Source organism: Parus major, chromosome 5 (genome assembly GCF_001522545.3).
Source record: "Parus major isolate Abel chromosome 5, Parus_major1.1, whole genome shotgun sequence".
Lineage (NCBI taxonomy): Eukaryota > Metazoa > Chordata > Aves > Passeriformes > Paridae > Parus > Parus major.
This window is the reverse complement of record NC_031774.1, coordinates 1,085,137-1,229,315: the sequence shown is the minus strand read 5'-3', so window position 1 is coordinate 1,229,315 and position 144,179 is coordinate 1,085,137. Positions and strand designations below refer to the sequence as shown.

Sequence of the window (144,179 nt, the reverse complement as noted above, 5' to 3'; positions counted from 1 at the left end):
TACCACATTTCAGCACAACTCATGTATCTAAATCAAGAGTAATTCTCCAACATTGCAATGAAAGTAAAAGTTTAAAAAGGGCAAATATACTGTGCATTATAAAATTCATACATTGTTCACACTTTGTGCCTTATCATGGTCTTGCCATTTTTTTCCTGGGAACAGTAATTGTTTAGCTTGTTTCCTCCATTGTCTGCAGTGATTACTGGAATCACATTTCTAGGGTAAACAAGGTGAAAAAACCCCTCTTTCCCATTGTCCCATTTTCTATCAGGAAGGTTTGAAGCAAAGTAGGCCTCCCAATAAGTTTTCTAATCCAGATAAGCAGGGCTAAGATATCTGACAGCTGCTTCACGCTCTTCATCATCATCTGAAACAATCAGTACGCATTAGAGAGTACTTTTCCCTTTACAAAGGTGATAATTAGATAACAAGCTGAGATTAAAGTAATTACAGTTAGACAGCTGGCAAGGCAGCACAGTCATGTTGAAATATTGTTGATACTTCAGCATCTGGTTCTAATAACAGCACAGGCTAAAAGATTTTACATTAATTACAGAACAGAATTTAATATAAACATATTTAATTACAATTGATGAGCGATAAACTGTTCAAGAATGACTTAACCCCTTACACATGTCAAGATGATTGGAACTTCATATATATCTTTCTACTTTAAGAGCAGGCTACAGTCAGTACGAAGGTTAGGAATCTCCAATTTTTAAAAAGCATTGTAACTGGAAAGGTGAATTATTGATACACTTAAAAAATCTAATTTAAAAACAAGTTAAATCTGCCAACAGAATTCAAGACTGGCTTCATTTAGGCAGAATTGCAGCTAAGCCCAAAATTGCTGTCTCAAAAATTCCACAGCAATTGCCACCCAAGCCTGAGGCATCTACAACTCCCTGGTGCCTGTATAGTTTTCCCAAGGATGCACTCGATTCCTCTGATCTTATCGATGCTAGGCAGCACAGAGCCTCTGCTCCTTCCTCAGCTACTTTGGATCCAGCTGCAAGGACCTGCTCCAAGAGTGCAAGGGATGCAAGGGCCCTCCTGTGTATTTGGAAAAGTCATTGGATGAGACACCAAACAGTTCTAGCAGTGTTGATCCTGGAAGGCAGTGACCCTAATCAATAATTAATAACTTTCTCCATCACTCTTGCTCTATGCACCCAGACAAAACTATTTGGGGCTGGGAAGGGCCGAACGAGAGCACTACAGCATAAAACAATGACAGCAGTGGCAAAAAGGGTAGAAATGAGACAAGTTAATTCCTCTAACTATTAGGAAAAAAATGAATATGGTTTCTTAAGCCATCAGAGAACATCCAAAGGAGGCCACAAGGAAGGTGAAGGGCCTTGAGGGGAAGCCGTGTGAGGAGCGGCTGAGGGCGCTTGGTTTGCTCAGCCTGGAGAGGAGACTGAGGGGAGACCTCATTGTGGTCTTCAACATCCTCACCATGGGAAGAGGAGGGGCAGGTACTGATCTCTTCACTCTCTTGGCCAAGGACAGGACTCAAGGAAATGGCCTGAAGCTGAGTTGGGAGGCTTAGGCTGGATATCAGGAAAAGGTTTGTTTACCCAGAGTGGGACTGGCACTGGAACAGGCTCCTCAGATAAGTGGTCACAGCACCAAGCCTGTGTGAGCTCAAGAAGTGTTTGGACAACACTCTCAGGCACACAGTGAGATTCTTGGGGTGTGCTTTGCAAGGCCAGGAGTTGGCCTTGATGATCTTGATGGGTCCATTCTAACTCAGCATATTCTATGAGTATGGTCTGGCCATGCAGGTGTATAAAAAATTATTGCCTTTGGGCTCCTGCCTGACACTCCCCATAGTCAGAGAACTCCTTGTGCCTAAGTCTCTCCTTACAACAGTACTTTCATGTTCCAAAAAAGACAAAGATTGGATCTGATCAACACCAATTATTCAAAAATAAAAATCTTCTGATATCTGGGACTTCTCCATTTGAAAGGATCAATAAAAAGCCATCAGAGACCAGAGAGGCTGAGTATTCTGTGTTCCTGCAGATGGCATGTAATATGAGTAATAAAAATTGATAAATGTCCACTAACCATGTTGTATAACCCATTAAAGTACATATTAGGTCAAACATGTATTAGCTTTGGTTTTCATAAAGTCAGAAAAGTGAAGATAAAATTATCTCAAAACACAGCATATGTTCTCTAATATAACTTGACACTTTTTTTCTGAAAATCTAACTTTTCCCTCCTCCATCTTCAAACAAGCAAGAAAGAAATCAACCTGCTGCTTTAGGAAAGAGATAGAAAAAGCTGACCTAAAGCAAAGCTGCAAACATACGTAATTCTCTTTTCCAGGCCAACCATCACTACAGTCATACACAAATCACAAGATATTTTTGTAGCACACCTTACCTGGTACTGGCCCTGGACGTGTGTAGTGCTCAGCCCACACAGTGTTGAGACAGTTCTAGTTAGCACAGCTCTTGCAGTGTGTTCAGCCAGCTGTAATATTTCTGTTGAGACTGTAAAATCACCTTTTTATGAGCCTGTTCCTCCGGTTCCCACTCAAAATAAAATAGGCAGCTAGTATATCACATAATTATGTACAGGGCTATTGAAAAACAAACAAGCAAATAAATGTAGCAGAGATGCTGTGAGGTGGTATAGTACAAAAAAATCCCCTAAAACCCAAAGAAACACATTGAAATATTACACTTGAGAGAATGTCAAGGAGGATGCTCAGGGGTTTTAGTCCCTTGATGAAAAGATTAAATTGTATGTCTCTTACAAATACTAGATCAGCAAAGGTAATTAACATATTTTGGAAATTGATGAGCACTTTCAATTTTTATTTAAAAGCTTCTATACAAATCTAGCCCTTTATTTCAATTAGCCTCAGATAATGATAATGGATTTCTTCAAAATAATCACTATTGATCTCTTTACTCTAAACTTCTTTAGCAACATATATTACACTTCCCTGGGTAAAGATATATAGAAAAACTGTATCATTTGTCTGTGCTGTAAAGCAAACACCTACTATTGATGAGATGCTCAAAATAATGAGCCCTTGGGAAAAGATAGTCTAAGAACTCAGTAGTCTTCAATAGAATTAATTCAAGAGAAATCATGAAGAGCTTAATTTCCGACACACCTCTTTTATTTTCTAATCACTCTTTTTAGACTTGTGGACACATGATTCATTCCACAGATAAAGCCAAATGAAGGATAGTAAGTGCTACCTACTTGAACAGATTTTTCCTATCACAAATACTGTTTTATTGTTTCTTCCAAAAATCATTTTTGTCCTTGTCTGGGATTCAGCACCATCAGTGTTGTCAACAGAACTGTGACAGTAACTTTTTCTCCTATCAACACAGTGCATTAAATAATGATTTTCTTTGCAAGGCCTCCTTTCAGTCCTACCAAAAAAAAACCCAAAAAACAAAAGTTTTGAAAAAATTTTCAACATCTTAAGCTGTCATGAAGTAAAATTAATCCCAAGTAAACTAGAGTTGCAGTTCCATTGGTGGAAAGCAATTTAGTAGAGGACAAATATGAAGTGATTATTTTATTATCTCTTCAAATATTCAATTTTTTGAACATTAAACTCTATACTAGTAAAAAACCCAAAAGTAATTTCTAGATAACTCTTCCACAGAAAGATTAAACATGTGGTAGAACAAAATGACAACTTTGATTAATAATTTTTGATTACTTTCTTTTGCTTACCCTCGGATTCTTGTCATTATGTGAACTTTGATGTTGTGTAAAATCTAGAAGGTCAAAACCCAATTATGCTGCTGCAGCTACAGCTTCTCCAACTGTCTGCTCACTCTTCTGAAATGCAGACAGTCAAAACCAACACTAAAACCTACTTTATAGGCAGAGGAAAGAGAATTTATGTTGCTGGTACGTAGCAAGGACTTGACTTTGTTACTCTGTGCAAAGGCACCAGCCATTCCCCGACAAGTGATAATTTGCTGGGAGCTTGCACAGTTAGCTTCTCTCAGCAAGAACACAGAAGGAGAGGGTAGATCTTTACCCTAAAGTGGCTGACAGGATAGACAATAATTTCCCTCAGGCTTTCTGATGAATTTTCACTCAGAAAAATGATGCAACCTCGCTCTTCATGTTGGTCCTGTAGCAAGTGGAAACTCTGTGCTCAGGAAGAGGAAGGTTATCAGGATTGGTGCATTATTCCATTTCAGAATTGTCTCTCATCACTTAGAACCACTGTGGCCTGGCCCCTAACCTCAGGACAGACAAAGCAAAGATGCTGAAATACAGAGAGAAGTTACAATAACCCTCAGCTTGTGAAGGGGGATAGACATTAGCCACAGCAGGAGGAGGAAGAAGAGGTGGTGGGGAGGAAGGAGAACAGACAGCTACAGGTTACATTTTCAGAAGAGCTCTGGTTAAGGACTTAACATTCATTAACTAAAAGAAAATAAATCCATTTACAAGTCAAGATCACTCACATTAGCTCATTCAACACCCTGATCTTCTCAGTAGTTTCAGGGCAGAGAGGCATCTAAGGATGACAGATCAGCACTGTACTATTAATTGTCCTCTCCAGAAACATTGAGGTTCTTCAGTAGGCTTTGCTTTCTGAACACAAATATATACAAAGAAATTTGGTGTGCAGTGGTATTTCGTGGTAGATGATCACATCCTGGTAAAGGATGGTGCATGAAAAAAGAATCTGCCATACCATCTGGGTTTTACTTCCTACAAAATTTAATATCATGGAAAACAAAGGCAATGTTAATCAGGACAATTTGCCCCAACAGACTATGGTTTTCTTTATGTCACATCCTGGCAGTTAAAAGATGTTGAGAAATCCTCTTGTGGGATAGGAAAAGATAGGATAGGAAATCCCCTGATTTTTAATGTAGGTCTTTGAAGCACATGAGACATAAGTAAATGCTAAGTATGGAAACCAGAATTACTCCATGACTAAAGTCACTCATCTCAACCTTCATTCCTAAATCTTGTACAAACAGGGGCTGCTCTGTCTGCATTGAGTGCCACAGACATCCTTTTCACAATCCACACACTATCCTGGGTGTTTCTGCAAGAGCTGGATGTATTCCAGTTCCACACACAGGTTATGATAATTCAAGTGCTTGTAGCCATACCTCAGCAACATCTACCACATAAAACAATACAACATATACAAAAGATTAAACCAAAAATCATTTAACTGTACCTGCTTAAACAGTTGACACAGATATCTGAGATTTAGCAACAGATTTCTATAACATCTAAGAGAGTATCAGCACCATCTTCTCACATTTCAGCCTATACAGATGTCAGAACATGCTGAAGTGAAGAACATTCACCATCAGATGGTTTTAGATTCATGTCTCTAACTCACCTATTGGCTCACATGCAAAACATTTTTCACTGCTCTCTTCTCACTCCTCCATACACTTCTGACTTTATTCTGGTATTGTTCACCCCTGCTCTCATTCTGGCTGAGGAGGGACAATATTTGTTTTGTCACCCATTACTTCTCATATCTCATGTGTCTAACTCTTGTACACAATACCCAAAATACAGCCATATACACTAAAAAAAGGCAGACAAAGATCAAGGATTTGACCCTATATTTCTTTTTTCATACTGAGCCTTTTTGTTTGCTTATCTATTTGTGTCTTCTGGCCTTAAATATTTTACTTTTTATTCTTCACCTCCTACCATTTCCCACACAACTTCTGATTCTGATAAGCATTTAGTGAAAGCCAGTATCTCAACTTCCTTCTCCTCCTCCTCCTCTATTAAAAACAGAAAGCCTCATCCAAACAAACAAACAAAAAAAAGAGACCTGAAAACCACATCTGCTCCACGAAGCACTCCAGATGCAATGCCTATTGGCCATGCTGCAATTGTTCTGTGCCACTGCTCATGCCTCAGTAGAGGCTGACATGCTCCAGGGCAGAAATTCCTTTCTCTGGCACATCTACCTTTTGTGAATCCAAGTGTACCCTTGGAGGTGAACACAGGGCACTTTGATGCAGGTTAAACAAACAAACAAAGTACACATAAACCACAGGAACACAAACAAAACCCCCCTAAACTCACACAAACCAGGTCATCCGTATAGATGTAAATTAAAGCCTGGGCTCTGGCAAATCAAATTGAAAAGCTTCCCCTGCACTGGAGAAATTTCAGATAGGAAAAGGCAAATTATATTCATTAAATCCAACAAAACTGAGGGATAAGAGGTAGTTTACAAGATTTGATGAGAGAAGAGGTTGAGTTTAGATCCAAAGATCCCCAAATTTTGAAGGAGTTCAACTCTTCATCAGTACCTTGCATTCCATGGTAACTCCAGTGCATGTAGTTTCCTCATGGGTTTTTTTCCTGTACAGAATGCAAAAGTAATCAAGTCAAGTCTTCAAGAGAGAACTTTCACTTTGTTCTTCAGCATTTAAAGTAGATTAGGACTCCAGGTGGGATTTTAAAAGAGGCAATATTTAAAAATTAGCATATTTAAAGCAATTTGCATCCATCTCACAGGTTGCATACACACTAATGTCCACCCATGTGGACACATCACTGCACTAAAGAAAGAAAAACTGCATGTGTCTGAAGAGCAGGAGGCAGCTTTGATAGACAAGTGCTGCAAGGCCAATGGGGCTATTTAATAAAAAATAGCCAAAAAGACAAGCTGGTGGAAGCAGTTGGACAGTAACACTGCGTGCTAGCACAGTTTGATCTTTTTCTTTCCATTAGAGGTAAATAGCACAGCCCTCAAGTACCTAGAAATAGAGGCTGGAAAACAGACCCATGGCTTTGCTTTTTGCCTTCCTGAGAGAATTTTGATCTGCTTTTACAAACAGAAATTCAGCAAGAAGGAGGAAGCTGAAAATATGTATTTGTTTTGATAAATTAATTCAAAAGCTGAATTAGTACATTTTAAAAATGTTTTATTTAATTTAATGTAATAGTCATTTTTTTGATAGGTGATAATTAACCATTATTCTGTCATAAACAGAAAAGGATGTACTTATATAGATTTAACTGAGCATTGTGTTAATCACACTGCAGTGACTCAAAACACAAAACCAAAGCAAAGTTTCTTATACAAAGTATCCCTTTTGCCAAAGAAAACACAGCCTTAGTATTCCTGAAAACCAACTCATGATCACATAAATAAACCTCCAACTCAGTTTTACCCAATCCACTGTGGTTGAGTTTCACAGCTAGAAAGAAGCTGATCAAATCTCATGATGACAAATATAAATAATTTACACTTATGTTGAATATTAAGGCCTAAAGACTTCTCAGTGTGTACAATTTCAGGAACTTGGGAGCAGTTCTCTAAGTATCCCAGGCTTTAAGTTAGATAAAACTGTGTGTTGTTAAACATCCATCTTAGCAACTGATAAGACACAGACCTTGAGCTCCACTCAGTCCAAACATTAGAATTAAAGTGGTGAGAAACAACAAAGAGGAAGAGGGATTGTCCAAAGCACTCAGGACACTGCCAGGCTGGGGGGTAGCCAACACATATTTACATTTGCTTTCCCAATAGGAAAAATATGTAGATTACCTTTTCAAAAGAGCAGTTTTTGAGCAGAGTGTTCAAAAGAGCACGTTAACCACCATATTTGTTTTTTTTTGGCAGCCAAGACTTCCCACAAAGCAACCAAATCCAAGGGTAAGGATCACCAATCAAGTAAAACCTTTCATATAACATTTCTACTTAAACAGAATTAACACAGAAAATGTAATTGCACAGATATAATACTCTAGGCAGTGTGAAGAATAATAAAGTTTAGGCATAAAGATATTCCAGGTCCTCATATGTACAGCTTTTACAGCATCTATTTTTTTTTTAGATGCATTTTCCTACTTTTCTCCAAGAACATGAATACAAATGCTGCATACCTTTCATAATGCAAAAAAAGGCTGTGAAGGATTTAAATACTGTACATAAAAGGCTTTGAGTGGGTACACTAGCATGGCTGATCCTATAGAAATCTCTAAATTAATTTACAGGCCTTCAAGAGCCCAATAATGGCTCCAATTCAGCAGTCATATGATTAATATCACCAATTCACCACTAGACTTTATTTCCATCCTATTTAGAGAAAATATACAAGCCAATCTGACCCAGTTCAGTCTTGCTTGAAACCTCCAGAGAATTATGCATAGATCTATGACATGAAAAAAACTAATTTAAAAACAGATTAACATGCAAATCTGGTTTGAATTATTCACTTTACAGCATTTATATTTTTTTTAAAAAGTTGGGCAACATATAGACTGTGCTTAGAAGAGGGCTTGCATTCTGTACTGCTGCATCTCAGGAACAACTACTGCAACATTTCCAATTTTCTTAAACTGAATGATGTATGAAAATCATACAAAAATTGTGGCAGATGGATTTTTCCCCAAAGGTAATGCCCCATTAAATAAAGGAAATAAGAGAAAAAATAATTTGGACTGAAGGTCTCATTGTAGAAGTAGAACAATGGTATTTTGGCCTGCAGGGATCCAACTCTAATGACTTTTGCAACTTCATTGTGTACATTGCAGTCCAGTCACTTAAAGGCAGTGGAAGAGCCCTGCACTGGGTAGGAAGTTTTCATTCAGTCAAGATGTGCAATAAAAATGAGGACAAAGCCACAAAAAGGAAGTGGAAAAAGTGATTTTAAAAGAATCCAAAATCATGATCTTCATCAGCCTTGACCTTTCTAAGACAGTCTTCTTGGTCTGTAGGAGACACTGAACAAGTTACAGTAAACTTAAGGGATTGGGGAGAAAATATATTGAATAGACAAAACTATTATCAACTGTGTGAATATCCTTTCAAAATTCTTACCTCTCCCCCAATATCTAACAACAAAATGTCTAATCAAAGTAAATAAATTAATAAATTTGGTGGGGAACTGTTCTACTCCAATCTCTTGGTTGCCATCACTCTTTCTACATTTTCAGTCTTGAAGGTGGTTTTGAACACCAAGACATCCAAATCTGATATCTCCTCCCACCCAAATCACACAGAAAATTGAGTGTGTGCATGTATTGTACATATGTATATGTAAATGCATATTTATACACATATATCCACATAGCCCCCATGTATATGTGTGTGTTTATACACATACACAGGTGGCATATTTACATACATGTAAATGTCTGTTTGTGTATCCACACACTGAGAGAAAATTTGTATGAGAATATAGAGCAAACAAATGTGAGCAAATGCTGTGTGAGTGTTGGTTGTGGTCTTTTCACTCTACTCAAAAATCAGCAGCCTATGTGTACTGCACATTATATTTGATTACTGAAACTGCAGAGACTTTCAAAATACCAGAACTCAAGAAAGGTGAATCTGACACAAGGATCACAAAATTAATGCCTGTCCCAAACTAAAACATTTTTCAGAAAAATTCACCTCCTTTGCTTCCTCATGGACACAGTTAATCAAATGACCCTTCATTATCAGAAACATGAGTACTATTCCCCAAGCTGTGAAAATATGAGAATAGAGATGTTCTCATTGGAAAAAAAAGCCTAGGCTCAACAGGCTAAAGCACCAGGAAAAATAAAGACAGCACATAGCCCTAAATAGGCTTTTCCAGATAGAAACCCACTTCTAGCACACATTACAGCTTGCATGAATAGCTCAGATCAGGTGAAGCTGAACCAAGGCCCAAGAAAATGTGCTGAACAGTTCAGAGCTACTTTGGTCAAGTGTTCTTGACCAAATTCAGGATGCCAACACAGACATCATTCTCCACTGCCATTTCCAGTTGGCTAGAGGATAATAAACTAACAATGAGGCATCATGAGTAATTAGGATTGTGCTTACATTGTACAGGAGCCAAGCTCAGCACGCCCAGTACAACCAGTGAAAGGTTTCTCTAGGTCTGATCTGACTGCTTACAGAATGTAAGAGTGAAACTGGATCAAACCCCATCACTCATCTTCTTTCCAAGCTGTTCATCATACCGAAAGACTGGAGCCTAAGTGGAATTTTCTGGAAAAAGTCAAACTTCAGATTGTCAAATTTCAAATTCTTTGTGTTTTATTTTCTCTGTTAACTTCTAAATGTGTCAACATCATTATAGCGAGCCTTGCTGAAGTGAAAGAGAGTAAAGGCTTCTTTTAAATCTATTTGTTGCAGAGACAAAGTGGTAAATTTAGGATGGAATGTTTCTATAGAGAACTGGAAGTGGGAAGAAAAGGGAGCATTGGGAGTGACCTTATCTTTGAAGCTGTGCTTTGGGAGCCTCAGAGCACAGCCTGGCAGTCCACAGAGGACCCAAGGAGGGCTGTGTTGCAAGCTGCCAGGAAAAACAGGGAACTTGCAGCAGCCCATGGGAACTTCATCCCTGCCTCAGAGCACAAAGGGACTCGCTGTGTAGCTGTGAGCAATCCCTGAGGTATTAAATGTTTAGCTGTGAGCAATCCCCCAGGTGTTAAAGCCTTGTGTTGGGCAACCTCACATGTTTCTGACAGACCAAAGCAGCCTGAAAACAGAAACTGAGATTCCAAGAATGAACAATGCTACACACACAAAAAAGTTTAGAATTCTGATAAATGCCACTGCAGGCATGCAAATCCAAATATCTAGATATTAATTCCTTATTTGTTTAGTGGAAGAAAACCCAGTATTGTGAAATCAGGAACAATTAAGAGTACAGGTGATTTCCAAAGATATATCTGCCAGTGGCCCACATGTTTTTCCTAAGTCCTTGTTTAAATATTATCAGCATACCTTTCCAAAATGATAATACCTACTCTAAAATATTAATTACCTGCATAGACTTAAGCCACACACTCAGTAATTTATCTGCTAGAACAATTATACTTCTAATACCTTTATTAGTCTAGTGAAATGAGTTCTGAGTTAAAGACTGAAATTCTTTATCTTTTCTGAAATATACAAAGCCAAAATGGAATGTCCTATAAATATTAAAGGACAGCTACTAGTAAAAGTCAGATAGTTCAAAGTTAAGTAGAATGATCTGTTGTCCCTAAGCACTGATACACATATTCCCAGAAACATCTAAGAACCTATCTGTTCTAACCTCCACTGAGCAGTATTGTTGCTAATTGAACATGGAGAGTGGGTTTGTTCCATCAGATGTGTTCATTTCTTCTAAGAACACCCTATGGAATATCAAATGTACTAAATATAGCTGTCAACATTAAAAGCCTGCAACTGGAAAGTGCTATTAAAGAGCTAAGTGTACTTCACTTGGCATTATAAAGCCAAAGCCCTCTTTAAAGATACATCATGTTATTAGAGACTATTCACATTAATGCAAAAATCATCATTCTTAATATATTTTACAAGGCACATCTAGCTACTTCCAGGCTCAAGAGTTCCTCAATTTCTCCCACATTTACTGGTAATTACATAAATGAATCAATAGTGCTTCAAGGAGGACAAAGAGAGAACTGTAGCAAATCCATACAGTGGCTATCCACTGCAAACCACCCATGTCCAGGTAGAGCTCCAAAAGCAGAAATGATACAACATCTGTAAATGCCAACTTCTTATGCTATTTGATTTACCATTACAGTGTCAAGGTGCTATAAATTTTCAAATTATTACAGTTTTTTTAGGAAAAACAGAGGGATTCCTGGGAAAGCTTCTGCTAGGTAACTATGAGAGGGTATTTGCCTTCCTCAGTGTAAATACACAGAATTCGTGGTGGGAAGGAAATAATGCAGAAACGGAGCACAACAGAATCTAGAAATAACAAAGCCTGAGGAACATCTGCTAAAATCACAAGCATTCTCCCCATGGTATAAGCAAAACTCCTGATTACTTTCAGAGGATTCTTTGGTTCTACCTCTACAGCTCCATCCAAATTAACAGCACCCAGTGATACTCTTTGAGAGCAAAATTAAATGTGTAGCTGGTACCTTGTCTCTGCCAGAGAAGGCTCAGAAACATAGAGGAGACTTTATTAATTTAAAAATACTGTAATTAAGCACCCATAGTAAATGTAATAGCATGGAATACTTCAGATAAACAATATTCATTTACCACAACCCCCTACTACATACCCCTCTATTGGTCCTAAAACATGCAAGGTTCATTTCAAAGACATATTTGTCTTTGAAAGCAACATGTTGTTATGCATGTGCATCTCCCTTAACTGTCCCTTCCCTTCTAGTTTGTAGGAATTCATAAAATTTCAACCATTTTATTCTATCCTACATAATGCACTGAGGTCACTTTCTTATTCTAAAAGTAATTCCAATTAAATACAAGATTTTTCTTCTGGATAATCCCACCCAGAACTTTTTCATGAACAGGCAGTCTTCTCTTAAGGAGTAAGACAGCTACTCAAATTAGAGAGTAAAATTAGTACCAGTATAAAACAATAATCTATAAATTCAAATACAGGCTGCATAACCCTGAGAAGTCTCAACTCCAACAGTCCAGATAGATAAATAAATTACTAGATGACCTATTAAAAAACAGTAACAAGAACCTCTCAGAAAATAATATTTTCCTCTCTATACAAATTGGGTCAGTTTAAAATACCAAGAGCACCACAGAAACTCTCCTAGAGTTCAGAATACTGTGTAGCAGAGCACTAATAAAAAATCAACTAATTCTGGCCTTTACCATAGTAAAAGAAACATTCATGTTAATAATGTCTAAAAGTGAAAACATACCCATAGCAAAACACAGTAAACTGACAGAAGGAAAACTAATTTTTTCTCTAGATAAAGGTGTGCAATATTCATGCCTGAAGCTAAACACCAATACTGTTCTTTCAACCAAGAAAATAAAAATAAAAATAATATTAAAGAATCGATTTGGAGGAACAAATGAGCACAAAAGCATAAACTGCCATCCAGAGAAGATTTCTCCATTGTTCACTCTGCAAAGCACACATTATTAGAGCTAAATCCCATGGGCTTTGTTTTTCTCAAAGTTCCCACCAAGTTCAGAAGCCATTGTGCCTACTTTTTCCTCATCCAGGAAAGATAAATGCAATATTTTTTATGACAGCACACAGCAGAACCCTCTTATGTAGCCCATCATCTCTTTATTATTGCTGGCTGTCGGAGAGCACCGACTTTTGTACGGCCGTGATTTTCCCATTGCAAGCACTCGCTGAGGAATAGTCAAACTCTGATTAGATATTACAAAACCTTCTCAGAAGGCTTTCTGAACCACAGCCAGCGGGATTCCCTGCAGCATTAGGGCCAGTCTTGCTCCCACTACAGTCTGTGGGACTTCTGCCAAGGACCTAAGTGGCATTATGACTGGTCTCCAACAGCAGATATAACCCATCACTCTCAAGACTTGATTAAAGACCTACCCACCTGCAAATATATAATAAATAAAGAGCTTAATTGCATAATTAATTACAAGGGCTTTTAATCCACAATAGACAACACCATAGGTTTTAGGTAGCCCACATAAAGCAAAGTATTCATTAGATCAGTATTTGCTTGATACCAGATTACAGGAAGATTGCAGAGGGATTAATTCAAAAGATACATATTTTCAAGAACCAGAGAACGCAACAGGAAGAAATAAAATAAAGTAAAATCAAAAGAATACCACCACAGCCTAGATCTACAGGCAGAAATAATTTTATACTCTGCACACAGCCTTCCAGCAAAGGTTTTTATTAAAATATAGGCATGATGGGCAGTGATTTTGAATAGTAAGTGCAGTGCTGCTAGTAGACTTTTCTTTTTTTCCAGGGCACCAGGCAGACATGTAGCAGTGTACACAAGTGGGGTGTAAAGTCAATGGGATTACATTTTCCTAATTATTTTCTGCTTGAGGTTTACATCACATACACAAAATGAGATCAGCCGGGACTTGCCTCTCTAACAAATCACTCAGACTTAAACATTGCTCAGATAAACAAAAGGGGGGGGGCAAGGCTGAGAAAAGGCAGAGAAGTGCTTCTTCAGTCACAGTTGCAAGGAACAAAAACCTGGAGGGGGAAAAAAGCTGTTGGACCGCCACCAAATCTCCCCCCACTAGAGACAAGAGCCCATCTGCTGAGCTCTGCAACTTAGCTTTAACTACCATTCAACTCGCGTCTCTGCAGAGATCAATCTACAGAGCTGGCAGATGGACCCCTGCTTCCCTGAGTCGCTGTGTTATTTGTTTAATAAATTTAATTAATATCCATACTGCACTGGATTGCTCCCAGAAAGGGGGCTGCAGCTCTCTCTTTCCCCGATAGCAACATGATGAGTGATTTCCCAGAAAAGACCAGATAACAGTACCCCCAGGCCACTGAAAAATTAAAAGTGCCATGTGCTTACATTACTTCGAATGTATTAATTTTTGCACTGCACTAATTTGTTCTTGAAGCCTATTTTAACTTTATGAAAGTATGGGATTTTGAGGAAGTCATGATTCATTTTGGTTTATATCAGTTACAAAATTAATTGGAAAGGAAGAAAGCATCAAATCTAATTGGATTTCCAAAAATTTTATCTATTTGCAAGAAAGAAACAAATTGTTAATGAGAGTGTCTCCTCAGGCAATATATATTGTCACAGTTTCTGCCAACAAGTTATAGGCATTCAGGGTCATGTTGGACATGCTTTCCTTTAATGCTTAGGAACACACTTATTTTAACCAATAAAGACATATTCAGCCCACATAAAATGATTTTTAAAAGTATGAAGGATGAAAGAAAATAAAACTACTAACAAATTTTAACAGCAAAAAGCATGACAAAACACATGCTATGGTATTCCAGCAGCAAGAGGAAGCATAAAATAAGCACAAGTGTTGAGGAAAAAAAACATTATTTGTCTTCAATATTAGTGGTTTTTATTCCCTGCATTTAAAGTTTTTAATTTTTTCATCCTAAAAAATTAAATTGAGTCATAATTAAGAAAATTATTTCAGTCAAGCCTATTTAACTCCTAGTGTTAAATTGATACCCTTCTCTTTGGGCCCCATTTCCTTATTAACTCACCTTTATGGCTGGAATATTTCATGAGGAGCTCAGCTCCAGCAGCAGGTGTCCTAGTGGACAGTCCAGGCTTGCCAATGTTATCTCCACATCTAACCTTTCCTAACACCTTTTTCCACAAGTAGCTGTGGCAGGAAAGGTTAAGCACACCTAAACACTCCTGTGTGCCTCTGGGGAGGGTGAGAGGTACCCAGCCCCCAGGTCAGCCAGCACACCTGCTCCTGGGACCAGCTCTGTGCTCCATCCCATCTGAAATCAGCCTTATTTATTCAAATAATGAGTTTCAGTGTGAGGCCTTTGCTAGTTTAGGTGATGGTGAGTGAAGCAGGTGAAGCAACAATAAGACACAGTTCTGCACACAGATGCAAAGAGGCATTTAACAGCTTTAGTTAAGCACTTTTTTCTCCCCACTCTCTTCCTGGCAGTCCATCCCTACACATAAACCTTTTCCACCACTGCTGCCATTTATATAGTGAATGTCTCACCTTACCTTCAGAAAGCAACACAGAACAGCAGTGGCCACGGGTGTTCTGTCACCATCAAAGACAGCAGTGAGGAAAGTCAGGAAATGAGGGCTGGTACACTTCAGTGCTGTCCAAAAAAGCAATTACCTTCTATCTCCAGAATGAAATTCGCTTGCTGACAGAGGATCCAGGAAGGCAGCCCTGCATGGAAGGGGGAACAAGTGAAAATACCTACTAAACACAGCTGAAGACCCCTCTGGGAACTCTGGCAGTGCAGCTGCAGCTCCTAGAGATGTGGAGGCAGGGCCAGCCACAGGACACAGAGCTTGGCAGTGTCCCCATCCCAAAAGCAGGAGTTGCAGCAAAACAGGAGGTGTTAGAGAATTAGAGCTGCTCCCAGGATAAGTTTGGAGAATTCTTTTCCTTACAGACCTCACTGAGAGTTTCAAAGAGGTTTTTAATACAAAAATAACTTGTATAGCTCAATAAAGGTTGGCACATGTATCAATAGGCTTTTTTTTTTCAGTGCTGAGGCATCTGAGTTCTGAAAGAAATTATGAGTTTCCTCTTGAGTATAATATCTAAACAATCTTTTCTCACATACCTCTAACTTTGTAAAAAAACTTATGAAGTCAGTTGACAAGCAAAAATCTGGCTACCATATATTTATACAGCAGCTTTTATTCATTTACCATCTTGTAATTTTATAAAACTATTATTTATCACTCCTGCCCTGCAAGCAGGGAAGCTGAGATAGCAACTTGCCACAGTCACCCCCTCTTCAAGGTCAGTGGTCAGAGAGCAGAGCCCTCTTTCACTCACTCATGCCCTGGAAAAGACATAGTAAGTAGTTGAAGTCTTGAATATAATGAAAATAAAAAATAAGGCGGGATTTTTTAGCAGAATCTACATTTTAGAGAGATGTAATGCAGAAAGTACTACACAGCAAGCCATCAACAGGGTATATCCGATGATCAAAACCAGGTATTTTGTGTACACAGCATTACATCACTCAAAGTAACAGCCACTCTTACACAGGGGCAGGTTTAATTTGCCAGGAAATGGAAACCCTCCTTAGAGCCACAAAGCTGTTAGTCAAAATTTCCTGCACCTCAGCCATGAGTGGTGAAAGGCTGTGGAGTGAGGGCACAGTCTGTCCTTTGTGCAGAAGACACCAGAGGCTCTTTTGCCAGGAAATTTTTTGCTCTTTTGCAGCCCCTGTCTGTTAAGGGAGATGTGCAATGGACTCCCCACTTGCCATAGGCTGTGAATGCCACACCACTTGTGACTTGACTTGGAAGAGAAGTTTCCAGCTCTGCTTTTCACTGCCTTGGCAACCTCATTTCCTTACTATGATTCAGTTTTGTTTGCCAAAGGGAGGCTGGTCGTTTGTTCTCTCGTCATACTGAGCTGCCTTGATATGATTAACTTCTTTTTTTTTAAGCCTCATTTCTCCCTCCATAACATTTTTGGTAAATTGTTATTTATCATCCTCTAAAGCTGAAATGAAAAATGTATCGAATGATGTCAATGTTTCATTTCCCAAAATGAAATTAGAATAGGTTTTTAAAGGGGAAGAGGAAAACTTCCTATTTGATGGAAAATTCTGATTGTGACCCTATGACTTTTCTTTAGGGAGGGGTAGGATCCTTACAGGAGGGATTTACATTTTTTTGGTTTTGTTAATGTCTCCCTGAAAACTATCAGCAGATCAGCATTAAGGACACTTGTGAAAAAAAAAAAAAAGTCAGAGGTTTCAAACATCAGGCCTTTCAAATGTCTGAAAAGAAAATTAATTTTAATGCAACATAAAGATCAATATTCTTTAAATAAGAATTATGCAGTTATATCCAGAACAAACAGATTTTTTGGTACAAATTTTGTCTATTTTTGTAGCAGTACTAATTTTCACAACCTACCACGTACTCATAGTGGTATATGAGCTAATCAGACTACATCTGCCTAAATTTATTTTCACGTTCTCAATGATATGTTATTAATTGAAAGACTAATTCATCTGACAGCCATTAAAGACACACAATAACATTATTCATATTCCCCTGTGAAGTTATATGCATGTAAAATATTGAAGTAAGCACAGAAAAGCAGTCACCTATATAACAGATATACTCTAAAACCCACATGAGCTGATTATAAGACTTTAAGACATAAATCTCTTTAAGAGATTTAGATGTGACCTTAAGTTTTTTTCCCCCAACAAAAATTCAATATGCTATTACATTCAGGAGTGCACAGTCCTTTCCAAGTTGTTTTCCTTTGCAAATCTCAAAACACTAAAATGACAAGAAAAGTAGGGTTACTGTTAGAAAGATGGAGCAAATGCTGAAAAATTAAACAAAGTGAAGTTAATTTAATTCCTCTATATAAAGCAAGCATGCAAGCCCAAAGCCTACCAGATAACTTACACCAATATGCACTGTATTTTTCTAGTGAAAATTTGCCTTACATGGGCTATAGCTAGTAACAAGAAGGCATTATCATCTTGGATTGTAATACCCAAGCAAAAAGTTATTTGTAAAAGTAAATGGCTATCACTCTTAACCTCCCCTGTGCCTTTTCCAAAATCAGTTGCAAGTTGAATTAATAATGCAGCTTCCAGGACAGGGAGAAAAACTTTTTCTTTCAGTATATCCATGATGTTATGGTTTTTATGTTTTGTTGCTTAGTTGGGCATTGTGTGTTTGTTGGATTTTCAAGTATTTTTCTTTATTTTCACAATTTCCAAGTCAACAGAGGATTTTAAGTTAACTGTTGTGTCATTTATCTGCTGCTAAAACCTGATCTAAGTTTAATGATAAATTTCAGTCCAGTGAAGAAATGCTATCACTGCTTTTCATTTACTGTATTAGTGTATGTATTAGGAAAACCCACAGCCTACTATTCCCCCACATCTGATTCCAAAATCAGTAAGAAAGATCCTAAGAGGAGCAACTGCAAAGGCTTTGGGTCATTATGCACTTAAAGACAGGCAGAAATCTGTGGATCAGATTAGGGAGAAAACATTCAGCATTTCAGAACATAATCCAGCAGCCCTTTCCTTTCCTTTGATCTCATTTTGAGCAGATCACCTGGAAGGTGTGGAAGAGCTGCCTCTCCTCAATCCCCTGAAGTTATAATCTGCTGGAAGAGGAGGGGGTCCCTTCATTACCATCTCTGAGTACATCTTTTATTTAGTTACTGTTTTGGACAGCACTGCTAAACCAAACCATTTTCCACAGGCTCACATAACACTGCTAATCACCAATTCAAACAAAAGAGCTAATGGAAGAACTTGCCAAGAAAAGGAAGCTCTGTCTAACCTCAGGGCAGGGAGGCACCACCAGCATGAAAGGTTAGTAAAATATGAGTTCAAGAAACCAACTGAAGCTTCAAGCTGGTCTCTCATCACACTATCACAGATAGAGAATTAATTTCTTTACTTAAAAAACATAACAAAAAGGACAACTCCTAATACCCAGCCACTGCAATACTGCATCATTGTTATATGAATTACAATATGAGAACTGACAAACACCAGGGCTATGCTTTGGCAAGATGACAAATATATATTGATTGTTATTTGAAACATTAGCAAGAAATTCTTTAGGTGTATCTTCCAATGACAAATGGAATTTTCAGAGATCAGTAATCATGGCAAAATGGATGAAATACCTTTGTGTGGGGATCTGGAGTCCAGCTGGTTAGTTCTACCAAAATCAAATGGAAACTAGCTAAAATTAAAAGCCTTAAAAGGCTGAAGAAGGTCCTTTGAGGACATGCTCAAACAACAAGGCATCTAAGGCAGACTTGGAACTCTGTCACTTGGAGATCTGCTAAGCAGCAGTGGACACTTAATTACATATTTGGAAGGGAATATATTACCTTAACTGCCTCAGTCACATAACAAGTGTGAGGAAAGAAGCCAGTAAAAGCAACATTACTTTTCCTGGATGCTGTTGACCCCAGTTCCTTTTAGACTCAGATTCACTCCAGGTTATACTTACCAATAAAGGGAGGAAAGAAAAGGTGGGAGAGAGAAGAAAAAATCAATGCCATGTTCCAAAAGCTCCACACAGAGGCTGTAACTAGAAGTGAATAACCTGGAGCCTCTGCCATAGCCATTGACAGTTGATTTCTAGAACAGATATCAAGGAAAATTTTTACTGAGGTCCAGTGAGTGGACATTACACACCTGGGAGATGAATCATCATTTGTAGAACTCAAGTGCACTTAATAAGGATGAGCTCATTCTAATAATGCAATCTGAAAGGCTGACATTCCCTGTTACTGACTTTTGAGGTCACTCAGTGAATTTTTACATAACTGGGTTTTCTCTTCCATGGTCTATTAATATATTGAGTGCTAAACCTCTACCACAAACTGATTTCTACTCCTGCTGTACCTACTGGTGAATTACCAATGGTGCTAAGTGATCAAAAACTGTAGAAGAAGCTTCAGAAAGCACATGTTCCAAGAAAATTTTGCATGGGTAAGCACCCTAATTTATGACTTCTGTGAAGACAGGGTAGTATCAAAGTTCCTAAATGGAATACAAGGATTCCAAATTGTATCACAACCAGAAGACCTCATGCAGTATTGTTGATAGGCAAATATGAGTCTGTGATATTATTTTAATTCATCCTCCTATCTGCAGATTATTCAAGCTGTTAATGTTTCCAGAAGGCCTTCAATTAAACCTATAAACTATGAAAAACTTGTCATCGTGATGCCAAGAAAATAATGCCCCACATTTTGGGCCCAAACATGACATCTGAATCTAACTCCAACACTAAAGTATCTCAAACATTTGGAAATCCAACTGCTCTTCAGCTAAACCTAAATTTTACTCAAGTATCTAAAAGAAGTTTAGAAATGTTGAGGTGTAACTAACTGCAGCTAATTGTTGCATGCCAGTGATGCTGAAAGAAAAATGTAATATCTACACCTCAGTGAGTCAATCATGCAATGGAAGGAGGAAACATCCTTCATATGTGCAGGGGATGAATATTTTACATGTATATAATAGGAGAGAATGTAACCAGAAGGTCTAAAGGCCATCAGAGAAGAGATTTTTTTTTTGCCTTTCTGTTGAGTAACTTACCCCACAATGTTTGGTGTAAATTTGCACTAATTAAAAAATCTGAAGCTAGGGCAAAAGAATTTCAGTCTGGACCATTTCAGGTTCCTACTGGTACAATTTTTGAAGTCAGTGAAAAGTCTTAATATTCCACATATACTTGAGAACTCAGAGAGCACCATCACAACCCATTACTGATAAAAAAATCTGTGAGAAACATTTATGGCATTTTATGGAAATCTTCAAAATATGAACGTGTGCTAGTGATCAGTCACACAAGGAACTGAAATTAATATTTTCTAAGACTCACCAGCAACCTCTTCAGCAAATTCCTGCCTTTCTGAAAAGAGTTTATTTTCTTTTTGGACAATGATTTTGTGAAGACTGGAGGCTTGAAGGACTCCACAGCTTTCCCATGGGATTTCTGGCCAAATAGAAACCTGAAACTCAACATAAATATTGTTTCTTTAAAAACATAATAAGGGGTGGGGGGAGTGTAGAAGCTAAACCCAAAAGAGAAACAAAATAAGCCTTTCTGCAACAAAGCAAATATCATAATTCTTTTATTATTTATAAGAGATACTGCACCAGGTAAACAATCTGGTAAAAAGTATCAGTATTTTGCACTGGTCAAACTTAGTTTCCAACTGAATAACCTAAGTGTTTCATGTTATAAACTAATCTTTGCAAAAGGCACTATGTGATCCAAACTTTACTCAAACTTACAATAAAACAATATTACCATTCCACAAAATGTAAGTTTTCCCATTTGAAATATTTACATGTCATTACTGGGTGACCATTAAATAGTTTATTTGGCAAGAACAAAGTAGTTGGATATCTTCTAAATGTTGGATGAAAACCAAAAAGTGGATTCCACTAATCTGGCCAGTGACTGGGACAGATGGGTAAAGTCAGCTTAAAAAAAAAATCACTTTCAGCTCTCCAGTTTTATTGTTTGGCACTCACATCACCCATATACCATCTAGCTCCCCACCTCCAGCTCAAAACACCTCCATTTCAGAGAAAAAATGCTGGTTTTTATGCAGCAAAGCTATATAAATCTTGAATATATTTGATAATATACTGGTATTATCAGGCTGTAACTCCCTAAAGTTAAAGACTACAACAAGCAGACCAGGAAAAAGTAACAACTGACCTTCAAATATTCAGCCTTGTTTTGTACAGTCTGATGTTCTCTGAGCACTAGGCTTTTCTATTTTTGGAAGTGCCACAAACAATGAAGTGCTATTTACTCAAAGTTTCTCCTTTCCCTTTAAACCAGAGCATTTTCCTGATTTTACCTGATGGATGAATCCACTTTGATTCAACTGCTGACTCCTTCCTTGAGTTCCCACTCTCCTGACCACACCAGGACACTGAATTTAGTTGTGTAGGTCCTGCTGTGCTGTATAAGTTGAATCAGAAAAAATGCCTCAATGTACATCCCCAACAGGCAAAAAATCAGTCAAAGAAATCCTGAGGTCCTTGGAAAAAAAAAAAAGGGGGATAGGCTGATATTTTCCTTTCACTGACATGGCCATTATTTTAATTCTTTTAATGCATTTGCAACGTTTTTCTCCCTGGAAGTGTTCCTCTCTTAGATTTATCAATTTAGAAGTAACTTGAAAGAATCCTAATAATTTAGTAATCAAACTTCACTTAAAGGTCAAGAAGCCTTCACTTTATTCTTAGGCTCTTATAAAATACCAAAAAGTTCCCATGCTTTCTTCAGCTTCCTTACAAAACATTTATATTATATATTATATATATTTAGTATTTCTAAATCAAAGCTTTTCTAGCAGGCTACATAACTTTGGTTCCAAGCACAGGATAAGATTTTCACTTTTAAAAGAAAGGGTTTGTTTACAGGCTGACTCCTGCTTTAATGAGAATTTTCAACATTATAACCACCGTGAATGTGTGACAAATGAGCTAGAATGTGCATGAGTCACTTACTGGGAGAACTTAATATATTAATTATAAATATCTATTAACTTAATTGAAGGAAAGTGTTTTCTCCTTTTATTTGTCTACCATTTCTACATTAGTAGAGTGTGTTTAAGAGACTTGTCCTTAAGAACTGGGCATCCCAAATATGCCCAGGACTCTGCTAATTTCAGACCAAGAGGATCTGAAAGTTGTAAGAAGTAGAAGCCCTTTAAAGTCACCCAGTTTGATAGGTTTCAAGTGCCATTTGAGACCCAATCAGCTTCTGCAGATTGACTGCTGATAAATTACCACCTCTCTGAATAGCAAAGACTGCTGGCTTGTGAAGTTTATTTTTAACTGATAGTTAACTTTAACTTGCAGTTATATTTTAATTTATAGTTATTTAAAATTTAATTACCATCATGTCACTCAAAGCTTTGTACAGGCTTTCTTTTTTAAATGGTAGACATAAATCAGTAAAATAAATTAAATGCCACTGACTGCTACATAGTTATACAGCAAATTAATGAAATCACTCAGGAGTACACAGGTAATATAGGCATAAATAATACTGAATCCAACAAGTGGGGCAAATGTGCTATCAAACCTGTCATGCAGCCATTGGAGCAGCCAGGGGGTACACCATGAAAGACAGATATCTCCTTATTTTAAGTAGCAGCATCTCCACCAACCTCTGTTATTAATCCCCATCTTAGCAACTCTGCTGCACTTGCCGTGGCTGTTTGCTCCTGTTTTTCAAGCAAGTCTTTTGATTTTGTGCCAGGTTTCTTCTATGTTCTCTCTCTTTATGGCCTATTTCAATAAATTAAAAATCACCTTTGTACCTCTTGGACAGATGCAGCTCCTGTGCAGCCATGAAGATTACCATACCTCAAGGTTGAGTTTTGGAAAGCACACATTACTCCCTGAGGACTTCTCTTTGTGGCTGCCATTCCCAGCCCAAGCTTGTGTAAAACAACCTTTTTTTACAGGCATTCCTTCACCTAGCTGCACAATGGCACTATTTATTTACATGCCAAGGTAGCAGCTGTATCCTGACTGAGAACTCTCAGAATAGCCCTGAGAGCCACAGCACACTGAGATCACCATCCTGTAAAGCAAAAACCTTTCCTCCAAGTCTCTGCTGATCCAGCTCACAAGCTATGGGGAAATCCACTGAATTCCAAGAATAATGCATTTCCAGAGGTGCTGCTTTCTGAATAAAATGTAATGCAGCCATTCTATCCTCTTCTTGTGAGCAAGGGTCTCTTTTCTGGAGCCCAGGAATATGGTCCCTGACGTCCTAATGCAGTCCTGAAATGGATATTGCAGCTAATTCCTGACTATGTAAATAGCCTGTCCATTTTCAGGTTGAAGGGCTATTTTTTTCCCCTCCTAAAAATGTTATATAGTCCTACTGCTCACTGTTAAACAGCTTCTGAGTTTCACTACCGAGGTGCTACATGTCAGGGGTGGGTGAAGTGATCCTTTTATATCAATTAGCAATTACTGTAAAGTGCTTTGGGGTGAAATGCCACAAAGGATTAGAACTTCAAGGGAAGAATAAGCAGCAGGAGCACATGAACTCATAAATGGCATAGATCCTATTTTATGTAAATTGCCCTAGTAATAAAGAATGAGCAAAAGGTCAGATAAATACAGAAAATGACATATAAGCAGAGTCATCTCTAAATAGAATATTTTTCCAAGCTTTCTCAAGTACCAGTGCGTCTCTAGGCCAATAGCTCCCTCATCTGAGCATCTGTAACATTCAGTACAACTGAATTCTCCAGTTTTACCACCCTAGGAGTTAATTTCCTTCCAGACTAACATAGTGTGAGCTTATAAAATCCATCAGAGGAGAATGAAAATCTCTCTTACATTCAGTAACAACACAAAAATGAAACCAAATAAATATCTCTTCTCTTCCCAAGACACGCACTTGTACTCCCTTCCCAGGAAGATCACTACTTTTGGAACAATTTTACATATGAGTAAGGAATCTGGACAGAATAAAGACAAAATCTAAACTACATAAGAAGGTTGGAACACATAAATAAAGTAAAATCATAATACACATATGAGCAGCCTTGCAATTCAAGATATTATAGATTCTAAAGAAAACTCAGATCCTATTTCTGCATTGTCATATCACAGCAAACTTGCATTAGCTGTAAGAGATAAATTACAGTACTTTGTCCAAAACATGTATAAGGAAAACAAGAAAATTGATCATTGATAAAAAGATATTTTTTTTTTGTTCTGCCACCAATACACCAGATCTACATTTCATTAAATAGCAGCGAAAAGCTGAAGTTAAAAATTTTTACTGTTCATACCTGGAATTAAAAAGCCACAGAAATTAAGAATAATCTGACTAAAACTTGGCCAGGGAAAGCAGGAAAAAAACATAGATACCAAAGACACAGCAAGTCACATTCTTATTTTAGAATGCATTTGATATTTGGTATTCTAGGTATACAATTAGCAATATGATTTTACAGCACCAACAGTTCAGGTACCAGCTCTTCTAGTTTGTATTTATCCTAATAAAACTTCTCACTTAACACCAAAAATAAGACCTATGAAGAACAAATTCTTAGTGGAACATTTTAAAGTTGTCCCCAAACATGCAACAAAATTCTCCATTAGTAGCATGCAAAATACTTTTCTTTAATTCCCTACTAATGCTTCCTAAGCTACAATCACTGCAGTTAACAAAATACCTCAAAATCTGTAAATTAAGCTAATTTTCTTTCTGTTTCTATGGAAAAACTGACCCAATACCATTTAGCCTAATTTCCAGTCAGTGCATATATACAGTTTCTACATCATTAACTCAAATTCCTATGTATTCAAGTGTCTTGCAGTTCTGCTGGGTAAGCATTAGTTCATTCATGGTGTTAAAAATTCTACCTTTTATACATCAGATATTTTACTTGTTCAGTTGTGAAATGCACAGATACTGCAGCTGAAAGAAAAGAAAATAACTAGGATACAAAAAAAGATCTTAAATCTACTGCTCCTAGGGGATTCAAATTTACTCAGTTTTTAAGTGTGTAGGTTCAAATTTATACCTAAAAATTACAATGATCCAGTAGTTTATTTATAAATATTTATATTTAACCATATTTTATATATTACATTTTTATATTTTTACCTTTATATACAGTATATGGTATTTAATTCAACATAACTATGAAATAGCAACAGTCTTGCAATGTCCTGTATGCACATGAAACAAGTAGGAAAAAAAAAGCAGAAAGGGAAAAAAAAAAAATCATAAATGAGAACAAGCAATCTGTTGCTAAATCAGAAAACTGCAACTCAGCAGATAAAGATTTCCCAGTTCTTTCAGAAACTGATTATATTAGCACAAATTAGAAACCCTTCTGCTATGACTTATAAACTTTAAATCAGGTGATATTTCTCCCTGACCTCAGAGATGCTTCATTTGTTAATATTTATAGATTCCTGTCTGTGTGGATGGGGCAGCCTCTGGTATTGATGGGAGCAAAACAGTGAAGCAGTTTTCTACAGGTAATATTCCTCATTTAAAACCAAAAATCTAAACTAGAGATCTCAAACATTAACCAATTCTCTTTTTTTTTGCTGCGTGGTTAACACTGTTGTGCTGAAACTTGTTGAATGCCAAAGCAATGTTACCAAAAGCATTATTATTACTGCATGGGATTTTGGAAAGCATTTGTGCTAAATTGCAATAGGAGTGACAATCCCTGTCACCAGCATTGCTGCCCTGCTCTGTCCTCTACACCATCACCCACATTTGAAATGTTCACATATTTTATGGACTTTCCAACAAAATGAGCAAGCCAAACCTCAAAATGAGTCATTTCTTAAGTAGCAAGATGCACCAATTGAAAGCAAATTGCATTTAAAAAAAACACATTTGTAATGTGTCCAGACTGCATTTTCTGCTCAGGTACAACTGAATTTAAATAAGTGTGTATATATATATATATATATATATATTCAACACAAAGCTCACACAGAAGGGTTTTAATAGCTCATCAGCATCAGATAATTCATCTCTCAACTTTCTCTATGGATCTATATTAACTTACAATGAGCATTTAAATGTGTTAATCTTGGATTGTATGTGAACCAGTAATTTAAATGATTAAGCTATGAAGCCTTTAAATAGACCTTTGAATTTGGAAAAGCTTATGTAGATGAAATTGCTCTTGCTCACTTCTTTAAGTTCTGCTTGTGATAAAAAGTGAAACTGCAATAGAAAGTTAGAAAACAAGAAAACAAATGTTGTCCAAAATATTAAGGCATTTTATGAAGAAAAAAAAGCTGATTTATGATGTGGCTTCTGTTAAATTCTGCAATTCTTAATAACCAGTCCCCCATTTCAGTTGCATATTTTTTAATAAGTATTCAGGAGCTCATTAGCTGCAGTTGGTATCAATAGAACACAGTAAAAATCCCAGACTCTGACTCCTTTCCTAACTGGCTGATTAAGTCTAATATAAACAGTAAAACAAGCAAAGATTATACATGAAACAAACTAGGAAATTAAATAAAATTCAAGATACAACTGTGCAGGAAAACAATATAAAAACAAGGTAGAAAATTTATTTACAGGAATTTTGCTCCATTATCTGAAGAGCAAAGAGACTCTTAAGTTTTCATATCACAGCTAAATAATCAACCTTCAGAATACCAAAAACCTGCACCACATACTACAGAGTTGCTATGGCAATTCTTCATTTACAATGAACAAAATAAGTGAACAACCAACACAGCCTCTTGCTAAGCAAAAAGCACACCTGTAGGTTTGGTAATTGGGGCTAGCTTAACATATCAGGCCACCAAAACCAGAGCTTGGCATTTCTCAAGTCTTCAGATACAGGTGCTCTTATCTCTGCTCCCAGACTCTGTTTAAGGCTTGTAAATAATTCCTAATAATCTACTCCAGATCCCACTACATGCAGCATTTTGCAGGATTAACTCAAGCAATGAGTTAAAAAGAGATTTTCTTTCCCTATTAAAACCTTGTCTTTCTATTTTGTCACTCCAGCCCACCACCTTCTATAGAAAATAGAGATATAGAGAATTTTCTACTCTATCAAAGGCAGGTTAAAGCCCAGCCCATGGAGTTGTCAGCTTGTGTTTGTTACTGCTGTACCCCTGCCCCAAATCTCTGCCACGCTGGAGAAAAGCGCTCAGCTTCTGCCTTTATACCAAACAGCAGGGCACTGCACTGCAACTCCTCAAAAATACCCCATTCATGGGCAGGGACACCCATTTCTTGGCATTTTGCAGAGTGTTATGACTGGGTGTGGATTTTTGAGGTAGCAGATGTAGGCAACAGAATCCTGGCACAGCATTTTCCCCACTTAAAACCAAATACACCAAGCACAGGCAGCAGCTGCACCGGCATCCCCCTCTGTCCTCTGATCAAGAGATGCAGCAGCACTGACAAGGCACAAGTACAGCCAAAGTGCAACACCCCAACCCTTTCCCATCAACAGAGAAGTTGGAATTTCAAAAAAAAAGCCCCCAAAAAACCAAAAAGGAATGGGGAAGGGTCTAGGACTGAGAGAAGAAGTAGGGTAAGTCATGGAGCAGAGGCAAAGACAGGCTGGGCATCTTCATTTTCATACACTCAGGGTGTTGTTGGTTTTACTTCAAACAATCAAACCCCAAGGAGTCACTTGCTGACTCCCCCCTGGGTGGGATGGGGAGAGAATTAAAAGAGTAAATGAGAAAACCCGAGGGTTGAGGTAAACACAGTTTTAAAGGTAAAGCAAAAGCCACACCCACAAGGAAATCAAAACAAAGAACACGTTTGCCATTACCCAGGGATAGGTAGGTGTTCAACCATTCCCAGAAAACCAGGGCTCCATCACCCATAAGGGTGACTTGGATGGCAAATGCCATCACTCTGAATTTCCCACACACACTTTTTCTTCCCCCCACTTCATACACTGAGCATGAAGCCATAAAGTCTGGAATACCCCAGGTTGGTTGGGGTCAGCAGTCCTGGCCATGCCCCCTCCTAACTCCTTGTGTTCCCCCAGCCCCTGGCTGGTGGGGTGGGTAAGAGGCAGAAAAAGCTTTGACTTCATGTAAAATCTGCTCAGCAATATAAAAAAATCCTCAGTATTATCAAAACTCTTTTCAACGTATGTCCAAAATGCAGCCCCAAACAAGCCACTATGAAGAAAATTATTCCAGCCAAGACCAGTACAGGTGTATAAATAAATCATCAAGACTCATCTTTGAATCTTAGAATCCAAAATAGAAGAAGGTGAGATATTTTTATAATTTCAGACATGTTTAATAATTTTGTTTAAAAACCTGAAACTTAGAATTCTCAAATATTCAAGACTGGCAGTACTGCCTGACTCACACACAGAACTGCTTCTTCATGGCTGCCCAGGTGATCCATACCTCAGCAGAAAGACCAGATCCCAAATATCAGATTGAGCACCTTGCATGGGACACTTCTCTGAACCCACATTTATAAAGCAGTCCTAGGAAGGAGGATGGATCCTCTGCTGCAATTTTGTTGCAACTTCAACTTTACTTCTGTCACAGACTTCTACAACCACCAAAAATTATCCACCTCCATTGGGATTTTTCAAGAGATGGGACCACAGGGAAATGTCTTAAAGTATGATTTATTGTTTTTCTTCTACAGTCTCATGGCTGTTGAGATATCACCTTCACCATGTTCACCAGATGTTCTTGGTCAGTGGTCACAAGACCACAGGTTAAAGGGTTTTTAAAGGTTAATTAACCAATAAACTTTTGCCACAAAAGAATGTTTCTACTTTTACACCAATAGTTAATTATATTGTTTTATACATCTCTGCTGCAGTGCAGACTTTCTTAGCCAATCCTATAATGAGACACAAAACTACTTGTTATACCTTATTACCTTTATAACTACTTCTATATCTTAACTTTAAAACCTTAAAACCTTCAACAATCTGATTTAATGTCTTTTCTATCTAAACTCACATTCTTATTTATGATTCTAAATCTGGAAGTCTTCTCCAAGGTCTTAAATCAAACCCTGTGTTCATGTCTATGTCTGACTTGCATTTACAAGACCTTGAGAGCTTTCTGTGCTTGGGATTCCTACCAGCAGTAGTTCCTGAAGATATTGTGCCAGTTATGAAGATGCAAAGTCCACATTAATGCTGCCTGAAACCCTTTCAGGGCCCAAATTTGGAGGCAGAGAAATCAGCAGGAGGTAGTAGTTCCTCAGCCACCTTCACTGAGAGACTGCTCACAGTGTATTAAATAGACACTCAAAATAATCTGTGTGAGGTTTCTTCTCTGATCATGTCTCCCTGTCTGTGAGGATCACATAGATCCCTAGACTTTGCTTGAACTCTGTTTTTCCTCTGTCCCAACTGGAAAATTTAGCTGGATCATGCCTTAGGTGAAACTCCAGAGCATGGGGATTCCACTCTGCTCTCACAGGGAATAATGCCAGTAGTCCAATACCAGCATGAAAAATGGCATAGGTGAAAAGAAACATCTCTTTGCAAACTCCTTTCTTCAGTTATCCACAGGTTAGCAACTGAAAATTTCAAAAGTTTTTGGGAAACTAGTTGGTACAATATATTGATTTGCCCCTTGAACAGTACTCAGTACCTCAATTATTCCTAATTTAAATAGAAAATAAAGTCCTGTAGTTGCCTTAATTGAATTTTTGGTGAGGAGGACAAAGGATCATCCACAGAAGTGACTGAAGACAACCTGCAACACTAAAATATTAGAAATTTAGGACAAACCAATCCCTATTTATACAATCAGCAAAACTGCCTGTACTTCAACCATGTCAACAATGCCTGGGGAAGAATCACAATTGTGTATCTCCAAAGCAGTTCAGAAGCATGAGGAGAGCAGAAAAAGATCAGAAAAGTGTTTCTATCTCCCACAGATCACCCTAGCAATGGCTTTTAATTACAACATTTATCAATTATTTATCTGTATCTTAAACTACAAGCTTGCATATCGAAATACATAACACCACATAAACGTATATTAAATAATTATTTAATACATTAAATAATAAATCTACATTTTATAAACAGAAGTTTGGCCTCAAAAGGCCAAAATTCCTCTAAATATCTTCCCTCAGGATCCTCTTTATCAGCTATTCCACTTACAGTTTGTTTTTTTTCTCTTTTTCTGCATCCTGGACTGGTAAAGTTGGAAGGCAGGATAACAGGAAAAACATTAAAGGTTCATTAGGAACATTTTATGCATTTTTAATAAATAAATAAATAAATAAATAAATATTTTTAAAAAAACAATTGAAAAAATAAAAAATACAAGGAAGTACCCCAGTCTCTGGGGGGAAAAGGCAGTGCAGGAGTTTAGTCTGGCATCTGGAGGCATGGGAAGTGCTGTGGTGCCCTGCAGGGCTCAACAGAGCCCAAGGGATCCAAAGGGATTTCTTTCCAAGACAGTCAAACTGCATTTTTGTGGCACCAAGCACAGCCCAGCCAACATGACCTGCTTTCCTTTTAGATTTGTGTGACATTCAGACAATGGCTGTCAGATATTTGGGTTCTCTCTCAACCTGCCAAGGCATTTTCCAACCCACTCAGGATTTGGGGGAGGTCTGCTACCTGCTGCATAGATTTCTCATCTTTGCAGTTGGTATTTTTCTATCTATAGAAATGATCTTTCTATCACACAATTAAAATTATTATTATTTTTATTATATTTATTATTATAGATTATTTTATTATATATTATACTATTATGCTATTAATATATATTATTATTTTGTTATTACTATTATACAAGGGAAATTATTATTATTTTAAAGCAGGAATTAATTTTTTATAATTATTATCCTTCCTCCCCAGTATATTACTTCAGATTTTAAAGCCAAGAGTATTTGGAAACAGCAATCATTAATTTTGAAATATTTAGACAAGAACAACACAAAGTTGTTTATTTCTGTTTGGTTTTTTGGTTTGGTTGGGGTTTTTTGAGCTGTGTTTGTTTGGAGGGAGGGTGATTTTGTTTATTTGGGTTTTTAATTTAAATTATTGGATATGTACATATAAATTTTGACCACCTTAGAGACAAACAGGGCAAAAGAAAACAAAGAGAATATCTCATCAGATTTATACCTAATTATTGCAGAGCATTAAATTTCCCTTTGTTCTTTTACTGGTAAGTCACAATCAAAAAAATATTTTTTTTTAGTAATACTGCAAATATTAAAAAAAAATCCCAAACCCTATCTGAGAAAAATAATATTAAATTCTTGGAAGACAAGTTAACAACTCAGAAGTCTGGGGAATGAGAGACTAGGCTGAATCAGTAACACAAGGAGTGAAAGCATCTCCCAGAAAATGTGAAAAAACTGATGGGAAGCCTGGGGTGGAGAGATACAAGCAGTGACATTCTCTTTAAATGATCTATAATATACATAAGTGGAAACTGAAATATCCCACAGAAATTCTCCTGTAGGTTGCAAAGATGTGGGGAGGACTTTGTTCATTACCTGCCATGGCTGTTGAAATGTTGCTACATTTTATGCAGATATATTTTGATCATGGGTAAAGCAATGCTATCACATACTGCATATTAATTGCTCCCAGGAGATGGCCCTCTCCTCATTTATAAACTGAATTACCTATTCTTCCTCAGTGCTATCAAAATGTTACTTGTCCCAAAATCTTCCACTGAACAAATCAATCACCCCAAAAACAGAGTCCATCGAGTCAGTGGCCGTGTTTCTGTTATCACAATTCACAAGTAAAAGTTTTCTTTACAAAATTACAGAATTGTCTAGGTTGAAAGAGGTCTCCAAAAGATACTTGGTTCAGTCCTCTGGCTTGTCCAGTCTAGTTTTGAGTCCTTTTAGGGACAGATGCCTTGCACATTGTCCCTCCTTATGTGCTAGTGTGAAACCTTCTATCTTTTCAGGCATTTTATTCTGAGAAAGTAATTTCTAAAAGTCTTTAGGATCCTTCAGAATTTAATAAATGCATATATAGTAAGAATAAAAGATAATTTTACACTATTTCACTATTTTAACTAAGAATGTTGCAGGGTTATTTTTTTAACATATACATATGTGTACTTATACACATATTTACAGAGGGGAAACATTAACTTTTGAATAAAATATATAAAATATCAGTACCTATTAGAGGTATTATGCCACCCTGTTTTCAAATTATTAAAATTAATTGTATTAAATGATGTTTCAAGTAGCATAATGATACCTTGTAAAAAACATCATTGTTTGATCCAAGATCCAAGTGAAAGGGAATAATAAATACCTAACATTTACTCTTCACTTCATTTTCTCAAGTTTATTTTTTTTTCATTACAGTGGAAAAGTTATTAAGTCTGAATCACAAATATTTAGAATTTTATATATTAAAAATTCAATCATAAAGCTCCACCAAGTGGAAATCCTTAAAATTACACTAAGCAAATTCATGAACAAAAAATTCATGTTATAATCACAACCAATACTCATAAATCAAATCATATTCAATTAATAATAAATAGGTTATCCATACCTATAACTAATCATTTTAACAGTATATACTAATCAAATTATTGACTGGGGTTAGAGGGAAGAATGACTTAAACATCATTAAGATATTTCGTTTTCCCTCTGGTCAGATCTGCTTTGAAACACTTATTTTGCTAAGTCCAATGCAGACTAAAATGATCTCTTAACACTGATTTGTTTTTTTAAAAAAGTCACCTTTCTGACTCACTGAAATTGCTTTGGGAAACTTTAATTTCCCCTTCTTAATAAGCAGGTTTAGTTATTTACCCAAATTAACAGGCATTGCCATTTTAGGCAGCATAAGATGCTTGAACCCATGTAGTTTGTTAAATGCTTTGCTCTTTCTCACTATTGAAATATTCATCATCTGTGTAATTTTAACAACCTGATAAAAACTGTTAAAAGCATAGTTGTGCTGCCCAGCAGGTAGTGCCATTTTTAATGAAACCATAACTGTCATAAATAAATAATCAGCTCATGAAGAATTCAAGATGTACCTCAACTTCCATAAGAAAATTTGTTTTGGTATGGGGCTGCAAAACATGCCATGACTATTTTCATCCAGTAAAAGAATTAGCAGAGAGATATTTCAAAATAAAGTTTGTTCTCAGAACATTTGAACTTAGCACAGTATAAGTAGGTTTTTTTACATGCAGAATTCAGATGAATTCAGAATTCAAACATGCAGAATGTAGAAGTAGTGGAAAGAAATTAAATATTACTCCCTTATCATGAAGGGAGTTGTGAATTTTGTCTAGCCTCTGTTTCAGGCAGCCACTCCAAGGCATCACAGCTTAGTCAGAATAACATCAGTGCAAAGCTAAATCATGACAGGGTAGTCTGTGCACAGCAGAATAAATAAAAATAAACAACACAGTTATGTGGAAAGCAGAGCTTGACAAAGTTATTAAAATTTGTACAGCAAACCCAACTGCTAAGGTAACATGGACACCAGCCAAGGGCTGTAACAAATGTGACTGCATGATATTTTCTTTAAAGCATGGCTTTTCCATAGTGACATTTGTCACTACACAAAAATTACTGAGGTTCTCCACAAAAGCTGAAAAACAGCAAAGGGAGATCATAAAAATATATGTTAATGTGAAATTATTTATGAGGGATGTTTTTAGTAGTCTCAGAGACTTTGGGCCAGTGCTGCTATTTTTATCAAAGACTGGAAGAAAATGAGTGGATATAATATCACTGATAGCAATAAATATCACTTTAACAGAAGTTTTTGACTTGGGTCACATCAGTTACACAAGCCAGCTAATCCACTTGAATGCTAATATTATCAAATATAAATTAATGCCTAAGATGCAGATCACTTAAGATGGCAATATCATCCACAGCCTAAAAAAAGCACAAATAATTGCATTATTTGGAGGTAATGATTAGAAAAAACTCAGAAAACAAATTCCTAGGGCAAAACTTGTTTTGTACAAGCAGCAAAAATCCTGAGGACATGCAGTGAAGAGAGTGAATCAACCCAAAGAACTGAAACTACACCTTTTCCAGTGCTGCTTTAACAGCTTTTTAACTATTAAAAGCCCAGAAGAAGCTTCCAGCAAGTTCTCCACTGTGGGAAAGATGACTTCTGCCCATAAGCCTGGAAAGGCTCTAATCAATGTCCTGTTTTAGCTGGCAGTGAGGAAGTGAATTCATCAGAGATCAGCAGATATTTGCACAAGAAAAAGCTTCTAATAAGTTATGGATCTTTAATCCAGAAACAAAAGACCTAACCAGGATGCAATCTCCAAAAACCAAAGCTAGAAAAACTCTGACTAAAAGAGAATAACAGCATCAGTGATTATTGGCACCATATACTCAAGATTCTTCAGGACCAGAAATATTTCTTTCAGAAACAGACTTTCCCTAATAGAGCTGCTGTAGCTCAAGCAGGAATTACAAGCTCCATAATGATTTATTAATCAAAAATGCCTGTTCCAAGTAACACAGGTCAAACCACTTGAACAGAAGGGTCCCACTGGTGTTTGAAAATCCAAACATTTATGACAGCACCCTAGTCAAGAACTGAATTTCTCACTCTTTAAAAACACCTTTGTGCTATAAGCATTAGCCATGCAGCACCTCTGATACATTTTTCTAGGCTGATAATTGAAATTTCAGTTAAAATATGGTTTATTTATGCTCATTGATGCACTCAAAATAATTTGCAAAGAGTAAATGCATCAGGCTGAGTGAACAGAATAATAGCTCTGCATCTGTAGTGTTTTCGTACAGGTTCCTGTTATTCTTTTCACTCATGTGAATCAATCTGAATCATTTCTCCTTACCTGAAAGGAATATTTTATCAAGCATTATACCCTGTTCTGTGGGAACATCTTCTCTTTATTTTGTTTCATGGGAATAGAGTGTTATGATCACAAATTAGCACTACGATCAAACAATAGCCTTCAAAGGAACTGCAGTTGTTACATTCCAAACAAAAATCCTTTGTGGAGTGCAAGGTTTTAAAACAAGCCTTTGTGACTGCCCTGGCATTTGTTTTCAGCCTAATAAAAGTAGTTTCTGACCATTAACAGTTCATGCACTTGGCTTATGCCAGTGGATGAAAAAATAACTTCTTACAGGGAGTCTCAGTAGTCGAGCACATGTCAGCAGAGCTCCTCGAGACACTTTCATCTGTGCCAAGGTGAAACTTTCCTGAAGGCCAAGCTGTTTGGAAGGCAGCATCACTTCTGTGGAATTCCTGAACTGCATTAATGTGCATGAGCCTTCCATCATAAATAAATTACTATTCCTCCCAGCGCTTAAAGCACCTAAATGCAGAATTCCCAATTTTTCCTCAGCTGTGCTTCTGTTTTGAATTGTTTATCCTACCAGCAATCAAGGTGACCTGTTGGACTTCCTGCCCACATGGTATCAGACTGCCATTATTTTCTCTCTAACTGCATTTAGTGAAACAAAACACAAGTCAAATATCCTTTTTTACCCATAAAATAATTTAGAATAACTGCAACAGAAAGTTATTGTCTCATCATATGCATTTTATCTTATTATTTTTACCCTCTCATGCTATCACCTACATTATGTTTACCCAGTTGTTTTAGGAACATCAGAAGCATTTCAGGTAAGTGAGGTTGTGGGTTGAGCTCCAATTTGACAGCACCTGGTTTGTTGTTTGATGGAAATTCACAGGTGATTTTTCCAATCAGACAGAATGAAAGGCAATGCCCAGTTTATTATTACTGTGCTCACAGTGCAAAAGGCATTGTCAATAACCTTGCCAACCCCCTGAGGTTGTTTCATTGCCAGTTAGCAAATGGCTAAGCATGACCAAACCTTGAGGACTGAGACATGCTGAGCACTTACTAGACATTTTGAAATTAAAAGAATGTAATTTTTAAAAAAATCCCTAAACAGCATAACATTGTAAAAAAATTTATACAAATGAAGAGAAATTTTATACAAATGGAGAGAAAAAGAGTATAAAAATTAGTCTATGACAAGAAAGATGGTACCTCACAAACTGATCACCTTTTTCAGTCAATTCAACTGAGGAATGGAACCTCAGCAGAAAAAAAATACAAATTCTACTCTACCACATAGAATTTGAATATTTTAGAAAAATACCCTTTACAATCAAGAAATGTAGGACATGTAAATATCATGCTTAAAATCCAGTCCCAATTTCCTAAGAAGGCTGGTTTTGCAGAGCTATTGTAAACAAAGCCATTGAAGTTGTGAAAGAGAAGTGACTTTAGGAGTGCTGCAGTTGCACCTACTGAACTGTGTTTAGAGTTCCCAGTTGACTGCAGGATTCCTGGCTGTGTGCTGCTCTCCTCCCAGACAGCTAATCCCTGTCCTCTGACCTGTCCCTGCCCCTTATTCCATGGGGTCTGTGCACAACCATCCCCCTGCCCTGGAAATCCTCTCTGTTTACAAGAGGGCAAAGCCCCTTTGGTTCTCCTTCACAGGCCTTGAGGAGACAGGGATAGGCAACAGCTTCTTCATGTTTTTCATTACATTCTTCATTAGACAAGGAAGTAATTGCATGGTTTTAAAAATCAAATAATGTTTTTCATATATCTTTCACTTCCTCTCCCACTATCTCCCATACAGGCTCTCAAGTTTATTATTATAAATCTGTCACTAAACCAAAAAACCCATAGCATGTGAAGGCAGGATTCCTGAGCTCACCCTACGCAATAAAGCAAATATCTCAAGAAATCTGAATAGAAGCTTACTTTTGCCAGGTTAATTCGACATGGCAAATAAATTCCTTTATGCCAGCTACCAGCAAGGGCTGTGATTTAAGTTTCTGGTCATATCTCAGGAGACAAAAACAAGCAACAACAGCAAATTGAAATATTCTTCAGGTGAATAACCTAGTAAATAACTTTACTACAAGCATCAGACTGTCCCTTCGATTCTAGATTTTTGAAAGCCTTGTTTATTCCACTTTGGATGTTCGGTTTTAGCCGAGTTTTTCCTGATTTAATCTGATGAAAATGCAAAGTGAGCTCAGGAATTGAAATGGATGAGCAATTCTCTCTGTGTTCCACTCAGTGAATTTTACAGATGTTGCAGTTCAAAAATATTTCATATAAGAAAACCCAAACAAACCCTTGCTGTCTGTCCATGTACCAAAGAATTTTAGGAGCTGTGTGCTCTGTATATGCAAGGTGTGAATACCATATTCATACAGCTGTCCACCATACAAGTAACCTACAAATAATAATAATTTATATTATTATTATAAATAATAATAATAATAACCTACAAATGCTCCAGACACTTGGCTAAATGCAAACCAAGCTGTTCATGTTTTCTTTATCTGCAAAGTCCAAGTCAGCTCATGTAACACAGATTTTCTTCATCAAAAAAAGCTGCATCATCAGAACCCTCTTGGTGAGCAGGTTAATGGGAAGTGTACTTCAGGAGTCATCTTGGCTTTTAAAAGCCAAGAGGAACACAATGAAACTGCTGTCTTTCTAGACAAGCCATAATGTTTGTGTGCTTTATGTTTAATATGCTTTATGTTTAGCACAATATTAAATCATTTGGTTTCCCAGCAACTTTTTGAGGTATATTACCTGAATAAAGTGGCCCATCTGATTTTTCAGACATTCTATATCAAAGTAAAATATGTATTTTAAGCCTTTCCATCTCTCATGGTCTAAGCCCAGTCAGCAGCCAAGCTCTAGGCAGCCCATGGTTCACTTCCCCAGCAGTGGGCTCGAGGAGAGAATAGGAAGAATACAAGGTAGAAAACTCATGGGCTGGGATAGGGACAGTTTAGTAGGGAAAGCAAAAGCTCTTCACACAAGCAAAGCAAAGCAGGGAATTAATTCCCTGCTTCCCAAGGACAGGCAGGAGTTCAGCCTTCTCCAGGAGAGCAGGGCCCCATCACAGGTAACAGTGGCTTGTGAAAACAAATGCCACCACTTCAAACATTCCACATCCCACTTCTTCCTTCTTCTCTCCACTTTCTATACTGACCATGACATCCCCTGCTCTGGAATGTCCCTTTGGTCACTTGGGGTCACCTGTCCTGGCTGTGTCCCCTGCTCTGGAATGTCCCTTTGGTCACTTGGGGTCACCNCACCTGTCCTGGCTGTGTCCCCTGCTCTGGAATGTCCCTTTGGTCACTTGGGGTCACCTGTCCTGGCTGTGTCCCCTCCCACCCTCCCAGGCACCCCCAGCTCCCTCTCCAGTGTGGCTTTACCAAAAGCAGAGAAGGCCTTGGCTCTGTGCAACAACAAAAACATCTCTGTGTTATCAACCCTGTGTCCAGCACAAACCCAAACACAGCCCCACAGCAGCCATTGCAAAGAAAATTAACTCTAGCCCAGCTGAAACCCCCTCCCCAAAATTCCCCTGATCAGTTCATACTTTTGAAAATCAGATGGAAGCACACGAGCCTTACATGCAGAACGTACAACATCCATAGCAAGTTAGGGAAATGATTTTGGGTTCATCTCTTTCTGAAGAAACAGAAAATGTGTAAACACCATAAATAATTGAATATATCTCCTTTAGTAAAATCTGATTTTGTCTGAGGATTTTCAAGGTCCAATCCAAAATCTCAAAGTCTGAAATTCTTTGATTTACACATAAATTGGATGAGGCTCTTGACTGTTTCTTTTATAAAACTCAAATGACCAAGATGATTAGCTGCAATGGCAACCTAAAGTTACACTTGTACCAGGTTATACCAGCACAGAGCTTCATTTCACTTTTCATTTTTCCTTAAATGCCACTCCACAGCATTCAGATTCCAAACTGACCTTTGTCTTTACCCTAATCGCTTTTCTTATCAGCACCAAAATCACTACATCTTCCACACAGCTGATCTGTCACTGGAATAATCCTTTGTTTGGAATAATCCTTTACCCTAACATTCGGTGCTGATATTAATAAATTAAGAAGTAACAGCCAAATAATTACCCTTTCACCTAGGAAAACACTGGTGGCCACCACAGAATGCTCCCTCAGTGACACAGTGTTGTGCCATGTTGTAACTGATGCAAATGTGTGAGGAGATACTTCCACACACTATTTGTCTCCATAGGATGGCAGGGTTTTTTACTTTTACTGCCAGGATTTTTTTTGTTTGTTTATTAGAAACAACTCTATTTCTTAATGGCAAACTGTTTATTTATTGTGACAAGAAAGATAAACTTTTTTTTTTTTTTTTTCCCATATGGGTGCTGCATAACATTATCTTACATTTCATTTCCAGATAAATTTGAACCTTGCCACAAAAGCCAAAAAATACTTATTCCCAGCTTGTATATATAAGGTGTATGACTGAAAATCGGCAAATCTTCCTTGTCTGTTAGTAGCAAATGCATCATAAATTATGGTGCATAGAAAAATTCAGCATTTCACCTTGCATAAGCATATAATTCATAGAATACTGCAGATGAAGGAGCAGAGATCTCTTTTCTCCACTACCAATAAATTAACCTCCAACTTTGTTTTATACATCTGCCAGCACAGTGGTGAACTGAGGTGTTGCAGGCGCCATTGTGATGGACTAAGGAAATGCTAAGGTCTGGTGCTTTACCTCATCAATCTGGAACCCGAATGGAGCTTTCCCTGAAAGTTGCCTCCAAACACATTCCTGAGGAGCACTGACTGGTGACCAGAGCGTCTGGCTGGAAAAAAACAAGTTCTGCAGCATAGAAACAGTGTTAACAGCTCCTCACCAAGATGTGTTACCTCTTTAAGGATATCTTTTCACCGGTGCTGAGTGAAGGGCTGACCTCTCCTTGCAGCAGATAAAATAGTCTGAAAGCAACGCTTGGGATTTCTTTTCTTTGTTAATTAACAGTGTAATATATTCCCATGTACATTTTCATATTTTTCCCCCACGTTGTTCAGGATTTTATCAAAGTTACAGGGTAATTCAACCACTGACACTGCTCGCCCACTTTCTTAACTTATGCCACAGAAAGTGCCATGAAAGGATTTTCCTCCCACAGCATTTAAGGCACCATATGGAGCTAGCTAGCAGACATGGGTTTTGTTCTCAGCCTGTTCAGTGACCCTAGGGAATGCCTTCCTGCTTCACTTTCTACATCCACAGCCTAGAAATGACAACGCTTGATTTTTTATTTATTTTTGAGTTTTTTTGTAAAACTGTAAGATTTCTAGTAAGGAAAGAAAAGAAAGATGTTAAAGAGGACAGTATAAATGTCACTGTAAGGAATTCTTTTACTAACAAAAAGATTTAGCTGAGTTCTATCTACAACAGGGGCTAATAATAACAAACATTATTTACAAAGGATAAATTAAACTGTATAAACTGTCACTGAATTATCTAATTGGCATTTTCTCTCTCCCAAATGCACTCCAGATTAAGTATGTATTCACAATGTCTCTTAAGTCTTTAAACTATTTATAACTCTCCTAAACACTGAAATAATGTATTTACATCAGGATTAATCATCACTATAATTTAATTAGCATTTGACAAGAATTGATTTGGCAGAACTTTTTCCCTTAAAAATAGGAAATGGCCATAAACCAGGGGAATGGCCATAAACTAAATACACTGTTTTTTCTCTCCATCTGCTTCTGGTAAGATGCATTCTTCAACTGCTAATTCAGTCAAGATCTCAGCTTCATTTATCCAGTTAATTAGAGTCAGATGCTGACAACATCAAGATGATAAATCAAATCTGGGTATGCAGGCAAAAAGAAAGCTGCTGCTAGCACCAATGTTCATGTTTTGATTTCTTGCAGACCTACATATGAAAAGAGGATGAACCAGTAGCACACTAGGAGCAGAATCACAATTATATCCCATAAAAGAGGTTCTAAAAGTTGGGGACTAAAACAGCAACCATGTAAAAGCTTGGACTCAACAGCCAGATCTAGAACCTCACACTACTGTCAAGCTGCAGAAGATACTGAAGTGATGTATCCCTCTTTTAGGGCCTTGGCTCCAGCTACTGTGCTTGATATAAGAAATTGCTTGCTATCTCCTTCATTTATGTTTCAAAAACCAGTGGCACTGACCCTTGTGTTTTGTTGGGCCTGACCATCCAAGCACTCACCAGCAGCTCCCAGAGCACACCAGACAGATCCATCCTCTGGGATCCAGTCACCCCAAAATGCCCCAGACTAGTGCAGAGAGGGCAGCCTGTGGCACACAGAAATATGCAATTCTAGCATCTGCAGAGTTTAAAACATCAAAAAGTGTGTGCAGTCTGGACTATAACTGGACTCAAGTAGCATATGTGCTGACAACATATGTCTTGTTCTTGAGAACCCACAGGCATTTACAGCTTTTCAGAGAGCAGAAAAGAGATGTAAATGATCTCATCTAATCTTTTTGTGGGGTTTTTTGTTTGGGGTTTTTTTTGTTTACTCTGAGGGATCACATCTGTGTCACTGACAAAGAAAGCAAATCATAATTAATTCTGATTTAAAAATTACAGAGGCAGAATGTACCACTAGAGTAGCTCCTTCTATGTTCTATATTCATGCTCAGATGAACCAAGAATTCTGGGCAGGTTGAGAATATGCCACAATACTAAGAAAATCTCAAAATTAAAAGACAAAATATTGAAGCATATTATTTTCTCCCCACAAAACAAAGCAAACAAACCAACCCTTAGCTCTAGAGCAGTGAACAAGTTGTCTCAGAGCATAAAGAGTAAAAGGACCCTTGGGGCTTCTATTGAAACCATATAACAATGTTGAGTATCATTTCTACAATGATCTATATGCACAAAGCATACACATTGTTAAAGGATATATGGACTGCAGGGTCACTAAGTTCAGCCCCAAACTACCAAAGTGTTTTCCCATGTCTTTGGTTATATTCCATAAGTAAGCCAGTATTTCTTTTCCCTCTGCTTTAGAAAGAATTCTGCTCAAATTAACTAACTACAACACACAGGCAATCAAAAGCTCTTTTTCAGGTAGAAAATGATTCATTTCAATCCCTAAACTTCACAAAAACTCCTCTGCCCATGAAAACCTGCACCATACAATGGCATTCCTCAGCTCCCATTCCCAATGTATCCTTTCTCAAGGTCTTGCAACATTGCTACATTTCAAGTCCCAGAGTATGGCCTCGACATTATTATCTGACCACAGTGCCAGTGATTTTCATTTTGCAGGCTAACATCAGAAGCACAGGAGCTAGTTCACACAATGCTGGTTCTCAGAATCTACATTTTTGTCTTTTGAGCACCCAATGCAGAAGTTTTAGTTACTCACCCAACTACAGAGAGATTCCAAGTGCTATAATTCACAAGATCAGGAAGTTCACAGCAAAAGGGTATAAGGCCATTTTAAATATATGTTGGTAACTTAAAGAGATAATGTTGGATACCTGAAGAAAAATAAGTTTATTCAAAGCTAACATGCCTTGAAACAGCTGAAGAGGCAATAAGCAGACTTACACAGGAAATTGCAGTTTCTTTTCTAATTGTCCCAGTTCCACACTGATACCATGTGGCACTCCTCTCCCATCTTTCTCTGGATTCCTGTTGACAGAAATTCACCGCCTTAGAGAAACTTTGAAAATCTCAGACAGAAACATCTTATCAATAGCAACAAAAAATACACCATTCATTCACCAGGTACCACAGACATCTGTTGTTCAGGTGCAGGATGAGCAGCTGAAACAAGAGAATCAAAAAACAACAGCCAAGGTGAGGAATATGAGGCATTGTTATCCTGGGATAACATCTTGGGATGTGCCCACACTGGATTCAGGCAGTAAGACAATCCCTAACAAATCTGACCAAAGGGAAAACAAACTTAAGTTATTGGCAATCTTAAGCCTCCATAAAAAATACTGAGCTTTAGAAAGAGTGGAAGTAAACATATTTTTGGGAACCACTTCCCCTCTCCTAGAAAACTTGTCTGAAAATTGCAGAAGGTGGGTGCCCACCCACTCTGTGAGCTAATGGGGTGTTCTGAACTCTCAGGTGAGACACAGTTTATGGGCAGGTCACACATAAATAATTGCAATTCTATCCTGAGGCCTGTCATCAACCCAGTTTTCAAGGCAATAGGCTACAAACCAATAAAATAAACTGGTGCTATGGAACAGACAGCCCAGACTGGTCCTTGGCACGTTGTTCAACTCCACTCCATGGTTTATGCACAGAGCTTAACCCTTGTTAAGCTTACACAGAACTTATGCAGAACTCATGTTTCCAAAACATTCATGTTTCCAGGCTTTCGGAGGAAATAAACACTTTAAACTACCTTTTTCTTTCAGCTACAAAAACAAAGATCACAAATTATTTACCTCAGCATGTCCTTAATGTTAAATCACAGTGGATGTTTTCAGTAATAACCTCAGGTTTGTTGGAGTTTTTGGGCATGTGTGATTTACAAGTATCATCTCTAAAGATTTGATCTGCACAGTAAATTTCTCTGAGATGAGCTTTCACTTTAATAAGATACAGCAAAAGTGTCCCACATTAAAAGTAAAAAAATGTGAAGCAAACTTGACCTGACTACATGATTTACACCCTCCAAGATAAAGGAAAAAGGGTAATCCCATTAAAAACTTTCATTGCTGCATCTATTTCTCTTGTGCTGAGTATAATTAGTAAAGCAAATTAGCAGTTTGATGCCTTCTGGGTTTCTATTCTTATTCTTGCATAAGAATTTTTGCACGTTGATACATCAGTTTTTCTCTAAATGTGAAAGTGTTTTTATAAACACTGCTCAAATATACAGAATCTCAATCTAAATATTGAACCTCTCAAGTGTATATATAAATATTTTACTTTTTATAAAAGCATCCAAAATTTCTAGTTGCTTACCTCAGAAGTCTCACTCTCCCTTAAACTAAAATCTAATTTTCCTTGGTATTTGACAATTCACTCAGACTTCAAAATTTATACAAGCTATATCTCATTTTTTACCAGAGTATCAACATAAGCTATGAAACAACATTCATTCCAAGCCAGGGGATGATCTCATTTCATACGCACGTTCTCTATCTGAGTCCACGTCCCTACAAGGCAAGCACACAATGCAATTTCCTGCAAAAGAAAACCACTGAAATTAGTCAGGGTGACAAGAAACTCAGATTAGACTCGGCAAAAGGTTCACAAAGACTTAGCCAAGTTGGCTGTTCCTGACTTTTAATGACACCTAAATTTGTGTTTGAGCCACTCCAGTTGAAGCAAACCCCTGTTTATACTCCAGATTGATTCCCTGCCACAGTACCATCAACCAGGAGGTAACAATTGACCTGCTATAACAAGTCCTTACTGAGGTGTTACATATAAAGTCATTTAGCTAATTAGCAATGCTCACAAAAAGAAGTCTGCTGTAATCATAATTCTCCCCAAAAAATCATAAGTTAAAAACTTCATGCTCACTAAATGATACTGCTTCAAAAATGATGATATGAATGATTCATAGAAGGATGAAATGCAAACACAAATGACAAAATGATCCCTAAAAACCAAAATATATTCTCCACATGAAAGAAGAGGTCAAGCTAAAACATAGTTTACATATATCATAGATCTCTACAGGAAATAAACCTAAAAACCACAAAAGAAGGGGCACAGCTGACATATCAATATAATGTTAATATTTAAATATGCATTGGAAAATCCATATATAAGCGTATTTCACTGTGAATTAACCAGAATTTTGAGAAACATGAAAACAATCTATTTATAGCTATTTTATTGTAGATTTTAACCTAATGGAGACAAGTCAGAAACACAGCCCCACTGAAAACAAGCTAAACTCACAATTCACTGTGCTTTGGTTTTGTGCCCATATTTGTTAGCCAACAATAATTAATTAAATTAACAGAATGCTTGCACATGATCAAGTAGTTTCATTAGGCAAGCACAAAGCATATCAAATCACCTTCTAAGACCCTGACAGAATAGAATTAGAAAGGTTTAGTTTGGAAAAGTTCTGTTAATACATGTTATTTTGGGGGGCAGGAAAATGCCCCAAATATGAATTTAAAGATGTTTTCTGGTTTTATTTATAATTGCACTCTAGTCTTTTCTGCTGTTACACTTTGCTTCTCTTCATTTCAAATGAAATGAAAGTGATCTAACTTGTACTGCCCAGTGCTGGGAAGAGGAGAAATCATCAAATTCTGAAATCCTTGAATGCAGTGTTGCCACAGTTTGAGACTTTTGCAGGGATCTGAGACAGAGGACGTGGGATGAATCAACTCTAACCAACTTAATTTCAGGAGGTTTGCTTTATTTTCCTATACTTTGGTTGCTTTTCCAAGTGAACACAAGAGGGCACAGCTCGTGTGCAATCTCAGGCTGTATTCATATCCAGTACAAGGCAAATTAAAGCCAGTTCTTCCTACATGCAAAGTGGCCCCCTGTGGAAAGTTTACATGCAAAAATAAGGCAAAGACAGGAAATCTTACATACAAATTATTTCAGGTACTCTATGAGAACTGAAACGCTCTAAGTGAAATAACATAAGATTCCCATACGATAAAAGTAAATCAGGACCTTGAAAGCAATGTGTAGCATGTTCAAGTTAAAGTATCTATTTCAGGAAATCTGACACTGATTCAACTAACATCTGAAGATTCTGAGTATAAAGCATCCTGGAAAAGGAAATACAGAATGACTCAGGAAAAGGATCAGTCTGATAACAGTGGGGAAACAAAATGAGAATATAGGATTCTTCCCTGCACTAATCCCTTGAGACACAGCTTATCAGTCTATTTTTGACACAATGACTATTAAAAAAAAGTCAGAGGTTGGAAGACTTATTAGTTTCAGTATGCTACAATAGTTAATCAGGTGTTCCACTTAAACATAACGTTTGTGCTCTAAGGAAATCCAAAGCAATTTTAAAGTTTAGTTTTAAAACCTGTCTGATAGTCAACAACAGAACAAGCCTTTGTTAAATTAAAAAGAAAGAATTAACTCTGTAGGGCTGGTAAGCAATACATGTATTCAAAAACTCTGTACAAACCTCAGGAAGCTGGAAAAAGTCAGGGCTGATAAGAAACCATTCAGAGCTGACTTAATTCTTCTACTGCAGCTTCCACTCACAGCTCAAGCACCTTCTACAAATATCTCCCTGTGCAGAATTGGGCAGGTAAAACCCACCAAGTTCTAGACCAAATCCTCACCACCCTGTGAAGAGCCTGGATGAAGGAAAAAGCACAAGGCCACAGAAATTTCCACTCATCCACAGATAAACCCCACAGTGGTGTGGTGGCAGCACTGTGCATCACCCTGCTCTGAAAAGCAGAGCATTCCCAGCAGGAAGGCTGGTCCCTCTTACCAAGTTTGCCAGTGCACCTCTTGCCATATCAGCTGCATTATTTACAGTCATCCCTCCTGCCTTCAGAGGAGCCAAGCCCATCCATCCACCTGCCCAAAGAAGAATGGTGCTCTTAGAGCACATGATAATAATAAATCACAGAATCATTTAGGCTGAAAAAGACCTCGAAGAACATCGAGTACAAGAACAACCCAGCACTGACAAGTCCACCACTAGACCATGTCCCCAGGTGCCACATTTAAATCTCCAAGCAGCTCCTGCTTTTTGCACTTATTGACAATTCATATAAGCAGTGAACTGCTTTGTCTTCTTGGTTTAAAAGCACCTGTCTTCCTGGGGGAAGTAAAGCCTAAGGGAATTCACTGTGAGGTCTGGATGAGAAAGATGCAGTGTGAAAGGCGGCTCACAAGAATCATGCAAATGAAAATAGGGGCTGACAGCAACTGTGCAGTGGAAATCTGCTCTAAAAAAAGACTGTAATATCCAGGCATGTTTGAGGCATAGGTTCAGTGCATATGCTGTAGTTTTTAGGATATATCACCAATCTGAAAACAGCTTTGGCCATAGGATTTAAACCATTTTTACACTGTTGATCTTAGCATACTGTTTTTCTCTGAAAAAATACTTTGCTTTTGCTATTAAAATCTTTAAAAGCAGGAAATGGACTGGAAAGATACTCCTGTCATGGCATTTCTGTCAAGGAGACATCAGAGAGAATGGCTCAATTTACAACAGGACTTTAACATGGGAATAATCAGCACCAAAATGCTTTGTTGCAGGTCTGAAACTCATCTTCATCCCAGGTGAGACTCTTCCTCATATCCCAAAACCCTATCCTAGGCTTCAGCTGCCTGGGTTATCTTGTTGGATATAGATGAGTGGTTCACTTTTCCTTGAAAGTAAGCCCAGTGAAAACAACACACGTTATCCATCAGTAATCAAGTTGTCCAAAACACAAGAGACCCAAGAATAAAAACTCCTCATTGAAAAAGAATTCAAAATATCTTCCACCTTCCATAAAAATGTCCTAACCTCTGGGCTGCAGACAGCAGGACAATGAAGGAATCTGCTACCTCTCCTAGGAGAGCACACCACTGCACACACACAGATTCTGATCACCTGAAACAAAATCTAGTATTTTCTCCTCCTTATTATTTACATTAGCAAGTTAATTCTGTCTGTTTTTCCTCAGTATAAAAACATAACTGGAAAATTAAATGGTTTTCTAGCTCAGGTAAAAAAAAATGAGCCACAGTTCTATTACATCCAGAACTGAGGGCAAAAAAGTGAGCAAGTTCAGGGAAAGAGGACAGGAAATAGAGAGGAAGGAATAAACACATGAAAGAACAGACTGCTTCTTCCTACTAAGCTATCAGTCATGGTGTAAAATTTTAAGCACAATGAAACAAATCTCAAAAATTGCAGCCCAAGACAATATGAGGCACGTCTATTTGCTTTTGCTTACTTCAATAGCATGATATAAATTTGCCATAGAATCAGAATTCAATTTTAACTCTTTTCTAAAAGAATAGTTTCAAAAGCAGTAACAGGCTTCAAAAGAAAGCAAAGACCACTTCAGTCGGCATTAGTTTCTGGCTCCATTCTCTGAAATGCTATATGTTATCGTGCACATGTTTGTTTTTATCTGTCACTCTGGTTTATTGTTAAGGAAGTGTAGTATCAGCTGTCTCTTCCCTGCCATCAAAGCTACTTCGTTAAAGTTAATAGTGTTTGACTTCCAGAGGATCTTTTACCAAGGTAACACAAAAAAACTTCTGCACATCATTATTTTTACAGCACTAAAGACACCAAATGGATGCAGTATCCCTTTTACCTTTTAAGAAAGAAACCCAGTGCATGAATTTGTTGAAAGCATTTAAGAATTCTATTTGTCACTTGCCAAATTACTTGAGCTGTGAGGAAGCAAAATGTTAACGACACACCATCAGATTTCAGAAATTAATGGGTGCCTGCTTTAGCTGGTGAAAAAGTGCTGTACAAAGGATCCCCTGCACCTGTGTGCACTTCCTTCTGCCCAGCACTTTTCCTTAGTGGCTTTAACTACTTTTGTTACTGCCCTGAAACATTCAGCAGTGCCCTGCCTCCAGCTCAGAGGAACACAATGTGATAGTCTTAACTAAGGAACATTGAGAGAATATCAATTAGATCAATTCATTTTGGCTTGATTGCCATGATTAATTGACAAGTGTGTGATATGCTGTATAACTTTCTAAACTTTTCCTATACTCCCAAAAACGTGTTTCTTTTTATGATACCATCACTGTTTTTTAGGTCTCTGCATTTATATCTCTCCTCATCTCTGTTTTCTGGAAGGTACTGTAACCACACCTGATTTCAAGAATAAGACTCACTCCAAATAACTGAGATTATCTGGGGAGAAGGAACAAGCAATAAATTTTATGATTTTAATCAGAAATCACTACTGAAAACTATTGATATTTAAAAGCTACTTGCATAAATTAAAATACTGCTGCTTTAAATAAAAACCTATTAATTGTTCTGAAAGCACTTAAGGACTAAGTGTATGGATCTTGGTATAATACACATGTCCTGTCACTAGTAAAAGGTAAAGGCATGACACAATAACCAGGAAATTGTTCCTGTATAAAATTTAAAAAACCCAGTAATGTCTAAAAAGACAACACAGTTGCAGACACAGTCTCTCATATTCACAAGTATTTCTTAAGTCTAGCAAATCTTTATCAGCTGAAAAATAATAGGGCCCAAGCTCAAATCAACTTTACACTAAGTATGTAAAATATGCTGTAAAAATCTTGTGTACCTCAATAAGCTGTAGTAAAAGAAAAAATAAAAGTAATATTTTATGAAATATTAAGGCATTTCCAGTCTTCTAAAAGATATTACAATAAAAAAATCATAAAAAGATAAAGGACTCATCTAATGCTTACAGTAGTAGAATAAGCATATTATAACCATTAATTATCCTGTGCACACACCCCTGAAACAAGAGGAGGAATTTCTTGTTAGCCATTTTTACCTGAATAATCTCACTATCATCTTTTCAAGATGCATAAAGACTATTCCTGGTATCTGGGAGTGCGTGAGGTCGTTTAACTGAGGAACAAGACACTAAGGCAGGTATGCACACCTTCAGAGCATTTTAACCTGGTTTTAAAAATATGGGGTTTTTTTCTAATATGCTTTTTATTTTAATAAGTATGTTCATATGCATGTGTATATTAAACTGTATCATGTCTCAGAAAATTACAGTAGCTGAAGTATCCAGAACCAAAGTGCAGCAAACAACATTTTGTTCCAGAGAACGTGAGGTGCATTGACTTGATGTAAAATTATTAACAGCAACCAGCCTGTGAATAAAATAACCATTTATATTGCATGAAACAATTATTTAGTTGATTTAGTATCAAAATATACCATTGTACTTAGCACCAGGACCAGGTACAAGGCAGCATCCCCCGGAGCATGGCCGGAGCGGGGCGGTGGCAGCCAGCACAAGAGGGAGCAGTCGGGTAACGCTGCCGAGGCTGGGGACCCTCCTTGCAGAGCTTCCAGAGAGTTTTACAGAATCTCAGCCTGCTGCAGGGACAGATGCTTCCCAGAGCCCCCCAGCGTGCCCTGAAAAGAGCACCCACCAAAAAAATGAGAGCTCCCTTCAGCCAAGCCTCCCTCCCCACACTCACCCTCCAGAGCACAGCCCTGGCCATTTTTCACCCAGCTGTCCCAAAGGAGGTTTGCAGCTCTTTGCTAAAAGCAAAATGAGTAGTGACAGCTGCAGACTGATTGCTGTTTCCCCCCTCAATTGCAATGTCCAAATGTTTGTGGGGATGAGAGGACTTCTGTACAGTGATTTCATTTACAAGACATCAGAGGGTATCATACAAGTCTCTGAGTACTCCTGAATTTTGATTCATTTCAAATGCTCTAAGTACTGAACGTCAGCTTTCTTTTTCAGATTTCCTTCCATTCTGAAGAAACAAGTAGGTTGCAGTGCACACTGAAATACTCTGAGAGGAATTTAAAAGTCTTGTGAACTTAGCTGTTTTACTGGCAAAAGTGATCCTTCTGCAGAAATCTGGAAGATCCTCAACCCCAGTTCGTTGCCACAGTTTGCTGTGATGTTCTTCCAGATTAGCGCAGCTGTAGCACTTCCTGTGTTTGCTGTCTGGAAACCACCTTCTCCAATACCCAGGATTGTTCCCTCTTTAAGGACTCTGAAAACTTTTAGTTTCATATTTGCAAAACAAAAAGTTAGATAAAACCACTTGCTGTCTGCCATTAGCAATCTTCGCCACTACAGCTAAACTCTGTTTCAAAAAAAGAGCTTGAACTGTAATTATCAACATGAAAGAAGAAGTCTTTTACACCCAGGTGCCTAAAGAAAACTGATTAAAAACGCTTAGAAACCAAAAACAAAGCAAGCAAATAGATAAGAAAAATAGATAAGAAGCAGAGAAGCAGGCAGAGTTCAGTTTTAATCCAGAGCTTCAATCATTGACTGTTTTTATATAACACATATATTCCATAAAATATTTATCTTATTGTAATATTTAAGTCTCCATAACAACTCTGAGAAAGAAAACTGTAAATTACCAGAGAGAAAAATCCTCCACCCAGCGATTATTCCTACAAGTACTTATTCCACTTCTCAGATAACTTTATAAAATAAATTCACAAGCACAAAACCCCACCCAAATTCCACAGAAGCCAGTGTGACTCCCTCCACAGAAGCAATGACAGCTTCACTGACTTCATGTTGCTCACTACACCACAGACCACAATCTGTCCATTGGCATTTTGATAGCCATTAAAATACTAAAGGTAGGATACACTGGGGTTTTTTTTAAAAAAAGGCCACATCTTTTCAATTCTTGCAATCAGTTTTGCATAAGCTTTTTCATAAATTGAAAGGATTATCGCCCCAGCTAAACCTTAAAACTACTACTCCACAACACCTGCAAGCAATTTTTATCTCCAAAGATTTGCTGAAGTGAAATTTCGCCAGCTGAAAAGACCATGATCATTATTAAAAGAAATGCAACAAAATCCCCTAAGTGCAGCAGCATCTGAACTGCAGGTCCTATAAATCAGCCAGTTAGTTTAATTATAAAGAGTGTATTTATAGTGGAATCACTCCAAAAACATTACAGATAGGCCAATTAGTTACAGGCTTCCCTCAGAATAAAGTGAAAAAAAAAGCTGTACTCTTACTTGTGTGTAGGTTACATGAAGATTTTCATCTGGAAGAAAAAGTTTAATTATTTAAATTCACATTCTCCTTTTTGTTTTTTACTTACTGCATGCTGTCGTTAACCAAAGGAAAGATTTAAGGGTTTTTAACCAAAGTATCTGTTGGAAGTTCCAAGTAAAGCCTTGACAGGGCCCAGCTTGCCAAGAACTCTGCTTCTACCAGTAAGCAAGGAAATCCATCCAGCTTTTTTTTATTTTATTTTTTATTTGTTTTTTAAGAAAAAAAAAGACATTTCCCTTGGAATTCATTTTCTCTTCTAAGGATTCTGTGTGCACACTGCCCAAGGCAAACACACACCTTCCCCCAAGGCCAGGGAGATCCCTGAGAGCCCAGGGTGGCCTCACCCAGGGCAGGGGGCCCCGGCAGCCTTGATCTCGCTCAGGATTCAGCCCAGAACTCCCCGTGTCACCCCTGCTTGTTTCATGGCATTTTTTGTGAGGAAGACCCAAGGTTTTATTCAGAAATACCATGGCCTCCCATGGGTATGGGCCCGGTGCCGGAGGCGGGAGGGGGAGCGCAGGCCCTGCTGCCAGGGAGGCCTGAGAAATGGCTGGGGGTAGGGAAAAGGTCCTGACCTGTGAGTATGTGTTTTAAGGAAAGGGGCAGCCTCTTCAGGCCTTGCATTTGACCTCCTTACCTCGGGAAAATGCTACAATCTGAGGGACCGCCCTAGTATTTTTAAGGATCATTTGTTGCAAATACATGTATCATCAATATGACTGAGAAATGAAATGAGTGCGTTCCAAACCATCCGTGAAATGCAACACTGAGCACTCGGTGACTCCAAATCACACACCAGCACTGACATCCCTGATGTGCCCATGAGGGAAAAAGACACTTGTTTTATCCAGATTAGATGGCATGAAGGTGAATACCATGCTGTCACCTTATCCAAGACTAGTTTTAGCACAAAGCTGACCTGTGGTACATAGTTACCTGGGGTTTTCTTCTCTGTGGACTCTACTATATCACACTGAAGGATTTGTACCATCTAATGAGAAAGTGGTGGGTGTATCAGAGCAACACTGGCTTTCTTGGAAGTATTATTAGCCCTGGGTAGGTTATTAAAAGGGCCTTTGGAGTGTAGTCATAAAAATAGGGCTGAATTTCAAAGGTAACTCAGCACAACAGAGCTGAGCAGGAAAAACTTCACATATCTGCCAAGCAGAATATGGCTGACACTCAACAATTCAAAAAAAAGCAGAAACATGATAAGAATAGAAAGGATGTTCATTTTCAAGCAGAAGATAAGATATAGAATAAAGTTCATTCTCAGAATAGTGCAGAGAAAGATTTTATGGCTACATTATCCTCTAGCCAGAAGATTCCTTACCAAGTTATTTAAGTAACAGGGTAAACTGAGCCCCAGTGCTTACTGTATACAACATGTGCTGCTGTGGGGTGTAAGTCCTGCCACACTTAAACCACTGGGAATTCTGGCAGCCTTTATTCTGGAGCTTTGGGAGAATTAATTTTTTATATTCTTTACATGTCCATCTGATTTTATGTACGTGGAAATTACATTTATTCATTCCTTTATGTTGCTTACCTCAGGCATTCTGGTTTTAGCTCTCCCTCAAGAAGAGACAATAACCACAGAGAAGATGGCAACTCTTAAACCTCTTGAATTTCAGTCTTGTTAACTTTCCTTCTTTTTTTTCATTACATATACATAATTTCTACCCATGTACATCTTGGCCTAGTTAATACATGGGAGAAGGAGAGCTTGGGAAGGGAGAGGTGATGGACAACAGGGGTCAGCTCAGAGAAAGGATTCCTCACTGTTAAACATGGCACACCCTGCAAAATTAAAATTTACCAAAGAAGCAGAAAACAAATGGATTTCCAAGGCTCATGACAAGGCAGGGAAAAATTACTTAGGAAGGTAAAGGCGAAACTGCACATGGTTTTTAAGCCAAGAAAAAGGAAGTTAAGATAGAATAAAAGCCTGCTAAGAAATTAGAAAAATTACATTGTTTCCTGTAGACTTATCTGCAAGCACACTTCCAAAGTGATCTAGGACACTCCTAACGTGTAGAGTGTGAGTATCTGGAGTTTGTTATCAAACCAGGAATGGCTATGAATGATTTTTAGCTGTTAGGAAGCTGGCACTGCAATTGTAACCTGATGGAAGCATGGCAGGTTTGCATGCTGAGTCTCAGTTTCATCATCATTTCAGATTCCTTCATGTCCCTGGGCAAATCACCTGATTCTAGCAGGTCTCTTTCTTCCTCTGTAATAAAAATCTGTTGGTAATATTACTCTTCACCCACTCTTTGTCCAAGCTGACAATAAACTCTTCCAAACAAGAACAGGCCCTTGCATAAAAGTACGACAGTAGTAAAAATACTGATTCCTAAGATTTTTTTTTTGCATTTCAGTAAATTCTTGGTTAATTAAGGAGGAATATCCAGGTTTGAAAGATTTGATGATATTTGAAGATATTAATTATAACAATGTCTAAGGAGATACGCCAGAAGTTCACCTTTGCAGGTCATGAAGATGTATTTTGATTAGTTATATGTGGAAAAGAACAGCAGACTTTTCCAGTGCCTTTCTGTCCTACTGTTCCTTTCATATTTTATTCCCACTCTCAGCTTCACTTCTTTTTCCATGCTGCCTCTTATAGTTTGAATAACTTCCCATCTGCCACATGCCAAATCTCCTTTAGATCCTTTCTTAAAACCACTTCCTTCTCATAGCCTACTTACGCTGATATTTTCACCAAGACATCTCCATTCATTCCCCATCTGAACTATTGTCCCATAAATCATATTTGTCTTGCTTAGTTTGTCAGCACTAAACATAAAGCATGTCCCGGACATTCTAGCAGTCATTCCAAGTCTGCTGCCACATGAATGATAGCGGGGTCTTCTATCAATTTCTGTACATTTCCCAGCAGGACAGAGGAGAAAAAATAATTCAAAGAACTTCCCAACAGCCCTCAAGGCTTGTCTGTATTACACAGCTGGGAACAAACATTTCTTCCTCCTGTGAACTACAACTCACAGCATTATTAGTTAACCAAAGGTTAAATGTAAGTAACAAATGTTTGTTCCTATTACATCCGACAGTTCCTTACAGATATAAAAACATCTCAGCAGATACTTAAACATGTCTTTCTTCTTCTGGAAGCCAATGTTTCAAAGAATGGCAACTGAAACTGAAGAGAAACTGAAAAAAAAAAAATAATAACTATTAGTCTTTAAAAGTCAATAACAAATAAGAAGCATTTAAAATTTGATGAGAATGATCTGTTAACAATTTTCAAAATTAATTTTGTCAGGTCATATTTAGTCAACCAGCTCTCTATTTCAATGGTGAAGATTAATGTTTTTTCCATGAAACTAATGCCAAAACTTTAACTCACTGGAAATAAAACATTAGTTTAAAGAGCTACTCATTATCATTTGTTTTACAGTAAAAAATAAATTTCTTGCATTAAGATATAAACCATTTTGTCACATAACAGTATGCTGGAGAAGACATGGAAGGTGACCTGTGTACAAAGAGCTCATCCACTGGTGCCAAGTTCCCAACTACTGTAACACTTGCACAGTTCACATGGAAAGAGAAGTTTCATTTGCTCAGACTGTTAACTTAGGTTAACTTCCCTTCTGTATAAAACAGAAATTACAATGCATAGCTTACAGGAGTGTGGGAATGACTGACTGTAATTTTCCTTATCCACAGGATGAGGGATGCTCCCTTAATATCAGCAAATAAAATCCTGGCGTAGGGCAACGAGTTAGAACAGGTTGTAACCACAAAGTAATGAGCACTTCTGGAAAACACCTTTACACCTTCAGTATGTATTGCTGCTATGTGAAAGACCAACAATACATCCCAAAATCACCTTCAGGCCTGCAAAGACATTATTCCCACAAGAAAGCAGCAAAACTTGGTGAATGGAAATGGATGATATCCAGCATCTTGCAGGATAAATTCACATTTGTTTTAAACCAAAATAAAAATCTTACTTGAGCACTGAAAATCTATAGTTAATATTTAAATGAGACAAGAAAAGGGAAATATAGCAATGATTATTTGCTTAATATATAATTATATTAACTGTCAGAGTTGGAGTATGGTAAAATCATACTAGGATTCCCTGCAAATTTTGCAAATACTTACCTCAAATTTGCCCATATTTCCCAGAGAGTGCAGTGGACAGCAATTGTTACTCTGACATAAGTTTAAATGGATTTATTTAATTTTATACTGTATCCAAAGTTTTATTCTTTTGTTGTTGTTGTTATTGTTTAGTCGGTTGTTGTTTTTTTTCTTTGGGGCACATATTTGTGTCATTTTTGCTTTCAAACCAAATTATTTTTTCAGATGTTTATCCTCTCCAAAATATTTAGATTCATTCTTAACCTACTGAGAGCTGAAACTAGTATTTTTTGCTTTAGGAATGCTCTAAAATGACAAAGTTGAGAAAGGACTGGCAGATAATGCCTTTGCAAGTGGGCACAGATGTATTGCAAAGGTTGAGAAGCTGAGGAATCTGCAGAATTCCTTAATCCAAATTGTCTAATACTCCTTGCTTTCTCTAAAATATCAGTGCTTTGATTTGTGTCACATTTCTTGGAATTACCATCACAGTGAGCTCTGGGATTTTGCAGGCTGTTTAAGTTTTTGCTTCTGAAATGCATACTAAATACTTGGGAACACTGGATTATCTGAAGAAACTTCTGGTGAAACCATTGTTAAAGTGAAGGCAATTCAGAGCACATAAACAGTATGAAGTGTATTGATGTTGCCAAAGTTCCTAATGCTGGTCATGATTTTGGTTCTACAACATGAAATGAGGGTTGGGATTTTTCAGAGATCAGATGAATAGTTTCAGATAACTTTCTTTTAGAAAACAATATATCTTCAGTGTGTATCTTGGCTGCTTAAAAATGGCAGCATTTAAAGTTTCTAGCTACCACTGATAAGTTGTGCATGTCCAAACCCACTGTGGATTCTTATGCTAACTGCTTCTTATTCCACATCCAGAAGTGCTCAGCTTGGAAATAAGAAGCAGATCTTTCTCTACTGGCAGCTTCCCAAGGTCATCTGGATCTTCGTGTTTGAAGAAGAGACTTTTCATGATTTTCACATTTTTGCAGACAATAATTGTTCAGGTACATTTGTGAGAGCTCACCACCTTCATTTCAACCACTCTTCTTCCAATTCAGCAATGCACTTCAGCAAATCCATCATTCTAAACTGTGGGTAGACTACAGATTTATTCAGCAATTTTGTGAATGGGAATCTTACAAACCATATGGTTTTCTTACAAACCATACAGCTGGAACCTACTAAATACTTACTGCCACACAGCAAAGAAAGAATTACATCCAGTCTTCCCCAGGGTTAGCTGTTCTAGGAGGAGCATACACACAAAAAACAAAAAAAGAAAAAAACAAAACCCCAGAGGAAAGATATTGTTTAGAAGTAAAGTTTCTAAATACATCTGAAGGAACAGGTTTCTTGAACAAGAGATTTTACATTGCCATTTTGAAAGTCAGACAGGGCTTGAAAAGTTGAGTGAAAAACAGTAGTTACCTGAAAGCAGGCTTTACAAACCTGGGAGCTAAGAAGGAATCTTAAAGAGACTGCTTCAAGGAGACAGTAAGATTCTGCTAAATTACTTTTGATGTTCTAATAGAATCACAGAATCACCAGGTTGATGATTTCAAGATCATCGAGTCCAACCAATGCCCTAATACCTCAACTAAACCATGGCACCAAGTGCCATATCCAATCTGCTTTTAAACACATCCACGAATGTGACTCCACCACCTCCCCAGGTAGACCATTCCAGTATTTTATCACTATTAACAGGCTGAGTAGCAGCAGTGACACTGTTGTTAGGAAGCCAGTTCTGCTGGACACAGGGCAGAGTTAAATCCCATTTCTGCTGTGTGTGAGGCAGAGGTTTAGTGCCTGGCTCAGAGAGAGGATGGTTGCAATTGAGGATTATATTTACATTTCACAAGCCTGTATATTTATACAAAAATACCTACTATCACCATCATCTGATGCCAACTCTGTAGTACATGCAGTGATTCACCTCCTGATTACAGCAAAGCTTTGGAGGATCCATGTTGCCATCCCCTCAAGGAGCACCACTAGTCAGAGTTCAGGAAAGCCCAAGAGGTGTGTGTCCATGGGATATTGTACTGAGCACATTGTTCATTTCTTGATTCAACCAGATCTCCTTGTTGCAGTTACTCAGTGTTGCCACAGGATTTCCAGTCTGCCAGTGAAGTTCAGAGCTGTAACCCCAGCAGTCTGTTCTGGCTTGCTACATGGCAGAAAATATTTCTTGTAACTGATTAGCAATAGATTGTTTTTATAACAGTGTGTTTCTGTACACATGCCCTCCTCCAATATCCCTTCCCTATTCCCAGGACAGAGATACCAACTCAGTAGTCACAGACTACTATATTACATCAGAGCGGCTCATTAAATCACTGCAGACACGATTATCTTTTGTATCCATCAAACCATGAAAGGTTACCTGAGTTACTAAAAAATTCCAGGCGTGTCTTCCTAATAAACAACAGTATAGTGATTAATTGCTGAAAGAATCTGCTGCTTTAAGAGTAGCTTTTATTTGGAAAGTTTAACATACTCATTCACCAGACAACTGAACTCTCCACTTCTCACTTTCTCAGGTCACCTGCAAGCACTAAAGATTTATGTGAGCAAGAAATATTGTTGCTTTTTAACATGGCGATGTTTTTTTAAGCAACATATTTCAGATAGAGATTTAGCCCCATGATGCATACAAAGAAAGAGACTTTGCCTTGAGAGGATTTGGTATGAACTGGGTCACAAAGGCAATTAAAAGTCGTAAACCAGATGTATTATGTCTGTTCTATCCTTTTCCTCTGTGTCAACGGGTGAAATCGTAGCATGGTACGCCCTGGTTCATTTTGTCATGCTAAAGCTAGAAATGATGTAAATAAAAAAGCAGCTCTTTTTTTTTCTTTTTTTAGTATTGTGAAAGACAGTAATTTTATTCCACTTAACGATAAACTCAAAGCTGAAAATGCACGTCTATTTTTAAAGATTCTGATTTCATAAAGTGCATTCCATAGCCTGTATTCACTTTGTGATTACTTTGTTTTCTTCTACATCCCCTAGAATCTATGCATGGGATGAAACATTTGTAAATAAACCACAGCATTACCACTGTGTTTTCATTCACCTGTGGAATCCATAGCAATTTAAAGGACACACTTTAACTTTCAGGAGACTGAGTTGCACTTCCAATGTGATTTCTGCTTCCATGGAGGATCAGTTCAACACAGGGAAATAAGAAAATGATGTATGTTGCTGCTCAGCACAGAGTTACTCAACTTAATTACACTTCTGTTGGTTTTGGCTAAAAACTAATGCTACAATGTTTACTTTAATAATTTGAAGTAAGCGCTGAGCCTCTTTAAAATCACACTCTGTAGAGTGCAAAAACTGTAAACACTGCAGAACCAGGATTCCACTTAAAAACAGATTCATTACTTATTTGCCAAGCTTCCTGCAGCTGGGGGAGGACTGCATTTCTCAGTCAGGTATCTTTATACGTCACTGCTGGGAAAACTGCTTCAAAAACTTGGTGGCACCGTGCAGCTGTGCTGTGGCACCATTCCTAAATAAATGCTATCCTTGAGAGCCCTTGGCCTCTTTGCTACCTAACAGAGTGGAGATCAGTACCTAGTAAGTTCATAAATCTATTTTTTATGTCCCCTTTTCTGCTCTAGTCCCAAAGAGCTCCTGTTCCTGGCTGCCCAGGAGATCTCCAGAAGCTTCAGATTCTGTGGCACAAAGGTGTTGCTCCATTCCTCCAGTTTTCCTATATTTTCTGCGACATCATCCCCTGAGACAGGACTAATCAAAATGGGTAGAGATTTCCGTGGCAGCACCTCCAAAAGTTCACCTTCATGAGCCATCTGCTTCTTTCTTCAGCTTGCTTTGCTTGGGTCATACTTGTGCTCTGATCTTCACCTGAGGGACTTCCAGACTGGAGCTTGAAGCTGTTATCTGCATTTGGTGGTGAATGGGGAGGAAATGCCATATGTTGTCCCTAAATAGCTGACTTTCCACAGCCAGACAGAAATGTGCCTGTAATTTGCTTTATACTGCCAATACTTTTTGTAAGAGGAAATTGTTGGGGCACTGGAAGTTATTTATTTTCCACTATATTTTATTAGGTTATTTCCTGTTTTTCTTCCTGTTCCTTTGCTCTGTCTAATTTGGCAGATTGATTTTCTTCTTGCACTTTCCTTCCTTTTAGCTTCTTCTCTGAATCCTACTAACCATCTAAATTTTCTGGTCATCTTAGAAAGCAGAGCTGGCAAAGGATTTAAACATTTAAAATATGGATAAAGCTTTTCAGCTAGTTTAAACCTTCAGGCTTGCCATTAGACTGATGTGCAAATTTACAAAACAGTAACTCCCTTTGAGTTGTTTTTTTTTTTAATTTATTTTCCCCAAATTTATGTTATTCCCTGTTTTATCCTGTTTCTGTTCCCACTAAAGACAATTAGAATGAATTCTCCTAATTTCTGTTCAAGGTATTAGCATATTCCCTAAAACTCAGGCACCTCAGTAGTTTTTTGACATTTAAGCTGGGGCTGGTAGAAGGCAAAAGAACTGGACACTAACAAAACATTACCTACCTGATTAATATTGGGTCAAAAAGAACATTTTTGGGCTCAGGTAAGCAAGACTTTTATTGCTGGACACATTTACCTTCTTTCTCTGTTAATATTCAAGTTTGACCTCCAGCTCCATCTCTGTTCCATATTGCATATTTTATTGTCATGTTAAGAAGTGAAAATTGCCCATTGCATGATGAAAATTAAGCATTTTTCTGTGAAGGTGAGTTTTCCAACCTACCAGCTCACAAATTTCTAGTGAAATGCTTCAGGAAACGAGCCCCTCTAAACTTATGTGTCCCTCTAGACTGAGATAAGTTGAACAATATTAGATGCATCTATACCTTGGGAATAGAGATCACTAAGTTCAACTCACAGAGAAATAGCCCCAAGGGACCTTGGGCTTATTCAGGCTAGCCAAAGGCCACAGCCAGCACTGCAAAAATTCCAAAATTTGACATATTTAAGCTATTAATTTGAATTGGCAAATAGTCTTTAGGCATACTGTTACAGACCCCTGAAGTGGAATTGCTCATCAGTTAATTTTCCTCATCAGCTGCATTGACACATGTTCGAGGAAGGCAAGAATGTTGTGCTATTCCTGCAACACTTTATTACTTCTTCCCTCAGAAAATTTGGATTTGTATTTATTTTTAACAAAAGCATTACTTTTGTAATGGTCTTGGAAAATAAACAGAGCTATTACAGCACTATTGATTCACATGTCAATGGCACATAAAACAATTGAGGGGCTTACCAAAATGTTATCATTACAAAACCCAAATGAGGGAAACTCATTTATTTTAATTACATATTTAGTAGTAACTGTGCACAAGCCATCAAAACCAGAGAGGGAAACTCCTAACGTTGCTTTCCTAATCCGTTTCTGAAATGTTATCTAAGTTTCAGCATTTGTTAACTAAGCACAAATTTGATAGCATTGAGGGGAAGCAATACACTCAAAAGAGATTACAGAGACAAGAATATGCTGATACTAAAGGCAGTGAAAAAATATTTTTTATGCCAAGAAAGAAAAAAACTTGGGGTATGACCTGGAAATTTGAACACTTGAAGAACAAGGGTTCAGCGTTTTTTTGTTTTTCATTTTTGGCACAATCCATTCACTCCAATTTACTGCTCGTGTGTTTGGACACAGATTCAGCTGTCTCCTGCATCCAAGGATAATGACCTAGGACTCCAGTGATTTAACAAACCTCAACTCTGTGCAGCCACTCAATCAGTGATGGGCTAATCCCTTAATGGCCATTTGTGTCTTTCCAGCGCATCCTAAGGAGTTCTGCAACGCTCCGGTTCTGCTGCACAGAATTACGTGCACTTCTTCCACCCTCGTTATCTTATCAGGTAGCTAATTCCCACAAATGATCATGCAGTTTCAAGTTTAAGATGAAATTGCAATTGAATCATAAATTTGTCACTCTCCAGACAGCTGCTAAGTCAGTAAAATCTTGATCAAGTGGGGATTAGTCACTGGACTGAACAATTAAGACCTGTGAGTGCATCTGGCCCTCTGTCAGAGACATGTTTATTGATAAAAAAAAATAGTTTATGTAGAGGTTTAAAATGTTATTAATTCTTAAGTGGGGTATAATCCTTTATCTAGTATATTGTGACACATAGCCAACTATCCCGCTAACATCTTGTTCTGTTTAATTGATTATTTAAACAGAATTAATCTTTTGAAATAATAATGACTGTGAGCCTTGAATTACCAGGGCAGGATGCAATGAGAGATGTCATTTACAAAAATTGTTTGCTTCCATGACTTTTTTTTTAATTGTAAAAGGAAATAGCCTTTCAGATCGTTCCCTAGTTTTTATTAAAATGTTGAGATACACTAAGCAATATATTTCCTAAATTAAAAAAAACCTGTTTGCTGCAGAGAACTGTCATAGATGTACATCTCTGAGCCTAATTATGGAAAAAAATTGAGGCACAATGGGATACTGGAGTGCTATTTTGCACTGCTCATTACATAATGGAAACAAATAAAGGAGATAAGCACTTCCCTCAAGTTAGTGACTCCTGCCCAAAGTTTTCTGTAGTAGATATTTCTCCCATTGTATCACATATCCATGTTTTACCAGGATCTATTTTTGTAAGTTTACTGCAGGAAACATGAAATGTGACTGTTCCATGGCTTTATTTTCACATGGCTTTTATTTTTAACTTCATTTAAACTTTATTTTTTAACTTCAAGGCAGATTCTTAACTGCAGGTATCCATGGGCTGAGATTCCAGTAACTTCTATAGCTCAGTTATAGAATTTTCATTGTGCTGTCAACCAGAACTCAACTTGCAGAACTAAAACCTCATTTCAGGCATGCTACAAAGACCAGCAGTTTTTGTTCATCTTTGTGCTGACTGAAACCTCAACTAGTAAATCAGAAGTAAGTGATTTAAGGTATGATTAAGTCATGATACCATGAGTGTCTGCAGTCTTGTAACCTGACAGATTCAGTGCCTGCTAGGTCTGTAGTAGGTGCCCATTGACCAAGCTCTCCCAGCACCAGCAGTATCAGTTTTTCTGATTTATCTGGTGTAATGATAAAAAAAAAAACAACAAAACAAAAACCCTCAGCATTCCTGTATCTGTAGATAAAAATGTGATTTGCTTGCCTGGTGGAAATCTCCATGCTGTACTTTTTTTTTTAGGAAAATGATTCACTGGAATTGCACCAGAGAAAGGAGAAAATGGAACTTGCATTTTCTGCAGCCCAAGTGTTCTCATTCCATACAAGAATTCTGAATACAAGACTTCTTTGTTAAGCAGATCTGTACCCTTCAGTCCTTTTGCTTTTTTTTCTCAAGATACTGAAACAAAACATTCAGTTTGGGGTTTGAGAGAAACATTTTATTCAACTTGACAAAACCGTTTTTATTTCTAAAAAAATAAAAAAGGCCCCAGAAGATTAAATATAAATTTGGCCCAATTAATTTGAAATTTGGGATAGATACAAAGGATTGAAGGCCCATCTAAAAAATTAATTCATAACCCTAATTGACCTAGAAATTTGCAATGTTTCAGAGTTCATAGCCATGCCAATACCACAACAATGCATTTATTCCACACCAGAAGCCAAGAGGAATTAATGTTATGGAGGAAATTAGTACCTCCTTATAGAAACAAAATTATGATATTTTTCCTCACACATTTACACTGAGCAGCACCAAATTCAGTATCACTTGCAAAAATCAATCATCATAATATTTAGCTATGTAAAGTGTTCACAGAGCTGCAAATAAAGGTTAAATAACAAAATTGATGATTTTGCCAGTGCAGAGTTACATTCTGTGACTTTAAAGCACTCTTTATTCACCACTTGTTATTTCATGAGTGGTGCAGACCTCAAGTAAGGTGTAAAAATTAAGCCAAATGTGGTTGAAAAAGTTCTCAATGAACAGCTTAATCAGGCAGGTGTTTATACCTGGTATTTATACCTGCAATGTAAATATTAGGTGGATTTAACAATGGGATTTGGTGGGAAACTTCATGTCTAAATCAACTCAAGGGTCCCAGCCATCTCACAGCATTTCTGCAGCCCATCTCACTCTATAAAATCCTGCACTTATGGATCACAGTCATTTTATTTTGCCCTTGCCTGTGGCTAATTAATGCAAATTAAATTTTATGCCAGTCAGATCAAGCAATTTGTGCAGTGTACAAAAGAGTCTCCAGTAGAAGGCAAAATTGTTCTCACCAGTTATTAACATTTTCAGAAAAGGTCAGCATTGATTAAAAAAATAAATTGATACAAAAGAGATTTAAAAATTCAATCACCATTATCTTTGATTTAAAAATATACTTGAAAAATACAGTTGAGTTACTTAAGTTTTGGATATTTTTTTTAATTTTGTATATGTCTTAATAAAAATATTTAAAATCTAAAACAACCCTGCATCTAAAGATGGATCTCCACAAAAAGAGCCAGGAATGCACTATTTCCAGCAAATGGCCAAGTTAAACAATACAAATTGACAAAATATCCCCTGACTAAGAACAATTTTATATTTTTCATGATTATTCACTACATTGCTTCTAAAGTGACTTCATGGTTTGGGACAGTTTGAGTCTGAAGATTAGCTCACCTCTATCTTCTAAAATTTAATACTCCTTCCAGGTAGAGAGGGGAGGTTAAAAAAAGCCAACAAACCAACAAAAAAAATTAACAAAAAACCTGCTCTAGATTTCTCTGTCACCTGAAATTTTATTCTACTTATATATCATTTACAAATCTTACCAAGTTAAAGGCAGAAACACATAGCAGAGGTACTGGAATGCAGCTGAACTATAAAATACACAGAATATAATCCCAGTACACAGACCTTCCTATAGTCTTGCTGTCCATGTGACAGAACATCCACTAGCAGTCTCCTCATGTGGAATAACCAGGACACTAAATTTGGAATAACCATTGAGTTTTCAATCTAACCCAGCAATTTTTTTCCTCAGGTGAAAGTCTTATGTATATTAACTTCATGAGGCATTTCTAAGTAGGAGTTTAAGGTTGCAATTTCAGCAGAGCTCGTACTATTAGAAGTGCATTGCATTAAATTACATTTATTAACAAGGGACATTAATGTTTTAACTGGCTGGTCTCAAAATTCATGGCTAATTCAGGGTCTTTAGCATGTTTTTTGTTCCATATAGGACCCAGTTTCAATAAATACTCCAGTGCTATTAGTAATTACATTGCACAAGTGTCTATTAAGTAAAACATTTCAAGATGTAAACCCTTAAAAAGAACAGGATATGTTTGACTGAGGCTATCCCTCAAAAACTGGTTTCAGTCACACAATTTTTTTATATGATTTTGGGTATCTAGTCCATACAAAACTTTTCATATTCTAATCAATCAGAACAAAATAGCACACCAAAGGAAGGAAGGTGAAGTCTAGAGGCTCTTCACTAAGAAAACTTCACTTTCTTTATTTCTTTGAGATTATTTCATGCTGAGTTTTACTTCTCTCTGAAGTGTACAAGAAAATATTTGTTCCCTAGGCAAAATCCACCTGTGAGGTTTTAAATGTTATGGTCCTACAGAAATCATCACTGAATAGCTGAATAACATTGCCAAAGTATCAGCCACTCAGTGTTTGTCACTGTGGATCTGGAATCTTCTCCTTTTAGCAGACTGCCTTTCATTTAGGCCAAGCTCATGATAAAATATTTGGCTGGAGGACCAGTGGTTGATGTGAAGGGAGCCTGGGACAATGTTTCAGCTCCTAGTGGCTGCATTCTCCACATGGGAATTCTCCATATTCTCTGCATGCAGGCACAAAGAACAAAAGACAAAGACTGGGAGGGCAGGAAAAGCAATTCCTTACCTCAATTTCTAGGACTCTCCAACATGGATCTGAAGTACCATACCTGGAGTGAAAAATACCTGCCCATTCTCTGTGCTATGTAGCTGAAAGAATGCTCACTTGGGGCAGGAGTATTTCCCCATCAGTGCACTCATTCATTTTTTGCCTTTAATAGTTCATGATTTGTTAAAGAGACAGTGGAAATTTATTCAGTGTTTGATTCAGCTTTAGGAAAAACAGGTAAGTTCTGAAAGACTTGTGTGTCACACCTGTGTGGGGTAGATGAGAACTAAAGGGTTAAAAAGCAGCCATCAAGCAGCAGAGAGTAGCAAACACACTGGACACAAACAGGTGATAAAAGGCGATAAGGGAGATGAAAAAATTAAGAAAATAAAGAACACTGTTATAAAGATTTATAGATCAGCTAAAGCAGAGCAAAATAAATGATAACAAACACAGATAAAAAATAAATGGGGCATCAGCCATATAAACAGGCAGGGAACTTCAATGCTTCTGTATAGTACTATGACACTGCTTTGTTTACACCAGCATTGACCTTTTGCTCCCAAAGAAGTTTATTAACCATCTTGGTCTTTCTTTGTGTTGCTTTACTCATCAAGAGAAAGTTGTACTGGGTTGATTCTGATGAATGACTTTTTCAGAAAGTCAAGTTATCCTTGACTAGATGCAGATGGCCTAGTAAAAAATGAATGCTGCCAGCAGACATTGTCTTTATCAGTGGTAAAAGTTCAGCAGGGACTAGACTTCCTCATCTCTGGCCAGAGAAACCCAGCCTTCTGTTTCAGCACCATATCACATATTGTCCTAATGAATTCTTGTAACACACTGCAGCCCAGATAAATATGCTTATATTAATGTTTTTTGGCAGTCTGGGGCATGGTACAGAATTGACACAAGTGTTTGGATTCTGCCTGCAGCAGACACTAGGAATTTATCCAGCTCAGAAATATTGGACTGTTGTTAGGTTGTTTGTCCCGTGCCATGACCTTCAGTGTTGCAAACCTTCCCAGGCTGGATTCACAGGAGGGGAGCCTGGAGCAGGGCACGCTGCAGTCCTGCAGCTCAGGGCTGGGGAGGGAGCAGCTCTCTCAGGGCTTCATGCACTCCACAGCCACACCAGTGTCTTCTCACCTTTCCCTGATTCTCACTAATTTTTCCTTCTAATAACAGAAGCTCTCATCCCCACGGCTTTGAGGTGAGGAGCAGCGAGTGGTTTAGAGCACACACCCTTCAGAGCACGAAGCACCACCCTAGGTAACCTCAAGGCTTGAAGAACACCCTAGGCCACCAGATTTTTGACATTTTTAAGTTGTCAGTATCTACCCAGAGCCACAGGGGTAGGAGCTGTGAATATAACAGCAGCACAACAGCACAGGTGGGCTCTGAACTACATTTGGAGTTGCATCACATGAAAGTCTCCAGCTCTGACTGCTGCTTTGTGAGGGCTGGAACTTTCTGTTGCAAGTTTGGAAACTCCTCCAGCAGCAGAGGGGGCTTGGTGGCCCCACATTTCTGGGAAGGCAGCTGTCCCAAGAACCAACAATCCCACTGGGATGGGCGTCTTGTGGCTGGGACCAAAGCACCCTCCTGCTCTGGACAGGGCTCTGCTGGGCTGTGGTGATGGCCATAGAGCTGATAAAAACCCCTCTATTTGCCCTTACAGTGCACCTTTGCTGTGCAGCCACACCATAACTAACCTCAAAACCTCTCTGATAGAGTTAAAAATGTCAGAGATTTTCCTGGGAGGAAACATTAGGCAGATGAGATTATTGAACCAACAGAGCACGTGAAGAGGGACAGGCCATTTCCCAAGAAATTCTGGGGTAGGGTTTTTCCAGGCAGTGAGGTTACTTCTTTTTGTTGTTGTTTTTTTTTATTTTGTGGTTATGTTTTTTAGTGTTTCACTCAAAATAATGGGAGGTCTGGGCCATGACTCAGATGGGAATGAGCCATAGAAAGAAACAGCCTGAGAAAAAATACAGCTGTATTTCCCCCCTCCACTTCCATACTAAGGTGTCTCAGTGCCCTGTGTTTTCTTACAAATCCTTTGCATTCAAAGAGCTTTTTTTGATGCTGGGGAAGAACAGTTCATATTAGATTTATCTAGCCATTCAAGTCAGGGTGATCAGCCAGGTCTTTCTGTTGTTGCTCAGCCTTGTTTTGCTGATTGGGATCTTGGTTCTGCCAGAGCTCATCAGAACATAACAAGTCTATTCATCATTAAAACAAGCAGTGATGCAATTTAATTATATTTATACTTATGGGATAGTTATTTAACCATCAGGAATAGAAAAGTCCTGCCTGCAACAAGACTTTCTCATTCAAGATTTTCCATGCCTTTAAACATTTGTGGATTAAAGCTTTATCTGTGGCCTGCAGCCTCTTTGGGGCAGAGTCTTCCTGCTACTCTGTTCATAGAGAGCATAGCCTCTGTATATTTTGCCTTTGCCTCATTTGAATCATATTCTAATCAACCCTTTACTTTCCTATGTTAAAAGTAGACTTTCATGAAAAACAAAAAGAAAATAAAAGGGAAGTTTTCTTCCTGGGATTTTATTTTTTTGGCATCTCTTTCTGTGATTTGCATTGGCAACTTGCAACAAGACAAGGTGTTTGGGTAGGATTTCTTCAAAAAGTCTGCTTTTCAGCAGGTTTCTCAGGGAATCTCACTAGTGAAACCAAGGGCAGCAATTGGGATCAGCACATCCTTTGGGAGCACACCCACTGCTGCCTGCCAGGCTCTGGCAGTTTCCCTCCACCCCTCACAGGACGCTGCCAGAGCCCTGGTAAGTCTCCCTCAAAATGCCAAAAGCTGCTCTACATCCCTTCTGAACAACTGGGGCTCTGAGCACTCTCTGAGGCTATTGGCCCACCACTGTCCTCTGGGTTTATCTCAACTCTACCCCCAGTTTTGTCACTGTATCCTTCAATCCCCTCTCTCCCCATAAAAGTGTCTAGCTGTCTCTTAAACTCACTTTACCATTTGCTTCTTTGACCTCGCTTGGCAACTTATCCTTGTGTTTATTATTTGAGGTGGAATAGTTCTGGCTACATTCCTGGTTTTACTCTTAATTGTCTAATTTTTAGAATGGTGTCAGTGGGGTTGGGGTTTGGGTTTGGGCTTTTTTTAACTCATGGCTCTTGTGACCAGGTCTTCTGTTTCATTAGGCTCCCTTGTGTCATCAGCACTTCCAATAACTCAAAGAATCCTAATGAATCTTTTATGGGATCTTCCCAAATATTGCAGCTGGACTTTCTTATCCATTAGTGCCATTCTGAACTGCATGTACTGCCTTTAATTATGTTTTTGTTAATTGGAGGGCAGGGAGGGGAGTGAGGGTGTTCCCCAAGCAAGGAAAACCTCAGTGATTTTCCCTACTTGTCCCAGGGGAAGTTACAAACAGAGCTCAAGCAGGACTGAGCAGCAGAACTTTTCCACATCCTCTGGTGCCACCTGTGCCTGCTGGTGGCCTTTGGGTGCCCACCTCTGTTAGGAGGAGGACCCAGGACCTTTCTGGAGCCTCTCAACCTGCTCCAGAGTTTTTTCTTGGGCTTTTAAACAAAGTGCAACTTGCTTACCATGCTGGATTTGCTGCCAGGTCCCATGGATGACAAAAACAGGCTGCACACAACAGGCTTTCCTCAGAGCCTGCCTGGAGAGCGGAAAGGAGGAAGAAACACTGGTTTAGAGCACCTACCTGCATCTTCAGGAGCTGTTCCCAGCTCTGTAAGGTGGGTTGTTGGAGCAGTGAAATGGATCCTACTGACATCCTGGAGCAGATAGGCCTGGCTGGAGTGGCTTCTGAAATGAACAACTTGCTTAACCCACCACAGAAAAAGAAGGAGAGAGCTGCTTCTTTACACATCCCCCCCTTCCCTTGCAGGAATCATCACCTGGCTGAAGGATGGACTGCCTCCAGGTGGGTTTCCTAACTGAAGCACCCTCCTGTTTGGTCAGCACAGTCCATAAAAGTCCATGGAGACATGCACCTGAAGCAGATCATGTGGCCACAACCCAGGCAGGTTAATTCTCATGCTTTCCTAAAGCAGACAGACACTTTGCTGGACTCACCTACCTCAAAAATATTCCTTCAAGTCAACTCTTGAATTCCAGTTGACACCATCAGAGAGGGTAGAGATCACATTCCCTTTCCTGCTCAACATATTGTACCTCGTGAAGTGGCAAGAAGAAGTAGTGTTATCTATATAATTAACATTCTCCATTTTGGGGGGCTATAGAAGTCATGGGACAGGAGAGTGTGCCAATCCCACTAAGACATTAACCATCAGCCAAAATTGCATCAGCCACTATTTCCAGTTTAAGAACAGGAGGCAGAGGCATAAAAGATTTGCCCAATTAATCATGGGATTGAAAATTTTCCAGAGAGCTGAGGATATTTGTGAGATGTAATAGAGTGCAGCCCCCTCATCTCTCATGTGGAGGTCAAGCTCACAGAAACTCGGCCTGCTGATCAATCTCTGCGTGTCCCAAAAAAGAGGAATTGCATGCTGCAAGAGCCAGCTTCTGGGGCTGCTTCTGAGAAATTCATGCACTAAAGCACTTCCATAAAGGTGGGTTACCTTGCTGACAGAATCCTGAAAACAGGGAAATGAAAGGCAGAGTCATGAAATGCCTCTCGTAACAAACACCGTAAAATAACTGGGAATAAAAATTTCAAAAATCCTGTAAACATTTACTGTTGTCCTCTCTGTGCTTGGCAGGTTTTGGGGTGTAATGATCATCAAACAGCAGAGTAGCAGTAAGTCTTTCACTGAAAAAGTGGTGACAGCAAAAGCAAAAGGACATGCTCTGTCACTCATCAACCCACCCTTGTAGCCATCTACTATTATTGTTATTCAGCACGTGATTCCCCAAGCAGCAAACCATGGCTGTAGCTATTTACAGGTCACTGGAAGTCTGGCCTGTGCTGCAGTGGAGTTTTGGTTGTATTTCACAAAAGATAGTTTTATTTATGTTCGACTGATGCAGGCAAAACTGGAGGCTGATTTTTCTTTTTTTGGCTTTTAGTATAAACACTCATGGCAGCTCTCTATTTTGGGTGCAGACTGAAAAACAGATTGTTTTGTAGCTGCTGAGAACTGCTGGGTAAATCAGAGGACATTGTTATTGCAACTGAACTTTTCTTTCAAGAAAGCAGGAGGAGTTGCTTTATTTTTTAATTCTGTGCAGTTTTATGTACACCATTCGCTCCAAATATTTGATGTTTGCCACACTTGTTATGAGTTTCTCCAGAGAGATGCTGTCTTTTGGCAGCAAAAGATAAAGTTGACTGATACAAATGAGTCACAGTACCCCAACAGTAATTAACAGTGATGCAATACCCAGGCGAAAAAGAGGACTTGAAGAATTAACTGTTGAGTTTTCTTGACGATGCAGCTGCACTTTAAGAGAGAAAGCTCAACCCATCATAGAACTCCATTGTGTACATTAGAGAAAAAAGCTTGGCAAGATACATTAAAGATTTTTGCTAAAGAGATACAAATATTTTGCAAGGGCAAAGGGCACTGAGGCAGGCTGTACTTACTTCCAAAGAAAAGTAGGCAGTATGACAAAGAAACAGTAATATTTCTTTATCTTCGTTTTCACACTTCATCATCTATGAAAGACTGTCTTTTTCAACCTGCTGAACTGATTTAAGCCACCCCAACTCTAAATTAACTTTTACTTAAAAGTCAGTCTATGACATCCTAATCTAAGAAGTTATCTGTGCTTATGGTTTCAGCCCAGTTCTACAGAAGGCCAGTTCTGCTATTTATAAATGGGATTTTACTTGTTCTATAAAGTTCTTACACAAATCTCACGGGTCGAAAGAGAAGGAATGGTTGGGTAAGAAGACGAACGATTGAAGCAACTGCTTTATAGCACAATATGAAACTTGACACTGTTTTCTGCTGCCAGTATGATTCCCAAGTGAGATGGATAAATTGTGGTCAAGACCTGGACAGGTTAACTAGTGGTCATCAGTGCTGGTGGTACCTTTATATACAAAAAAAAAAAAAAATAAAAGGATACTTTTGGACAGGGCATTTGAAATTTAATACCAGACATGAAACAAGACATCTGTTGGACTCTCATTTGTTTCTCTTTGAATGGGCTTTAATTGAAAGCTCAGTGAAAAATGAAGGTTACATTCTTAGTGTTATCAATAGTTTGTAACAGCAACAACATCAGAACAGTGATGCTTCTAATATTTATACATTTTCTAATTGGAGATGTCTAAGAGCAATACATTATCAGATATATATATATACACACAATTTCAAGCAATTAAAAGTAAATAATAAACCCCTCCTCCCAAAACCCTGAAATAATATATTTCCTTACACTAATAATGTCTTTTTCACATATACTTGACAAAGAGTCTTTTTTAAGTTACTTATCTTAAGAGTAATCTGTTAATGGAGATCCTGGACCAGCCCCATTAGAAGTTCAGTTTTAAGTTTATACAGCTTGCTAGCCACATAACCAGTGTGGCTTTACATTGTAAACAAATCCCAAATGTCTACAATGATTGGAATTAGTTCTGTGTAAAGGAGATCTACACATCTCGTGATAGAATAAATTTAAACCAATACATTAAAAAAAGAGAGAGAGAGAAAGGGAGAGAGCTAATTGACAAAACAGTTTTAAGGGTTCAATTATACAATTATTTAAAAACCAAGTTAACTTAATGGTAAGATTCTTATTTTCTGTACAGAGAGGCTCTAGTTCATCTGGCTTTAGCTGCTCTAGAAAGACAACCTTTAAAAAAAAGGTTTGACTCGTGAAATTCAAAAGCAGAGCTCCCAACTCTAAAAGTCTGCCCTTTGGCAGTACGAGTACAAAGGTTACCAGAAGTATCTCAGGTGACTGTTCCTTGGTTTTGTGAGGAAAGCTGTACTAGCATCCAGGAACCTCAGCATATGCAGGGCTGATGTAGGTGCAGAGCTACCCTTCAACAGGGAGGAATCACCCTGCCCGCTGCAGGAATTAAAAAGGTACAGCCATTTGTACCTAGAAGAGTTCAAGTGAAAATAACACCAAAAAAAAGCTGGAGACAGACATGAAAGCTAAGCACAGTAATCTCCAAACTGTGGAGATCTTGCCTGCTTTTGTACAAAACCACAAGTAAATATCTCTGGAACTTATGGAATAGGAACTGGTGTAGCTCCAAATGGAAGGCAAGGCTGAGCAGAATCCTACGGTTTAGTTAACTTGTGTCAAATAGGATGCGAAGACAGCTGCAGCTCTCTGACAGAGGTGATCGAGGATGGCTGAGAAAGTTTGCAGTAGCTTATAATGTCCCATCTGTTTTTTTCACTTGTTTGAACTGTCTAAAGGGCCAACTGCAGCTTAGTCATGTTCCTCTGGTGCATGTTGTGATGACGAACTAATTCATCAGACCTGGCAAATTTTTTTTGACAGCTGGGCCACCGGCAACTGAAAGGCTTTTCACCTGTTAACAAAACACCCTGTTATTAGCTGAGCATACAGCTCATCTGAGACACTGCTGTTTGTTTTCTTTCTGCAGGGCTGTGAGGAGCTGGAAGAGCCCCTGGCAGGAGGAAAGGCACCCTGGGCTGTCCTGAGAGGTCGTGGGAGAGCCCCCAACTCCCGCTGGCATCAGCGCTCGGCGCTTTCCTACCTCTGCCTCAGCTGATGTTTAACAACAGCCTTTTTCAGGTGACACAGAACACTTTGCAGTGCTTCATTCCTGAGGACAGGCCCTTGCTGAACACCTTGATGCCATCATTATGCTACTCTTAGCTCTCAAATGGCTGAGTTTCAAAGTCACTCTGGCATTCACACAAGCTTCAGTCGCACCTCGGGCGGTGGTGCAGACATACTGTTAGTCACTCTGGAAACTGTCAGTGACTTTTTAGAGCTTGACCTCCAGTCAAGGGGAGGTTTTTCCAGCTAATTCAATGAGTTTTGGCTGAAGTTCTTTGAAACTGGTGAGTGTAAGCGAGTGTGGTAGAAGCAACAGAGTTCAGCATGGAGTCTGCTGAGCCAGACTCAAAGTTTTCCACTACTATCTAAGTAAAGTGGATTCACATCCATGGGAGATGTCAAATGCTCAAAACAGCATTTTTCTAACATTTCCATGAGCATAATATTCACTACAAATAACTCCAAGCAAAGCACATTCAAATTTAACAAGAAATACCACCACTTTTTAACTGTTTAACCTGGCCTCTTGATTTGCTACAATGTTTAAGTGGAATTTCAGGCTGTGTTTCTGACGCCACAGGAATGCTGATGGAATGCTTTCATTAGCTCAGAGCAGTGCCCAGTGACTCATGCTTCTTCTTTCCATTTTCTTTTTTTTTTTTTTTCCCCTCAAAATAAATGTAATATTTTCAAGTATGTTCAGCTCTGGGGCTGGGCTCTTCAGTGCTGTCTGCACACCTCATCCTCTCTAACACACTCCAGACACGCTGGGGTGGTACAACCTCACCCAGGCATCCTCTCTTCTTATTTACCTCACACTTGGGGCATTTCACAAACCAAATCCAAATTCAGACAAACAGGGAATTTGCATAAATGTGTATTTCTGTTTGCAAACTCCCATGTGAGGTATTTTAAGTGGGAGGGAGATGCTTAAAATCCACTTCATCCACTTAGCACAGATGCTGGCAAAAGCATCAACTATCTCCCATGAGTGCATAGAACAGTGGGGGAAAAACTGATCTGGTCAAAACCCACAGATTGCATAAACTGGTCTGTTTTCATCAGCATTAGCAAAACCATCCTGAGAACCCAGATGAGGTATCTATAACTGACCAGTTCCTCACAGAACTATCACCAGCAATCCTGGTTGTCCTCTCCCAGCAAGGGGGAAGCAATCTCTATTAGTTCTGTGCTGGGCACCAACTGCTTTGTACAGCTTCATGGTACAGATATCACATTTCCATTGCTAAACGTGTTTGTGGATGGAGAAAACTTCCTTTGATTGTTTTATTTCTATTTTGCTTTCAACAGCAAAGATTGCTGTCATGGTGAAATTGCTTGTGAAGAAAAAAATCCCTGAATCTTAATAAAGGCAGTTGACTGAAAATTAGGATAGAATTGCATGGAAGCAATCTGTGCTTTGCTTCCTCAAGATTTAACATGGAGCAAGTTAACTTGATTTAGGTGCTTTGTCACAAAATTTAGAGGCTACGAGAAAGAAAGAGGAATGAAGCTGCAGGACAAGGTGGAGATGAAAAATCCCCAGCCACCACTTGTGCTCATCCCCCTCAGGAGCTGACACATCCTGAAGTGTTGTCAGGAGTGGCTCCATGGCACCAGACCCTGTGCCAGTGGCAGGCAGTGAACCCACGGCGAGGTCTGGGGGGCTCAGATCACAGGGAGCCCCAGGGAGAGGAGCTTCACCAGAAAACAAGACAGCAAATTCCTCACTGCAGCTAATCTGTGCCAAAAAAATTACTGGAGTCATGCAAGTCCTGAGTTAGCAGATCAGTTAGCAATGAAATGTGATGGGCAATGTCATTCATCCCAGCTTGCCAGCGTGTTACAACCACTTGCCATTTTGTCTCTCCCAGAACATTACCTCTTGCTGGTTAAGAAAACATCTTTCTTCATGCAAATGCACAGAGACCCAGGCCCTGCAGCTCACCCAGGAGCACAGCCTTTGCCATTTGCAGATTGCAAGTGTAGATGTGGCCATTGGGTGAAGCATTTATTTGGCCAGAGCCACAGAAAATGCCATTGTTCTCAGGTGAATCATTTCCTTTATTAAAATTTCTCTTTTATTTTTGTCTGAAATGTGTGTTTTTATGGTCCAGAAGAGAAAAAAGAATTCTTAGCAGGGAGAAAAAGATTTTCAGGCTCCTTGTCCATCTGCACAAAGACTGAATTTAAAAGGTTAACACCAGCATGGAAAACACCGTGACATCCAACAACATGCCAAAGTGCTTGGTAAACAATTACTTGATAAAAACACTGCATACATAGCAGAAAGAACAGCAAATGTCAGTACACAGGCTTAATTTTAACACTTAAAACTAAAATACAGAGCTTGCTGCAGTTGCTCCTTAATGGTGTTTACATTTATGTGAGGGCAGAGTAGGCTAAAATGGCCTCCTTTTTTTCCCCCCTGTATTTATATGAAATACTACAGTTTCTACCAAAAAAAAAAATAAAGGAAGGTCCTTGAATATTTGAGTAAGCTTTTACTTTAGTGTCTGTCAGTGTGAGTTTGCAAAAGGCACTGCTTTTATCTGCTGGAGAGATTACAGTCCAAGCAGCAACAGCAAGAGCTTTGCTGTGCTATCCTGCATTAGGCTCAACTGACACTTGGGAGAAGCATGAGTAGGCAGGAATACTTTAGATTACAGACCTTTGGCTAAAGCTAGAATTAAAATTTCTGTCTTGCAGGGTTTTTTCACTAAAGGCAGTAGATCAACTTGACATTTGTGGGCTGAGACCGTGATGCTCATTTCATAATAGCTGACAAAATTTATTTTGCCAAGCTGAAATTTCTTTAAACACGAAGGAAGAAAGCATAGTTTCTAAAATCACCTAAATCCCTTTTGTGAAAAGTGATTATCACACTTGGGGAAAACAGCCACACTGAAAAAATCAGCGGACTCTGAAATTCTTTCTGCTGTTTTGAATATTTGAATCCTGGTTAAAACACTTCCTAATCATGTAATTTACAACAATATTGATTTAAATTTTAAAATAAATTAAAAAAAAAAAGAAATATAAATGTGAAGAAAAGTTTACGCACTTGTTTTACCTGTATGAGTCCTGGTATGAGTCTTCAGATGATCAGATCGGGAGAACTTTCTCTGACAGGTTTTACACTGAAAGGGCTTCACACCTAAGAGACAAAAAGAAAAAAAATCTATTCTTATGTCCCAGTGTTTTTGGAATGAAATCAGATATTTCTGAAGTTTCAAAAGCCTGGATTTATTTTTTAGAGGGGTGAGGGGTGAGTTTTTTGTTCTGGTTACTGTAACTGCTCTTCCCAGCCCTGTGCCTACACATTACAGAAAGTTAGTCATTAATGAGGCCACCACCCCTTGTAACTCCTCTTCCAGTGCCTGGGCCTGAAGCATCTGAACAGCTCCATCATAAACAAACCCCCCTGAAACCACTGCACCAGGGAAGATCTGCAATTATTGCTCATCCTGACCCTGTGTTTTAGCACAGTGAGTATCCTGAAGGAGCCACATAAGGAAAATCAAGATGCAGAAATCTATTTTTGTGTGCTCCCAATAGCTTTAACTTACTTCACACTACTGTTTTAAACATGACACATAGGCCTTGGGCAAATTTTACACCTTGGCAAATTTTCCTTGCAGAACTGCTTGGTTTTAAACACAATATATTCTCTATATTGAACACAGAATATAGAGCAGTTTCATTATGAAAGTTGTTTCAAAAGATGGTGACAGGATGTAAAAGTCACCTAAACAACCACAGTAGTGCTAAAAGGCCAGTTAAAAAACCCAGCCATGGCCTTCTCCTAAAATTAGCTTCAAGAATTTGGTGTTATGAGCTGACATCAGAACAATAGAAGTTCAGGAGTATAACTTCAGGATCACAATTCCCATGTACAGATGAGCTCTAATTAAGGCAAGCCTTGTCCACAAACCTGTGTGTCGTCTTTGGTGTCTTTTGAGCTGGTCTGAACGAGAAAATCTTCGTTCACAGTCTTTAAAATCACACTGATAAGGTTTTTCACCTGGAGAGGAAAAGGAGTTTGTCAGAACATGTGGCTAAATGAGAGAACACCTCAGGCTGAGTCAGAAGATAAAACATGTGGCTCTGAAAGGCTTCTCTGCAGTCTGAAGCAGTCTAGTGGCACAGCAGGACTGATTTCTCATAAAGCCATACAGCTCTGTTGGAAAGGCTGGCATAATTCTACTGCACTGAAATTGATGCTGAATCTGCTCACTCTAAGAAAACAGTTTCTTATGTTAAAGCTGCAAACAATTTCCAGTTGAGAGAATTTTTATTTTTTTTTCTGTTGGAAAAGAATAGGAATGTCTTGGTTTATATTTCTCTAAAAACCCCATTAAACCCTTTCCACCTGTTTCAGTAGCAAATAATTCATACAGAGTAACAACTCACAGTTTGAACTAAATTGGGTTTAAAGCAAAAACTAAATAAGTTCCATCCACATAGGTGACACTTTTAACCACATTAAATTCATTAGAAAAAATTGAGCAAAAAATTCAGCCTCAGAAAAAGACGTATTCTTCCCCAAATCATAAATTAGGTTTCTTCCACAAAGAACCATTAAACAGAATTTCTCACAAAGCTGCACAGCTCTCACAGGCAAAGCCATGAATTATTGCAAAGCCTCATGTAAATATAAACTCTTCCCATCCTCCCATGCAGTTCAGCAGAGACCCTCAGGGTGGGATTTCTCTGGGGTGAAAAGATCCTGAGTGTTTTAGAAAAATAAATCCCTACAAGCCAGCATCTAAAATGAACATGGATTTCAATGCAAAGGACTTCACCAGCCAACTGCAAAGAGAAATGCAGCAACTGAGGAGTCTGAGGGAAGAGAGGAAACACTGCCAGCAGGTAGCAGAGCACAGAGGTGGTGAAATTTGGCCAAGTTAAGCCAAAACAACCCTTATGAGGTTACAGGAGAAGCTCAATGATCTTCCAGGTCTGGCTTACTTCTCAACTGAGGTCCCTGGAATCCTGGAATCCTGCTGAAGCCTCAGCTATAATTACATTTATGCCCAGATAAAGTCTGGCTCCAGAGCCTCAACAGGAGCAGGGTGAAACATCTCTCACTGCAAAGCTGGGAGGATCCTGGGCTTTATCTGGGAGGGACACTTGGGAGCAGCTGGGACCTGCTCTGCCTGCTGTGGGAAGCTGAGATGTAAACCAAAGCTCCTGTGGGAAGGAGCTACAGGAAAACACCACCTGGAGCTGGCAGTGGGTTTGATTTCTCCCTGTTTCATTTTGAAAACCTATCCCTTTGATAAAATTTCGCTGCAGGTGTCTGCATGTCTGATTCTACCATCATGAGGAAATGTATTCTGGTGGCACTGGGATGCAGAGACACCAGAACAAACCAGTTTAGTTTAAAGCAGATGCCTTTTGATCCAGGTGACAGAGAATAAGCAGCAATATTAAAGAGAGCATTCCAAATTCATCCCACTGAAGCTAAAATTAAAAACTTTACAAAAGCAACTAAATCTGCAAGAACAAGCTAACTTCCTGTGACAGCCACCCCAAAGGAGTTTACTGATTCTCAGACCTAGGTGTGGACAATTTCTATGTCTGCTGTGCTTAATTTATTAGCAGAAGAGATTAAAGTTGCCACAGGTGTTTGAAATAGTTCCATACACTTTGACCACAAGGACTCCCTGGGGGTGCCTGCCTCTCAGAAACCACTTACTTCCAAGGAATTCAGCCCTTTGGCAGATTTAAGAGGGGGAATGTCAGCAGAGCAGAATGCAGTGACAGGATGATTGTCTGCTAATTGCAATATAAACTTAGAAGATGTTTAAGGAGGTATTGGAATAAAACAGCATAGAGGGTCTGATGGCATGCACATAAAAGTATTTCTTGGAATACTTTGGGAAATAATCCTGATTAAATTGAAGTCAGATTTAACCCATGCAGGTATTAAAGGAATCAATCTGAAATGTTTACATAGGGATGTGATGACACCGGGAAGAAAACAAAGAGCAAATAAACAAAAAGAGGCACAACATTTATACAGAAATCCTAATTTCCTTTTTCTTTTGACATCTTCCATGTCAGCTGCCAAAGCTGACTGTCACATGCCTGTGAGCTCCCACAAATTTCCTCAGAACAGGACAACAGAAACATCCCAGATTAATCAAATCTGTTTTAGTACCCCATTAAATTCCCACAGTGAGAGCATCTCATTTCCCCAGGCCTGCCAAAGCCTCTCCAGTAAAAAGCTGAAATCTCTTTATGTATGAAAATACCCAGTAATGGGTAAAAACCTCCTTATGTGAACACACAGAGCCCAAAACAAAAGAGGAGATGCAGATGGAGCTTCACCAGCCCTTCTACCTGAGACATGATTACTTACACCACTGAAAGAGGGAACACAAAAGAAAGGCTGAACTTAGCACATAATGGAATAAAAAAGATGAGAGAGGGTAGAGGGAATGGCATGTCTTCAATATTTAGGAAGATACTTTTTTTAAAAGGTCAAGAATTGTAAAACAAGAGTGAATCTGCCTTTGCACATGTTGCAATAAATGTTTCTAATAAAACAAACTGATTTTGTCAAAAGTAGTTAAACTAAGGGAAGTGTGCCTGTTTTCTCTGGAGAAAATTCAGTTGTTCAGGGACATGGGAAAACAGAAAATTCTACTGCTGTAGCAGTTGCACAAAATATTCACAGTCATTTCTTTTAATTAAGGAGTTCTGCAGGAGTAAGAGCCAGTTGCTAACAAGAGCACATGAGAAAAGGAGGCTGATTTTGAAACCAGAGACTGCAAGTGTGAATGAGAATCTGAAGGCTGGTCTACACATCCTTCACCAAATTAAACCCCTTTCCTTAAGTGTGTCTACTTAATCAAACAAGTGCCATGATCACAACTTTGCCTTGCTAATTCTACATTTTTATTTAATATGATTTGCTTTAGCAAACTCACACAAAACACGTGATTATTTATTTACTAGGGAGCCTTTATAGTTAATGTTTTCTTTTGTCATCACACCATAGCTCAGCTGTGACATATTACTATTCTGAAATTAATCTTGTAATTTTATTTTATGCTGTAGAAATATCAGCATGAAAGGAAACAGCTTGGTACCCTACCATAAAGGACAACCTTCCTGATCTACAGATTCTCATACCCCATTGCAGATCAGACCTGCAGCTGAGCCTATTTAGGCTAAAGAACATCCCTGGCAAACAGGCAGAGGATTTTCTCTCTGTGTTAGGATAAATCCAGTTTTCCCAATGAGTGACACTGAACCCAAAAGGTCTCTGGCAAGAATGCTGATGCTTCCACCAGAAGTGAAATTTATGGAGGTCTAGACATCAATTTGTTTCTGCAAGGAAGTGCCTGAAGCCTGCCAAAGAATGCCAACTCACATTATTTGCTGCAAAGTTGGAAAGTTAGCTGTATTTCTGCATTTCATTTCAGAGGCCTATCTGCTTCAGCAAAATACACCAAGATAAGAAAAAAGCTCTTTTGGCTGTACATGTTTCAATAAAGGCATTGTTAAGAACAGATAAGCAGCCTCAGAGGGTACAAAGTGTTAACATATTTTCAACGAAGGCTGTTTGAAACATTGGTAAAAACTGATTACAGAATCCAACTTTCTACTTCAGGGCCTTGCTTGGTTTTGCAATACTGCAACAGGGGAAGAAGGATGGAAGATCTGATGAGCCAGTCCTTTGTATGTATCTATTCTAGAAATAAAAAATATAATCTAGAGCCAGCAATGTCCTGCAAAGATACAATCTGTTGGTTTAATATCATATATGGGTAACAGCTTGTTTTCAAATCACGTGTTCATCCTTTTAAAAATGGCCCAGATCATTGACCTAACACTACACTAAGCATTAGGTGGAAGAGCTTCAAAACTGTGGGTGAGTCCAGAATCACCTTACAGGCAGATTAATAAACTTCTTGGTTTGATTAGGAGTGGTGTGACAAACACAACCACGTAACTTTTGGAGAAAACTGGTTCCAAATTTTGCTTTTGACATGCAGGAGAAACAAGTCAGGGTTGGACAAACACATGAAGCTGCAAAGGAAATGGATCTGCATCACAGCAGTGGGTTTGACTGCCCAGGACTCCTGGAGAGCATGGCAGTGGAAAACCTTCATGGCCACTAAGTCCAGATCATCCACACATCAAGCAGGAAAATATGATAATTGTGAAGTTATCCCCTCCAGATGCTCCCACAGTTCACCAAACATTCCCAAAATCCAGGACAGACCACAGGAGGAGACAGGAAATGAAGAGCATCATACTCTAAGCCTCTGCAGCAGCTGGGAATTTGGTAAGCAGAAGTCCCAGATCATAATAGGAAATGTCTAAAACCCATTCAACAGGCTGAGGGCAAAACCCTGGCACCTGATAAAGGGGGAAAACTCCTTTTGATCCTAAATCTGAATGCACAGCCAGGCAAGCTACCCAAGCAATTTTAATTCCAGCAGTGCACCATCCCTTGCTTCCTCTCCTCAGCTGCACTCAGCCTCAAAATCTGACACAGCAATGCTGGTGTCAGCAAACACGAGCTTTGGGGAGCAAGCTGGCCTCTGATGGAAAGAAACTTGCAAAGATTTGAGAAATAAATAATTTTTGCTGTCAAGACATCAAAATGTGTGCATAAGGATCTGTGCCCACCTGTGCAGAAAAGGTGTTTGAAGGGGAAGAAATGTTTTTTCTCTACCCAGTTCCACTGCAGCATGAGCCAGAGGAGAGGCATTTATGGCCCCAAGGACAATGGGAGAAGCTTTTCTGGGGGGTTAGACAGACATAGGCCTATCCCCTATGACTTTTGGGGGTTTTCTGACTCTACAAGCCTACAATATATATGATAAAATATTAAAAATCTTCTCCAGCTAAGGAAAAAACAGAACACGATTAAGTTGAAGTCCTTGTAATTGATCCAGAAATAACATTGGGAAAGCAAATCAACTAAATGAAATAAAATAAAGAACAAAAAAATAATGACTGCTAAACACAGTGTAAATCAATTTAGGAATGAAGGAAATAGGGATTATGAGAAAAATTCAGAACTGTTTAGGCATAATGGAGAAAAATACTGAATTTAATGGTCTTCAAAAGGTTTCCAAATGTTCTTGGCTCCAATTTATTTATAGAAAGTAGAACAGCCTTTCTGTAGACTTTCTTTTCTAAATATGAACTTGTACTTACTAAAGTCTAAAATATCTTATTTTTTTAATTTCAGCAGCTCTGAAGACAGCTGTCTCTATTTTTGACTTGCCCATCCATTAATTAAAAGTTCTTTGTGTGCATTCCTCATATTTTACACAATTAACTGACTGAATGGTCTCCAAAAGGAGAAGATTACAACTATCTTTTATGAAATGTTAGACAATCTGCTAGGTCACCCAGCATGGGCTGCCTTCCTCCTCTCTTTCATCCCTTTGATCTTCCATCATATCAATGGTTAACTGAACATCCATATTTACAGATTACATCCACAGACTTCTAGGTAAGCACAGAAAGAACTTTCTAAATAAAAATATGACAGGCAATAAAAAAAAAAATCAAGAACCCATAAGGAACATATCTAAAGATGTATCATAATTTTACTTGTCCAACACCATAAATCTCCCAGTAGGAGAAATAACTCTGTTTATTCTTTGGCAAGGTGCAGCAGAGCATTTGATTTCCACATTCTGAGGTCTTATTTCCTGAACTCAGAGAGAATCCAGATATCAGCCTACAAATGACTGGCTTCAGGCTCAATTCCTCATGGATAGATCCCATAGCAGGGAACCTATTCACCAATCCCTGCCCACACCCCCAACCAGAAAAGTTTACACAGGAGAACCAGAGGATGCTGAATGTCTAGATCCAACTTCTAAGAGGAAACTTCTTAATAATTAACATTAGATGAGATTTGGAGTGAGATTCAATGATCCCAAATGAGGGGGGGAAAGAAGAAAAAAAAAAAATTAAAAGAGGAAACAACTCACGGCCCTGTAATAGTAAGAGAGGGAGGGAGGAAATCTGCTTGCTGTGTGTTTTTCTCAGCTGGATCCAGAGAACCCTCAGCTCCAAAAGAGAGCTTGTCCAGTTGACAAAGAAGGGTTGTCCAGCTGACAGAGTCACTCACTCATCCAATGGATTCTCGCACTTTCTAACCTGGCAGAGCATTTCTTGCCCCTTGTGCTGCCTCAAAACCCCCCCTGCCCACTCTGCTGTGATTTGTACCCACCAGTGTGCTTTCTGCTGTGCATCTGCAAGTGGGACAGCTTGAAGTATCTCTTGTTGCAGCCAGGGTAGGCACACATGAAGGGACGCTTCTCGTTGGTCTCGCTCGCCGACCGCACGATGGTGGGAGCCACCCCGGGCACGCGCCGCACGTCCTGCAACGACAGAGACCTGCTAAGGCCACCTGTGTGCTCTCAGCTTTGACCTCACACACTCAACACCTCCCCAGGACAAAGAGATACTTAGGTAGATCATACTGGAAATAGGAAATTTTGGTTTATTCTACATCAACAACTTTAGCGTGCCTTCATCGGTTCTTTGCAGAGCGTTAAAATTGTCAGAAGGTGAAGGACAGTGAACTCTGCTTAGCGAATTCTCTCACCAGTTCTTGTATGTGAGATTGAATGGGCCACACTTTGACATCCTCTATAACCACACAATCCTGGCACAACTCTCCTTGCCACATAAAATAGTTTTAAGCTTACACCAGGGTGAAAGGTAAGAGCATGAGTCGGAGGAGTATTGTCCTTTTTATTTTAAATACTTATATGAAGTTAAAGGACAAGGAAATGGATGTCTTGGGTTGACACAAACTGATTAACAACAAAACAAAAACAACTGTCTAGGTGGAGCTGGTGAATAGTTCAGCCTTAATGCATTTTGGCCACTGTCACAATGTTCCACCAAAGATGATCTCCTCCTTCTGGGATAATTAACTTCCTTAAACAATGTCAACCATTTACTTTTATTCACTCAACAAAAAAAGCTGGCTCAGGAGCCTGTTTCTGAGAGCTTGCCACTGAATAATGACTTGCTAAACTACACAGAAAAGGAAAAGGAGAAAAGATGCTATCTGAGAACACTGATGTATGTTGACAACACAGAGCAACACAGAAGAGACAGACACTCTGTAATGACTTTTTTTTACAGGGGTGTTTAATAATGACATGACCATCTCAGAAAAGGAGGAAATGAGCTCCCATGGATGGTAAGTTCCTCCCAAATATCCACTAATTACTTAGTTATTAGGAAACAATCACATATTTCATCTTAAGGAAATACATTTGAATCAGTGAAGTTTCAGAAACACACCAAAGCAAAATGTCATCTAACACTTTCTTATATGTAGTTATTAGATATAGTCCATCATAACCACAGAGGATTCACATGGCCAGAATGATTGGAGCTAGAATCTGGAAACTGGATCACCTATTTTTGACCACCCTGAGAAGCTGGTAGGGAATATTGCCTTGCAGATCTATTTCAGAAGAACAGATGAGCAATTTTAAATGTCTGTGTGTGAATGAAATCCTATGTTAGGGTTCAATAGCTTCAGTGGAGTCAGAACACTTACAAACATTTCTCAACAACATGAGGAAGCCACAAATCAAGGATTGGTGTACAAATATCAGTGAACTAATGAATGAACACTATAAACAGGCAGCAGTTTTACTTCCCTATGAAGAATGCCCACAATACTCACTTGTATGCCTCTAAAAACTCCGTGGGTGTGTATTCTGTACTGGGCCCCACAGCTGTACAACATGGGAGTGCTGTGGTTCTCGTTTTCATATCCTGCTGTGTGTCTGTAAGAGGGGAATAACGAAAAAATTAAATATTTTTCAGCTCCATGTGAGAGGTTTCTTTTCTTAAGTCTGTGGTAACATATGCAGAGTTCACTTTTACAGCCATGATATCCAAGTTCAAGCAAAATTCACCAAAGGAAACCTGTTCTGCCTTTATTCACAAGGATCTGGCACAATGCACTGACTCCATGCACACAAATATTAGTGTCCATTAAGGAATCCAGGGGAAAAAGGGAAAAAGAAAGAAATTGTCATGATTTGAACTCTGATGTATTTCCACAATGATTTTAGGTAAGAGCAAAAAATTCACATAGCAGCACAACGGTGTCATGTGCACATGTTCACATTATTTATCAGTCAAACGTGGGGCTGCCTATTGCTAATATCTTTTGGAATGAGCAAAATGCCTCAAGTTTCACATTAAGTGCAGTGGATTTTTGTCAGCACCTCATGACTCAGATATTACCTGATACTACCAAGCAAGTGATGACATTTATAAGAATAGCAGTCATGTACTCATAAACAGAGATTACAAATCAGTGTCTAAACTATTTATCCCATGTATCAGCTTGCAGGATGCACTACAAATTAACCCTTTATAAAAATAAAATTTTAAAAAATAGCCTACCCCTACTAGGTATAAGCTTTTGCAATAATTTTAAGAATTTGTAAATTTGGTGTGGTTTGGGGTTGCCACAGACATATGTTTTGTCTAATTAAATCAAAATTTTATGTTCTCCTGTCTTGAATGTTGGAACATGGCTGCACAAAATCCCGTAAATAGATCTTAAGTTTAATTTTTGAACAAGTATGTTACATTATCACTTGCAGAAGTGTACATTGGCAGTGGTAAGTGTACATGTTTTACAAAACACCAGAAATTAGAAAGCCCAGAACAAAACCCCAGGGCACACAGCTAGGGACAAAGATGGATATGTAGGATGTTATCCCAGCCTTTGCCAAATGCTTGCAATAGCAATTTGAAGGGGTCCCTGAGGTCCAGACTCTCATTTCACTGGTCCTTCCTTTCCCTTCCCTCAAAGTTCATGTGCAGAGTAGAATTACAAGGAAGTTTTAAACCTCTTAAGTGATTTGCAGAACTGGCAGTGGAGCTGGAATGTGGGACATGGCTAAAGGGGAGCGGTGTCAGAGCAGCTCTCCCTGCAGAGGTGGCTGCACTCCTCACTGTTCACCCCTGCAGGCTGCTGCCTGCCAGAGGTGTTCTCTGAGGTCAGCTCTGCAGTGCTGATGTCAAATCCTGGCTCTACCTGCCTGTTCAAATCAAAGGCTACATCTTCTGGAAAGGTATGCTCTGCTTATTTCAATTTTAATTCAGTTTTAAGGTGATCATGATGAAATCAGTTATGGAGGGGTGGCAAGCAAGGATCTCTGTTCTGTAGTAATAGCTGTAATACTAGATAAAGAAGATACCATTAGCTGGTTTAAATGGATTAAACTGTGCTATAGATATGCACCATGACCAAATAAATAGGGTCTCCTCTATGCCCAGAGCCCACAGGTGGCCTTTTGCAGCCTAATTCAAGTAACAAATTACCATTTGTTATCACTATTTGATCTGCATGGATTCCCCACCAGCATCAAATTTTCCTCTCTGTTTAAAGGCAGCAAATCTGTACATGTAAAAAAAAACAAAAAAATAAAAATAAAAGAACAAAAGAACAAAAAACCAGAAAAAGCTGGGGAGAGGAATATTGAAATCCCCCAACCAATGGTGATACCCACGTTGATCACAAATTACACAGTGCATTTTGAAGCAGGAATGGAATGAGAAGCACCATTGATAAGGAGGAGGTTCTGCAGCAGAAGCTGTTGCTGACCTGTAGCACAGCAGTAAATCAAGGGTAAATGTGAGCTTCAGCACTGGTCACCCTGAGTGTAACCTCCCCTTCACGCCTGTCCTAACAACCTTAAACACTACAATAAACAACAGACACAAAGGCAGATAAGAATTCCCAGGACAGAAACTTTAGAAGGAGAAGCAGGAATATGTAGTAAAATCTTATACCATAAAACACAGTCCCCACTTTCCCTCCAAATTCTCATGGTTTTCATCTTTCAGTGATAACCCTTTTTTGTAAAGACCAGCCAGTCCTGAAATAATTACTCCCAGGAATAAGAAGCAGAACAAAGACCCTGTCTGTGCCCTAAGGAATGGCTCTATGAGTGAGAGGTGTCCTCCAGATGATCTCCATCTCAGTTTCTATTGCACAGTTGGGAAGCCTTCCCCAAAAGCCAGCCTTTTACATATTTCCTCCCCTTATTTCTAGTTATACTTGACTAAAACTGCACATACAACTGCAAAGCCACAAAGATTAAAACCTGTTTTCTGAGCTCTTGACCCATAATATACTAAGTCCTTACCCAGCTCCCTAGGAGAGATGCTTTAATGACCAGGAGCCCTATTTGCCATTTTGCATTGGGCACATTTCCATCAGCATTGGCTGGTACTCAGCAGGGCCATATGGCTGATGACAGCAAAATGCATCGTGAGAGATTTCTTGGTTAAAACACTATTTATTCATTATGGAACGCTGTGGAATAATATGACCTTTGGGGGGGATAGAAATTAACAGGTGGATACTCTTTCCAGTCAGTGGGAAACTGGAACACTGAAGGAGGAGTTTTCACAAGCTGTCCTTACACTGCTGCTCTCTTCAAGTTGAGCCATTCCTCTGCATCCATAGTAACCTCCTGGGGAAACACAGCTCCTGCTCTCCCAGCCTCTTTACTCCATGCTTTACTCAAGATTTATGCCACAAAGTGCACATCACAGTTGGCACAGTTGGCTTGTTTCATATGGCTGGAGTTTATATACTACAATAAAAAGCAGGGATAGAAGAACAGATACAAATCTAAATCCATTATTAAACTCAAACACCTCCTTTATTGCATGCAAGAGATGATGAGGGGATGCAATGCCATGTACACAAGGAATACAAGTAACTGGTGAATTTATACCTGCAGTACATTAACTAAATGGAAATCTCCAGAGGGTAGGACAGTCCTTAATTCTAATTTTTTCTAGTCAGGCACTCTGTGTTTAAGTAGGCAAAGAGACAATGCCTTACAAGCTCAGCTGAATTAACCAAAGAATAAAAAAAAAGCCAGAAAAAATCCCCAGTAAGACCCAGAGCCACACTTAGGAGACACACTAGACTGATGCCTCCACAGGTCCTAAAAGAACACAAAAGCAAGACCAGATGCAGCCAAAGTGCCCCGCCAGGATCCAACACTAATTTTTGTTTGTGCAAGGACCAAAGGATTTGGCCTCACAGTCCAGCTCTGCCATTATTTGTAAATATACAACTCCCTTTACCTTCAATCAGAACTGCTCAAAGGCAGAAATGGACTATAAATATTTAGAGTTTGGGTTAGCTGGTGAAAAAAGGACTCAGTGTATTTTGTTCTCTGGATCTAGACAGCCAGACCTGGAAACACAGCCATAAAATGTAATTCTAGATAACTGGGAAACAAAGGCTGATACTTACAAAGGAAGAACTCTGTGCTGTAGAGTATTTAGAAGCACTTGCATTTACCATTAGCCCAGCAAATCCTTAACACTCGCAGAGTAGCTCTTTTAAAATGATTAATCTCAGAGTTGTACAGATTGTACAGAGATTAATAAAAATGAAGGGTTTACAGATGAGAATGTGTGATGAAAAACAGAACAGCTTTAGAGAGTTGTATCAATCTAAGTGGTTATAAAAAAAAAACCTCATAAAAGATGACATTCTAATCTGAATATTTTAAAAAATAATCAAGCTGCAATTTCTCTCTCACACCATTTTTACTTTGTAAAACTGAAATTGCCTGTCTAATGTATAAAGCAGCTACAACTTAATCTGAGGAGTTAAGCTTTTTATTATTATTTCATAAACCAAAAAAGGGAAGCTTTAGGGCACTCTGAGGAGAGCTAGAAATTTTCAGATGAAACGCGAATACACATTGATTCATGAGATTCAGACTTGGAAGAATAAAAAAAGCCAGAAAGCAAGATTACATAAAACAGGCACCACATTAAGCTTCAATTTAATTGTGTTTCACTGCAGGAACAGGAATTTTAGGGTTTAGAAACAGAGCCAAAAATGAGGCAAAGTGAGGGTGTGGGCTAGTCCCGTAGATAACAGAACATAAAGGAAGAGAAGTAGAGTTAATTCCCTCTGCTAAAATATTTACCATCCTAGCACCCTGGGAAAAATATGTATGGAGACAGAAAAAGATCCTGATTAGTTATATAGAAGATCCTGTTTCTGCCTGGTTTTTGTCTAATACTCTTACAGAGGGTAGAGTATGTAGCTGCATTTTTATCTGCCCTTTCCAAGGCAAAGGAATATTAAAAAATGCAATTTCACAGATTTGAGCCCTTCTGCCATCCTCAATGGGAGAATCAGCTGGCTAATGAAAGGAAGGCCCTAAATTTTCAGGAGACTTTTGTGTTTCTGGCTTAAATAGTCTTTCTTTGGTTTGGGATTTTTTACCATAGACCTGAGTGGAATCAGGATTTCTCCAAACCACTCCCTTCAGAACGAGACTGTCAGCTATTGGTGAGAAAGGATAAATTCCATATTAGAGGCTGGAGGTGATTGCCCATTTCCAGCTCATCTTGATTGCAGAACTGAACCCAAGTTTTGCACCTCCAAATTTTACTAATAATACCACCAAAGCTAAACAGAAAAACCTTTACAAACCACTCCAAACAAGAAAGGTTTTCACTGCCTTGTTTTAGATGTGGTTTTAATAGTGTTCTACAGAGATCATACCTAATACTCCTTACAGTGAGCCTGAGAAAACAGCAATAAATACCAATTTCCATGGAACATGCTGGGTGTTTAACATCCAAGCAAAACCAAAAGAGGAAAACCACAATGTTGCCTGGTTCTATGCCCAATTTCAGATGACTGTTAAAAATATGGATCAAAGTGTTTTACTCAAGCAGCTGAAGAGACAATTACATTGAGTCTTGCTGTTGGGAATGCAGCTACACTTTTTGTCTGCCATGCTGTACCATTTCCTGCTTGGTATCGGTTATTTCCACATCACTTTTACACTTAACTCATCAAAATATAAAGGAGGGTTTTATAGCCCTGAGATCTTCATCTAGAACTGCTGTGGAAGGAAGTGGTGTTTTTCATATTGGAAAAGTGAAAAAGCAACACAAAAATAAGAAGGACAGAATCTGATGGCAAAGGTGTCCACCAATGTGGAACGTGAATTTTGAGATGTCTGGGACCCACAGACTTTCCTGCAATAGAATAAATGTGATCCCAGCAGCTCCAAACCAAATACCACAAATCATCAACAAACAGTTTGAGGAGATAAAATCCAGTCCCGCAGTTGAGGTTCATTTAACAATGAAGTTTTCCTTTCAGATTCTAGAAGCTGCCAGTTTGTGAGACAGCCCACAGACAAGCCAGCCCTCCCTTCTGGCCACCCAAAGTTCAGAAGGTGACAGGGGGATGCCTGGACAAACAAGCAACACAATTAACACCCACGAGCTCACACAGCACTCCTCTTTCCTCATGTGAGTTGTAAGAACAACTTGAGCTCAATCAATCAGTCAATTTGGAATTCAGAACCCAAGGAAAGGTCTAACATGCAAATTCAAGTCACTTGGACTGTCTGGTAGCAGTAGTGGGTTGTTTTCTTCTCGAGGGACAGCTCTTGGCAGAGGGAAAGTCATCTTGGGCCGTCAGACATCCTTTGGGTTTTCCAGCAAGTAGAAACCTCTAGAACTCATGGCTGCAGCCTTTTCTCTCTGCTTCCTGCTAACACCACTCTCCCCTTGCCCTGCCAGTCCATGACAGTGCTGTACTGCAGCAGAAGACAACATCTCAGTTCACTTCAGATGTCTCTCCTCACCATTTAGCAATGGCTAAGGATCTCTGTTCCATACCTTTTACTGCCCACCTCTGCCTTTCTCCCAGGCCATGCCTGCAACAGATTCCCAATGCTTACACCTACAGAAAGACCAAACTCCACTGACATGTAGAAGCTTCTTGCTCTCAGTTCCAATATCCAACATCAAAATACCCATGAAGGAAAAAGTTTTCAGGAAAAACAGTCTTCCATGGCCTTAAAGCCACAGGCTGAAGGAGATGAAATCATTCAAGAGTTTAGATGACAGGCTCTTGCTGCTGCTGCCACACAAGTTCATAGGCTTGCAACTCAATGGGAATGATTTTCACAATGACTGGAAAGGACACAGCTTTGGTCACCTGGCAGTATTCTTTGCCCAACTTCAAACTTTTAATCTGGGTTGAGGAGATTCTGGAGCTGATCACTCAAATATTGGCAAGACTGTAAAGAGCTAGAACCAGAATGCTCTCAGATAAACTGCTAGACAGCTTCAGCACAGAAACTGCCAGCTAATTCTACCTAAATTGCACTGCAAAAGCTTCATTTCAGTGTGTTAAATTCATGCTGAACATGAACCCAGAAAAGCAAGCTACTGACCTGGTCTGCTGTCAAGTATGGAGTGTGTGACCCATAAGTTTTATATAACTGTAGAGTTCTCTAACTATTTGCAGAACTTACTGGCAACGTTTTCCTCCTTCTTAAAATGTGCAAAAGTCTCCCTGAAGCCAGGAAGAAATGCTGGGGAGAGCTGAAGGCAAGGAGCTAAACAGGGACTGTCATCATTGGACAGAATCTAGAAGCTCCATATTTCAACAGGAAGATTGACTCCAAAATTCTTAAATTACAACTACGAGATTGAGAAAAGCATCTGAAACACTAAACGCCTGGGAATCACTTATGAACAGTTCATATATTTTAAAGATGTAAATCTTGGGAAGAATACCTTATGTTCATGGCAACTGAGATTGGAGGTACTGTGTATTGTAACTCTCAGCCAGAAAAGACAGATAACTATTTTGGCTCATATTACCAGTGATGAGGCTATGTCTAGCACTGATTTTCCACAGATTCTACAATCTTGGCCTATACCAAAACTTTCAGCTTTGTTTTACCATAGATCATTCATCTTGATTCTTTCCCCCTTTTCATGCATCCTAGGTCACATACTTTACACTGCTAACAGTCTGACTCCTGGACAAGTAAGAAGCCATTTATTTTGTTCAGTACTCCTTTAATATTTCTATTGTGACTTTTTTTTTTCACTGAGCTCCCCAAAGAATAACCTCTTCCTTGCTTTAATAACTTGGACCTCGGTCAAGGTTGATGTGTTTCTCCATTTTGCAGGATATTTTCTTCAGAAGAGACAAAACAGTGTCTAATATTGCAATGACTGATCTTTAAAGGGTCCAGTTTCAAGAGGAAATCAAAAAGACTTAAGAAAGAAAAGTAGGAAATAGCCTTTAAAAAGAGGGGATCAGCAGCAAAGACAGTGAACTGTACAGAACTGTAGGATTTTGGGATCTTCTCTAATCAGAAGAAACCTCCTTGATGGATTTCTTTAAGTCAATTCTCTTGTTCACTTCAATACCAACAGTTTCCTACACCACTCCCTCTAACCTTCAAACACCATTGGTTTACAAGCTACAAGGAGACCCATAATATTTTTCTCCTTTATCGCAGTACAGCAGTGTACACAAAGTCCATCTTGAGCAAGATTTTCACATCTATGGACAACTACAGTGAAAGCTCAGATGTGTGCAGGCTTTTATCAGCTTCCCCTGCTGTTCCCTTGAGACTGCACACGCTTGGACAATGAGAACATCTCAAAGCTGGCAATACCTGCCTTCGGTGGGGGAGTTTTCAGAGCCAATTATCTCCTCAGAGCATGAATTATCTCCTCGGAGGGTCTCAGGCGATCTGTGGCTTTCCCTTGGCTAAGAAAAAAAAGGCTGCTCTGCCTCTCATGGTAGCGCCGGTGGACGGACCGAGGTGAGGATGCGGTCCCGCTCCTCTCCCGGCTGCTCTGGGGGATGCCCGGCCCCGGCAGGAGATGGAGACACCGGGCACAGTGAGCGTGGAGATGGAGCCAGCGGCAGGGGAGCGCTGCCCGCCCTGCAGCGGCCGCCACCCCGGCGGGGCCCCGCGGCGCCTCGGAGCCTTCCTGGCCGGGCAGGCGCAGGAAACCCGCGGGGGAGGCGGGCCGGAGCCTCTTCCCGGCAGGTGGGAGGGCGACAATGGCCGGGAGGAAGGAAACCGGGAGGCGGTCGGGCCGGGACACAGGACGCAGGGCCTGGCGAAAGGCAGGGAAAGGGAAGAGGGATGGTAGGAAAGGGCGACAGCTCAAGGAGGAGAGAGCGAAGCTGCCGCGGCTGCTCCGTCCGGGAGGGGCTCGGGCACCGGGAGTGGGCACAGCCCTGCCCTGCCCTGCCCGGAGCCCCCGATACAGCCGGCGCTGGGCTCCTGGGCACGGCCGGACAGCAGCCCCAGCCTCCGCTCCCAGCAGCGAGGATCATCAAAAACACGGCAAACTACAGCCAGGTGATGCTGGAACTAGAGCCACTCTCAGCACCGGACAGGATTTTTTTGTTTTTGTTTTTTTGCACGAAATCCGTGACCGGATTCAAATGATAAAATCCAAGATAAAGTTAGCTCAGTAATGCAGCTTCGCTAGGGCTACAGGTTAGAAGAGAACAAAGCTCCTTACCCTTTCAGTGTGGATCCCAAGTTCATTTGATTCCATGTCATGCATTCAAGCTGTGAGGTCATCTGGTATAAATTGTCACTGTCGTGAAAAGATGTAGAATTAGAGCTAAAATTGCAGCTATCGGATAACAATCAAAACATCAGAGTATCAACAATTTCTTTGTTATTTCTTTTAAATATATAACAGCAGGAAGTGAATTTATTTTATATAATCCCTTTTAAAGATACATTAGGAATTTTCAAAATTAAAATTAAATAAAAGAAAGGAAACCTGTAGCTCGAAAATACACTTTGAATCTGCAAGCCTGACTATTGGTAAAGAGCTGAAAATAGAAACATACATCTTTTTCCTTCCCGAAAAATAATATCCGATATTGACACATTGAAATGAACGAAACGAATATAAGCAGCCCGGAGGGGTAACGCAAAGGATTATTTGTTTTAAAAAGTCAAATCTGTTGACTGTTTCAACCAGGAGTGTGAGAGACCACGTGGGTAATGGAGTGAAACAGCTATCGTGACTCGTGATGGATGTTGCTACATAGAGGGGCTTGACAAGCAGTAGAAAAATGGAGTGGCTGAGCGATAAACGGAGCTCACCGCTGGAGCAGGCTCTTTCCCCCCCGCTACACACCGCAGGCAGCTCGGCCAGGCTTCCCCGGCTCCGCTCGGAGCGGCAAACGCGGGCAGGGGCAGCGGGAGCCCCGGGAGAGCTCTCCCGGCAGGACAGGTCCCCACGGGGCCGGGGAGGTGCCGCAGGTTCCCCGGGCCGGGCTATCCCGGAGAGCGCGGGGGGAGCGCGGTGCGAGCCCCCGGCCCCGCAGCCGAGCGCTGTGATTGATGCCGGGGAACCGCCGCTCACAATAAACGCCAGTCTCCCCGCTGATTAATTGCACCTAAATTCGCTGGATTTGCGAGGTGAATTTATATAATTTTGTTATTAGGAAACTTTATTTATTTTATTTTATTTATTTTTTTTTTTACTTCGTGGCAGGTAGAAGCGACCTAAAAAAAAAATCCAGAATCCAGTGGGAAGCTTTCGCATATAAAAACAAATTAGGTGACTTCAATCTCGAAGTATGTGTAATATCATTTGTCAGTATCACTGGACACTATTATTCATTAGTGTGTCTGAAGTGCTATTATGCTACTACAATGTCCTGCATATCAGCTCAGGAATTGTTAAACTCTCCTGCAGTTTCCCCATTTGCAATAGCAGTCCGTGCTGGTCTGTGCCAACTACGTTTTGCAATTCCACGAATTCTTCCTGTAATGCTGCTGTAATTAATTCCTCCAGGACCCTGATTTTTATTAGAAGTGCCCGCCCGATGCATTTACAGCAGGAGATTTCCCTTTAACTTTCTTTCGTTTGACAGTTCATTTATAAGAGCCTCCCCCACAATATCCACTTTTTCCCCTCCTTTGCTTTTTCATAAAGCAATACACTTATTCATCTTGTCACAGCTCTCAGCCACCGTATTCCGTGCCGCCCTTGGGTGACAGTGTCCAAGACAAGGCTCCCGAGAGCAGAGCGGTGCCCGCTCCCCGGAGCCGCCGCAGCTCCCGGGGCTCCCTCCCGGCCAAATGCGCTCCCCGCTCTCCGGCCGCGCCCGCTCCCGGCTCTGCAGCTCCGGCCGCGGCTCCCCGGAGGAACCCGAGCTGGCTTCAGCCTCCGAAAGGAGCCCCGAGAGGCTTTGGGGCAGGCTGGGCGTCGTGGAAAGCACTGGGAGAGGGATGGGGGCAGAATTCCGCTATTTGAGCTAAACCCCGCTCTGCCCCGTTTGGTGTCTCCCGAGCGCGGCGCCCCAGGAGAGACCCGAGCCCCCCCTTGTCCTCCCACTGCGGGGGGCTGGAGCCGGGGAATGAGCGAGGGAGGAGCAGGTGCCCGGCCCGGATCCCACATCAGCCCGGTCCGGACCCCACATCAGCCCAGGCTGGATTACACATCAGCCCGGTCCGGATCTCACATCAGCCCAAGCCGGACCCCACACCAGCCCGGTCCAGATCCCACACCAGCCCGGTCCGGATCTCACATCAGCCCGGTCCAGACCCCACATCAGCCCGGTCCTGATACCACATCAGCCCAAGCCGGACCCCACACCAGCCCAGGCCCCCGCCCGGCACCGGAGCCGAGCCGGGCCGCGTTCGGACTCTCGGCACGCCCTCGTCCCACGGGCTGCAGGTGGGTCTGTGCCATCTCTGCGGCCGGCAGAGGCCAAGCGGAGAAATTTCTGTGCTGAGCCATTGAGGAGCGAGGTTCTCATCCCGAAAAAAAAGACGGGATTGCCTGAGCTTTGGCTAAATCCGCCCTGGGCGGGAGGCAGGTGGGCACCGCCGGGCTTTGCGCCCCTTAAACCCGGAGATAAGAACGAGCCCTCCGGTCGCCAATTGCCCGGGGGGCACCGGGCGGTGGCTCGGATTAAACATCTCACATCTGACAGGTGAGAGAGAACAGGACGTCCCTAACGCCATTTACGCCTCGCCATGGTTTATTATTGACGGTACCGTGAGATGATCTCATGGAACCAACAGCTCCTCTCAAAATCTCGGCTTTGGATGGGGTTTGAATGAGGAGGAGGAAAGCGAGGTCTCCAGGGATATGCCTGCTCTGATTCCAATCTGAATCCTTGGCCCTTCGAGCGGCCACAAAGAAGACACTAAAAATAACTTATTTTCATTACAAAGATGCTTTTAAAGAGAAACGAGAGGAAGGGGGGGGAAACATTTCTACAACGGGGATTAATGTAAGTTGGAGTGGAATAAAAGGAAGTCAACGCTGAGCAAAAAGGGAACTTAAAAGGAAACCAGTAGTAGATCATATAGAGTTTGTTTTGGCCTGCACTGCAGTATTACCGAGTTCTTGACCTCTGCACAGAAAGAGCTATAATCTGAACCGAGACTCCTCCACTTTTAAAGTCTTTGCAAGTGTGACTCACAGTAAATTTTCAACATTGAGCATGTTTACTACACTAAACAGCGCTAGGTAGAAAGGTTCACATCACTATTTTTAATGGACCTACAAACTCTCGCTGGCGATCTGAGCGGGTTTGCCATCCGTGCCCAGCTACACAGCACAGCCTCGAGGCTCCTTGGCAGGGCCATAAACAGGGAGCGAGTAGTGGCCGGGGCGAGAAATTACAGAGATAGCTTTGTTTCCAGCCTAAGAATCTTTCAACCATTTCTTTCTTTTCGATTTTGCCGAGGTACGGGCGAGAAGGCGAGGCTCTTGAGCCCCGAGTGCCTCCGCACTGCAGACGGGCTGGACCCTCCTGCCCGCTCCCACTCGCGACCCGGCCCGGATTTTCCCAAGGGAGCCGCAAGGGTCTCTCGCACCCAGCTGGAGAGATGGAGATGAGGGGGAAGCGAGAGCATCAGGTGGAGGTGACTCCCACTGCATCCTCTCCCTCTGCCCTCTCGCTCCAAATCCGAAGCATCACCCCTCGGGTGCGGCGAATCCAGGACGGGGGTGACGGAGGGACCCGCAGCCTCGGCTGAGGTGAGTGGGAGAGGGACCACAAACCAGCGCTGCTCGGGCGTCCCGGGACACGCAGAGAGGAGGCAGTGCAGAGAAACACCAACACCGGCCGCCGCATCCCACCGGGGACACAGAAACACCACCTCCCGTTCCCGACCTCGCCCGCCACATCCTCCCTCTCACTGCTAAAGGCGAACGGGAGCGCCTGCTGTCCCCAGCCAGTGCGAGGAAGGACAAACCCCGTATTCCGGGGCTGAGCATCATTCCCTGAGCGCTCTCTGAGCGCCGTGTGCGCAGCGGGCTTGGGCATGGTTGGCAGCCCCGGCACTGGGGTGCGGTGACCGAGCAATCACTTGACAAAGGGGAACTGTCGAACTTGACCTGAACTGCGAAACGCAGAAGAAATCTTCGAGAAGGAGGTGCGGAATAAATACGGTCTTGGGAAAAAAAAACAAAAAAAAACAAAAAAAAATAAAAAAATAAAAAAATAAAAACAAACAAACAAAAAAAAAACCCTACGATTTTGCCAAATCAAGATAAACATGGATAAGCACAGTGCGGTCGTTTTCAGGGCTTTGGCGATGTGGCAAATGAGTCCCTCCCGTTTCTGTGCCGCAACGACTCATCCGCTTTCCTGACCACACTTTCCAGGAGGTTTGGAACGTGCTCGGGAGGGGACAAGGAGAGGTCGCATCGAGCTCAGCCACCTGTGCGGGCCCCGCTGCGGGAGCAAGGCTTTGTACAGCTGGGGCTGCCCTCGCCATGGAACAAGCTCTGCCTCGCTTACACCCCCACACATCAGTATTGGCTCCTGTGAGCCTTAAAGGATTAAATCCTTATCTTAGAGGAGTAAGCCGTAAACCTCCCAGGGAGCAGGGCAGGATCAAGGCTGAGGTCGGGAGGAAATCGGCCCCCGTGGCGCAGCGCTGCCCACTCGCCCCGGGTGCGGGTCCCCAAGCGCTGGGCGGGAGGTGACCGCGTTAGGGAGGCGACATCTGTGCTCACCCCTGCCCCAGGCTGCCTCGGTGAGGCCCAGCAAGAGCTCTCGGCACTATCAGCGCTCTCCTATCGGCGTCACACCTCCAGGTGCTGCCGCTTCCAGGAGCGGGGCGAGGGCGAGCCCCGGGGCCCGGGAGGGGACTGGGGAAGGCGGCGGCTGCCGGCGGCCGCTCGGAGCCGCCCTCCCCAAACCTCCTCCAAACCATATTTATAGATTTCCCTGCGCGACGAGCGATCTCTGCCACTTTAGCAGGAGTTCGCCCCGCCAATTATTCTGCGAGCTAATCTCGCTGGATAGGCTTCTTTCCTTCCTTCATTACCTCATTCCCTCCTTCCCTTGACGTCAACTCACGTTCATTAGCGAAGTGGCTTCTGGAAGTGACAGAATATTGTTGTCTCCTGTCCAGTGTCGATTAATCTGAGATGATATAACCTGCCTACAAGAGGAGCCGCTCGCGGCTTCCTTCGCAGAGGCACATTGTTTTGTGTGCGAGAGTTACTTAGCAACTCCAAGATACGGGACTGGCTCCAAGTTCACAAAAAGTTGAGGAATAAATTTTGGGGAACTTCTTTAACTCACTAAACACGTTGTAAAACTCCAACGCCCAGCCCCCATGTCAGACTGGAAAAAAAAAACCCAAAACGGGAAGCAGCTCTTGCCACGGGCCCGTCTGTTGGCAAAGAGATTTCGCTGCTTGCAGCAAAGCTCCAGACGCACCTTTCTCCCAGCAAGGAAATCCGATAGGTTTATTGCCCCGAATTCAATAAATAACCTCCCTGCAGGCCCGTTCCCATCACTCCTGGGAGCTATCGGAGCGGCTCTTGGCCTGCAAGACGAAGCCCTGGGACGGAGCTGAGTTTTAATTGCCTGTGCCACGTTCTGCCCATGGCTGCTGCTCACCAACCAACACTCCCACACCTTCCCGGCCTCGGGAGAGCTCCGGGGCTGCGGGGACTCCTAGAGCCGGGACCGGAGAGGAGGAGCGGGGTCCTGCAGCCTGAGGCTCAGCCGGGCTGCCCCAAGAGCTTCCCCTCTCTGCGGTTAAGGGCGAACCCCAAATTCATTGCAGCGGCGGGACAGGCTCAAAGAGTGCGGGCAGCCCGGTTCCCATTTCCCAGAGACGGCCGCACCTGCTGCCGGAGCTCGGCTCTCCCCGGCCCCTCCGGGATGCTCTGCCAGAGCCCAGAGGCTCCGCCACCCCCTCCAACCCCGGCTCGGGAGGGCGAGCCAGCCCCAGAAACCTCCGAAGCACAGCGAGACCCGCGACGGAAGGCGCGGCATCTCGTTTTCGTTTTGCGATGTCGTTTTGTTTGTTTGTTTGTTTTTGAGTTTTTTTGATTGGTTTCTTTGTTTTTGTTGGCTTTTTGCTTGTTTGTTTGGGGGCGAGGTGGTTTTGCCTCGGTACGGTTTGGGTTTTAGGTGGGTTTTAGGAACTGCTTTTTGGGGATTCGGTTTTTTGGGTGGGTTGTTTTTTGTTTGTTTTTTTTTGTTTGTTTGTTTTTTTTGAGAAGGGAAAAAAAAATAAATCACTTTCCTCGCATAAAGGAGAAGCCGGTTGAACGGCATGCGGGGGAGAGAGGCACAACCCGAGCACAAGGAGGGCAGGCAAAGCTCCCAGCCGGCCGAGGTACCTGTTGTAGGGCGTCCGGAGGAGCAGCGCCTGGCTGCCCGTGCAGCTGTCGGTCGGTGTGTGACAGCCGTACACCGGGGGAGGCACCGAGTACTGCTGGTCCCCTGCGGAGAGAGCAGCACGGAGTTATCTCACCCCTGCTCTGAGCAGAGGGCTCCAGGGCCCCGTCCTCCAGCACCGGGCAGCTCCGGCTCTGTGCCGGTCCTGCGGGGTGCCCGACAGAGCCCTTCGCTGCGGGCCCCCACGGAGGCAGAAATTACCTAGGGAGGGCTGCTGGCTGATGGGATCCTCGTGTTTGAAGGAGTGGTTGGTGAACTGAGCGGCGGGGTGGGACGGCGTGTGGCCGTAGCTGGGGGTCCCATCAAAGGCCACGGTGCTGTAACCTGGCGGAGAGAGCACAGCGGGGTTAGCGGGGATGAGCGAGAGGAGCCCAAACGCTTCGCGGCCGATTCCCCCTCGGGGCTGCTGCCCACGCTGAGGACAAGGACAGGGCCAGGCTCCCCGAGCCCCTCCGTGCCCTCTGCACCGGCCCTCGGCGCTCGCACATCCTCTGTGAGCCTCGCCCAGCCCGCGGAGCTGGGCTTTCCGAGGAGCGGAAAGTCGGAAGTCTCGCTCGTGTTTAAAGAGAACAGATCGGCTTCGGTAATAAAAAGGATGTTTTCATTAATTGTTGCTCGTATTAAAAGAGGAAGATTTCCATCTGCTCGGTGTATTCATCTGGCGCTTCCAATTTAGAAGTTACCCTTTAATCCTGAGCTTTTTTTATTTTGTTAAGAGCGGCTTTCTGAAGAGTCTGCAATAAAGAGGCGGAATGTTACGTGCAAAAATAAAACTCCTCCTTTCAGCGAAAATTGCTCTCCAAAATAATAAACAGCCTATTTTGTTTCCTACACCGAGCAGATTCAGATGGAAAGAGACCACCTCTGCTGACCCCGGGCCGGCACGGAATCGTAAATCAGGTGCTTGGACACCAACTTTCATTAATGACTTGGAGCTGGCTAAACAACTTCAGCTAAAAAAGTAATTACAAAGTAATATTATCTCAGAGGCTTCTCGGCTCATCAGCATTTACCCCGAGAACCAAGCTCCTCCGAGAATCACTCTCAAAAAAAACCCAACAAAATCAAAACAAAAAAACCCCAACCAAAACAAAAACCCCAAGAAAACAAAACAAAAAGTCCGACGCGGGCGGGGGAAAGAAACCAAAGGGACTATGAGCGCTTTCTCCCTCACACTCGTCTCCCTAAACCCGCTTATTCCAGCACGGGCATCCCTCACGGACCCGACTGGATGGGGTGTGTGGCTGGAGAGGGATTTTGTCAGTCGAGAGGGAGCACTCGGGGCTGTTTTCCACCCCCGTCTCAGTTCCCTTTCGGTACCGGCTGCTCGGGCAGGTCTCTGCTTCACCAACCATCCGCAATCACAGCGGGTTTCAGAGAGAATAAAACGGAGAGACAGCAAAGGGATTCGAATGTTGCTTCTCCTTTTTATTCTCTCTGCTGACAGGCTGGGTCCAGAGACACTACAGCACTTCATTAACCTGCGCTGCTGAGCGGGAGAAACGGAGTGAGACACAGGAGGAATGAAAATATTCTAGAACACTTTAAAACCTTCACCTTCGCGGTGATTTTAAGTCGGCCCTGAAACTGCGGGACTGGGATAGGAGTGGGACTGACTTGATCCTGGCCAAATGTCCCTCGCATCCCCCTGACCCTACGAGCAGAGCTCCTTTAGCGGCGATGCGGGCAGCGCTGACAGGCCGGTACCTCAGCGCTCCCATCCCACAGCTGTTTCTCGCTCTTTATCTCCTCCCTCAGCCCTCAGGGTAGAGACTCAACCTTCAACTCCCTTTTCCCCGTTTCCCTCTGTCTCTTTTTTAACTTTCAGAAAACACTGACACTTTCTACGTTACTTTTGGCCCGACACAGAGTTTCGGTGACCTTCAAAACTCAGCTCGGAGCAGGACGAGGTTTTGGCCGCATTTTCCGGTGTTGCCTGACCCAAAGCTTCAGGAATGTGATAAGAAAGTTGAGTTCTGAACCGAGTTGCCGATAGTGAGGTCTCTTTAATTAGGGCGTTATCAGAACTAGGCCTGATTAAAATGTGCTGAAAATAATTGAAAGTTGTACATCTGCTGGAGAACGGGGCCCGCTGGAGGCATCCAGTTGTTGGAGGAGCCCAGCTGGATGAAAGAGGCTAACGAAAAGAGGAAAATTGGGCAGAGATTTCAAAGCCTTAGTTTCCTACCCCCCCACCCCATCCCAGACTTGGCAGAAATGTCATCGCAGAGCCAAGGTAGCGTCTTTCCCACGGTCGGAGGAACCGTCTAAAAAAAAGCAAAAAAGGACTTCAACCTTGAGGAGAGCCAAAGCAAGAATATTTTATCCATCCACAAAAAAAAAAAAAAAAAAAAAAAAAAAAAAAAAAATTATAAAAAAATTAAAAAAAGCGAACACCCTTTGTCGAATTTCTCTTTCCAAAGAAGCTCTCTCTCTGGCTGTCACCGAAAACAGCTGTGGCTAAACCCCAGGGCTGCATGTGCGGAAAGCAGCCCCGAGCCGAAGGGATCCCTCTGCCCCGCTGTGCAGCCCGGCCTGGCGGAGCAAGGGAGGGAACCGGGACACGGCCCCTGCTCCTCGCCGCGGCTCCGTCCCCAGGCTCCTGCCGGGCTTGGATGCTCGGGGCTGTGCGGAGGGCTCAGAGCGCCGGTCCCGGCTCTCGGCCCGCACAGGTGCGGGTGTGTGCGGGGTCTGTGCGGTGCTGGGGACTCCGCAGGCCGAGCCAGCGTGGGCTCCGTGTGTTAAAGGCTCCGTTTCTCCTTGGGGTGGGTAAAGCCGAACGTGAGGATGGCGCTGGGTAGCAGCTATTTTGTCCCTCGCTAGCTCGAATTTATCTCCATCGCCCTTCTCTCCACTTTCTCTCCGCTATTTCTGCCCAGCGATTATAAAACCCCTCGGATGTCTAAAATCCTTTCAGATATCTTTCCAAAGTCCCCTTCAGAGTCCCTGTCCCGGCGGGCTCTGGGCCGCTCCCCTCCCGTCCCGCAGCTGGAGCTGGGACCCCGCAGGGCACGCAGCGGCTCCGGGGCCTTGGCGCGGCCGAGCTCTCCCCAGCTCCAGGGATGCTGCCCGTTTTCCCAGCCGGGATCGGCAGCACGGCCCAGAAACCCCGCTCTGCGGATTCCTCCTTCGGAGCCCGCTGCCCGGAGAACCCCTGGAACAGGGGCCGGGTGTCGAAGGCAGCAGCGCGGTGGCACCGGGAGGGCGACCCGGCACGGCCCGTGCTGAGCAGCCCCTGCCCCTCGCTGCAAACATCGCCCGGGCCTCGGGCCACCTCTCAGCGGCCAGCACCGAGCGCATCCGCCGGCCTCGGCCTCTGCTCTGCCCCTCGCCCTGCAGCCCGAATCGCCCTCCCGGGACGGTCGGTGCCATCCCCTCTGTGGGTATGCCATTCCCCCGCGGGGCACAGCAACCCCGACCTGTGGGGAGCCCCATGCTGAAAGCAGAGAGACCCCGACCCGACTCATCCCTCTCCGGCAGGACCACACACACCCTGCCGATCCCTGTTCCCCGAGCCGCGGTGCCTTGGCTGCCCGACTCCACTCGGTCAAATTCCCGTGCGGGGCAAACCGCCGGCACATCCCCGCTCCCGGGCCAGCTGAAGGAAGGGGAACGAGACCCGAAAGGTCTCATATGAGTTCTCCGCACTCTGGCCCCTTCTTTCTTCCTCGTGTTTGCACCAGCAGATGTTTATACTGCAGGCACTGGAAGAAAAAGGATTAGATGCTGCCCCCGGTGCCACACGCTGGTGACCCATTGCCCGGCCGTTCAACCCTCGGCAGCTTCCCAGGGCGGTGCGAACACCGAGGACCGCAAGGAGCCGGTCCTGGCCTCGGAGATACGGTCAAGAAACGACGAGACGCCCCTGCTTGTGCATTCCAGCCCGGGGATATTCAGCCCTCCCGAGGTTAATTCGATAAGGGGCTTGAAAACACCAGTGTGCGGACAGCGCTTTTCGGATTCAGGAAGAAGTTTGGAGGTTCACCCCCGCCACCACCCCCGAGTTACGAAGCGGGAATTGTCTCGGGCCACGGGCCCCAGCTCCATTCCAGGACTTGTGCTGTCTCCGGCCCGAACAAACCTTTGCGAAGGCGAGAGGCTGCTCCAAGCCGGGGAGGGGGCCGGGGGGCTCCAGCCCGCCTGGCAGAGCCTCCCGCTGCATCCGCTGCCCCACGGGAGGGGTGGGGGCCGAGCAACTCGTGGCTCCTAAAGCTCCCGGGAGCGACGTGGCTGCCGCACAGGGAGGGAAGGGAGGCACGGGAGGGCTGGCTCGCCTAACCCGGCTCGGCTGCCGCGGAGAAAACATTGGACTTGGTGTTTACATCAGGCGCGGCCCTGCGGGGCTGAGCGGGCGCCTCCGGGGGCCGCCCCCCGAGCCCGGGGAGCCCGGCAGCGCGGCCCTTACCCTGGTTGCGGATGGCTTGCTGGCTCTCCAAGCAGTTGGGCAGGTAGGGCCCGTTGGGGAACATCCGAGCCTGGCCCGAGGGCGGCTGGCTGGGCGGCGGGGCGCCGAAGGGCCCGTAGCGGCAAGCCCCGGCCGTGCCCGTGAACTGGCCGGAGAAGTGGACGGTGAAGGCGCTCAGGTATTGCTCCTCGTGCGGGTCCGATCCGTTCCAGCTCGGCTCCTGCTTGATGAAGGAGTGCGGCCCCAGCGAGCCGTAGGAGGCCCCCGGGGGAAAGTCCAGGACGGGCGCCCACTGCGCCGCGCTGCTCACCGGCATGGTGCAGTTGCTGTTGCCCGGCAGGGAGGGCACGGAGGGCAGCAGCGCGTTGAGGTCTCGGACGTCGGAGCCCATCTGCTCGCAGACCTTCTGCCTGCCGCCGGGCAGCCAGTCTCCCCCCGGGCCGCACTTGTTCCAAGACACCTGGCCCCTGCCCGGCAAGCCGGAGGCCGGCTCCGGCTGCAGGCACCAGGCCGGCGAGCTCAGCCCTTTGGGGGAGGTTTGCTCCGCGACGCAGCTCCCCGGGTCCAGCCCTGCGGGAGCCGGCAGCAGCGACAGGGAAAGGTTGTTCTCCAGGATCGCCTTCGGGCTTGCACCCGCTCGCAGCGCAGGGCAGGGTGCCGTGTGCGTGTGTCTGTGTGTCCGCGCGTGTGCGTGTGTCTGTCTGTACGAACGTCCGCCTGTCCGAGCTAGGGGGGCACGGCCGACGCGCACGCCTCACCTCGGATGCCTGCTCACCCTCAACTTTGCAAAGCTCAAATAGAGGCGCTTGCAGGGGAGGAGGAGTCAGCCACGCCGATCCTCCATTCACACAACCTCCGCCGAGGGGCTGCCCACAGCCCGCTCTGCTGAACCCAGCCGGACCAGACGCGCGGGGGGGAGGGGAGACACAGGAGAGCCGGGGATGGAGGGGGAGAGGTGACTGTGGGAGAATATATCTCCCCTACACATCACTCCCACCCTTCTTCTGGTGCAAGCGCCACTAAATCTCGCCGTAACGTTCCTCCGCTTTAGGAGAGACTTGCAGGACTCTTAGAGGGATACAGGTGGCCAGTAAGTACGTGCTGGCCGACTTCCCCCGCCACTCCGTGCATGTCCGTGGGGATTCCCGAGGGCGGCGAGGTCGCAGGCCCTGGGGATCGCGCCGAGAAGCCTCCGCCCTTGCAGGAACTAGGGGAAGTGACACGACCCGGGGCGGGTGGACCCCTTTCCTGAGAGGCGAAAGTGTCTTTCCAGGTGCCTCTCCCTCTACGGGAGGAACCTGAATCTCACCGAGCTCCTGCGGGGAGCGAGTGCCTGCCCGGGGCACCCCGGCCGTCTCTGTCCCCGGAGGCGCAGCCAGGGCTGGCCGGGCCGGGCTACCCAGGGCTCCGGGGGCAAAGAGGAGGGGTGGGTGCCCCTTGCGAGGAGCCCGGGGCCGGTGTGAGCCCTGTCCTTCCAACCTGCCTGTGTGTGAGGGGAAGGAAGCAGCTGGGCGGGAGGGGGAGGACAGCAGCGCTGTGAGTAACCTGCTTTGGAGAGATTCACCTGGCACTGCTCCCGGGAAGGCCGGGAGTCTCTCTTTCCTCTCCAGCCTCCTGGACAGCGGGTCCTTAGCGTCCATCCCGCGGCCGGCGGCCGGAGGGCTCCCGAGGGCACCTCACAGGTTATCCCCGGGCGGTCCTTCCTCCCAGGAGACACGGCAGGGTCCGGGGGTGCCGTGATCCTGGCGGTGCCGGAGCGCACCTGGACCGAGTGCCCAGCCAGGAAACTCCGGGCCGGACACAGCCCCGCGGGACTTGGCGGTACCTGCCGCGGGCAGGACACGCTCTCTCCAAAGGAGATCCTGCCGCTTTCCTACACAACTACGAGCGAATGATCACCCGGGGGTGGGGGGTGATGCTTCTACGAGCGGGCGGGGGGCAGCTACCGGCTCAGGGTACTCGCGGTACCCGGGGTCTCGCCGGCCCCGCCGCCCTGTCCCTTGCGCGTTGTCACCGGTCGCTGTTGGAACCGTGGCACCGCAAACACCGCCGGGGCCACCGCCCTCACCCTCCCTGGCAGCGACAACAGCGACAGAGGCGCAGTGAAGGTTCACCTGCCGCAGGACACGGCGAGCCCGTGTCTTCTCGGTGACAAGGTACACTCGGGATTTCCTTTCCCTCGCGGCATCAAAGGTTATCGCAAGCATCGCCAACCTTGAAGCGATGTTTTAAGATTCAAAGAGTAAATACGACAACAAAAGAAATTAAAATAGGTCGTTATTGGAGTAGCCAAGTATAATTTCATTTTCTCTTAAAACTATTAGTCATAACGGTAGGGTTTTGTTATTAGTGAAATTATTTTTTTCCACGAGCTATTTCAGATAATTCCCTTTTAAAATCTCTTTTGGCGCATACATCTATTTATTACAAAAATCCACGTGTAAAGTAAGCGCGAAAGATTTGTTCATTATTTTTGACGATATTAAATATCCCTTAAGTTTACAGGACGTACCGCTTCAAAATCCACGGCAAACTGAAGCACCCTCGGAGGGCACTTGTGCAGACAGCCCGTGCCCGTGCTGGGGAATCGCTCCGACCTCTCTGCTCTGCCTCCAGCTCTGCCTCCTTCTCTGGCCGCACCGCGGCTCCCGCACACCGCGGGCACCCCCTGCCCGGGAGCTGCGGGGAGCTGCGGGATCGGGACAGGGGCTGATGCTGGCTTTGCTCGTTTCTATGACGGACCGACACACGAGGTTGGTTGAACTCGGTACCTTAAAGGGACTTCACAACCTAAACGATTTCATGATTGGTTCTATGATCTCCGGCTCTGCAATGGACACCGTACATACAGGAATGGAAGTCTTTGGCCAGCCTGAGCGGGGTGTTTAATTTCCCATGAAAACTAGAGCTCTCTAGGAGCAAACAGAAAGTGCTTTTCCCGTAGTGGGCTGTTTCTCGAGCTAGCATGGGGGTTTTCTCTTTCCCTGAAATAAGCTAGCTTGATAAATCATCTTGAAAGGGAACAAATGTTTTCTTGATCGCTTAGCTCTGCATTACTCCATCTGGAAGGAAGAACTGCCGAAATCCTTCCAAACCTTCTCCTCTCTCACTTTCCAGCAGTGAAACGAGACCTTGGCCATTAGCGCATCCTTCCTCCCCGCGGCTCCTGGAGAGGCTGGCGGGGGGGCTCCGGGGTTGCCAGCTCAGCTCAGCTCAGCTCGGCTCAGCTCAGCTCAGCTCAGCCCTGTGCTGGGCCAAGCCCGGCACCTGCTCCCTCCGGGCCGCCTCAGCCGTGCGGGGCACGGAGCGCGCCCGCCGCCAGCGCCCGGAGGCGTCCCGGGTAATCCTCAGCGGCGGAGCCCGAGCACGGGGAGGAAAGCCCGGACCCTTCTGTCTCGGGATGGGCTGAGAACTTTTGGGAAACGGCCAGCGGCACTTTCCTCAGCTGTTCCCGTCCAGCCAGCGCCAGGGAGAGAGAGATATCTCCCGTCCCGCTGCCCCAGCATAGGCCGGGAGCGCTGGCAGCAGCTCCCCTCGGGGGCGCACGGCATGCCGAGAGGAGCTGCTCCCTCTTTGCAGGAGGCATTTGCCCGCCTCTTCCCGAGATCCCGACCCCAATTCCGATCACACTCCCTGTCTCGCCCAAGAGTGCTTGGGTGCCCAGTCAACTGGGCCAAGCAGTGGCCGAGGAGATGGCAGTTCAGGGCCGGCATCTCCTTTGTCGGCTTCCAGAACCAGGCGGCCCGGAACATTTTGCCCTGTCCCCTCCAAACACAGCCCGATCCAGAACTCTGCCAGGCTTCATTGCCCGCTTCCATTGGTAATTCCTGATAACGCTCAGCCTTCGATTGTGCTGAAGGCATATTCTACAAGGTTAAACAATAGCTGGAGGAGGATAATTCTAGTGAGAGTCCCACTCGATCCCGAGAAAAACGGGGTGGGGAACCTGCTTCCACCTGAGCACCGCCGCCGCACCTCCCCAGCCGACGATTTCTCTCTGCCATGCTGCTGACAAGTTAAGGGATCGGTCATTCTTACTAAACTCCTAAACGATCCCCCCGCGGTTCGGAGGTGGGCGAGACTGACTGAAACGGAGATAAATCCCCAGCCTTTCCCCTCCTGCTCACGCCGCTCACAGCACGCAGGGGGATCTGTCTCCTTTCACTCAGGGAGCTGATCAGAGTTTGATTATTTAAGTGCTAAGAGCAGCAGAAACAAAGCTGCGAAGCATCTCCAGGAGCGCAGGGGGCAGAAACTCATCACGGCGGGCTCAATCCCTCATTGCCGCCTGCAAGGCAGGACCATCCTTCCCTGTGCGGGCTGTCGTGGGCACGGGAACGCTTTCGAGCTGCTTAGAGGACATTTTGTGTATCCCCTGAGGGTAAAAGAGGTTTGTCTGATGCACAGAGGAGGAAAGATGCGCGGCTCTCCCCGCAGCTGCCGGGGACCCCTCCGGGCGGGTGCGGGGATGATGAAGAAGCTCCCGCGGGGTCCTGAACATCTCCCTTGGTCCCGGCTCTTCCCCCGCCCGGCCGGGGCAGCCTCCCCAGAGCCGAGCCCGCCGTGCAGCGGGCCGGGCCAGGCCGCCGGGGCTTGGGCCATTATTGTACCGTAAATCTTGGAAACGCTGGAACTAATTACGGAGAGGATATGTCTCAATTTGTTCCGCATTAGTGCCGCGCCGGGACGCAGGCACCGAGCACGTGAAATTGATGGGCCCGGCCCGGCCCAGCCCCGAAGGGACGGCGGCCCTGACCCCGCGTTCAACCCGGGGGCGGCCCCGCTCCGCCTCCCGCACCTGCGGGGCCCCGAGGCCGCCCCGCACCCGCACCCGGCCCGGCCCGGGCGGTGCCCGCTGCAGCGCCGAGGTACCACTCGGGCTCCGGGAAATTTATTGGCGTGCTGCTAGGACGAGGCTCGGTATAAATCACCCAGCTGTATAGGGCCATAAAGCATCCCCCTGTATCCCGCCCTCGCCGGGGTTCTGGTGAATAGGAGTTCATGGAAGGCTGGGTATCAGTAACATCTTTCAGATCTGGAGTATGTGACGTTTTTAGAGTCTTAGATATACAATGGGCTATACTTATGGAGCGGCTAAAAGTATTACATAGAATTTTTATAGGTATTTTGTACTTACATGCAAAAGAAATTTTTGGGGAAAAAGCTCTTAGGTAATATGCTCAGTTCTTGGCATTGCCGGTAATGGCCTTGAAAGTAATAAAATTATTATTTCGGCAGGAGAAAAATAAAAATATGCTAAAATTTAGTGCATTATAAATGGATATCTGGTAACTGAGACTTAAGGAATTAATTACTCCCAGGTCACAGCATGCAGATCCCACTGTAAAGGCACACTGAACTCTAAATGTAATAATGTGTAAACACATCTGTAACAATACCTGGCATGGACAGCAATTCAAAGAATTCTTTGAGCCACCTGGGACATCATCTTTGGATATGGGTACATACTAGAAATATAAACCAAAGATTTATATATTCAAAAGAATTAGAAAGGATCCAGCTGCAATGGACAAATGCTGCAGTATCCTCAGTACCTCAGGGGAAGGAAAGGCACCCACAGCCTCAGGCCTCACTAACTGTGGGACATTACAGGACAGGGACAGAAGATGAATTATCCTTTACCAGTTTCTCCATAAACTGGCTATGAACCAACCATCCATAGCCTTTATCTATCAACTTAACTCTTTAAAAAACACACTTTAACAGTACAAAGCAAGGTCCAAGTCTCCCTTTGTTCCTGCAAAACCCTTTGGCAGCCCTGTGCAAAGACACCCTCTTCATCAGTTGTCCTCAGTGGGAAACAAGAGGGCTCCATGTCTTAGCTGAGGGTCTAAACCCTTTTTCACTGGTTTTGTTCATTGTACACACCTCAGAGGAATTTGTCCATGCAAGCCCCTGACTAAAAGTGCTGTAAGGCAAGTGTTCTCACTGAAATCAGTGCCTGAGGATGCCAGTCCACCAGGATTTGTACCACATAATGGGGAAGGTCAAGCATTTCCTCTGCCTGAGGACGTTTGGTGAGTGCAGAAGACAAGCAGTGGGGACAATGTGCCTGATGCCTAAAGCAGAAGAGAATCAAAAGCTCCCGGGTTCTGTTCAATACCTTCTGCACACTCTAGAGAAATGGAAGAGGTGACAGCAGTTTTGCCAGAACCATGGGGGACTCCAGCAGTATTTGTGGGTGCTTGGAGGCCTTGGGTAAGCAAAGAAAAGCAGATGGTTGCATTTTGCAGTGCAGCTTTGTGTGATGTGTCAGTGATGTGACCCGTGAGGGGGTGGCAGGGCTGGAGAGCTGTTGCAACTCGCCGAGTCCCTCCTCCCAGCCCCAGCAGCACAGCACAGCCAACACCCACGGCTCCTTCACAGCCTGGGCAGACATTCCACTGCCCCCAGCCTCCCAGCACAGCCCTTTGGCTTCCTTAGAAACAGAGCAAACCCAGTCCTTCGTAACCACAGCTACACGAAGGCGTGTGTAGCTTCTCTCTCTGGACTGCACGTAGCGATACGTGTGGATTGCAGCAGTACACGTGAGGTACAAGCTCATTTTACCCATCTGGATGGCTGGAAGCAACAGGCAGCAAAAATGTAGCCCCAGCTGAAACCAGAGGTTTCTCAGTTCTTAGGTCTGAGGTTTCCCACTCAGTGTGGCTTTTGGTCAAACCCGAAGTTTTACAGGCAAAGTCTCCCTTGTGTGGGTGTGGGACATCTGGTGTGGATGTGAGTGTGAAAGGCCATCTGAAAAGTCCATGGTTTCAGGGCATCAACCCAAGAGAGATCTGCTGCAAGAAGGGACAGAAGCCACAGTATCAGATTCAGATGGGCTGCTGTCACTGCTTTCAGATCTGTGACCATCACTGTCCAACTGCAGCTTCTGCTGCCCCCACTGCCACTGTCCCACAAAGCTCATGCTGAGCAGGGAAAGCTGGAGAGGAAGCTGCGGGGTGAGGTGGGGGAAAAAAGGAGACGAGGGAGGGAACCCACATGTTGAACTTGCCTTAGAAGTCACATTTCTTCTTCATGAGATGCAGGACATTCCTTTCCCTTCAGATTTTATGTCTGTTTGATTGCACTAAATTCATCTGAGTGCTGCTATGACACAGGAATTAAAAGCACCGAAGGTTTGCCGTAGCTGTTGAGTCATGGGCGCAGACTGATCAAATCTACCGCTTGTTTTTCTTCCTATTACATGAAAGCAGAGTTCAATAAAGTTCAGATCGGAACTAAGACCTACTTTGTGATGTCTTGACAAACCTTTCCTGATGTATTTATCACATATTAGTCAGAAAGAAAGAAGCACAAAGGAGCCCTGTCAACTTGTTATTTATGTTTTTTAAATGAAATAGTGAAAGGAATGAGCAAGTAAGTGTGATTCCTTTCTCTAGATTGCAGTATCATAGATTAATAGCTCTATGAACAGATTTGCAAGTAGCACCATCATGCTAGTCAAGATATTAAAAAAGTTTATGAGCAGTTGCTTAGGAAAAACAAGATAAAGCCTATGGAAATCTGATACTGGTCAATGGTGCATTTATTCAAAACATAATACTCACTTCAAGTCCCCATAAATCCTTTGCAAATGAAACTTCCATTGTGATCACTGTTCCAGATCTAAATGATTTACTTTTTTTTCCTTTGGTAGACATTAGATAGATCTCAGAATGTACAAGTTATGTACCTACTGATATGGAGTTAATCATGCACCCATGAGATAATAAATAATAAATTCAAATAAGAAGATATTTCAAAAAAAGGACTATCTTCACAAGATTGGGGTTTTTTAAAAAATTTGTTTGTGGATGAACTTGCATGAAAAATCTCACATTTCTGTGTGATTTGTTTCAAAACTCAGGGCTTCCACAGTTCAAAACTGTAAAAGTTCTCAGGAGCAAAGCAGACGTTGGATTTGGCGCAGTTTCAAGACTGAGCTCTCAGCAATATTTAGAATCATAGAGTGCTTTGGGTTAGAAATGGCCACAAAGATCATCTCATTCCAAATCTCCAGGCATGGACAACAACACCTTCCAGTCCATGAGGTTGCTCCAAGCCCCTGACCTTGAACTCTTCCTGGAATGGGGCAGCCACAGCTTCTCTGGGAAACTCTGCCAGGGCCTCACCACCCTCACAGTAAAGAATTTCTTTCTAATTATCAATCTAACCCTGCCCTCTGTCAGTGTGAAGCCATTCCCTCATGTCCTGCTTCTCCATCCTCTTGTGAAAAGCCCCTCTCCAGCTCTCTTGCAGCCCCTTTAGACACTGGAAAGCTGCTGGAAGGTTCCCTCAGAGCCTTCTCTTCTCCAAGATGAATGACCTCAATTCTCAGTTGTTTTTTTTTCCTGTCTTTACAGCAGAGGTGCTCCATCCCTCTGAGCATCTTTGTGGCCTCCTCTGCCCTCAATCCAGCAGGTCTGTGCCCTTTATTGTTGGGGTCCCCAGAGCTGGATGCAGAGCTCCAGGTGGGATCTGAGCAGAGCAGAGGGGCAGGATCCCCTCCCTTGCCCTGCTGCCCACGGAGCTCTGGATGCAGCCCAGGGCACATTTGGCTTTCTGGGCTGGGAGTGCACCTTGCTGGGTCCTGTGGAGCTTCCTGACAACCAACGACCCCAAGCCCTTCTCCTCAGGGCTGTTCCCAATCCATTCTCAGCCCAGGCTGTGTTTGTGCTGGGCATTGCCCCAGCCCAGCTCAGGACCTGGCTCTTGGCCCTGCTGAACTCCATGAGGTTCTCCTGAGCCTGTCCAGGCTGTCAGTGTCCCTGTGGATGGCATCCCTGCCCTCCAGAGACTGCACACAGAGCCTGGTGTTTTCAGCCAGCTCGCTGAGGGTGCTCTCCATCCCACTGTCCATGTCACTGACAGAGATATTGAACACTGCTGATCCCAGTTTATCTCAGTTTCACCTTCAGCAGCAGCAGCATTTGCAGTTTCCATGTGCTTTTGAGGAAATGGATCCTATTGAAAACAAGGAATGTACTGAAAGGCCAAGCAGAGGAGACCCACCAGGAAAGCAGCCTGTCAACCCATTTTTCTGACTTCATGATCTGAGCTCCACATTTTATAGAAGCCATGTGGTCTTCACTGCCTCTGGGTTTTTGAATGCTTCTTTCCTAAACGCTCAAACCCAAATGGAGTCTCAGTTTTAAACCTACTCTCAGAACCTCTGGGCAGAAGTCAAAATAAGTTCAGCAAATTGGTTGGATATCAGCTAAAAACACACTTAATTTTTCATCCGATAAACTTCTCTCAGAGGAACTACTGGAATCAGCTTTAGCCAGACACCACATCTATAATGAAATAATTCTGTGATTGGGTAATATGAACACCCCGTAATACCTACATCTGCTTTATCATGGAATGAAAGTTCTTGAATCAGCTGGCCAAATATAGATTTCAGAGTATTTAACACTTGCAACATGCTCCACTCCAACACAGTGTATCAGTAATATCAATCCAGATATTGTAAAGGGTTGGGCTCAGAGCTCTAAGGATACACAAAGGCATTTGCAATTGCCACCTAATGCATCTTCAGAGATCCTGCCACTTTGGACAGCTCAATCCAACCTTGCAGTCTCCTGCATCAAAGAATCAGGATCAACCCCACATCCTCAGAGGAGCTAGATTCACATGCACAAGTTCAAAGGAGGCAGATTTTCTTCAAGATCTGTAATATTGTTTAGCAAGCCTAAAGAGAAGCCAGGGGCCAGCCAGCACTCGGGAGATGCTCTGGGCTCCCCAGCAAATCCAAGGAATCCAAAGAACCTCAAACACACTTAAAAGAGGGAATGACTATCCACTCCTTGATGTCACATTATTAGGTGACTAAGAGCTGTGCATTGAGAGGCTCTGAACAGTCTTGTACAACTTTTCCCAAATCACAGAAGTCTCCTGGGAAACCTCAATAATCAAACAAGATCTCGCGGTCAGGAAGCTTTTCTTCATCCAGCTGATTTTATTTCCCTTTCATCATTCCATCTATTACTCATTACATCCTCCTGCCAAACTCCACATAATTCTTCTGTCTCTCTCTCATGCTTCCATGTTTCAGTTTCATATAGACCACCATATTCTTCCATCCACGCTTTTCTTACCCCTTATTCAGGCTGCACGTATTTAGTCCTTGCCATTTTTCCTGCTGTGCTTCTAACAGCACCTCTGCTGAGTAGAAACACTCCAAATTGAACAGATATTCTACAAACAATTATATTTGGCAGTCTCTAAATGTAGAGACATGCAAACCAATGATTAAATCACCTTGAACAACTGAGAGTTCAAAGCCATAAAATTGTCAAATCGGGGCAGAGAACTTTGGATGACACTGAAAGATCAACTTCACAGGAAGCCCTCAAGTAATGATATATTAAAAAATAAGCCCAAGTTTGCTTTACGGTCCTTGTCTCAAGGAATATGTTGTTAGGTACATATCTGCAGTGATTTTTATGTACAAAATATTTTAGAAGTGTTCTGCCACTGTGACATCAGGCAGATACCGGTAAGTGCATATTACCCTTACAGTTTTACAATATATTTTGAGCTACAACATAATTATTGTTCCAAGATGCATACTGCAGTTCACGTAAAGGCAACTTTTTGCTCAATTAAATCACCTACTGTTGAGCAACTCCTGCTTCAGACTGCTAGAACATCTCTGTGTTACAGTTACAATAATTTGCTCCATCATCATATACTGCTCAAAGATCAGCTTCCACAGTCTCCTCCTGCTAGAAACTGCTAGAATGTGGGTTTTATCCATAAACAAGGCAAGGTCCTTCTACAAACCAGAGCATTTTTCAAATCATACTTCATCTACATAACTTACAATTTTATAAGCTTAGTTTGAAAGACTTCAAATTTAGTCATCTGAAGAAAAATACAGTAGTTTACCTCTTTGAAACCTGGGAGCACTATATATTTGGAATTGGGTTTACATCCAGTCAGCAAGTACAATTATATAGATACCCATTTATGATCTTTATGATGAGACACGGATAGTGGGGTGTGTTTGTGTAAGGTCCATTTGGGATCACTGAAAGTTTCACCATAAATAAGACAATAGCAAATAAGACAGCTACAATGTGATCTGTGGGAGCTCCCAACATCTGAGCAAGAAACGTCTGGGCATCTTTCAAAATGAAAAGGGCAACTGGCAGATTTAAAGGATCATGAATACCCAACAGGAGGAGACATCTACCTGCTAAGCTTGGACTTCTGTGGAGCACAAATGGCACAAAATGTGCACTTCCCAAGCCAAGCCCATATATTTTTACCAGAATTGCATTTTTGCAGGATGGTTTCTGTCTTTCCATAAAGCTACTCCTTCCCTCTTTCCTCAGCTTCTGTGCTTGTTCTCCTCCCTGTGAACGCATTCCTGTCATAAAAAAGAAGGATGCAATCATTCCCATTTTTCCCAGGTAGCTGAAAGGAGCTACACAGCACAGAACATTTACCAATCATTTTTTATCCAAAGACACAAGGTGGCAATTCCCTGGCATATATTTACCAGGAAAAAAGGGGGTGAAGAGTCTCAGCCCTCCTGCCCTCACCGTGGGCTGCTGCAGCACATGGCTCTGCCTCACCTCCTGCAGGACTTTTGGCTGTTCTTTGACTTCTCCCCCTGTGAACTGGGGTCACGTTCTCTCCTGACTGTGGCCAGAAACAAACTAGATGGCACAAGGTATGCAAGGTATCAGGCCCATGACCGCTGACAAATCTCTGAGTACTTTTGTGGATTATGTTGGAAGCATATTCCTGGAGATACCGTTCGTGTTTATAAAGTCTTCTGGGGTGAACATTGCTCAATGGAAAAGCAGTGCAGAAATTTAACAAAAGCTACGCTGCAAAAGGCAAAAAAGTAATTCTCCCACAGGAACTGAAAGGCATTTCATACATGTCCAATGAGACATTAAAAATAATTATGTGGAAGAGTAATAGCTCCCTTGGTTGTTTTAATATATTTTTGTCTACAAACAAGAAACGTTCTCTAAACTGCTGCCTTGGCTTGGCTTGAAAGGTCTCTCAAACAAAAGCCCTTCAAGTGACCCTTAGATTATTAAAGCTCAGTAACAATGAATGTGGATCTCAGTTCAAACAAAGACTGTAAAAATAAAAAGACAGCAGTTTTGGTCTTGGAAACGAGTGTGCCTCACTAAACTGGAAACATACAGAATGTATTTTTGATCAAGTCATCCCTCCACAGAGCAAACCTGAAACCTTTTGTCTAAAGATTTCAACACTGGGTTTCTCTTAAACACTAACTGCAAATAATCTCACTTCTAGTACAAATGGAAAGGTTGGATCCCATATCTGAATTTAAACTTCCCAGAACTCGTTCAGAGAGCACTTCAGATCAACAAGGGATTTTTTTTTTCATTCTGTTCTTAATGATTTTTTCCCTACAAAACTTGCTGAAATGTCATTAGGATCATCAGAAACATTTGTGGTGAACAAAAATGTCAGCAACGTCAAACTGCAAAGCTTGAACACTCTGATCTGTGTCTCCCATGAGAAAGATACAAAGGTTGAGATGTTCAATGACAGACATTAATGTCAAATGCTAAAGCAGGAAAAGCAAACACAGGAGTGGGGAGAGATATAAGGACCCCATAGAATATCTTGTTTTGAAAGTCATATGTCATTTAAATGGCCTTTATAACTGAAGAAGCTAATTAAAAATACATTTTTGTGTAGTTTGCTGGCAGAACATGCATGGCTGCCAGTTGATAGAGTCAGTTTTGCCCTCATCAGCTCAAGGCACAAGGTTTATGTATCCCCTTCATTGCTGTGAGCACCAGTGGCTGTGCACAGAACTCCCTCCAAGCATAGGCCAAAAAGGATCTTGTCAAAGCAAGTGGGACAAAATGTCAAAATCATCTCAGTTTCATCTCTTTTGCATCTACCAGACCTGCTCTTGCAGCCAGCAGAACTGGAGAAGTAGGGATTGTAGCTGTAGCTGGGAAAAGGAGACAATGTCCCTAAGTCCTCTGTCCAGCCCACCAGGAACTTCCCAGTCCCTCACCAACCTCTCTGGCCTTTCATGTGTGCCCTGGTCATTACTGCCTCAATACAGGTCTTCATTCTGCTCTTACTCTTTCCTTCAGAAGCAGCAGCCAAGCTCTCTCCTGTCTCTGTGGCTCTCCCCCTTTCATTGGGAGCTCCATTTGCTATTGTCAGCACAGTGACATCCAGCAGGCACGAGTGTTTAGCCATGACCTAGCTGGGGACACCAGGACACGCTAAAACTCTCTGATGTGTTCATTGTGGAAGTTCAGCACCACTGGGAGAAACTGTAGAGCTGAGCAGGTGGATAAAAATGCAACACATTTTCCCTAAACCAACACCATCTATACATTAACAATGAATGTGTAGAAATGATTCCATGGCCAAACTTTGTCTCTTCTTTATCAAATTTCGGAATAGAAAACGCAAATGAGCTTGATAATTGTAATAGAAAAAATGCAAACAAAATTGTATGTCTGCTTTAACAGCTCGTGTAAGATCACTTCTCTGCACAGGGATGTTTAATGACTGGAACTGGATTAGAAACCCTTGCTGACCAAAGCTTTCTGTTCAGCCTATTTCTATTCAGAGCAGTAAATTAGCTACCTTTGTGCTATGCCTGATTCCTGCCCAGGGGGTTAGGGAGATGTTTGTTCTGCATAACCATGGCAACAAAGTTGGCAATTAACATCAAGTTTGGCTATTCCCCTGAGCAGGATTTACCCCATGAACTTCATTTACCAGGCACCAAGAAGCCAGCAGTGTCACAATGATGCATTTAATCCAGTCAAGACTGGATTTGAATACAGTAATAATAAAAGACACTATAACCTACTAATCTACATTTGTATTTCCTTTTTAGCTGCCTCAATAATCATCTCTTTGCTCTTGCATGGCAAAACTAATGCACCAAAACTCACCTGCAGAATGGAGAGCAATCAAATCATTCTCTCAAAGTATAACTTCTAGTACATTTACAAAATGCATTAAATTCAATAGAGGACAAAAATTAAATATATATGCAGGAGAAAAATGTTTCTGAATGAGATTTGGAAATTAATACAGATAAAAAGACAAAATACAGTTTACTGATTAGATTAATAGTTGATAGTGTCATGACTGATGGTTTTCAAAGCAGTGACTTATTTTATGAGAATTCACAATCCTTAAATGCAAGAATGTTCACTCTGTTCTGTGTTTGTATAGTGTTTAGAACAGTATGGCACTGGTCTGCCACCAGGGTTCTGAGGTGCTTCAGTGCTAAAAACAGCAGCAGTTGAAAAGTGATTATTAGAAAATATTAACAGCTTAGCTTAACTTCTGGTACTATGAAATTAGGGCCTGGATTTCAACACAATTCTGAGCTGTTGATCAATTTTGCCAGTTGCATCCTTTTTGTAGTTTGCACAACTCTTTTTTACTCTAAAGTTAGATAGATTATGATAGCATCAATGGCCCTCTGAAGTTATCTTTTTATTATTGCTCTTTCTATATTACAGTACAGAGCTCCTTGATCAGAAAAGAAACCCTAATTGTGCTGTGTCTCTGTACTTAATGCCCTGCAGTGCAGTACAAAGTGCTGGTCATAACTGTAGAGTGAATTAAGAAAAAGGAGATGTACATTGTGAATGAGAAATGGATTTAAGAGCCTTTTAATTTTTTTAATGAGGATAAGCCATCTATTAGTATTGATGGCTGCCATGCTCATAAGGAGGAAAACTAAATACCTTTATCATTAAATACAATTTGGTAATATGTGCAAAAAGGATCTATCCCAGTACTCATTTGTGTTTGTCCAAACAGAATGACTGGACACGATGCCTGTTCAAGGAAATGGCAAACTAGGGCTTGTCATTTCTAAAGTTTATTAATACTTAAGGTGTAATTAGCCATTCTGAAACCATGCTAAGGTGAGGAGAAAAATACCTTTGGACTAATACCATAACCTTTAAAGGCATGGTGTATTTCTCCTGTAAAGACAGAAGTTTGGGTAATGCATCAAATACAGAGGAAGAAAAGAGGGATATAAAATAAATAGCATAATGACACCAAAAGTTACGTGCAGCCAACACAAATTAGGCAGGGCTAGCTGTGCCATGCTTTGCTTGTGAAATATGTAAAGAAATAAATCCACTGCTATTTAAAAAAAAACCACTAAAGGCTTAAACCATTAGCAGAGTATTCGCATGCTTACAGTATCATTTAATACACGTATTTAATTTAATCCCAGCAGTTAACAAGTCTTGGAAAACAAAGCAAAAACACTTTATCTTGATTCAAGCACAGCATTTGAAGGCAGGTTCCCCTAGGAAATGAGGCTTGTGTGATTGCACTGCCAGTCCATCTGTCTCTCAAATAACTTCTCAACCTCAGACCTATTTCAGCCAAATTCTGTACAGCCATGACATTCCCAGCAAAGCTGAGTGAGCACAAAGCTCAGGGAGCTGGCAGCTCAACAGAAAAAGAGGGACCTACACCAGTGCCCCCACTAAAGCAGCTCTGCCGAGTGAGCTCAGCAGTTCTTTGCTCCCCATGGCCAGTTCCTCATCAGAGCAAACTGCAATCCCTGCTACCATTGCCCAGCTGTTATCTGGGGAGGAGGAAGGGAAGTGAAGGTAGCTGGAGGGGAGGGAATCACAGGGGATGTGGAGGGAGCAGGGGTTGAGGGGTGGGCAAAGAGCTGGGAGGCAAGGATTCAAATCCAGGCAGCCAGGATTCATTAGTCCCACTGCCACAGAACAACTTGTTTCTCAGTATTACAGTTCAGCCAAGAAACCACTAAAAGGAGTTATCTGGACAGCTCTGTTGATAGTGCATTTTTAAAACCTTTATTTGCTGGCATTTTGGATCCTGTCTCCACCCATGGAGGATTGTGGAGGGAGAAGATTTGATCAATCCTCAGCAAGCTGAATCAAACTTTTACATGAATGGGGGAAGGAAGAGATGCATAATAACATCAAACTGGAGGTGAAAACATCAGGCTACTTTAAATATGCCAGAGGACAACTTGTCTCCTTCCAAAGGGAGATATTTTCTGTTTCTTTTCATCTGCACCATTGTCTCCTATGTTTTACTCTGCTTGGGAATAGTAGAATGTGTGAGTAAGGATGGAGTTTACTAAATGCTGAATTAGTTGAGATTGATTTAACCATTTAGGCTTTTACTTGTGCTTAGGGAAATGTGCTGGACTTTGAAGAAGTTGTTTGATGCCATTTTTTCTAAGTGGGATGTAAACCAATTCTCCTCATTTTCCTATAAAGGACCCCATAAAAAGTTGTTCTGTGACATACACAAAAGGACATCACAAAAGAAATAGCCCAGTTGACAGAAACCACCCCAGACAGATATATTTGTGAGCTATATATCAATTCCTTGCTCTGTCAAAAACTGACTAGATAATAAAAAGTACCCAGGTCACTCTAGAATACAAAGTCTCACAAGGACACTTTCCCAGTTTTTCCCATGTGACAAGACCTGTCACACCAGCTCCATTATTATGGTACCCTGAATTAAGCATGAGTGATATCCAAAATCAGCTTTGGTTTAACTCCAGATAGGGCAGACACCCAGCCATTAACAAGGTGCTTGATAAGGATAAAAACAGAATTATCAAAATTATGAGTTCTAGTGTCTATCAGATCAGTATCTGTCACTTAAAACTCCAGCTGTTACTTACTTAAAAAAAATAAAAATCTGTGAAGGAGTGGTACAAACCCTTGGAAAGCCTTTTCTGGTTACAATTTTTTTTTGAGTGCAGAAATTTAACTCCCCCACTGGAGTATTTGCTCCCAATACTAGTACTGGCTGACATTCCCAAAGAGCAGGTTCGATACCCACGAGAGAGAGAAGTTCAGACCATTATTCAATGCCTTGCCAGCTACAGGGTGGGACCAGAAACACCTGGGGCTGAATCTTCCTGATCAAAGTTCCCAACACCCTGCTCTGTCTGCCTGGACTATCTCCTGCAGCTTGTCCTGAAAACCTGGCCCTGAGTTACCATGTGGCTTCCAGAGGACCTCTGGGGGTTCCTTCTTAATTGCAATTGAGATGTGGGAATAAAAGAGAATGAAAAGTACTGGTGTGTGCCCAGTTCTCTATCAGAATAAGTGGCCAAAGCACATTGCACTGAAGAGAGGAAAAGGGTCTTGATCATTGAGTTCAGATGCAACATGCAGCACCTTCCTAGAGAGAAAAGCAGCAGAATTTGCCCATGAGCAGTTTTATCACTTGGGTTTCTGTGTTCTGCAGAGCTAAGGGGAAAGTGAAAATGCAGAAGCCAGAAAGGACCACGCAAACACTCTGATGGAGCTGACCTGGGCCTCTAACAGTGAAGCCAAAAGTCTTTGCTGGAGAGAAGCAGAGTTGTTTCAGGAGTGTGGAGGAGTGGAAAGAGGTCTGGGGGGAAGTTAAAGACTGTGGTGGGAGATTTCTGTGTTCACTGTCCTGCCATCATCTCCTGTCCAGACTATGCCAGACATATCTCTGTTCTCTAGGTGCCACCTAATGGGTGGTGTAAGGAAAAAAGATAAAACCATAAAGTGGCCATGGTGGGGAGGAATGACCCTTCACACCAGAGAATCCACAGCTGCTTTGTTGGTGGTCAAAGCTGGATGCAATTCTTTCCCATTGCTGGCCTTCCATCTGGACTGACACATTTACAGGGCTGAACAAGTGAGAGCTGTAGGCCCAAGAAGGCTCAGATAATTTTCTGTTGTCTCCATTCATCTGGCACTTGTGTTCTTAGATTTCCTTTAATCCAGACAAGGACTCTGACAGGGTTAAACAACTCCACAGCCAGCAAATAAATTCAGAGTATATCAGCGTCTCATATGTACTGACTTCCCATAGGTTCAAAATAGATACAGGGAGACACCAGCTATGAAAATGCCCCACATGAGCTAAAGAATCCCTTGTCTAGGAAGCAAGCAGGATTCCACAGGGGTGTGCTTTGGCAGCAGACCTTCCTCTATACAGCAGCACCTAGGGCTGCCTGAAAGAAAAAAAAGGGATGACAGAGCATTTGAAACATTACTTTTATAATGCTGGACAAGACTTGCATGAATCCTAGTTCAGAATAGCTCACAACTGAAATGCATTTAATATTTAGCTTCTCTTCATCAGATGACCAGGAGAGGTGGAATTTTGCTGTGCTTCATGAAGGGAGTGCTTGCCACGGCTCTCTGCACAGCAACCATAACCAAAAGTTCCCAAGATCTAAATTGGTTCTGACACAAATCCTTCTATGAATGTCATTGGCCTTCAGCACCTTGGTTTTTCTATGGATTCAAACCAGGATGTGAATGACAACAATCTCAGCAAAGCAGAGATCATCCTGTAGCTCCCTGAATCTTCTGTGGTAGCATCAGGTAACTTCCTTAGAAACAAAGCTTTAATTGAACTTGAGTGACTAATATGTTCAAACCAGAAACTTTCCTGTGGGTTTTAAAAATTTAATTATATTCCATCCCCAATTTTTTCCTAGTGCTACTCATTGAAAATACACAGCTGCACTGGTGAAGCTGTCAGTGAAAGGAAGCAAGAGGTTTTGGCAGCTGCAAGAGGGGAAGAGGTGAGGCCCTGGACTCATGAGAAGGCGTTGGAGATCTCTGGAGTCTGATGACGTTTTTGGCCATCTGAAGAAAACTCATTTCATCCCCACCCTTTTGTGAATAAGGCAGAGGTGAGTAGGTTACCAGGCAGCAGGTCTTGGTCCCAGCTCCTGCTGCAACAGATCGTACAGCCACAGTCAAAGTGTGCTTGGTTCCCTCCTTCATCTGCAGGAAGGAGGATGTGCACTTTCCAACATGAACATCCAGATCTGAGGCAGGCTGGGAGGAGCACTCTCAGCTCTATGAAACAGATGCACTGGAGCCCAAAAATGCTTAAGGTACATGCTGGTGTTTCTTTCCAGCATGGATTTCAGCTCAGGAGCATTGCTGAGCTAGAGGATCTTCTCAGGAAAGATGTTCATCCCTGCAAGTCACTCTGAAGGAGCTCCACTGAGAAAAAGAGCAGCCTTCCTGGTATTTGTCTTCCTCGCATGCCACATAAATATATTTTTACTCTGTCTGAAGCACTTTCTCCTACATTTATAGGAGAGAGAGCCAGCAGCATGGCTCCAAGGCATTGGCACAGAATAAAACAGAAATAATAATTATTTAAGCAACTTATTTTCAACCTATATTTCAGTAATTTAAAATGTAACAGTGAAAACCCCAAAGACATACCAATATTCTACACTTGGGATTGTGAAATACCATAGAGGAAAAATAAATCACCACCTTCAGAACAAGTCTGCCTGAATAAAACAGTACTTTCCTGTTCAAGAGATGCTATTTCAGTGGGTAAAAAGTGCTATACTATTATTATTATTATTACTATTATTATTACTATTATTATTACTATTACTATTATTACTATTACTATTATTACTATTATTACTATTATTATTATTTTGATATTAGTACTCTTACTACTGTTGTTTAAGCTACCTACAGTAACTATGGTAGAAATATCTTTTTCCCAGCCATGCAGTACAGCAAGACACTTTTAACATAGCAAAGACTGCTTTCAAAACCCAATTTTTAAGGGGTTCAATACCAAAGTCACAGAGCATTACACCTTCACTGACAATAGTATCAGCCTGGCAGAGAATTGCAGTTGATCTCACTGTTTTATTCCTGAACCAGGCTTATTTATAAATATGTGAATAATGTATATTCATAATTTCCCTTATTCAGAGCTTCTTCCCCACCCCTTCAGTGCAGTAAAGCCTTTCCAATGCTGTTTCTGAAGCACTTTGCCTTGCAAACCTCACAGATGCTGATGAACTGGTGATATCTGAGGTGCTGTTAATCAGGACCTGCTTCTTCAGATGACACAAAAATAGTCCATGTGCCCCCTCTGACACTGTAAAACCCTCCTGCCCATTCTGCAGCACTGGCCCCTGCAGCTCTCCTTGATGTGGTAATTCAAGAGCAGACCAAAAAGAAACGTGCAACTCTCAGCAGCATACATCGATGAGGGGACCAAAATGGGTTTATCAAAGAAAAATGTGACTCTGACCCATCCTTGGAACCAAATCAAAGAGTATCTAATGGCAGCAGTAACTCTCCAAGAAGAAAACAAAGCTAAACTAGTTTAAAATAGATCCAAAGAGGAATACGTGGGGCTTTTTGTTGTGGTAATTGCCAGCCAGATTATGATTGGTTACAAATGTTAAGGGCCCTTAAATTGCTTGAGTTCTTAATCCATCAAATTGGCCATCACTATGTGCCAAGCAATGACCTCAGTGAAAAGCCATCAATCACTGCTCAGTTAAAGAACCAAACCTGCATGCTCCCTCAAGTATCACTTCTCTCAGCACTTGTGTGTGGGGAAGGCAGGCTGCCCAGGCTTGGTTAGCTGATTTACGTGGAGGGAGACAGAAGAGCACCGAATTTTGCATTAACAGAAGCTGGCATAGAGCAGATTAAATTAAAAAAGGCAATAAAAGCCAGAGCTTGCTTTGCATGTGGGTTAAGAGCTGAAAGATCTGCTTCCTTACAGCGTGGTCCCACTAAGAGATTTAAAGCAGCATGTAAGAAGTTGTATCAGATTTTGGATCTACAATCCCTCTAATTTCCTACTTGCTAATCCTCTTCAGGGCATCACCAGCTACTTTGCAGTTACTACACTATGCACAGAGTGCCAAAGACATGTGCTGTTCATCAATGAAAATGTAAATTCTAAGTTCACTCTCCATTCTGAAGCAGAGGAATCTCTAGCTGTGCTCTGTTTGGCATCAGTACCAAGGATGATGAAGCCTTTTTTTAAGTATGAAAGTTAGTTCATCTTTATGTATATAAAGCAGGTGTTCAACTACAAAGCTTTCTACAGTAGGAACTGTATGATCAAAGTGACCTTAACAAAACCTGTTGTTATAAGGATTTTGAGGATCCAGAAGAATGTAGGAGGAGGAGGGAGAAAGGAATATTTCAAACAGTAGAGAGTAAGTGTGGTTACATTTTTCTCTGAGCACTTTACAGCAAACTGCGTTTCCTGTGGTAGGGCAGCTTTCATGAAGCTTTTCCCCATCTCTCTCTACTCCAGTGATTTCCAGCCCTTTTTCAGATATTTATCTGCTTGTGTTTCCATACCTACATCGATGAGATATACATATATAGAAGAGACAATAAGTAACATTACAGGTTACAGTAAAAATACACATTGAGGTGCTATACCACCAAATGCAAATATTTCCAAGGCAGTTTGGAGCTGAAGACTGTGTCCACATGAATAATACCCTCCAAAAAGTTTTAATCTCACAAGCTTTCTGCACATCCCAAAATAGGCTGTGGCAATTGCAGCAGAGGCCACTCATATTATTCATTCAAATTTAAATACAAGAGTCAGTCTTTGCAGGAACAGACTGTATTTTGGCAACAAAATCTTACCTCTCACAGTCCAAAGTAGTATCTTAAATGACAACTCATCAGAATTAAAAGCATTGGCAAAGTAAGTGTTTTGGGCTTTCATACAATCTTATTTTTAAATGCTTTTGGCAGCTAACTCCATCTTTAAAATTCCATTACAATTGTGTGGAATTGCCTTCTATGCTGAAAGGACATAAAGCAGTGAGAATAGATTTACTTCCTTTCTGTTTCAAGATCTCCTGAGGAATAAAACCTGACACAGAGGGGATGAAGTGACTTGGCCTTCATGGCAGGATTACACAAACCACAGGAGGACAGGACCATTCTGCCCACTCCAGTCCTTCAGACCTTGAGATCCTGGCTCCAGGAGAAGGAATTCCAGGGGAATCTTGTGCCAAACCTAGTCACGACTGCACCCTCCTGTTGCAAAAGGCACTGTGACTGGAAACAGCTTTTTATCACAGGCTTTTCTCCATCCACCTGCCCCACCAGCTCTTTTTCAAACTTGTGTGCCTCCTGACATTTAGAAAATTGAGGTGTGCAGTCCTGCTGTGTGTGGGAATCATTGCCTAAAGTAATCCAGCACCCCAAGAACCACGGTGGAGCTGCAGTCAGCAACACGCTGGACATCCACTGGCTGCAGAAAGCCTGGGGTCTGGCCCAAAAAGCTCAACAGGGAAAGCAATTTAAATTATACAACTGCCAATGCAACATGGTGTCTTTTTTGGCAGAGAAGATAAAAATAGCAAAGAAACGACAGCTCTGTTCTTTTTATGAAAGCCTGGCAGTTTTCCAGTAGAGACTTAAGTACTTTTTGTACTTTGGGGGGAAAAAAAGGTGATGGGATGTGGTCCAAGACTGGTCATACAAACCTGAGAAATATGGAATAAGAGGCTGGGCTGAAGCAGCCAAAGTGGTACCACCAGCTGCAGCCCCATTAATTAATGCTCTGCGGTATGTAGCTGTAAGAATGACCCTGATAATTGTTGAATACGAGCAGATAACTTTCACAGAACAGCTCTGCTTTTCTTACTGTGGTGTACTTACCCAAGCAAGTACCTTGCACATTTCCCTCATCTCACAGGGCAGTAAATTAGTTCTAATTGCAAAGGTATGTAGTAAAAGCTGTACTCAGCCTTATGCAGCGTTTGAAGGTTTATTTTACAGCTTTAGGTTTTCTCTGGATGCATAAAACTGGGGGGAGAGGGGCATGAGAAAATGCAGATTTTTAGAGATCTATAAAATTACCTCAGTTTAGACATATAAGTGTGTGTTTGCAACTCAAACAATGTAGCTGAAAACTACTGTTCTGTAGATGACAGCACAGTGCACTAGAATAGAGATTCCTTTTTTATTTTTTGCAGTTCTCTTAATTTGAAAAGAATGACAACTTTATCTTCTTAAAGGGGAAAATACAACAGTACAATAAATTGTTTTTAACATATCCTAACTCTAGTTTTGTGAATAATTTTGGAAAAAAATTACCAAAAATGGATACAGCTCCACTGACAGCACTGACTCGTGCAAACAGCAGCAGCTGCCCAGGATTTCAGAGCCTTGTGCTCTCCCTTTAGTCTCTGTGTGGCACTCAGTCATGCTTTAAATCCTCTTTTACAAATATTTTCCTTGTCCTTTTTGTCTCCTCTACGTTGCTGTGCCCCTGCCCCTGCTACAGGCAAGCCTCCCCACTAAAATCCATCAGGGAACAGCAGCTGCCCACAGCAGCTCCTCTCTCCTTCCACAGCCAGATCCTTCTGCTAGTTGTGAACTTGACAAACAGCCTGAGGATTTTATCTCCAAACAAAGCTGTTGGGTCGATCCGAGGAAACAATGTTTATCTCAGACTGCAGAATCCAACTTGCATGTCCTGTGCAGAGAGGGGACACTTGGCATGCGTTGTTTTTAGCAGGTACCTGTTCCTGTCAGGGATCTGACACCCAGGGAAACGCTGTTTTCTTGTTTTTCAGTAATTGCCAGCAAGGAAACACTTCCTCTCACCAAACCCCAGCCCCTACATGCATGACAACAGAGATGTAGCCTTGCAAATGAAAGCCACAAACAAAAAGTAGTCACCCAACTCAGGGCCAAACAAAAAGAAGGAAAGACAGGAGAAGGTTTTTGGACTGGCTGGTTCTTCTGGGAATGCAGCTGTGCATTCCAGCAGGCAGCAAGAATGTGGGTTTTTCCACTTCTGCCGATCATAAGCTTTGCTACATTCTAGGCAAAAGCATTCATCCCCCATGTATGTGGTTCAACTAGATAGCTTCACAGAATAACATAAAATAATGGAAATTAAACAAAGATTCAGGCTTCTAATGTCAGCCACCCTCATAGGGTAGAAAAATTAAGTCACTGTTAAAAACACACATTTCTTTTTCTAGCTGTGCAAGCCTGAATATATGGGGCATATCTGATATGTAACTCGATGTTGTCTCAGGCTTTCTCCTCCCACAGCCAAGTGAAACAGAATCCAGAAGTTTTGCCAAATTTATCACATGTAGCTCTTTATACCAGTTTAATAGGACCAGTCATGATCAGCCAAAAAGCCTCCTCAGGTCCTTGCGTTGTTGTATATTTTTCTGCCTCTCCAAAGTGTCAAAAAGCGTTGACTTTTCTTGTGTCCCCACTTCTGGCTGAAACCTTCCTGTGCCATGAAGAAAGGGATGCCAACAACAAAGGAACTTCTGAGGAAGACTCCCCCTGAGCTGCTACCAGTGGTGATTGTTAGAGATACCACTAATCCTATAGCTAATAATTGAATTACTGCAAAAGATCCTTGGAACTCGTTCCTCCTGCCAAGCTGCACAAAGCTTAAATAGCATCGCTATCTGCCTCAAGTGTGCTGCATTAAAAACAGATCCTCCCCTCACCTTCTGACACAGCATTGTAGAAAAAGAAGCCAAAAAACAAACAAAAAAAAAGAGCTTTTGTAGTAGCTGGCTTGTAATGACATGGCAAAAATGACTAGTGAGGGGAGAAGAGTCACAAGACAATGTGACCTTAGAAGTGTGTGGTTTGTCAAATTCAAAAGTGAGTTTGTCACTGTGAAAATGCCTAATCTTCAATGGCATTTGATTCAATCCATATTTTCTAACAATGTTCTAATGTGAAAGCAGGCAAAAATTGTGATGAATACTGTGACAGGACCATCATCTATTGATATTTGCTTAAATAACTCCCCTCAGAGCAAGTGCCTACCTGCTGCACCAGTAGTGGCCCCTTAGCAGGACTCAGTTTAAAGTTTGAGCTTTGTCACCTCTGAAAAGACTGTTTCATCCTTTAAACATCTACAAAAGTCTCTTTGTACTTGTTCTGGCTCTCATTAATTCTAAGGGGAGTTGGGAAAAGGACTAGTAGAGCTTATAAAAATAGCAAACAATGAGAAACAATGGGATATAAAAATAAAATTCATTGCCTCCAAATCTGCCCCTCTCTTTTTTACTTTCCAATAATGATTACACGTGTCTTCTGCACATTCAAGCATCAGAAAAACATATAAACCATTTTTATGGCACAGAGCAAAAATTTATCTACGTATTTCAGCTTAGATCTGCAAGAATACACTTACATTTTAGAAGTGGAGCAAGAAAACAAAGACAGTTTTATTCCATGCACAGCAATTACAGCTGCTGTCAGCACAAGTCACTTTTACTGCTAAAGCAAAAGTGTGAAGCATCAAGTGGATCCCACAAAAAACAATACAAGTTTATTTTAGAAGACCACACCTTCTGTTCTGTAGGCCCTCAAGTTAGGCACAAGTTAGCAAGCAGAACTAAAAGAAGGGAAAATGCCATGTATTCAAGGGAGAAAGCTAATTTTTTTTTCCTTAGCACTTAGGAGAACCAAAGTTAGCACTGAATTTCAAAAACATTTACAGATCTTCTGCAAGTCTCCCACGCTTTGCTGTGCAGAGAAATCCTGCTGCTAGTGTAGACAACTGGAGTTTTGCTGTCAGCTCCAGTGGAAGCCAGAACTGTACTTTCTTTTATTATCAAAGCCCACAAACCCAAAATTTAGCTCTTTGTGGTTTGTTTTCAACAACAAAGAGGGGTGTGAAAGCTTGCTGTAAGGCAGTGAGGTTTTTTCAGGAGCTACTGGTTGTGCTAAGCACTATTCAAGCTGTAATCTCTCTCAGTCATGAAGGTATCCATATTGCTGGAAATGTCAAATTTCAGGTAATTTATCAGTATAGAAATGGCAATACCAATTTAATTCTCACAGCTCCAAAAGTCTCATTTTCTTTAAAACAAAACACAAATACAAAAGCTCAAATTAAAGACCAAAGTGGATGGTGAAGGTGTTATTAAAATCTCTCTCCTGGATTCTTTACCAGATCACACTGATGTAAATACTGTGTATTTCTAAAGTTTCTCTTGGCTTTCTGAAAGGGAGTAAATCCTAGAACCGTTGTATGAAATTTGTTTGAACAGTTTAACCAGCACTTGCTGCAAAAAATGTAGATGTCATGTGTGATGTATAAAACCAGCAGTTTACAGGAAGAAGAAACCCTCTAATTAAACTCTTTGTCCTTCAAACCCAGGATGAATCCTTAGAGCCCATCTCCCATAGAGGCATTGTATGTGAAATGGGATAATGTATAAACAAAGTGCTTTATCTGGGGTATGACTGGAAGCTCCAGGATTGTAACGTCCTTTAAGATAACATTCCAAACCTATCCTTTTAAGTTTTCAGCCAAGAATTTGTTTTTATAATTTCTTTGCTCTTGGCAAAAGGAAACGATACTTCAGGCTAAGTTCACCCTCTCATTCAATGCCACTACCACTCCCCCATTTTTTTGCCAAAGACACAAAACAAGTGTTTTGAAACCCAAAACGACAGGGAACAGGCCACAGCCTCTCTGTGTCGTGGTTTCTTAATCATATTTACCATGAGATAGCATAAGGCAGCTCATTAACAACATAAATAATAATATTGTTTTATCTATAACTGGATCTCACCCTGCAGTTCCCACTCAGGTATCCCAGACACCAGGAGCTGATCTGGGAGAAGCCAACACTGGTGTGGAAAAGGCCTGACTCCCAGCCTAAGGCAAGAATGCTCAGGATTTAGTACTGCTGTAATTCTGCCACTGCAATATGTCTTGGAAACACAGTACTCCCTTTGCCCTCACAAGTAACAGATTTAATCTACTTTTTCACTCCAAGATTTTGGTCTTTTTTTCTCACAGACACAGGTTTAGGAATCCTAAAGGCTTAACTCAGTTCCATCCCCCCAAAATCAGCTACAGGCCACCAAGAGCACCTCTTCTTCCCAGTAAACCCTCTCACAATATGCACTATGTAATGAGATCATTTATTGAGCATGACCATTAATAAAAACTCAGAAGGGAGATTTTAGGGAGTGTCTGCTTCCCTCTCTACCAGCTGCAGGGATTTTCCAATCACTTTATACTGCCATAGCAATGCACAAAGACTCAGCTGTATTTGTCAAGGGAAAAGAAGCCACTGCAAGGAAAATATAAGCTAATGATGAGCAGCTTCAAAGAAATCTCAATCTCAATTAATTCCAAGTAATATCACTCTTAATTGCACTTTGTGAAAGAAAAAATATGTTGCAACAATTTTCCTTGCTAGCCACACCTACATCTGACACTAAGTAAATACTATATATCACTGCAGAGGCTGAGTCCTCATTTCACTTTGTTGAGCAATAGCAGAGCAAGAATACCTCACTGTAAAAAACCCTTTTTCATTTAATTTCCAATTAAGTTAAGCACTTGCTGCTCACAAAACTGAAAGACTTTTACAGAAGTCCTACAAGCTGAACAGAAATGTTCTCAGAAGTGTTAAAAAAACAAGCAGGGTACCAAACTGAAAGTTTTGCAGCAAATTTTAGGCATGAGGAGGTAAGCACAGGGCATGTGTGCAAGTGTGTGATTGTTTGTGTAAGCCTCATGCTGTTCCTTGTAGTCTCCTGATTGATGAAGCCAAGATCATGCTCTGCATTTGTATTTTGCAGAAAGAATTGCTGTATTTGTCTCCTGCCTTTGGGATGCTCAAGGGAGAAAACCTTTCAGTAGGGTTGCAGTAGGGACAACTTTTTTTTCCCCACCTTTATGCCTGAAAACCATTTGGAATTTTAGGAGAGGGACAAATGCCTCCCTTAAGTAAAAAAAAAAAAAAATCCCTCTCAAACAAGGAAAAGGAAAGGAACATATCAGCCACCTGAGACTGAGACTTAAACATCATTTTACCTTTATTCCCCCAACAAATGAAAATGAGACAAAGGCAGAGTTTGTCCCAAAGTGCTCTGGGAGACTCTGAGGTGGCAAGGAGAAACAGAGACAGGTTCATGACCACCTGGATCCCTCCCCTGCTCCAGTGAATTCAGAGAAGTGTTTGAATTCACAGCCTTTGCTGAGCCCTCCATGGACAAATTTACAGCTTTTGCACATGCTGCTGTAAGAAGCTGTGCTTATTATATTGCTCATGATGCCATCTCATTGTAGGTTTGTTTTAAGCACACCTTTCCCCTGTCAAAAAGCTAAATTCTGGTCTCTTACTCAGTCTCTGAATTCAAAGGCCTTCCCCAAAGCTCAAGCAATTCCACATAGTATCAGCAGTGATATCAGCAGCTCAGGAATTTAAGCACATCCTTTCAAAATCTTGAATCTCTTTAAAAACACTTAACTAAATTATGATGTGTTTGTTAAATTTTGCATGCCAAAATCAAAAGAAACCCCTGCCTTAGAACAGCCATCCAGCCTAAGCTGGAATTTCCATGGAAAAAAATCATGCAAAGTCTATTAATGAGAATGTGGAAGGTTAGACAACTTGAATTTGGAAATACTAGAGGAACAAGAACTTTACCTTACGTGTGTATCAACAAGTGAACAAAGACTGATTATGCGCTAATAACAATAATCTTCAAAGTGAAGGACTAGAATCAAAGAATAAATTGTTTTTCTTCTGGAACTAGTAATTAGCAAAACCAAGGTCAGACAATTTCCTGAAAATAGATGGATTAGTCTTTTTCTGCTGTTTTCCCCCATTGTTTTTTGATCAGTATTTACTAAAAACTCAAAGTGGCTCAGGACTCAAGTGTTTGGTCTACAGCTCATCACTGGAGAAGCACAGACACAGCATCAGAACACCCTGGGCCAATGACTTTTTTTATGTTTTATGGCCATTTATAAACAGATTTTTAAATACAAACAAACCCACCTCTTTCTTTTGGAAGGCTGAACTAACAGCTTTGTTTTGGGTAAGTTTCCACTCTGTGTTCAAATATAAAATGATAGTGCAGGTTTATTGGGAAAGTGAATTACAACAGCTGTAAAAAAATGAACAAATTTTACTGAGTGACTGTTTGTATATACAGAAAATTTTAACTCACATCCCAGTAATATTCTGGTTTTCACAGAATCCCAAGATTCTGTGGTTGAGGTTGGAAGGGACATCTGGAGGCCATCTGGTCCAACCTCCTGCTCAAGCAGGTTCATCTAGAACTGGTTAGCTGGGGCTGACCATTTTCCTAAATTCAGGAGAGAACAACAAAACTTATGTGTGGGATTTTTTACTATTGGGTTTTGGGGTTTTTTTGATTGTTAATTTCATTGTTCTTAGAAATGTGGGAGTTATAGAAACATGCTCTTTATGCTGATTTCTTTGTATCTGCTTTGTACAGCTCTTTGGAAGTGCTGAGCATCCAGCCATAGCATCAGAGCTTTAACTTCTATCAGTGATCTCTGCTAGAATTCCCTTTGGGATTATGCCAGAATTTGGATTCCTTGTTTGCCACCAAATACTCTTTCATATTGGTAACATGGAAAGAGAGGTGGAAAAAAAAAGTATGTGAACAGAGCTGAAGAGATTTTGAATTTGATAATGTTTTCAAAGTTGTATATTTAAAAAACCTGCTACTTTAAAAACCTTTGAAATGCAAAGCATACATACTCATTTGTTAAAGGCTTAAATTTAAAAAAAAATAAATTTAAAAGCAGCATGTTCCTCCTTGACTGTAATTTTGTCTCCTAACAACAATTATTCAACAAACATATGTTAGAACATATGTTCTTTTACTACCTCCTCAGTATTTCTACAAGAGAATAGAAAACTTTCTAAGGTGTACAGGGTCAACTTAATCTTGCAAATAATCTTTGCAGTGTGTGAGAGATTCTCCAGCATGAAAAAGTTATCAAAGCTAAGAAGCAGGATTACAGTTATCAGCCCAGTATTTCAGTTTTAAGAGATAAACTATTGATCAACACAGAGATAAAGCTGATCTGAGTAAGCATCACATGAAACATTTCCAGTCCAACCAATAAGAAACCAAAGTGCTAGTTCAGGGAAGGCTTTTTTTTTTTTTTTAAACATTCAATCACACTGTCCATTGAATAGAAAATATATAAAAGCTGTGTGCAAAAAGTTGATTTTTAAAAAAATTGTACAATCTTCTCATCACAGGAAGGGATCAGATTTTTTTTAGCTCCCATGATAAAATATTAGCAAACTGACCATCTCAGAGACACTAATCAGGGCTTGAGAAAGGGAATTTGAAATAAAACTAAACAGATTCAGATGGGAATGGTATACTCACTTGGATACAAGTCAAAGTAAGCTGTGATAAATAATTTGTATAATTCTTTTATATGGATGCTCTTCTGGTACTACAATTGTTTATTGTTTTAATTGTTCTATACTTACCTGTTTATTTTGTCTGTTAAATAGTTTCACCTTCAAGATTAGCATAAGTGTTTGCATGCAACATCTGAGCAAAACTGCTTTAGTGCCTCCTGCTCTGAAGAAAACAGAGAAGTTCAGAAAATTCACTTGATGGTTAATAAGTATCAGTGACCTGGGTGGCTGCTTTTCATTTTCAGGGTGTGTATGGAACTTTCACTGTGGTAGGAGGAATACTCTGATCCCTTGGGACTCAGAGAGGATCATAGCTACACCTGTGGAAACATACAGGTTCTCGCTCTGTTAGTTTCCTCTAAAATAAAAGTTGTTTTAATGGCAAGTTTGCAATTGATAGACTGAAAGCAACCAGGTGACATGCCCATCATGACATATTGCAGCAGGTATTTAAGATGTATTTTCAAACCAGTTTGATCATGTTCCAAACTCAAAGAGTATGGTATTGCAAGAGAAAGGATTGTGTATCATCACAGCAAGGGCAGACTGCAGTTATGCCATTTTGAAAATCTTCTCCCCTGATAAACAGCTCTGCTTGTTTTTAAAGTTCTGTTTACTTGACTCTTTGTGGAACTGCCCCAACATGTCCTAAGTATATTTGAAGCTATTTTTGTTATTGTTATTTCACAGACATTTTCTTCCAGGGTACATCTTTTGTTTCCAAAGAAATAGCACCAGGTTCTTTTGTAGTCCCTGTGTTTTCTGGGGACACCAAAGGCAGCTGTTATCTGCCATGCCCTGTTTCTGTGCCTCTGCTGGGGGTACTGGACGTAGTGTGCTGCAGCACAAACATCTTTCCAAATTAAGCTCCTAATCTCTCTGCTTTAGGTAGAATTGTTTAGTAAATATGAGCATGAATAACTTGTCATGGATGGATGGCTGCTTCTGCTGTACCCTCTATGGTTTGCAAATAAACTCTGAAGGGTCGTCTAAACAGTTTACAGTCTGGAGCTGTGCAAGTCTTGAGGAAAACACTCCAAAATGTGTTTTAAGAGAATCTACTCCCTTTATTCTTAGCCCAAATACACTGGGACTGGGTTGGGGGTGTGCAAAACACACTGCATTGCCAAAATCTAATTTAAACCTTAATCATACAGTCCTTTGAATAACACAGACAGAAGCTGATCCTTTGAAACTAACCCAGGTTAATCCAGAACAGATAAAGATCATCTATCTGCAAATAATTGGGATTTTAAAAGATGCTGAAGTCATATGTATGAGTTCCTTCCTGGATTTTAAAAGTGTAACACAATTTCTCAGGGTATTTGAGGAACTTTCTAAAAGAATGGGCCAAATCCTTACACATAATCTAATAAATGCTACTGTGGCTAATTCAAAAACACATTCAGTTCACCACAGTGTGAACTCAGGAGCTGTGACAAGAGAACAAAATACAGAATCCAAAAAGAAGTTTGTGTAATGTACACCTCTGCAACCTGAAGTCTCCAATACTTATCTTTAAATGTGGTTTTAAGTCATTGCCACCATCACCACATATGAAAATATGGCTTACACGTGGTGTTATAATTTCTGTGAGCTATTCTTACACCTCTGAGTATTTCTATTGGCTTCTTTATAAAGCAAAATCATAAGAAGTCCCTTTAAGATAAAACCATGACTCTGAATGTAGCACTGCTATTCCAGCTTTATGGCCCATGATAAACTACTTTCTCCAAGACAGGATTTGCCATTTATACATCAACCACTAAAAATAAAAATAACCTTTCTGATAATAATTCATCATAAGAATTCATAATAATTCACAGCTCTAACTTAGGTAGACCATACCTTTCTTTTACATACAAAGCCTGCTCATTTTTAATCTAAACAAATTCCCAGGGAGGAACATTTTACTTTGTTCCTTTTATTTTTTTAATCTGCAGTAAACTAAACACAGATGTCTCCAAAAGTACAAGGCTGCTGATGAGACCTCACAATTTTCTTATTTGGAGAAATCTAATTGTAAGTAGAGAGACATCTTTTTCTGGAGAGTGCTCACAGATTTACAGCTTGGAAATGGTGCAGTTGGACTTGGGTTTCAGTGTCTCCCACCCTGCACCCTGACAAATCATCCTTGCCTGATGTGACTGATAATCCCAGCTGGCTGCAGTGGCACCTCTGGGCTCTCAGTCCTGACCTGGGCTCCCATCCCTGCCAATGCATCAATCCCCAGTCCTCTCCCAGGCTCAGCTCCTGCCCACTGCAACTCTCTGCCCAATTATTTGGATCTCAGTTACCCCTCTGAAGCAATTTCCTGCCTCTTTCAGGCTCATTTCTCAACTCCCAGGTAACAAATTTTCAACCTGATTACAACTGGGTGAGTCTAGTCCAGGCTCTTCTAAGGCAGTTGCATAATCTGAGCCGTTCTGCTGCAGCTGTTGTTGAACAAAAGTTATCTATAAACTGCAGACAAAATCCTTCCATATTTACAAAAGCTACTATGCAAAATATCACTATATACTGCACCACACCGTGGTTATTGTTTTCTCTGGGACTTTACTGTTTGCTCAGTGCTCACTGTGAGAAACCCACAGCTGCACTTTGCATCTGACTGGGAAAGAATTTAAAACTTGAACATTCTGATCACAAATTTCCAGTTGCCAAATAAATGTCACCATGAATTTAATGAATAAAAATTGTATTTTCTTAGAAATGAAATTGACTTCACGACTGGCAACATCAGGGGTTTTTTTTTAGTAGGCTTGGAGGAAAAGCTGGCACTGTAGTTGTGTACAATTCATCATTTTTGCTTGCCTGTTTGGTATCATATAACCAGAAAAAGTTTCCAGAAGGAAAGAGAAAGTGGAAGTTTCCAGAATACAGCACCTGCAAGACTATTAGCCAAGTTTCTCCACTTGCAAGCAGACACAGCCAAATCAGACAAAATTATGTTGACAATTGGATCAAAATTAATCTAATCTTTGCTTAGATTGCATTTGTTTTTACGGATATTGCAGTAAGGAAAGGGACTGGGACTCAGCGTGGTATCCTCCACTCCTCCAGCAGTGGAGGCCCAGTGGGACTCCAGGCTCTAGAATGGATTTTTTTTGGAACTGCCTAAGGTCACTGGTTTTGTAAAGACTCTTGAGCCATAAGTGATGGTCAGAGACCACCAAGTGGGCTGTGGAAACCTTAGAAGAAGAAAATACTGACATGAACCCGAGCCTCTCTTGTGTATTCTTCCTTTCAGTGATAAAACAAATGAACAGGGATCCAAATTAGAAATGCATTACCTAAGATTATTAGAAAATTAATCGTACAGTAAATGACAGAGAATCTTGGATGAATTTCTCTGCAACTGCAGTTCTAGCATTCAGCAGAGGAAATAAAAAACATAGCACAGTAATGAAACACTAAGTTAGAATCACCCAACAACCAGCTGAGTAAAATACTCATTTTTAAAGTTCTCAAAAACAGAAACCCTAAAAAAGAAGTGCACCCTGATTGGAAAAGGTATGCTCTGATCATGAACATAAGCTGCAAAGCCTATCTATAATTAAAGTCTCAACATATGGAAGAAGAGGAATTCAGCAATTTTAATGAAATATATAAATAATAAGATATTTATTATAGGCTTCTGTAAAGATTTACAAGCTGGAGAAAAAAAGCTACAGAATACTGTCAATTGATATTTTCATAAAGGTTAAGACCTAAATATATATACACATATACTACACACATCCTTATCAGCAGCACATTGCAGAGGTATTTCAGCTATCTCCACATCACATCAAGCTTGATAAAACAATGACATATCACATGATATCTACACTCTACCTGGAGAGAACAAACCCTGAACTTAGCACTACCTAGGATCTTTAATGTCATACCTTCTTCAAAACCATCTGCCATTCAGGACACTTAAAAATATTTGTATTGTTCTTCTCACATCATTTATCCAAGAGCTTTTCAACATCTAAACTGCAGAAAGGTAGCTCCAGCACGTGGCTTGACCCAAAATCTCCAAAGAAGAGTGTAAAATAAATAAACCTCAACAAAAGCAAGAGAGAAGGTATGCATGAGAGGAAGACTAGTTTTCCATTGCCATTTTAGTATGATAAATAATCAATGTCAAACTGACACCTCTGTAAATAAGTTCTTCAGAATGCATGAACAAGTAATGAGCTCTCTTTTTGGAACTCTTTTTTTGTTCACTCACAGAATAACTAACTTGCATTCTTGAAGTGAAAAAATGAGGAGTTCCAGTCTGCACCAGCTCCCTCCTTCCTCTTAATTCCAAAATTTTGTCCACAAAGCAGAGATCTGTAGTGGTCACCTGTGAAAAGCCACCCTGTGGCCAGTGCTGGACATGCCCAGAAGAAGGGCAGCTTGCAGCACAACACAGATGATGGGTTACCTCTGCATTCGTGCTCAGAGGCAGTTCTTCAAGGCACCAGACAATGTTTAGCCTGATCTTTAACCTCTCAAACACTGAAGCACAAATTGTGTTGTCCTCACTCTTGATTACCCCACCAGGACCCCCAGTTTGCTGACACCATTTGCACTCACCGAGTCCTTTGGCATGAACTAGTCCAAGACCTCTCTCCAGCCTGACCAACAGCCTGAACTCAAACCTAGGTTAAGGCACCAAAGCTGAACATATCTCCTTTGATCTAAGGCTTTCAGGCCCTGGCTCACTGCTGTTTCCTGTCTGTAAAACTCCTTCTGCTCACAAAGGAAGGAGGAAGATGTTTTGTGTGCTGGCCATGAGACAGGGCCCATCTGGAAGTGAAAGAGTTTCACGTCTCACTGGATGCAAAACTCCTTCACTCTTTCAAGAAAATATTATTTCTATCTGTTTTTGTCCTCAGTCTGTTTCTTTAGAGCTGGCCAGTCCTTAACATGGTGCTTTATATGTATGTGCTGTACCAAGAGGCCTGGAGGCAGTAAAAGTCAAGCAGTCAAAAATTGTGTCCATAAATACATGTGAGGTCAAGCAAGGGGATTGATCACAAGTAATATCTACTATTATCTCAGCAGGGCTGACACAATTCATGTAAGGTCAGAAAATAAGATATGGTGACAGCCTCTAAGTTTTGTTTATACCAACCCATCAATTCAGAAAAGTATCAAAAAGCTCTGCAAAAAAATGCAGGCTGGGATGTTTTATCCAGTCATGACACAATAAAAGAATGATCCTGATTTGGATATCACAAAGTATCAGTGCCTTGAAGCAGAGTCACTAATTGCCACAGAAGTTAAGGTTTCCTCTTTTTGTGGTAAAAAAACATATAGTGGGGCATAGATTCGAAGCAGCCAAGGTCATTACCTGGTCTCAACTCCCACATAGCACAGACCACTAAATTACACCAAAGTATCCCTGATTTAGTCTCAAAATTCTGGACATCAAACACAAAAGGAGTTTTAGCAGACAGTAACCATTTCCAGGAGATTCCCATCTTTGGTGAACAATAGCAAGACTCAGTATTATAATTTTCTGCCCAAGAAAACCTGGTGGCAATTGACAAATATTTGAGAAAGTTTTAGCATGTCTCCACTATTTGACAGATATGGAAACTGAAACTCCAAGGCATCCAAGTTAGGCACAGAGAAATTAACCTGTAACTAAAACCAAACAAAGATTATATGCACTAATGAAAGTCTGCAAAGTGAGGTTTAAATGACATTTGAGTGCCATGCAGGCTTGCTGCCTGGGCCTTCACCTTACCCAAGCCTTTATAAAGTGAACATAAAATGAAGAATTTCTGAGTCTTATCACCATTTTGCTTTTACAAAGGACAGCTACTGTTTATTTTTATTTACCTTTATTTGCTTTGTATTCCTGTAGAGGAACAGCCAAAGGTGGTACAGCAAAAGGTAAATTTTTTCACAGATGAAATTACTGAAGTTAGAGAAAGCAAATCTCCTGTTCCACAGAAGAAGGCTGCACATGCCTGTCTAACCCAGCCATATTTCTGGGGTTAAATGATGCAAAGATAAAAAGCTGACTTTGTGTAACAAAGGTAAATAGCAACCCAGATGCTCTCATTCATATTCTGAAGTTATTGCCATCAGCTCTGTGACCAACACATTTCACAGCTTGTGAATTTCCAACAATCATAAATTAGGGCACTAAAAGAGCACCAAATACAGTCCTATAAACCTTTGGAAGGGTTTCCTTTATTTATATTCCAGATGGGGACACTACCAATGCTCTAAAGTTTATAAAGTATTGGAATCCAGTAGAATCCAGTCCTCAAATCATTCATTTTATATTTTTGATGGCCTGGATTATAGCTCTGTATTTTCACTGCTCCACAAGTTCACATACAAGGTAAGGAACTATGATTTATTCTTTGTCGTTCTTCCAAGCAGAACAAGGTCCATCAGGTGCAAAAAAAAAGTGCAGGCTTCACATAAAACAAGATCATGTCTCCAAGGAAGTGGAATAACCCTTCCTTTACAGAGTCTCTGTTTAGCCCTCTTGGCTTTTACATGTGAGCAAAGTAACAGAAATGAAAAGAAAAAAAAAAAAATCTGAATAAAAGTTCCTAAAGTCACTGAATTTGGTTCTGAAGGCATAATCAGCTATACACAATACCTAAACTAATACACAGATTCCCTTTTAGAGGAGCTTGTCTTTCTAGGTGAGATGTACTGACAAGACATGGGAGGGAGAACCTTGTAAAGTTTCCCCATAAACATTACTCCCCAACATTTTGTGTTCTAAGTCCCATGGGACACCCATGACTTTCCAGAATCCAACACTGGCACTCGCCATATGTTCACTTCATAGAACTTCTTTTCTAGGAAAGCTTATATTCAATGATGTTAAACTGCACTGAAAATATTTGTGACATCTGTCAAATTAATTTTAAAAAATTCATTAGGGTCAGTGCAACTGTAATAAATACAAAATTAATAGCATGGGGCTCTTTTAAGGTTACATTAAAATAACATTCAGGATCTGTTTGAATCTGACAAAATCCAGGGAACTGGCTACAGCCACAATTTTTCCTTAAATTCTTTGTGCCTACATATGAAAGGTGCTAAACAATCCATATTTTTTATTCACAGTGCTCCATGTGCTGGAGTAGAGGAAGTAGTCTCAGAATTATACCTGTGATTTAAGCAGTTCAGCTTCATTTGGCTTACAGCTCTCCTAGGGCAAGTTATTCTTGTAAGGGTATAATTTTATAATTACTCTTTTAAGAGTAATTTTATAAATTCTGGAAGACTACATTTAATTCTTCCCACAGGTGTTTTGAGGAGAAGTTCTCATCCACTGATGGTGTGAAATGCTCTGATCCTGGTGCACAGCAGGAGATAGAGCATGGCAAAATCCTGTTGCTCTCTCTGTGCTGCTGGCACTGCCTGGTGGGACATGCTGGAACAAGGGTCTATATTTAAACATCACTTTCCTGAGTTCACTCCTTTCCTTTCCTGCATTCCCTATTTTCCCCTTGTGACACTATGCCTCAGGAATACACCCTCTCTTGCTTCAGAGAAAGGGGCATGGCAAAATTTGGACTTCTGCACTGCAACATTTAGGATCACAGGAGAATGAGATTCTCCCTTCTGTATTTTCGATTCAAAATATACAAATATGGAGACAAGTTAAATCACATTAAAAATTAAATCACTATAAAAGTTAAACCACATTAGATCTAGGAGAGTATTGAAATTTGTCAAGTCAATTATTTCATCTAAAAAAGCCCAAATGCAGAGCTTTAATTTGGAATCTATGTGCCAAGTACAGCTCAGTATTTTTAAAACAATACACCAGGGAATTCAAGGACATATGAATGAATCCTCTATCTTTTAGCTAAATTGAAAACAAGCAGCCAGGTAAAATCCTCATTTCCAAATTTACATTTGAGTCTTTTCCCAGAAGCTATTCTCACAGGGCTTTTAAGTACATCTTTGAATTGCAATTTTGTTACTTAGATCCAAGTGACAAGAAAGATGAATCATGTCTCAGAATTTATTCAGCATTGCTAATTAAACTCATTCCTAGAGGCCTGGGAAGCACTAAACCACTGGAGTGTAACAGTGAAAATTAGTGATTTGAATAGAAGAATCATGAACTTTGGAAAAGAAAACATTACCCATCGGTGGAGCTCACAAAATAACCTCTTACAGAAACTAAATAAGATTAATGAAGGTGAAGTCAAGAAAAACAACAGCTTTTAAAAGTCTTCATGTCTTATTTTCTAAAGAACACATAAAATAGACTCAGTGCCACTAAAACCCCTTAACATGCACATTTAACACAAAAATGGGGAACCAAGTTTTTATAGACCTCACCATACTACATGCACAGAAAAGACAATCTTTTCAACAAAAATTATTTTAAAAAAAATTTCAAAAGAAAAGAACCTTCAAGTATTTCCAGATATTTGGGTCCAGATCCTGACCCTTCAAATTTTGTCATATTTCAGTTAAAACTGCTATCATAGGTGTTTCAGTGCTATCAATAATATTTATTCTTTATATGAGAATAAATAAAATTTATTCTCATACTGAAAGAACTATGTATGTTTCCTGATTTTCTTCCTGCTGAATATCCTGGAGACTTGTACACCCAGCACACAGCCCTTGAGGGCTCAGGCTTTCACTTTGCAACAAGCAAAGCATAGACATGACAATAAAAATCTGTCAGGATAACAGGGCTACTGCATCTGGAAATCCATGCTAAAAACAGCAAAGAGGAAGCCTGCAAAATCAGAAGTCATTGGTGAAATGCTGGATTTAATGCAGGGATTATTCTCCTGGTGGGAAGCCAGGGCTTCTGGCAGTGGAAGGTAAGATTGGACCTCAGTGGGCCCAAGGAACCATGGAAGACTGTGATTATTTAGCACTCTGCTATTATGTGCTATTATTATTATTTTTCACAGTTCTGTGAAACCTGGTATTACTCCCAAATCATGCCAGAACACCCATGTAAATGTAAATCCCACAGCTGTCAGAGGGCAGCTCTGGATCAACCTGAATATCACTGATGAGGTTGGAATTGAACTGCTGTAACTAAGAGTGGGGTTAGACTTGCCCTCTGCTGCACTAGAAATGAATAGAGAAATGCATGCATAAAGAACTGTAGATCACACATGTAATAAAACACACATTCCAGGACTTCAAAACTTTCCTGTAAATCCCAGGCTTCTATCATGTTCATTTTTTAAAAAGGGGGGGAAAATAACTATGTGATTTTTTTTGATTTTTTTTTTTTAGTAATAAACAGACTTTTTAGGGGACTTCATCCAGTTGGCTTGATTATTCTGTGTTTTATAATGCTATATTGGGGCTTCAATGGTCAGAAACCCAGTCCATTTAGCAAGCACTTGTAAGTTCCAAGAGTAAAACATAGCAACCACAGTTCTCACAACATACCTTCAGAGAAAATGTAACTTTGCCAGCAGCATGATCAGTCTGTGATTGGCCCAGGGCTGTAGGTGTCACTCTCTTCAACAAACTCATGTAATTTGTGATTGAGCCATGCTCTGATAAATTCCTCATGTTTCTCACAGGAGTTTCTCAGGCCTGGAGTCCTCCGTAACAGCATTGCCAGTGCTGGAATCCAGCTGTTCTGCATGTTCAGGCATTTAGTCTTTCCATTATGGCA

The 144,179-nt window shown here is 41.2% G+C and overlaps 1 protein-coding gene and 2 long non-coding RNA genes across 5 annotated transcripts in view; 1 reads left to right on the top strand and 2 right to left on the bottom strand.

Moving 5' to 3' along the window:
* Window positions 1-72,018: 72,018 nt before the first annotated feature.
* On the bottom strand, window positions 72,019-105,291 carry WT1 (WT1 transcription factor). Of its 2 annotated transcripts, none has more exons than XM_015631952.1 (9): window positions 104,539-105,291; window positions 100,335-100,457; window positions 100,076-100,178; window positions 93,971-94,048; window positions 85,287-85,389; window positions 83,808-83,958; window positions 77,529-77,618; window positions 76,668-76,751; window positions 72,019-73,379 (listed from the first exon to the last, which is right to left on the bottom strand). In XM_015631952.1, exons 1-9 carry the CDS (start codon window positions 104,927-104,929, stop codon window positions 73,258-73,260), a joined length of 1,245 nt encoding a protein of 414 aa, XP_015487438.1. In that variant the 5' UTR covers window positions 104,930-105,291; the 3' UTR covers window positions 72,019-73,257. The 2 variants fall into 2 exon arrangements, with proteins under 2 accessions (XP_015487438.1, XP_015487436.1); XM_015631950.1 differs by having other exon boundaries at window positions 76,659-76,751; window positions 104,539-105,235.
* A 103-nt stretch (window positions 105,292-105,394) lies between these two features.
* LOC109022697 lies at window positions 105,395-111,751 on the top strand. The gene is made up of 3 exons (XR_002001885.2): window positions 105,395-105,628; window positions 106,123-106,694; window positions 107,037-111,751. It is a non-coding gene; the product is annotated as an uncharacterized LOC109022697 (long non-coding RNA).
* A 28,678-nt stretch (window positions 111,752-140,429) lies between these two features.
* The window catches only part of LOC107205572, a 14,708-nt gene continuing 10,958 nt past the window's right edge, over window positions 140,430-144,179 (bottom strand). For both annotated transcript variants that reach the window (XR_001522033.2, XR_001522032.2), the window contains exon 6: window positions 140,430-144,179. This exon is cut by the window's right edge and continues 49 nt beyond it. This is a non-coding gene — a long non-coding RNA (uncharacterized LOC107205572).

Bases quoted from the DNA above. Each gene is read 5' to 3' on its own strand.
- WT1 (XM_015631950.1), bottom strand. From the start codon at position 104,929: ATGGGCTCCGACGTCCGAGACCTCAACGCGCTGCTGCCCTCCGTGCCC. The intron at 94,049-100,075 runs GTACCTCGGCCG...TTTTCACGACAG, and splicing joins CTCCGGACGCCCTACAACAG to TGACAATTTATACCAGATGA. The intron at 85,390-93,970 runs GTAAGGAGCTTT...CCCCTCTTACAG, and splicing joins TTGGGATCCACACTGAAAGG to ACACACAGCAGGATATGAAA.